At 44.2% G+C, this 118,901-nt stretch overlaps 1 protein-coding gene across 6 annotated transcripts; it reads left to right on the plus strand.

Annotated features, from left to right (window-relative positions):
• Nucleotides 1-34,331: 34,331 nt before the first annotated feature.
• On the plus strand, nt 34,332-84,672 carry GPATCH2L (G-patch domain containing 2 like). Of its 6 annotated transcripts, XR_011739403.1 has the most exons (11): nt 34,332-34,411; nt 35,293-35,962; nt 42,232-42,296; nt 45,760-45,936; nt 46,308-46,387; nt 51,783-51,850; nt 52,755-52,809; nt 54,785-54,870; nt 63,872-63,963; nt 69,393-80,414; nt 81,199-84,672. XR_011739403.1 is itself a non-coding variant. In XM_071809466.1 (10 exons), the coding sequence occupies exons 2-10, from the start codon at nt 35,304-35,306 to the stop codon at nt 69,563-69,565; spliced, it is 1,440 nt and encodes a 479-aa protein (XP_071665567.1). In that variant the 5' UTR covers nt 34,332-34,411; nt 35,293-35,303; the 3' UTR covers nt 69,566-84,672. The 6 variants fall into 6 exon arrangements, 5 of the variants coding, with proteins under 5 accessions (XP_071665567.1, XP_065695443.1, XP_065695444.1 ...); XM_071809466.1 differs by lacking the exon at nt 52,755-52,809 and adding an exon at nt 52,659-52,698 and having other exon boundaries at nt 69,393-84,672; XM_065839371.2 differs by having other exon boundaries at nt 69,393-84,672.
• Nucleotides 84,673-118,901: the final 34,229 nt, after the last annotated feature.

Here is a 118,901-nt window from a genome sequence, read left to right on the forward strand (position 1 = left end):
CTCCCCTGCCCCCCTTATTTCTTCCCTCTCTTTCTTTCTCTAACCCTGCTGCCAGTGGGGACATTTGTCTTGTGTTTTATAATCTGGCCCCTTCACCCCCTTCCCCTGCGTGTCTCTCTCTCTCTTTCTCAATCCTGTTTGGCTCGGTTCATTTTTCACTTGAGTGCCTTTCCTCCCAGACTCCCCTCTGCTCTGGCCTCCCTCTGCTCAACACCAATAAAACACGCACAACACAGGTAGAACAAGGTGCCAGGGCTCAGTGTGACAAACGGCTCACACACCACTCAATAACCACGGCTGTAAATTGCCCCCTCCGCACCCTCCGCCACTTCCCAGGGACAGTGGCTCAGCCGGGCTCACGTGGCATGTGCTAGCCCACTACAGGGTGGGATGGGCAAAACCAGCAGGAGTTTGAACACCAGCCACTGCCAGGGCAGAGACCTTTCCAGCATTGTCATTAGGGGTTGAGACATTCGATGGCCCCATTTTACTCCCCGGTGGGCCCATGCGGCCCAAGGGGCCCCAGGGGCTTGCTGTAAAATGAAGGTTGTGCAGCAAGGGGTGTAAACCACCTTCCTGACCTGAAAACCATATATTTAAGTCATATTTTGTGGCCAAGAGTCTCAAGATTCATTCCATCCATACAAGCTCTGGGGGAGTTTTAAGGGGAAGGATGACAGTGTCTTCTCAAGGATCCCTCAGTTCCCAGGTGACAAGAGCTGGGCTGGCAGCTCTGGCCAGGCGTGGTGTCACCTCTGAGAGCCAGGGCCTCCATGGCCGGTGTTCCCAGTGCCTGCGCCAGCCCCGCGGGGCTACGTCAGCCACCTGCCCCTTGCTGCTGCGCTGCAGCACGGCCCTCCCTGGGACACAGCATCCCTGCCTGCCCTGTGGGCTTGGGCTTGCCAGGGCTGCCCCGGCTGTGCACTCGCACTGCACGTGCCACTGCAGTGCTCGGTGCTGTGCTCTGACATTAGAGCAAGCAAACAGGAGAGAAAAATAAACCATCACCTGAGAAAAATAAACCAACAGGCAAGGAACAGGCAAGAGGAAAAAGAACAAACTGGTTAACAACATAAATGTGAGCAACATCTTTCACCAGCGGCAGCACCTGTGATCAGCTTCCTCCTAGGTCTCTGGAAACTCCATTGAGAGCAGTGGCATTAAAGAGCACACGCAAGATGGTTGGTATATAATGGATGGTGTGGGAAAGGGGAGCAAGGGGGTACAAAGCAGGTGTTATTGGTGGGGGCTGGACAGAAAGGAAAGAAGGAAAGAAAGGGTCTGGAAGATGAAAGTGAACTCAAGACTCATTCACAAGCAAGAGGGCCTTGTGGAGGAGGCTGAAAAAGAGGTGCAGTGATGTATTACTAAAGAAACAGCAGCAAAATCCAGCCTGGATGATCAGGGCAAAAGAGAGGAGGTGTCTGCCTCCCTCTCTGTGAGCCTGGGGACCCTGGGGCTGTTGGTGGGTCAGCATGCAGGCAGTGCCACAGCTAGAGGCAGAGCAGGGGCTCTTAGATGCAGCTGCAGGGAGTGATGTGCAGCGGCTGCATGGAAATGTGCTCTTTGAATTCCATTGTGTTTTACTTCAGCCGTCAAAACTGCAGTTGCTGTGAATTTTGCTTGAGAACCAGAGGATGCTGCACAGATGGAACTGCTGTTTTTGCAACAAGATGCAAAGCTGGGTACCTGCCTCATGGATTTCAGGTGTCAATCCCCCTTGTCTTAGGTAATTGCCAACTCTGGCAAATATGTGTGCCTCCTGTTACCAGTTTCATTTGGCTATGGCAGGGGTGTCAAACTCATTTTCACCAGGGGCCATATCAGCCTCACGGTTGCCTTCAGAGGGCTGAGTGGAAATTTAGGACTGTATAACTATTACCACAGTAACTACAGTTATATATACAGGACTGTATATACAGCTATGGGATTCCTCATCACCTCTCCTGTGTTAATTTGTGCCAGTAATATAAGTAGCATTTCCTACCCTCATACTTACAGGAGGCTGCATTTCAGCTGCAAGTGAAGAGTTTATTTTGTAAATTTGTAACTAGTGCTTTATATCACCAACATAAGAGGAAAACACCTTTGCATCACTCTCTGCCCCAGGTTATATTGGCATCTCAGCTCTGCAGTTCAGGCTGCTTGGCTTTACTAGCAGTAAAAGCAGAGAGTTTCCTTGCTAAGCTAAAGCACGATGGAGTTAACTCTGTCAGTCTGTCTGCATAATATTGGCTGTAACATCAATTAAAGTCCTTTTGAGTGATTTGTGGAGGTGAGTGCTGAGGGCTGGTTTCTCGGGGACTGTACCACGAAGGAGTGCATGCAGCGTACAGTGCACTTCTGCAGACAGACAACTCCCATGTCTTCTGCCTTTAATCACAGCAAATGAAAGTTTCTAAACAAACGCAAGATGCCAGGCTTTTGTATTCTGCCACCCGAGCTGTCTCTGCGCTGCCGACAGTGCCGGTAATTGCAGACAGAAGCTGCTTTGTTTTAAAATGGCATCGGTAATTGAAACGGAATTCAGAATCAGGACCCTGCAGGCACCGCTTGGTGAAAGAAGAAATAAAGATCGTTTGGGTCATATCTTTTGTAATTTGCGTTTAATAATCGTACCAGGAGGTACATACAAAGGGAGAGGAGACATGAGACGCAGCCCGCTCCCCCTCCTCATGCACTCGGCCTTGCAGCCTTCCTGCGGAGACAGGGAGCCCGGTGGGAACCCTGCACCCTGTTTGGCTGGGGTGGGGTCCGGGAGGGCTGCCGGCCGCCTTGCACAGCAGCTCAGGGCTGCTTGTGAGGCTGAGCCAGAACTGCACGCTGGCAGCCAGAAGAAGAGAACGACTCCCAGGGTCCGTGTTAAACTGGATGCTCAAGTTCTGGTTTTATGGTTAGGCTGAGAATTTATGGGCCCAGGTGCTGGCTCTTGCTCGGTGGGTCTGGCTAAGCACTCAGCATGGGGGACACTCCACTGATTTGCAGTTTCTGAGTTTCTCTTTGAAATGGGCTCCCTTTGGTAGCCTTCTATGGGCTTCTGCAGTTCTGCCTGTACAAGTACATTCAAGCAAATTCGAGCTGTAGGGCATAGTTCATGCTGGAGTGTCCCAAATCTCTTCCACCACAGCACAATGAGGCATCCTCTGTTCTGCTTGGGGGGAACAGTGTATTGCCTGTGGTTCACCCAGAAATCACAGCTGGGCACTGCCTGGTGGGGACCAGCACCCCTGCAGGAGCCTGCCCATGTTTGAAGAGTGCTTGAGTGCCCTGGTAAGTTCACTAGTGTAGATGCAGCCATGTGGTCTCCTTTTTGTTATGTTTGGTGGGTGACTTCTTATTTAAGGATATTGGAGTTATCAGGAAAAAACCATATAGCAACACAAATGTTGCTGAGAGATTCTCAGGAAAGGACTGCAGTACAAGCCACAATGATCCTATCAGAGACTGTGAGGAAAATGGGTGCAAACTGAGTGGAGGTAATTTCTGTTCTTTTTGGCTTCATGCTGTACTTAGCTGATGCTTGTTTGGCCTTGGAAGCAGTGGGATGCAGCCTGTCTTTCTTTCACATAGAAGCTCACAATGGGTCTCACCATGTTCCAGTGCTGCTCCCAGTCTGCCTGTAGGAGGCAGGGCAGTGGGTTGGATGACCCCTTCAACTAACCCAGTACAGTGTGTTTATCTTCTGCTCCTGACAGCCTGTCATGCTCTGCTTCTGCTGTGCTTGCCATGGAAGTTGGGTCAAAGGCCAACAGGTTGGTGATGAAGATCTCAGCCTCAAATTGTCCAGAAACCTTCAACTGGTCTTACAGTGCCCAAAGCGTACACTCACAAGTCTATGCTACGAAGACTGCATCAGCCAATAGAGGGCTGCCTTCTTGCCCTTTGCCCAAGCCCCTGATCCTGAAGGAGCTAAGCCCGTCAGGTACCTTCCCCATAATCTCCAGAATCACCAATTCCTATGACACAGCATCTAGCATATATGAAACAAAAAGATCTTTTTCTATGCTCGTGTAGTCTGCTGACCTGCCTGCCACCACTTTCATTTCTTCTATATGCCGAATTCAACCACATCAAACACACACCTAAGGAAAGGCGGTATGTATTTGCATATTCCAAGTTGGTCTTTCTAAAGCTCAGTGATGTCCTGAGGGCCACTCTAAATCCAGATGAGACAAACATGGATGTGAGCCAGACCAGTCCATTCTGTCTGAACAGTGGGTCTCTTTACCCAAGACTTCAAGTACGTTTTGGGTAACAAACAGCCCTGGTTACCATAATTCATGTCCTGTTAATCTCAGTGGAAAGAATCATGTGGTACTGCCTGGGTTTTTTTCACACAACGTACATTTTTCTCTACCATTAGGCTTGATTCAGGGACAGGCTTCATTGTCACCTGTGGTCAGGATACAAAGGAGACATTTCCAATGTCCAGCAGCTCCCCTGTACTCTGGATTGATGCTGTAACATCCCCATTTCCCTTCCACATATGCCCTGCATTTCTTCCTTAAGCTGCTCCTGGCAGCTCACCATTTCACCATTCTTGCCTATGGCCAGGAAGAGCATCATCTGTCAGCTACATCTGGAACTGACATCCTGCATTCTTCCAGTGAGCCCAAGGGGTCCTTATCAGAGAGCCAGAGCTGCACTTGTGACAGGAGAAATTTAGGTTGGGGAGAGGTACCTTGGCTTCTCCCAGTTTTAATTGCTATTACATGGAAGAATCTTTTAAAATTTTAAGAGTCAATATCCTGATTTTTCTATAGCCTAGAGAAAGCGGTGACACGTGACTTGGCATCCCCCTGCTCAAATGTTATCAGCAAATACCCACAAGTATAAAACCAGACGTCTGAAGTCAGATGAGGGAGACCATCTGAAAGAGGTAAAGCAAAGGAGTTTCTCTACTTTGTGGAGATAGTATAAGCACTGTATAATTATATGCAGAGACCAAACCTTTCTTTTCTGCCTGAGAAACTGAGGATGCGTTAGCCTTTGGGTGCAGCAGCAGAGCTGGTGAGGAGGTCCATAAAAGGCACTATGGATGCTTTGTCATTTTACCTCCAAGCCTTCCTCTCACCTTATTCACGGCAAAGACCTAGTAGGCCTCATCACATTAACCCTCTTCCTTGACAGCACTTCAGTAAATGACTGTGTCCTGCAAGGTACCCAAGTGAGCTAGACTGCTGCCTATGAGTGGCTTTCTGGCTGGGCACGTATGTCCTACAGTGGTTATCAGCCTGGTGGGGGTGCTGTGGCAATGCTCCTCTGCTCTCTTCCCTCCTTGGTTCAGTGCCAGATCCTCAGCTCCAGTTTCAACATGTCCACATTCTTCCTCCATGAACAACCAGAGATCTTAGGTGGATGGTCACACATTAGGTGATAGAAAGAAGAGAGAGCTCTTGAAGATGAATTTAAATGAGCCCTCTTGGCCTTGCCTTGCTTTAGTAACTCTCTTGAGGGGCTGTTTCCATGGGCCTGCTGTTCGGCCCTTTGACAGCCACGTCTCCTTCATGTTGTACTATTAGAGCTCCTTTTGCATGCTGCAGAAGATGTCACTAGGAGGAGAAGACCATAAAACTATCAGCAACATCCTCTTTTGATCTGTACATCTTTCTCACACTCCTCTTACACCACCACCCATCCTCACACAGTTATTTCATTCACACTTCCCACACACTTATGTGGGACCCCACACCTATACATGCTCACACAGATGCACCACGCTCTTATTTTCTCTGTTCCCCGGCCTTCCTTCCCTCCTCCCATCTGTTTGTTGAATAATTCCTGGCTAAGTAACTTTCTCTGTGCAGCCCCCGGGCCGGGGCGCAGGGACTTGCCCCCTCCTCCCCGCTGGCTGTCCAGGGGGCTTTTGAACATGTGTTTCTGGGAGGCAGACACCAGCTGGCTGGGCGACATTTGCATAGTCAGCTAAAAGCCCCTGAGCTGAGCTGGGGACGTCTGGAGGAGCCCATGGCAGGACGGAGGGAAGAAGGAAGCGCTGGTCAGCTGGAGGTCAGCTGGAACAGATTTCCAAATGAATGGACAGATGGCGAAAGGAGATGAGGGGTTGGGGGGGAGCAATCAAAGGCTTCTACATCAAATAAATAAATCACTAAATGCAGTAGGGGAATAAATGACCAATGTGCCTACGGGCATGGCAGTCACTGTGCTGCTTCCTTCAGAGCCCGTGGGTGGATGAGGCAAGCAGGGGCTCTCATTGCTCTTGGCACCAGGGAGTGAGCAGGAGGGACCACGGACCAAAGCAGGGCCAGGGAGAGGTGTGGGGCTCTGTGGGGTCCCAGTGCTGCAAAGCAGCATCAGGGAGTTGGGGGCTCCCTGCAGCCTCCCACAGCGAGCTGCACGGCCCTGCTGCTGGGCCTCCATCTATGCACCAGCAGGGCCGGCCGTGGCTGCAAGGACATATGCCCAGTTTGCCTGGCCACACTGGGATTCCATGACACCACCCAGCTCAACGGGTTTGGGACTGGGGTTTGTGCAGCCCCAAGCAGAGGGTACCCTCGTGGTACCAACCCTTCTTCACCACTGTTCCTTCTTACTGTTTTCCCCCCTTCTCCCTTCACTTCAGCTCATTTCATTGGACTGAAAATAATAAAGCAATCTCTACAGTTTTCCTCCTACAAGGACATGTCTTTGCCATTCCGGAATAACAGCAAAACATTATATTTATGAGCCTCTATGCTGCCTTCGCACTCTCTGCTGATCACTGTTCCCGGCTGCCTGCCTGGTTTCATGTTCTTTCCTGTCTGCACAGCTCACTCCTCAGGGCGGAAAATACACTTTATCGTTTGATCCTGCAGCACTTTCTGGACACTTGGGAAAAAAGCCCTCCCTTAGCATGCGAATTGCTCAGGCAAAGAAAACTGACATGCCTCCCCAGTGCTCAGGGTGGCCACAATTGAAGACTTTGGGAAAAAAAGGCCAAATGCCGTAAAGGACCATCAGAGGCTAAGCCACCCTGAGAGTACTGTTTTCTTCCTTTCAAGCTGTTTAGTGATCGCCATATGCCCTTGATCAAGATGGTTCACAAATTACATATTGTCTTTAAAGTTCTGCCTGCTGTAACTGTGAGTGTTCTCCTGAACTGCATGAATGTCTGAGCTGCTTCTGGGCTTACATCCTCCACACACCATCAGCAACTCCTACAGGCTAGCTATGCATCACTGTAAGAGGTATTCCCACTACATCCCCCCCCCCCCCCTTTTTTCTTTAATTCTTCAGGAGAAGGGGAAATGCATTTGAGTTATTTTTAATGCGGTTTGAGAGAATTGGTGTTTTTTTTAATTTTTGTTTGTTTGTTTTTGGTTTTTTGTATTTGTTTTTGTTTTCTTTTTTTAATTTTTATTTTCCTAATGCTGTTGCCTGGCTAGTGCTAAATCCTTTCCTGAGGGATGCAAACACATGTTCCATGTCATGAGTGCAAGCAAACAGATGTTACAGGAGCATATAAGGAAGGCTGTCACTAAGGGCAAGCTAACACCAAAGGGCAATTCCACATGAACTCCCTGTGCGGATGGTCCTACCACGTGTGAAAGGGGGCTGTACCTTAGGTAAAACTGTCAGGGTCTGGATGGTACCAATAGGCCTTAAATACCCTGAGTGGTCTCACCAGGGGTCCCCACCCACACCCTCTCCCCAGGGGCTCCATTTAAGCTCAGCCTGGGCCATACATTCCTTTTCTGAGCTGTGTTGTAGGTATGCCTCTCTCTAGTTCTGTTTCTCCCCTCACCTCATGGACAGACTTCAGACTTATCCTGCAGCCCCATCTCCTGCTGCTCCTGACTAGACTCTCTGGATGGACCTCGTTCATCACTTTACCTCATCCAGAGCTGTGGATGGACCCTGTTTCCAGTACCCAGCTCTGCTGGCCGTGCTCAGGTGCTGCAGGACTGTGCCCTGGTCAGTGAGGGCACGGCCTGGGCTGGGCTCACCCTTGGCTCCCAGCTCACCCTCCCTTAGGAGCAGCATGTCCTCGCTGCTCTGTGACACAAACTGTGAACTGCACTTGGCCTGAGGAGGACAAGCAACTGAATGTATGCTGTCTTGTGTCCACCAGCATTGTGTGTGCCTGCTGTTATCCAGCTCTGAAGCTCCCTGCCTCTTCAAAATTATGACTTTTTATCTTTGGAAGTCCAGGTAATGATGTCTTCTTTTCTCAGAATTTTGCACACAGGTTTCTGTAGACTAAGGATAGCTGCTTTTATTTTAGAAAAGCACTTACCATTTGTCCTCAACTGCCATTCCTTTTTGCTCTTCCAGTTTGTTATATCTAGCCTAAAGCTGCTGAGGCTGGAGAACTGATGGGCAAAAGCCACTTACAGTTTGGGCTGATGTGGACATTGTTTGGTGATCCTTTGCGCTCTGAGCAGTGACCTTGGAAGCCCCCTTAACTCCTGGCTGTTCGGATCCTGCCTTAGGTTTCTGTAGTTAACTGTAGGGCTTTTTAATGTAAGAACACCTATCGGGAAGAAGTAGATCTTGTCTTTCAACAACACTGGCTGAATTTCTATTCAGGTGTGGTTTTTTTGTGTGTGTGGGTTTTTTTGTTTGTGGGGGTTTTTTTTTGCTTGTTTGTTTGTTTGGTTGGTTTTGTTTTTTGCTAACCCATAATTTATTAAACAATTAACTTCTCCAAAGTACCAGGTAGCCTTAACTCATCCCAGCTCCCTTTGCATTTGGTCTCAATGTGTCTGTCTTGATGTACTAGAAATGAGCAAATGAGATGTCCTCTTCTGCAGTCAGGAAAACATTGTCGTGCATGCCTGTTGTGAGAAAGAAATAATACTTGTTAGTAGAGCTCACTATATATGAAGCAAAATGAAGTCTACCATCGTTGGGCTTTTTTTGAAACTGTTGAATTTGGTCTCCAGGGCTTTATTTATCACTTGGAAATATTCACGTGCCTGTTGGGATTTCATCAGGACACTTGCATATCCCCAAAGTTTTCTGAATTCTCACAGGGGAGGTTCTTCTATCTCAGGTACAAACTGTTTTGTTACTCTGTGCTCTGTAACATTTGCCCTCTAAGCAGGTAAGAGAAACACTCAGCGTAAGTGTCCCATGCAGTTGTTGAAAAGCTTTGTCTCTGCTGTGCTGGGAAGTGTGCTGGGACACAGCAGGGCAGAGGGGAGATCACCATGCAGGCTGTTCTCACCTTGCTCCGCTCTGGATCAGATGTGCTTCTCAGTCTAAGTACCTCTGAGTTCTGCCAGACTAAGTATCAGAAATAACATCAGTGGAGCATGCAGGGAAAGAGAAAGCAGGCTTGTGCCAGCTGTCTCTGCATACGTGTGTGCGTACACACTATCACAAATGCTGCCAGCTGCCTGAAATCTCAAGCTGCTGGCAGGATATGGAGTTTGTCTTCCTCCAGACTTGAACTTGTGCTTCCTGCTCCACGGGCAGCTGCTGCCAAATGCCCAGCTCATGTTTTGTTTTATGAATCCCTTGCTTCTGTGAGGCTTTTTTTATTATTATTATTTGAGCTAAAATGGATCCATAACCTTGTGGGACAAGGACATTGGCCTGGCTGGCAGTGCACATGCTTTCTCGTGCTTGTGCTCTCCCTCCCCTCCACAATTACTCTTCATGCAGTACAGAAAATAAAACATTCCAGGAAAATACGACTGTCCACTCTCCCAACAGGAGGTCACCAAGGCTTGGCCTAGCATAAGAAAAAGAAAGCCCAGGGAAAGAGCTGCTCCTGTTTGATTTATGCACTGGCTGGGCAACAGGAGGGACAGCTGAGTGGAAGGAAGGTACTACAGGAGCTGCTAATTGAGTAATCGCAGCTCAGAGCTGCAGAGGAAGTGGCAGGAGCAGGTGGGAGAGGCCTTCTCTTCTGGCTGGCAGGAGCCCCTATGTTCTTTTCTTACTCTGGGTTTGAGAGCAACAGGACAGGTATATTTGTCTGCTTTTTGACATTGCAGAGCACAATTGCTGTGCCTCTGCCATAGCTGAGTCTGCCCCAGCATGTGCCACTTATGTGTCCCCTCAAACCCTTTTCATAAAAGAAAAGTTTAATGTAGTAGTTCTGTGTCTGACTAGACTTAGAGGCTTTCTTTGGCTCTGTGTCCAGCCCTTGGTGTGGAGAGTTAAGAAGGTGAATGGTGGTGGTGTTGCCTTCTCTCTGTGCTGGGGATGGTGGGCATGAGCACACCCTTACGCACAATCCATCATCCATGCTGTCCGCACCTACACACTGGGGCTTTAAGGCTCAATTCAGCAAGAGCCAGAAATGCTCCTCTGTCCCACAGCTGAGTGCAAGATGCAGCAATTGTCAGGGTGTGCAAGGGGGATATGGCATCTCCTGGCATGGCTGCGCTCAGCCAGGGACCTGCTGTTCCTCACTTCTGCCTCCTGCCCCACTGAGCTGGCAGCTGCCAAGCTCCTTCTCTGCCTGAATGCAAACTTGAGGCACATGTTCCAAATTGCAGCTGAACTGCAAATCATCTCCCAGCACTGGCAATTACCCACTCTCCACATGCCTGTTGAATTGCATGCCCGATCCCAGGACCATGCTGGAGCTTGGGCAGCTGCAACTGGAGAGGCAGTGTGTAGCAAGATCTGAGCCCATTTAGCTTATCCTCATTAGTTTTTCTGAACCCCCTCGGCCTGTTATAGTCACTGCCCTTTTCAAAGTACACCCTTCCACCTTCTCTGCAGATGAGTGAGATATTCTTGTGAGCAGCCCTTGTTTTTCTCCCGCTCAGGAGGAAGGCCATTACTGCAGTAGTCAGAGCAATCGAGACATTTGCTTCTGACTGTGAGGGATGCTCGGAGGAGTAGGACAGGTAAAGTCCCTCCAGCATCACTAGAGGTCTCTCTTCATCTGTATGTGCTTGTCTGCAGGGCAATGGGAGAAAAATACACTTGCTCAGAATAATTTCTTCATCTGCTTCTTGACATGTCAAAGCCTCATAGAGCACGCAAGCTGAGCAAAGTCATAGGGCTGAGTTCTGCTGACTTAGTTTCTCTGGATGTCAACTGCTCAAAAGTGTCTGTGTGGGACCTGCTTTCTGTGGCGTGGCTCTCCCAAGCTCCCATCTCCTCCCAGCACCCTGTTCAGAACTGCAGGGCTCTGTGGCTGTGTGGCATTGATGGCCCTTTGCCCTCAGCTTGCACAGACACCTCCTCAGAAAGTGTTTTGCCAAAACCATGGTCTGAGCTTTTTGGGAGCTGGTCCTCTCCTGATTCCTTGTCCTCTGGCCAGGCTGTTGGCCGTGGGCCTCAGCTTGCCCCTCTGTGCCCATGCCTCTGCAACTCCTGCGTGTGCTTGATGGGTGGTGCAAAGTCCTCCAGCATCCCAGCAAAGAGCACCAGCAGCAAAACATTGATGCTGCTTTGGAGCTGACACCAGTGGAAGGAGAGGAATGGTGTTACTGGTGCTAAGATTTTTGGAGGATTGGTTGTCTGTTCTCCCATGTATCTCACTTCATTGGAGCAATGATTCTCAAGCAAAATCTTTCTCTGCAGGCTACCTGGGGCACAAGACCAGCTCAGGAGTTGGAGTATCCACATTTATGAGAAAGGCTTTTCCCAGGATTTTGTGGCATCTTTTCCTCTTGTGTTTTCCAGTGACAGGCAATGAACCATAGCCTGGTGACTCCAGACACACGCACTTCCCTTCCATGTGCAGGCCTGGACCCAGTGCTGTGGTAGATGAAACTTCACCTGCTTTTTCAACAGGACGAGGCAACTTTGTTTCTGTACTGTGCTTTCTTTTCCATATATGGTGGTAGGCAGCAGCCATCACCACTGTGCATGCCATGTATTGCTGTCAGGACCCATCCAGCAGACTCTGGCCTCAGGAGTGGTCCTGCAGGGTGGTTTTGTCCAGGGATGGAGTTACCCAGCTCCTGTAGCTGGTCTGGCCTTGCAGGCACTGGAGCGGCCAGGAACAGCCTTGGGAGTGGGCAAGTGGACTCTGCGTGGTTTCCACCTCATCCCGGCTGCCATGTTGAGCTTGCACATCCCCTGTGTAATATCACTAGTTGCTGTAGAGAAGAGTGTTCTTCAACTTTTCCTAGCTCTGCTGGGCTCCTGTGCTCAGCTTCTTATCCAGGGTTGGCCATTATTTTCTTCTATTCTGATGTATATTTATTTTTATAAGGTGAGAAGTGGGTGACATGTTTGTGCTTAAGTAAGGCACTGATAGGAAGAGAGAGACTGAAAAGCCAGGCTGCTCCTCAGAGCTTGGAAAATGCTCTCCCAGTCTCCTCTGAGCTATTTTCTGCTGCTTTAGCCCTCTCCACCAACACAGGCTTGCAGTTCTGAAATCCTAGCTGAGCAACCTCTCCAGCAGCTGCCAACCTGACCTGCAGCCCTTGGTGACAGTGATTCAGTAAGGTGAGCCATGTGGATCTGGAAATCTAGTCCTGGTGATGGGAAGTGGTTTTTGGAGCATCCCTGCCAGGGCCTGGGAAGGTGGAAGTACCATTGACAAGAGGTGGTGTAGTCAGTTTGTACATAGCTAGAGGTACTTGTTCTGGGACACTGCTGACCTTTTGGAAGTCCTTTAGAGTAGATCCTTCTCTGGTTTTGAATTCATCAACTGCTCTCCCCTGATATATCCTTGCTAATCTTCCACTGAGCAGAAAGACAGGCAGTTCAGGACATGGCATGTGAATGACTTGGGAAATGTGAATGACTTGGGAAATGTGAATGACTTGGGAAATGTGAATAAACAGCGTGTCTGCAGCTTTCTCGTGATGCATCTGACTTCTGACCCCAGGAAGTCACTGGCTAAAAAGACTGGTTCATTTGTCTGTTATTTCATTTTCTTCTCTCTGCTCTGCTGTACTCATCTCTCTTGCTGTACTAAACAACCAGCAAAAACAGTGAGGTTGTAATAGCCCACCCCAGGATTATTTTCTAAGAAGGGCTTATAGATGCCAGTCTCTCACAAATAATAATGGTAGTAGTACCTCATTCTGATCATTCATGGTGAGGTCCTGCCAACTGGCTACACAAGAATAATTTTTTTTATTCTACCCCACTGCTAAATTTGCTAAATTGCCTGCCGCTAGCTTTGCTGCCTGCTGTGGGCTCTTCTGTGAGGAGCACTGCAAGGTGAGATGGAGTTAGGTGTTCCTGAATGCTGGAGTCCTGTGAGGGCGTGAACTGTTTGGGGTCTGATGATGACAGTGGTTTTAAAACTTGAAGGTGCGGAGAAATAATGCAATGGCTGAGGACTGTTCCTCTGTACTCACTCCTGGAAGAGTGGGATGCAGTGGACCAGATTTGATCTTGCTGAGTCTCTACAGTCCAGAGAACTGCTCTGAGACAGCAGCAGAGTGGATGTTGGGATGTGCTACTGTCATTTGTCTTTCTGATAGATTTTTTTTTTCCTTGTATAATCTCTATTTGAGGGAACTCCAAAGGAAGAAAGTGCTTCCCAGTGCAGCTTTTCTTCCACATATGTGTAGCCTTGGGTCAACGCTGGGCACATTTGCAGAACCAGCCAGCTTATTAAATGCTGAGAAAATAAACTAAACTGGCAGAACAGGGGGACATTGGTTTTGCAGGCCAAGAAATGTGAATAGAGGCTACTGCATCATTGCCAGTTCAAACATACCTCCAAAAGAACCACTGGCAAGCATCATGTCAGATGTTTCCTTCCCTGTCGCAGAAATCCCACGCTTGGTGTTTGGCGACAGCATGCAGGGTGAAAGACAGTACTTGGGATACAGAGATCCTCTGAATTAGGTGCTTGGGAAACAGACAGCTTCTCCATGGCACAAAAACCAGTACATACATTAACTGAGATCCAAAACCCAGAAAGGGTGGACACAAGGGATGCCGCATCAGCTGTTTTCAATGTGTTGCACTGGTATGCAAAACCTGAAATACATTTATCCTGTGACTCTCATTGACCAGGGAACAGAGGAAAAAGGAACAGATACATTATGAGCTGGTGGAGGAGGGGATTCTCACCCACAGACCAAGCATTTGCCTTCTTCCACCTGCTTTCAGTGCAGTGTGGTTTATGCACATGTGTGTTAATATACCTGTTACACACAACAGAAGCAGAAAGAGTGACACCAGCTGTTGCTGCTTGTTTCCGTGGGGTTTAGGATTCCTAAAAGCCTGGCTGTGGATACATTTAACCCTACCTTGACATGTCTGCGCATCTCAAAGATTATTGTACAAGTTTGCAGGCACATGAGTAATTTATCTGCCTGCATTTCTGTCTGCTCATGTGTTGGTAGGTGCCTTGGTCTGTCCACGTACCTGTGTCTCTGCCTGGGGGTACAGTACAGTGCCATAACCAGGAATGTCCTGGAGCCGAAGCTGCTGTAGTAATTACAGCAGATAAACTGCTCTGCTTGAGGGTTGCTGTCCCCACCAGGATGCAAGGCAGGCAGCCTGGCTTCACCACCAAAGTCTATTCATTTTAATAAGAGGGACACCCTGTGTTATTAAGAAGAGTGTTTATTACTGTCGCTGCATGCTGACAGCAGCTTCCATCATCGTTAAAAAGCAGATGGGGGGAGGAGGTAGGGAGCTGTGTGCTCCTGTCTGGGAGGCAGGTGAGGAGGCAGGGGGCTGTGGGGCTTTCTCCTCAGCCCAGAGAGAAGCCACCTGTGGAGAGGAGGCCTTTGGGGAGGATGGAGAGGGACATGCGGTCCCTGCTTGTTCTCTTCTCCAAGGCTGAACAGCTTTACCTCTGGGTCCTGGTCTAGCTGAAGTCTCTTCTATGTGGAAGGCAGCCTTTTCTGCCTGGTGCTGTGCAGGGGCTGGGGGGTGCAGGCAGAAATGGGGAAAAAAGAGGAGGGCACTTGCTGGAGGAGAAAGTATCAGGTACATGTGGGATGCTGCTGTGGCTGCGCTGAGCCCTGTGCTTGGTCCAAGAGCTGGTCTCAGCATCTCTTTTCTCCCCCTTGTTTAGCTGTAACAGCAGCACTGAGCTGTATGGGTTGTACAGTCCTACCTGGGGCACCTCACCTGGGACATGACTCTTGGTGTACAAGAACAGGCCCTGGGCCCAGTGCGTGGCACAGGCAGACGTTCACCCACCACTGCCTGGACATGCCTCTCATTTTCAAAACTGGCATTTCTTAAAAATGAGGGGATATCTGCTGCAGTGTTGCAAGTTCTGCGAGTTTGTAGGTCTCAGGGAAGTGCAAGAGGAGGTGGTCAAAGGTGATCCTTACAGCCAATATCAGTAGCTGGCCTTGCTGGTATTTTTTCTATGCAGATGAGACCTGAAGTCTAGAGGACACACTGCCAACACAGGACAGGAACAAAGCACCAGTAGAACTGTGCACAGTGCCTTCCTGCTCTGCCCACAGTGCTTTCACAATTCTGAGCACCCAAGACATGGTGGTTCCTAGATAAAGATGTTTATGGAGCCAAATTCCTCCTGGCTACTGGGCTTCACTTTTCATGTGTTCAGTCAGAAACAACAGCACCCACAGCTGGAAATGGGCTTTACTACTTTGCTCCTTGAAGCACTAGGGAAAGTGATGTTTTCAGCTTTCAGCTGAATATCTGCAATTTCAGATATCACCTGCAGTTTTTTAATCAAATGAAATAAAATGTGCTTAAAATTTCAGTCTTCCTCCTTCTTTCCCCTCTCCCTAATTTCTCCTCCAGTATATTCAAAGCTGCCCCCAGTCCTTGCCTCTGGGCTTCCTTCTCCTTCCTACACCTTCTAGGTTAAAGCTTCTGGACTTGTCTGAGGGTGCAGTACTAGGGGAGTTACAGCACTACCAATGACATGAGCTCTACCTTGCCACTTTCCCTCCTGAGAAATACATAGCTGAGGGGGACAAGATGATCTCTGGGGACTCCAGGTGGTGGCTGTCACAGGATGGAGTTCATGACCCAGATGGGTCCTTCTGGTGCTCTTTGCCCACTGCAGCACCCACCATAGCAGGTATTAGTGGACCACACTCCTTCTTTTGCCCTGTACAGAAATAAAAGGTCTCTGCGGTTCCAAGAGGAGCAATTATGTTGTTGTAGAGGAGTGATGGGGGACTGCTTCTTGGTGGAAACCCCAGGTGTTCTGTATCTTTATAATGGCATCAACTGACTAATGCACCAGTGATTTCATCTTACCAAGCAACATGTGAGTGCAAGGGAGCAGGTAGGAAGGAGATATATGGCAGGGGAGTCTGTGAATGAGCAGAGACTAGTGGGGAGCTTGGAGGAATGTGCCACCAGGGGAGAAACCTGTGTCTTGAACCAGTGGTGGGTGCTCTGATGTGCAAATCCTGCTGCAGCCATGTTCACTCGAGAGGGAGAGGTACAACACTGGGGTCCCCTGTCCTTGTTTTGTGTGACTTAGTGCTTTGCTCTGGTGGCTGGGGACTGCTCTGGCTGCTCCCCTGGCCCTAGCCCACCTCGTTGAGGCTCTCCAGCCATGCATGACATTAAGGCTCCTCTAGGTCCCTGCAGGTTTCACAAGGTTGATTGGGACCAGCGCGTGTCACTCTCGGCCACTTCCTCATCACCATAACTCTGGGCTGAATAACAAGAGGCCAAGAATCTGCTAACGCAGGCCCCGGCAGAGTGCCCCATCACTCTCTTTTATTCGCCCTGGAGATTTATGCTGCCTATCTCCCTTCCCTTTGTCCACCAGCCTGGCCCTATAAGTCATGTCCCTGGGCTGACAGGTCACGTGGCCTGTGCCGCTGCCCTGTCAGGGTGACTGATGCCAGGGGGTGATTAAAAGAGAGGAGGGGTGAGAGGTCAGCAGCAGGCGGCATGATGCGAATGGGGGATGCAATTATCACTCCTGTGACATACTGCTGGGGGCTTTCATGGATCGTCACCCGGGCTGGAGGTGTGGAGGGAGGTGCTGGAGCAGGGAAGGGGAGTGGATGGACACAACGCAAGAGCGGGCAGTGGGGTTATGGGAGGCGAGGGCTTTCTGATTTTGAGAGAAACTGGTAAGTGTAAAGTCCAGTCTCGTGTCCAAACTAAACTTCTAGCCTTCAGAAAGCGAGAAGGGGCATTTGGAAAGATGCAGGGATCTGTGCTGGGATAAGGAAGCAGCCCTCTGGAGAGGCTTTTAGCCACTTTATAGTGTTACAAGTTCACTCTGCTGCTGCATCCCAACACTGACAACACAACACTGTCAAGAGTGCCTTCAGATATTAAAAAATGAGATATGTATGTGTGCTCTCCTGGTGGTGATTTGACAGAGAAGTTGGCAATTTGAGAAGCTGGCAGGCTCAGTCACCCTGTGCTCTGTGCTGGCACTGCCTATTTCCCTCTGCAGTTTCCCTCTCTGGAGTCTTTTGAGACAAGATGAGGCTGCCTGGGTAAATAGTCTCCCAGATATAGCTTGCATGGTGTATCTTTGAGTTTCCTCTTTCTGGCTGAAGGTAGAGGTGGGACCTTTAGTAGAGCAAAGAATGAGGAAAAAGTAAATGAAGACAGATTGAGAGGTAAATATCTATATCCTGGAGAAGAGGATTTTGGATAGAACAGGAGGACAGCTGTCATATAGCCATATAAATGAGAGAAATAATTTAGATTCTGACAATGGGAAGATGAAGAATCCTGGCTGGCAGATAGGGGCTGGAGAGGCTAAGATGGTGTTGAGAAATGTCTTAGCAGTGAGTGTAGTCATGAATCTGGTCAGGCTCCAGTGCTGCTGAGCCTTGGGGCAAGAGCTGAGGAGCTCCATGAAAACATGTGAGAGTTCACTGTTTCTGTATCTGCTCTAACTTACATAATTCCAGGGTATTCGAGTTTTCCCATGGATTCTGTTCATGCCTTCCTAAGGCTTCATTACTTAAACTTGAATTTTCAGCTTGCTCTTCTTGTAACTGGAAACCACTTCATGAAGGTGCTCCCTAGGCTAGGACTAAGAGCGCCCAACCTCCAGTTTCCATGAGTATACATGGGAGCATTTCCAGTCCCTGTGTTTTCAGCGACTCATACTCTCTTGGTGAGTCACACATAGCATGGACCTTTGACTATGTGTGGGAAGGTGGTGAAGAACATGCGGTACTGTGCTATTGTGCCCTCAGAATTGAGTGATGCAGGAACACCCCTCTAGAGAAGGCAAGTGGTTCATCTGGTTCAATATCCAGCCTCTAACAGTGGCTGTCATGTGTCACAGGGCAAGTTAATGAAAAAGACAGATGTGTCCCACCACTAAGGTCTTCCCCTGAACTTTTGTAGATGGAGGATGATGTGGACAGCTGTACCTAGTGCCACTTTGAGCTTTTGACTAGTGTTGTTTGACAGTGCAGGGAATGGCAGCACTTCAGATTCAAGGGGTAAATATGTAAGTCAGAGGAAGAGATGGAACTTCTTGGTGATGCTTAGGCCAGGGATATACCTTGCTCATGGTGCCTCCTGGTTTTATTGAGAATGAATGATTACTTATAGATGTCAGAGAACAAAAGCTACCTGAAATAAACAAAATGAAGCCAACCCAAAACAGACTTAAACTTAAAAGGAAGAGCAAAATTCAACAATATCTGCAACAGAAAATCTTCAGCCTCTAAATTATGCATCTTGGCCTTTAATGAAGAGAGAAAAGGACACACTCCTTTAAATTTTCAGCAGTGTCATGGTATGTGTATAATGGCTCTTCTCCTCTTTTTGTTTTATCATAGCCATGCTGGGAAGCATAGACAGAACCTAGCTAATGCCTCATGCTATCATTCACAAGCTAGTGTGGCTCCACTGCAGATTTTCAACTAGCTCTTCATTTCTGGAAGGGACTAGGTGTTACGGGTAGTTCCTGTCATGTTTGCAGAATGTCATCAATGTATTTGCAGATTCAGAGAAAATACAGTAGGAAGTAAAGCTGAAAATTCATGTAATCCAACCCAAAGATACCTATGTGATTCCTTTCAAATGCTTGCCTAACTCAGTCTTTAAGAAAAATCATGGTGCTGCCACAACCTCTCTAATCAGATTATTTCAAGACTTTACTACACATAGAGCTAAAAAGCTGTCCAAGCTTTCTAATTTTCTCTTGATCCAACTTAAGGTTACAATTTCTCCTCCTCTCCAAAGACCTTGGCAGCCTGTATTTGAACATTGTTATCATGTCCTCTTCAGTCGTCTTTGTTTTTTTCTCCTCTAGACCAAACTAACTCAGTTACAGCCTTTTCCCTGCAGGCCAGGTTTTCTAGATCTCCAGTCATTCTTACTTAACTTCCCTAGGTCTTTCTGGCTTATCCACTTTTTTTTCCTTGAACTTCAGAGTCCAGAGAGGAACAACAAAGGCCCAAGAAGTCCATCTGAGGCCTTATTAATACTAAGGAGAATGCAAGGATTAGTTCTTGTGCCTTACAGGCTGTTATCTTGTTTGTACAGCCCAGTTTGCCGTTTGCCTTTTCACAACAGCTTGGAATGGGGATTTGTCTTCAACTTGTAACTGACTGTTTCTCCCTACATCCATTTCTATAGTGCTGCTACACACCTGATTCCTCTTCAGACCTGTGATTGTGCAGTCGATTATTCAGGCTCAGTTATACTGGACCGTATGCTGAGGGAGCTTTAGCCCATCTCAGTTATCACTTCCAAATGCAACATGAATGTGATGTGTCCTGTGCCTCACTGGGAATCAGCCACAAAAGTTATTGAAAATTAGAAGGATGGGAACTGAAAAGGATGAACCTAACCAACACATTGTCCACTGAGTTACCTCCTATTTGGTGATGCTGGAACTGTTGCCTTTTTTTTAGTGTGGCTTAAAAATCTTGACACTAAAGTACTGGGGACTAAAACGGAATGTGATTGGGAAGACCAAGAGTGATGCAGAGTAGTAAGTTACTTGGATTAAAGAGAGCCGTGAGAATACATCCAAGATTTTTTGCAACTATTATATCTAATAAAAAGTGGGATTCTTTTCCCTTGTATTCCTTTTTCATAAGGGTTATAATTAGTGGGTATTGGCAGGATATGGTCAATGAACTGGAAATTTTAAATCAAGGATGAGTTCCAGATGTGAAATCTGAGCATTTGTGTCAGAAACCTTGATTGTAGAGCAGTTCTAGGATATTACAGCATATGGGCTGCAAAGAGCCCTTCGACACCAAACACTTCAGTTATAATCTTGCACACCAAGTGCGAAATTCCTCATTTCTTCTGTCTTCAAGTGTAGATTTATTCCTCAAAAATGTCTGGTGAATTCCAAACAGCAAATACACTTTAGAAAATTCAACTTGAGCGAACAACCCACCAATGGAGAAACAGGCTAAATTTGGCAAATAGAGTATTTACTAGATACTGCTCGTGTAGTTTTGCACGGGACTGGAAAGGACAAGCCAAAACAGCTGTTCCCAGTCTCTGCACGAGAGAAGCTTCCTTGAAGAAAGCATTAGGAGCCTGTTAATCTGGGACAGAAAATACAAGAGAAAGGGAAGAATTTACTGATGATAAACTCTGGCAATGGTGATGGGAAGCAGAAGGATTTGGTGGTAAACAGAGGGACTGGATGAGGATGGGCAGGGAGAACAAGAGCAACAGATGGGAGTGGGAGATACCAGAGGGATGGGGAGCATGGGGGAGGGGAGTGAGTCAGGAGAAGACAGCGTGACTGTGTCTGATCTACACTGACGAGTACCAATGTTAACTGTCACCTCTCATCTCCAAACTAAATCACACCTGGAATTGGAGGCAGCGAGGAGCTGATAGAGCCAGCCTTAGAGAGCCGACAAGTCAATCAGAGCGGAGACGCGCGGAGAGGCCCCAGCTTTATAGGGCTTGGTGCCTTCATTCATCGTGGGATTTACATCTGTCAGGCTCCCTGTGGGGGGAGCGCACTGGGACTCACTTCAGCACCACTTAAAATGGGACAACAGACACGTTACTGCAATCACCCCCTGCTCTCTTTCCCTCCAGAGGGTGCGCTTTCTATTACAGGGAGTTCAGCTGCCTTTGCTAGTAGCTTTTGAAGCTGAATGCACCTCCTGCCATGAGGGAAAGGACTGCTTGCTTTTCAGGACCAGGAGGGCTATTCACCACACAACTGCAGTGCTCCAGACCCAAGCAGGAGTGAGGGCTGTGCAGTGCAGGGAGAAACGACAGGGTAACTGCTCAATAACCAAAAGGTTTCAGGAGCTATGTAGGCTGTGCAAACCCATCTCGTTATCTGAATCTGTCATGATATTTAATAGAAGAGGTCAGTGGAAGCCAGACCAAGAGATCAGCCTCCCTGTCTTCTATCCAGTTCTTCTCAGATACCTGCAGTGCTCAGTACAGACCCTCCTCTCCTTTCAAAAGAGCCCCAGATCAGAACTCTTCCCTGCTGGCTAAATCCTGGGTACCAAAGCTTGTGATACAGGCTTTGAGCTGCCTGATCTCTTAATCCAGCTGTGTGTATTCATTTGAAACTGAAAGCAGCTCCTTTTTGTTGTGTGCTTCTCAGCATTAACTTCTCTTTGATGTAATTCTTGCTTCCGATGCTCTCTCCCTTCATGGGGAAGATTACTGTGAAATTGGCCTGCTTCTCCAGAGACTGCAGTGTTAAGCCTCCAACATTTGGTCCTTATTGGAAATCCTTAACCCGCATTGAGAGGAGGGGGAGGAAGGGAAAGTGTAAGAGTCCCAGACTCAACTCTGCCAGGGTTTTGTTGCCTCCATTCCCTTAATTGTTTTGGGAGTGGGGACCATGAATGTTGAAGGAGGTAGGGATGTGCTCAGAGTATTTTAAAGCAGGCACAAAGGTAGCATCCTAGCCACTAGGCATATATCCACTCGGGTTGAGAATAGAGGATGGCATTGTAGGGGTAATCAGAGGGGACTGTGAGCATTCAAATAGTATGCTCAGGCTGGTCAGAGTTAAGCCATAAAATTGGTCATTGCTAATCTTCTTTGAAGAAATAGACTTGGAGATGGATTGCCTATGCCCATGTGGCAGGGATGGAGTGCAGAAGACAGAAGTTCTTTCTTCTCCTGGGACAGATGTGGCTGCAGGGTTGCCCTGTGCTTTATCTGGAGTTTTTTCCCTCATGAGAAGAGTGATGGGCTCAGTGGGAATGAACTTCAGTGAGCTCCAGAACTGTAGTGCCTTAGACAAGTTGCTTGTGAGGGTCACCCTTCCCCACAGTGCCAGAACAACATCCCTTGCTCTCCTTTTCACCCTGCTGCTTGCGTGCACCTTCCCCAACATGCCTGCTCTCTGCTTGTCTTCTGTCATCCCACCATTACATGTTCTTCAACTTTATTCCACCAACCACTTCCACCAGCCCTTGGACCAGCTCTTGCTGTGTTCTCCTCTACCAGCCTCTCCTGCCCACACTGTTCTTCCTGGTGGTTCTTTCCTATGCCCCACACCCTTAGGTCCTGACATGTGCTGCATGCAAGCCCCACCATCCCCTCCTGTTTGGTCCTGCTCCATTGCCCTCCCCACAAACACTGTGCTGTTATCTCACGGAAGGGACTTGAGCATCCCCCTTGGTTTAGCCTTGTGCTTCCTCTCGCTTGGTCACCCCCCTCCCTTACTCAGGTCTGCAAATCACTCCTTCCCGTGTCAGCCAGCAAATTGGTTTATCCTCCCCCCATCCCAGCTTTCATTACCTTGCCGAAATGAAGCGATATCTCCTCGACGGAGGCTTCCCGTCGCTGCAGCCAGTACCCAAATCATGAGAGCTGGCATAATAAATGAAGACAAAGTGCTGGCGGCCTGGGCCATCTCTCCCACTGCGCCACTAGCCGCTGCCAGCTTCATTATTCGCTTAAGTTGCCGGAGAAAATTACTTAACCCTGACCCGTGTATTAGGGCCCTGTATTAATGCTGCGACAGGCGTCTCTTACAGCAAAGAACAATTTATTAGAGCCGAAACAGGCTGCTTTTCTCTGTCATTTTTCCAATCTGAGCTTTGAACACACATCATTAAACTTGTCTGACTCTCTCCCCTTCTCCATCATTCCTTTTTTATTTTTTTAAACAGAAAGCGCTGTAGAGAATGGAGATTGTTCTGAACTCACTGGGTGCCTCAGACTTTGCCCCCTCCTTTCTCCACCTATGCTCTTTCCCCCAAACACAGCCTGTGTTTCCAACTCTCTCTAATTCAGCCTTACTCTCCTTTTTTTTGTAGTCGTGTTTCTGTTTTTTAAATGCTTCCTCCTGAAATTATCTCATATTCTCTGCCTGCAGCTCTGTTTGTTTGCTTGTCCCTCTTTGTACAGGTGTCATGCTCTCTTTCACTCAGAGTTTGGCTAATTTCCTCACTTTCTCTGTGCTGAACTGGGGGAGAGATGCTGGAAGTGCATGCTCCCTATACCAGCACAGGGTCTGTCCCACCTTGCCCTTCACTGGGACTCCCTGGGACACCAGAGATCATCAGAGCATCTTGGAGTTGCCCTATGAACTGATTTTCAGCACTTTCACCCTCATGCCGTTCTCTTCAAGGGCTCCACCTAACCACTGTTTGGTGCTCTAGATCACCCAGCAGTGCCCAAGCACTATGAGCAGCAGGAAGGGCTTCAGTGGGACTGACTGTGTGTGTGAGGGGGTTTTCTTCTTACTTGCTGAAATGCTTCCACATGCTTTGGTGGGGTTCAGTTATGGTCTTTTTTTATAGCTGACTCGCTATAAGATCTAGAGTAATACATGATAATACAGAAAGAGGTGGTCAAAATAATCATGCTGCCCCTTTTGAATCCCATGCTGATGAACCGAAGATGTAGAGGCAAAGAGAACTTAGATACAGGGTAAGAAAGTAATAACAAATAGGAACATTAGTCACTTTAGTTCAATAACACTGAAGCCACATGTACTGTCTTGTTTGGTTTCCCACTTTCCCTTTGCTAATTTGCCTTTTTTCTCTCTCTCTTTGTATACCATCTATCAACTTCCATGTTGTTTTCTCACTGACCCATTTAGTGAAGTGATTGTGTAGATCTTATATCACTGTAATATTTAAGTTCTGTCTCTTTCCTTTTTTCAGCGCTTTCCCTTGTTTGAAAAAACTAATCCTTTCTTCTCTTTCCCATCCGTCTTCTTGTGTTATCTCAGTCACTGTCCTTGGTTCACTGTCACTGCTTGGTTCTTTTTTCCCCAAACACCTCCTCTTTCTGTTCCTTTTACATATTCCAGTTGTCCCCTTTCCCAGTCTCATTCCATTCTAGTCATAATTGACACCTCAGAGCCATCATTTGGGCTGGCTTTAGCGGGACACTGAGCACACAGCCTCTCCCCTTGTCTGCTTCCTGATGGGCTGTAGAGAGAGGGCAGGAGAAGCAGCCAGACAAGCTCTTCCTCAGACCTCATTGCTGCAGGCTTGCAAAGTTGGTGGCAGAGTACTGTCTGAGGAAGAAAATATGATAGCTACTAGCAGAGACTTTTACAAATGTCTGATCATTTTTGGTTTGAGAAGCAAGGCCTAGACATCCCCACCTGGAGGTAATCTGGGCTGAGTGCAGAGCAGCAGCTTAGACTGGGTATCCAAAGCTGGAGGCCATCACCTTACAGTAGCCTCTGTGGAATCCAAGCTGCTTAAGGCTTGGTGAGAGCGTGTTTGTGTCCAGCTGCCCAGGACTGAGTGCTTAGTTCCTGGGTCAGGCTGCCTATCATGCTACTGGTTTTTCTCTCCAGAGCCCCTCTGAGCAGAGGTCAGATTAGCTGAAGGGTTGGCATGAAACCTATGTTGGCCTTACTATCAATTAGATGATGATGATGATGATTATTATTATTCCAGAACTACCTATTAATACAGTATCTTTCTCTTTATTCCTTAGTTGACTAGTGACAATAGAAATTCAAGGCTAAGGCTTCAGCATCTTTAGAAGACAATGACATAAGTAACCCAGAATTTCAACACAAAACCAATTTATTATGAGCATAGTTCTCTGTTTCCATTTTACTGACAATTTGCACAAGAAATCAGCAAGAAATGTCCACTTTGTTGAAGAGAAAAGGCTAAATATAGAGTCTCACAAATCATTCTGGCTTCAAAGATTTTGAAGTTTGGCCCTGGAACTACTCTTAACTGTCTATTAACAATTTGTTCTTTGCCAGTAATTTTCACATGGGGATAAGTGAATGAAGAGAAATTGCTAAGGATTGAATGGATCTTGGTGACCATTCTGCACTCCAGCTAGCTTTCCAAGAGATGGTATATTCCTGGACATGTCCTCTGCTTATCAGCAATGAAACTTGGTGCTAAAATGGGAGGCCTTGCCTTGTGTGGAGGGTCTGCTTCTGTCAGGATCTGCCAGAGGAGCTGGAGATTACTAGAGTTCAACACACAGTCACAGATAGATGCAATTAGGGTAAGAAGAGGTGGGAGATCTTCTTGGGGTGGGAGTTAGGACATGTTGTTTGTGCTACTTTATGTACAACCCCACACACTGTGACAGTGAGCACTTCTGTCTACCTTCACATTCTCCTGCATGATCTAGATGAAAAGTAGCCCATTTACCTTCTAAAAGTATTTCTGTTTTCACATCAATTTCTTGCTAGCGTTGTGCTGGATTGAGTTTCCTGCAGTCTACAGAGTGAGACAACCTGCCCCTCATCCCAAGCCTAGAGGAGTGGCTTTTGTCAAAGGAAGTGGTGACTCCAGTCCCCATAATATTTTTCAAGCTGTGGCTGCTCAGCTGATGCTTTGACTTCTCTGTTGCAGCTTCTATTTCCAGTGTGGACCTTGCCAAAGACCCCTTTGTCATCTCAGAACAGGATTTTTGACAGTCTTAAGTACAGCATTGGCAATACACTACCAACACAAAAATCCTAATAACTAATCAATTAACATTAACTATTGGAGTAATGGGTTAGATAGATTAGTCTGATTTAGTAGAACCTTTATTATCTTCCTATCCACTGCAAATTTGTCTGGGATTTAAAAAAAAAAAAAGAAAGAAAATTAAAATTAAAGTGATGGGTTGTTGGTGTTGTTGTTGTGGAGTGTTGTTGTTTGTGGTTTGATTTGTTTGGTGGTTGGTTGTTTGGTTTGTTTTGTTTTTTGTGTGGTTTTTTTTTTTTTTTTCATTGCATCATTCACATGCAAGGTAGGAGAAGTTCAACTTTTTATCCTAGTCCCATCCTATGGTGTTTATGCGGGCTGGATGAATTTTCAAGGCTGCTTACCTTCCCGGAGGGGGAGAAAGTTATTTCTAGCAATGTCAGGAATCAAGGGGATTCTGTAGCTATTTGTCAGGGGAGTGACTATGAGCTGAAGGACAGCAAATTCGTGAAGACATACACATGGTGCATGAGATGGCTTGGGGGTTGGTGGGTTGCATCACAGCAGTGATACCTCTAAAATAGGGAAAATAGCTCAGGAGACACACGTGGAAAGAGTGGTGCAAAAGCTGGATCAGAGTACAGCGAGGTAGTTCCAGTCCACTTGTACATAATTTTTGTGAGTGAGACAGGGGTCCTAGTTTTTAGCCACTTGAAGAGTCAGCTAATGAGAGGCAGATCTGGGAGAGAGGTGAACACTTCCCTGGATCTTTTGCTGTCGGGGAAAGGCATTTGAGGTGAGTTGTCAGCTGGGCCCTTAGGAGGTCAGCAGCTCCAGTGGGCTTTTGGTTATGAGTGTGCAGGCTCTGCCACCACATAAAACATCTCTCCAGCTGCTAAACCTGCTGATCTTTGAACTTCTTAATGGCTTTTTCCTGAGATGTGGATAGGGGGTCACTACAGCTGACAGGGAGAAGAGGGATAGAGGAGATGGCAGTGTGGGTGAGAGAGGATGGTTGGTTAGTGCAGCTGCTCTTCTGTTGGGAGTCTCTCCCGAATTCCCTGCCACTCTCCTGCTTAGCCTGATAGCTCCTCCAAGTTCTCTAATCACCTTCTTGCTGTAATGAGCCTCTCATCTCACTGATGGAAATCAGGGTATTTGGTTATGAAAGGGACACTGTTAATAACACGATCTCTCTCTTCTCCACTCCATCCCCCACTCCCCCCGTCAGCCTCCCTCCCAGCTCTCCACACAATTCTCTCAATTAACGATAGGCAGAAATTAATTTTTCCCCTGGACTGAAACAATTGCTTGGCGGAGGATTGCCAGCTCTGTTCCAGATAGGGACCTTTCCCAGCAGGGCCCAGAGAAAGGAGGAGAGACCGAGGTGATAAGCAGGGCCCTATCAGCAGTCACAGGACGCAGTAATACAAATGTTATCCTTAGAAATGTATTTAAAGAGGATATGTTTATAATTCGAAGGGGATTGTCAGGCTGCTCCCCTCCCCCTCCCTGCAGATCCACACTGCTGCCTCCTTCCTTACCATGAAATGCTTTCAACCCTCCAAAAGGCTTGGCAATGTCAGCAACTCAGTTCCCCTGGCCATGGCTCAGGGTCGGAGGAGGGGGTGCCTGGGTGCAGTGCTGGGAATGGCCAGTTCTACTTAGGTCTTGAGCAACAAGAGGCAAGGACCAGGAAAATATGCTGTGTAGAAAGTGAGCAGTGAGGAGGAGTGAGCACATGAATGTAAGGGACGAGAGCACTAGCTGCAAGCTGGTCTGGAGAGCAGGGATCTGGCTGCTGTTGCATGTGGCTCTGTTCCAGCAGCACTTGTGACTCAGAAAATGCTGTCCTCTTGGTTGCTTTCTAAACCTACACATTCATAGATCCTACATGCATAGTAGCTCCACATGTAAACCTGCTGCTCCAACAAGTGTGCCCTGGCTGAAACATCCAGCAAGTAGAGCACCTTTGCCTTCCCTCAAATAAGGAATTACAATGCATCTAATGAGGCCTTCTGGCAAGCCCTACTTGCCTACTTTACACAGAGCTGTAATATGCCCTGCAGCCTCACGTAAGACCTGCTGCTCTGCTGCGTACCAGTTGATCTCGCTGCAACAGGCAGATAATCTCTAGATGCAGGAACAGCAGGAGAGAAGCAAGAGACTCCAAAGAGGAGTTTCAGGGAGAAAAGACTGTGATCATTATAACTGCAAAAGGCATCATTCCTGCCTCCTCGAGGCTTCACCAGTCCTTGAGGGTGATCCCCACATTTGGCTGTGCTGGCTTGCTCTGAGGCCTATAGCTTTTGAAATACCACTTGCTCTTGCTGAGAGCAAGCAAGCACTCAGCTCCTGCCACCTGACATTAACATCCACAATGTTCCAGTTGTCACTAGCATTTCTGGGGCCACAACCCAGACCCACGACCATGACTCTGCTGCTGTGGCAAAAGTATTTATTTGCTGAACATGAAAGCATCCTCAGGGGATTTAGCTGGGTGATCTTCTGGGTGGCTTGGCAGCCACTGTTGTTACACCAGCAATGGCAGGTGAAAAGGCACCGTAATAAGAATCTAGGCCATTCCGCTCCCACAGAAGTCCTTGATCTATTGCTAAATAAAGCAAATTATCAAATAAAACATGTTATGTAAGACATGAGTAACTTCATGACCAGCCTTTGACTTGCAAAACTAAGAAGATTCATGTGATTTCTTTAGTGGTTGTTCAGTTCCTGCCTTGCATGCACTCGGTTTCTCTTTTTATTTAGTTCGTTCTTCCTTGTTACAGCGTTATTAACATCCTGCTTGCTCTATTTAATTGTCCTTTCCATGAAAGAATGCAAGTAAAAGAGTTTTCTCTTCATGTGAAAAATTTCTTTCCTAAGGAGCTCTGCATCTGTAATGCCTTGTCTCTCACCTGTCACAGTAATAACGTTTATGTTGCCTCACACCTATATTTACAGTATCCTCAGGAGTTTGACTTGGCTGTATCAGCAGGAGTGGCACCTTGTCACAAGTCCTGACCATAGTAATTGGTCACTGACCCTGCCTATGGTCATTGCTTAGCCAGCTTCTAGGAGATACCAAGTTCCTGTGAATCCTGACTGAGGTAGAATCTGAGTCTCTATTCAGTGCTCAGCACTTAATACTGGAAGGAGAGTGGCCCTTGGATGCACCAGGTTACACAAATCTCCCAGTTCTCCTCACTTCATCTCATTCTGTTTCCACCATGCAGACTTTGTCCCTCCTCTGCCAGAGGTGTGAAGGCAGGCAGCAGTCCCAGAAGGTACAGAGCATCTCTATGACTAGTGTGGCAGTGAGGGTGAAGGAGAGGGATTGATAGACCCTGCTGGCCTGCCATTGCAGGGGAGCAGTGTTAGACCAGAGATGATCTGATTCACTGAGTTCTAAAGAGAAGATGCATGTTTTAAAATACAAAATTCATTTATTACTGTTAACTGAAAACCTCTTCCATTTGTTGTATGCTAGTGAAGTCTTTTGGCCTGATGCAGAGATGCTGTGGGCAAACAATAAGCTCACATTTAATGGGAGTAGCTGACCCACTGGGAAATGCAACATTTATAGACAGACTAGCCTCACTTTCTATATTACTTCAAGTTCAAAGCTAGAAAGTTCTTTTAGACATCCCCCCACAGTCATTGGAAATTAAGTACAGGTCTTTCACAGGACACTAAAACACAGGTCATCCCTGTTTATTTGGACTATCAGGAATCCTTCAAAGTCCATGTTAAATGAACACCAAAGGTGCTGGCAGCAGATTACTCACAGGAACATAAATGTAGGCTTGAGTTTCATTTCACCCTCAAAGACACTTGAGAATCAGAGCATATTAGGGAAACACCAGCTGATGCTTGTAGAATGGTACCCAGAAATAAACTGACCCTCTCTGCCCCACAGCCACTGGCAAGAGTCCAGTTGTTGGGCTGAGAAAGAGCATCAACTGTAGAGAAAAAAATATCTACTACTATGGTCTGTAAAAGAATGCAGACAGGATATCTGCCTTGCAAATAACATCAAAGAAGCAGCAAATGAAAACTTGAAATTTCATTTTTTCCTGTCTCCTCATTCCTGCCCTGATTGCCTCAGCAGCTTGGTTTCTTGCTGAGTTTCCAGCCCTGATGGACAAGGTGCCTCAGATCAATGCACAACAATAGTGATGTTGTTGTAAGACCTGTCACAGGTGACCATGTCAGGACTCATGCTTCCAGGGCCATGGGAGTCACTGATTTGAACTGTGGCGAGCTTCTTTGGCAACACCCATGGAATGACACCGGGGTGTGAAGCTAGGATGGGACCACCCTGTGAGGGAAGGCCACAGAGCTGTCTCTGTAGTTGACTGATAAGCTTGAAATCCTGCTTTGAAGTTCCTGTGTTCTCCTTATCCTGTTTGCTCCCTTCCCTCAGTATCTCCCACTGTTGCCAACCTGGCACTTCTCAGTGAGGTTGTGGATCCACCTGTCCTGGTGACAGTAACATTCATCCTTTTTTTTCCTCGTATCTGGTACCACTAAAATATTCTTACTCAGGCAGTGGCATGCCTGGCTACCCAGAAAGGGCTGAGGCTACCTTTAGAAGGCAAGATCAGTTGCGTGGCCTTTACTATCAAGGGGTTCCCATGAAGCCAGTGGTACAGAAAGCTAGGAAGAGAAGCTAAGGTCTGTAAGCGTATTGGCTATTGCAGCACTGTCCACCCTAACCATGTTCCTGAGGCTGGTATTCACTGGCTGTATCCCCATGCACATGGCCACAGCCTGGATGACAGCCTCCTTCCCTCCCTGCTATCTTCATCCAGCCTTTGTCGCTGGGCTGCCCATGCTGAGCCAGCCTGTCAGCAGGCACCTCACACAGATGTCCATGTTGGTAGACTGGCACTTCCAGACGGGAGCAATCCAAGGCACAGACTGTGCCAGCTGCCTGGTGGAGGAACCAGGAGGAGTCTTGTCATGTGCAGAGCCTCCCAGATGCCATTTGTTTCCACATTCAGCTGCTGTCTAAGCTTGGACAGTGTTGGCAGTTGGAAAACTGAGCTTTGAAGGTGTCTGAGGGAGCATTCTTATGAGATGAGTATACACAGCCTGTTAGTCACACCGAGACACTGGATATATTTTGGCAAAGACAAGCAAAGAAAGTCTTTCCCTCTGAGCCAGGGTACAGCCCACCAAACCCACACAGCTTGACAAAACTGTCAGCCTGAGACTTTCCAATTGGCAACCCACAGCTTGACAGACGAAGTCTTCGGAAACTCCTTCCGGGTGGTGGGATGGGAGGGAAATGTAGCGGTGCAGCCTTGTCCACCATGCACTTCTTCACTCCCTCCCTTTCAGCCCTGTCCTTTCTCAATACCCAGGAAAGATTAACTCCTCTCCGCGTGCCAGAGAAAGTTATTATCATTAATGAAGAATTAAAAGGGAGCGATTAATAAAGGGCCCTTATCTGGCAGCGAGGAGGAGGCTGGACAATGGGAGGAAGACTGAGAAAATGAAAAACAATAAATACGAACTGTAAAAGGAGGCGAGCGCTGCTCCCACTTGTTAGATCGCAGCTGCATCTCCTGAGGGGGGAAGGCTCCAAATTGCTAATTACTGCCTCTGAAAAGACCTCGCTCTGATATGTTTTCTGCTGAAAGGTTCCCATTAATGAAGCAGCGATGATGCCGTTTCCCTTTGACTTGCCTTCAATTCCCTCCCTGAGCTTCCTCCCAAGCCGGGAACAATGAGGCCCTGGGAGCTGGCGGCTCCCACAGGCCTCTCAGAGACTGGGCCGGGGGCAGCTGAGTGAGGGGAGCCGAGCTGGCTGTGAAATATGGAGGGGGGAGATAAGGCAAAGACAGAGGAAAGAGGCTCACTCCCAGGAGCCCAGGGAAAATTTGCAGTTATTATGAAGGAGATGAGACAGATTAAAAGCCCTTGTGTTCTGCGCTGCCCTTTTATTTAGTGGCTTCATCTCTGAGATGAAAGAAGTTGGAAATGACTTTCTCTGCGTTTTGCTGCAAGAAGCTTCACGGCACATTTTTTGACTTTATTCCTCCCTTTGTTTCTTGTCCCCTTTCTGTCTCTCTCTTTTTCCTTTTAACCCCTGGAAGGTTTTGCTGAGAAGCACCGTGGGACCAGGCAGAACATTTGCTGGGGCAGAGCAACGACTCCTCCACTCTGCCCATCCTCTCGGGCCGTGCCTCTCCCTCTGCCCGCGGGAGAGGGAGCTGGGCAAAGGCACCACAACAACACACTGCAAGCATCCAGCCAACCTTCCTCTCCTGCTCACCTCGGAAATGTCCCGCACCCTTAACATCTCCTCTCCCACCTCCAGGTCCAACAGCAGTTCAGCACTGGTGACCACAGACTCTGGGCAGCGAAAAGAAACCTGTATGTACAGGTTATATCCAGTGATGGATAACAATCCAGTTGGGATAAGAGCCACTGAATATTCTCTATCCCTAGAGCATTTTATGAGCAAAACTAGTGCTGAGGAGATGGGACAGTTACCATTGTCCACACAAGGTGCCTGCAAACTGCACAGAGAATAAATAATTTGCCAGGGACGCAGGATGAAGTTGAATGAAGGCGAGGATTCCAAATTCATGGTCACTGGCCCACTCCAAAGTGAACGTTGTAAGACACAACAGAAATACCATAAACCACTTGAAAACAGATTAACCAAACTGTCCCATTGTATTTCTCTGATGTCTATTCCAATTTTTCTGATTTTTCCCTGTACACATTAGTGCTCCATTGCTCCACCTTTAGTTCTTGAGACTCTTCTAATTGCAAAAGCAGCTTCTGCCCTATCTTTTGCTTTTGTCTTTTCCCAGAAGATCAACCAACCAACCCCCCCCCCCCCCCCAAATCTGCTGCCTTTACTCAGGCCAAATGCTGCCAACATCTGTTGAAGTTCAGTTTGAATTGCTGGAAATGGCTAAAAAAAAAATGGACAGGTGAAGTAAAATTTATACCAGTTGCAAAACAGTTTGTTGACCAACAGAAACAGCAGAGAACTATTTGGGAAAACGAAGGGAAAACAAGAGAAATTAGAATGGCCATCCACTGCCATCTCCCCAGGACTTCTGAACACAGATTTTCTTGTACACAATCGTTTGGTTTGTTATCCTGCCTGGAACAGCCGCCAGTACCGAGTACTTGAAATGAAGAGGTAAGAAGCTCTGAAGTGGATGTTTACAGAATAACCTTCCCATCAGGGGAGTTTCTCTCTAACCCAGACATTTTGTAGCTATTTTATATCCCGAACCATGAAAAAGGATTGCAGAGCTGAAACAGGATTAGATTTTAGGAGGGATTGGCTCTCAGATCTGAGAGTAAAAAGAAAACTCCTGTATTGGAAATAGGAAACTGGCAGGGAAAACAAAATATTGCAGGCAAATTGGGGGAGTTTCTGCCATGGAAGGGGTTAAAAAGACAAGAGGACACAATTATACAGACAAATTGTTACGGAGAAAATAACTTAAATGAAGTCAGCTATTGGGAATGGGATAAAAATGGTCTAGCTAATGGCAGTTTTTCTTCTTTTAATATTTCTTTTCCAAGGAAATTTCTGAGACAACTAAAAGCTAATGAAAATGTTAACATGACAGCTCAGATCGACATAAAGGACTGGTTAGAGAAATGGTATGTAGAAAGCTCAGTGAAGTGAGACGACGACTGTCCTATTGGGGTGTAGGAATCAATGGCAAACCCAAGGATTCTCTTGTTTTTTGAAGTATCTCGACAGACTAGGGAGGGTGCCAGAGGACCAAGGAAAATCCAGTGCCGTACCAGTGTTTTGTGGGAGGGAGCAGAGAGGAAGCAGTGATCTTGGTAATTATTACCCTTTCAGAGCACCTTCTGCTCCTAGTGACATGATGGAATAAACAGAGGCAGAAAAAAATGCAAAAATACAAAGGATGAGAAATCTGTGAGTAATAAGCTGCAGCATAGGTTTACAGAGAAAAAAATCACATCAGACAAACGTGATTATCTGACTGAATTTACAAAATTAGTCAAGACAATGCCATGAACACAATATAACTGGACTTTGGCAAAACCTTTGATATGCTGCCTTGTAAAATGTTACTTGAAAAATGAGCTAGTATTGGCTTGAATATGAATGCAGTTACTTAGGTTAAAAAGGAACAACAACAAAAAAACCCCACAAAAAAGCCTACAAAAACCTAACCCCAAACAAACAAAAAACAACATGAAAGGTGAGAAATAACAGGGAATGCTAAGCAAAACGGGATGGTGGCAGGGTCACATCTGGCTTTATTGTGATGGCTGCCGGTGATGTGTAAGATGACAGGAAAAAAGGCGCAAGGCTTAAGGAGAGGGGAATAACCCAGAGAGGTTTAATTCAGGAGATGACTAATTTCCATGCTGATATATGCGATTAGCGTGCCAGCAGCGAAATGGAGGAGTTCGTGTACCGAGTTTATTGGTTGCCTATTAAAAAATAATATAACCAAGCAACTAAAGAGTAAACGTATGGCAAGAGCTGCCCCGTTAGCAGGTAAATGATCTGTAATGGCTCCAACGGCGGCATCAACCACAGCCGAAACCGGCGTAGGAGCTATTAAAACCCTAGGAGCCCCGGGGCCAGGCCTAAAACGTGGGTGTGAAAGCGACGGGCCCACAGGGGTGCCCCGGCAGTGCGGCCGCTCCGCCGCGCAACCCCCGCCCCCGCCGCCAGACCCGCCCCGCAGGCGGGGCGGGCGGAGAGGAAGTGGCCCGGGGAGGCCGGAAGCGCCGGTGACGAGGGGGCTGGCGGAACGGGGCGTCGGACGGTGAGCGGGGTCGGGGTGAGGCCCGGCGGGCCCGTGACGGGGGGGGCGACCTGGACAAGGCTTCCCGGTAGGGCCCGGGGGTTGTCCGGCGGGGCAGGGTCTTCTCCTCAGAGGAAGGGGACGGTATGGCCGGGTGCGTGAGGGCGCTCGGACTAAGGGAGGCGGCCTGCGGCAGCAGGTGCTTCACCGGCATGGGGGTGCAGCTGTTTCTGAGCCCGGTAGGAGGTGGGGAGAGAAATCCCCAGTCGGCAGGGCACAAGTGGGAGGAGGGAGGTTGTGAGGTGGGGGATTTGGGATTAGCTGCCTGACAGCCCCGGAGGTGGGAGGTTTTGGCAGTGGGAGCTGGGGCTCGGTCTCATACACTCAGTTCCAAGGAGCACAGGGTCCTGCACGCTTTGTTTTGCTGTTGAAGTGATGCTGACTCACAAGCTGCCTCTTTTGCCATCTGTTTTACTCTTCGCTTTGCTGCTTGTCTACTTTTTGGGGGACTCAGTCTGTTTGCTGAGCGGACTAATGTGTCTCTGTGGCTTACCGACACCAGGTAGCGAACTAGTTGCAGGCTCTCATACCCTTAAGATGTGTAATAGGGCATGTTGCTTCAATGCAAAAGATTCAACCGTAAGGCCTTTTCAGACACAGAGCACTTAACTGCTGCAGTAGTGACATCTCTGCTGCCATGGTTAGAAGAGGGATTTAACCCTTGCAAAACGAAGGAGTAAAGATTAGCCCAAGAAGTGGAAGTTGTCCTGCATTGGGTTCTCCCAGGCAACTCCGAAGTAAACGTGTAACTTGGTTAATGTTACAAAGGCTATAGCCTATTGTAGTCTAGTGATGTATTGGTCGCGGCATTTATGTCTGGTGCTAATTGTAGTCATTTTTAGTAGCGTTGCCAATGGATGAACTGGTGCATGACTTGGCCTCAGCCTTAGAGCAGACTTCAGAACAAAACAAGCTGGATGAGCTATGGGAAGAGATGGCCCTAAGCCCACGGCAGCAGCGGCGTCAGCTTCGTAAGAGACGGGGTCGTAAAAGACGTTCAGACTTCACACATCAGGCAGAGCATGCCTGCTGCTACAGTGAGGCCTCTGAGTCAAGCTTGGACGAAGCTGTCAAGGATTGCCGTGAGGTGCTGACAGCCAATTTCAGTGACTCTGATGACATGGCAGTGGTCAAACGACACCCAGCTCTCAGTGCCACCTTGAGGAGCAAGCAACACTCGTGGCATGAGTCAGACTCCTTTACAGAGAACGCACCCTGTCGACCTCTCAGACGCCGACGGAAAGTCAAACGTGTGACATCAGAGGTGGCTGCCAGTCTCCAGCAAAAGCTCAGGGTGTCAGAGTGGAACTACGAGAGGGGCTGCAGGTTCAAGTCAGCCAAGAAACAGTGTCTTTCGCGCTGGAAGGAAAATGCCCCTTGGACATCATCCAGTCACGGCCTTTGTGAATCAGGGGAGAACAGGCCCTTCCTCAGCAAAGGGGGAAGGAAGGAGCGGATGGAGTGTGAAGCTGATGAACAGAAACAGGGCTCAGATGAAAACATGTCGGAATGGTGAGATCTCGGTTTCTTCCCTGTTTTAGTCAGATGACTGCTTTGCTTGCAGCTGCTTTTAAATCCTGTGCCTTGCTTTTAGAAGTTCCTATCAAATTATTTGGTGCGGTTCTCTTTTTGAAAAGAAATATCTCAGAAACTTCTAAGCTGTAGATTTTTTCCAAGTCTTTCCTGTTGATGCTGTACTGATGACCCAAAACACTTCCTTGAAAAGCTGCCAAGCTGATATGTTTCTGGCTTCTGTTACACAAGGAGCCCTCTGAAATGTCTGTGGCCCTTCAGCTGCAAAGTGCATGCTTGTGGCCTGAGGCTTGGAGAGCAAATCCACCACTGGCACTTGCTTTGCATTGCTGATATGAACTGATCTCAGTTTCTTGTTTTCAGAATTTACCATAAGTGGTAATAGAGAACAGATCAAATCTCCCGTCATGACTCCTAGCCCTCTGTGCAGGTACTGTGTGAACCTCAGTCAAAGCATCTCTTCTCTGGATCTGGAATAGGGTCCTGAAAGGCTAGCTAGGGGAAAACGTGCCTAGGCGATAAAGAAGTTGGTGGAAACTGAATTAATACTTACAGAATAAGCTTGTGCAAACAGTGGAGTCTGTCATGTCTTTGTGTCTGGTTTTGGAGAACTTTGATTTGTGGCAGAATCTCTTAAAAGAGATGAAAACAAGCAATGTAAATGTCATGGTCCAAGTTTGTGTGTCAGTCTTGGGAAGTTTTCCCCATGAATATGGCTTTTATTCTCTCTATAGAAGGTTTGGTGTTATGAAACTGCTTCTGTACGAAGAGTTTTTTCAGGTTAGAAAAGAAACAAGTGCTGAGAATCAAATGGAGGAGGTTTCTTAATGAATGGCCTACAGAAAGTGAATAGGGCTGTTTATTTGCTAATTATAATTATGTAAGAAGCAGGAGACATTAAGGAAACATTAAAAAAATACATGTTTTCATAAAACCTGAGGTTTGGAACTCTGGTGTGGGACATTCTGGAGGTCCAAAATTTAAATGTATCCAAAAAGGAGATGTAGAGCATAGATTTATCAGGGGCTGTTAAGCATTACAGTCCAGATAGAAGATCTGACTCAGGAAGCCTTTAAACTGGTGACTGCTAGAAGTTGGAGGAATATACAGAGGAAACAGTCAGTCTGTATTTGTCCTGTTCTCATTCTTTCTTCATGCATCCGCTGTAACAGGCACTATCAGGTAGAGGACAGTGGATTTGGACAGTATATTTGTTTGATCCAGTATAATTGTTCATACATTATGGTTTGTTTCAAGTGTGCTGGCTTTCTAGTTTGTTAGAGTGGATGGGTTGGCACTTGGTTATTGAGGGCTTTGTAGATAATAGCTGGAAGGGCACGCTTCTCAGTGGTATTTTCTGGGAGACTGTGAAAAGCATAGATTGTAGTACATCCTCACTGTCCTGATCCACGGGACCACTGTTGCATTTTTACTGAACCGGTGTGGTTTGCATGTAACCGTTAGAGGGTGGAAGTAGCAAAAAAATGGTCATTTTTTTCCTCAAAAATTGGCTATTGTTTGCTTTAAAAGTGAGTGCGAAGTTGGCCTTTTCAAGAGACTATTGGATGCCTTTTTGTTATTAGTTATTAAAAGCACTTTTATCTTTTCAGAGCTATTTGCTGGTAGTCCGTGAAAGGGAATGTACTGAGTAGCCCCTGCATGTTGCATATCAGTGGTGATGGACTGAGAGATACCCTTACTTGATGTGGCAGTGATGGACAGTGTTCCTTGAGGTTTTTTTTCCAGCAGTCAGAGTCTGTTCCATCATGTCAAACTTGAACTTAAACCAGCAGGCTTTCATCCAGTCTTTATTTGTGCCAGCCTTTGAAAGAGTAAATAAACAGCTTCATCTGGACTGTTACTTGAGGACCATGCTGGGAAATCACTTTGTTCTGTCTCAGTTGTCCCTTGCTCTCAAACTAATTATTGTGAAAGTGTCTGCATCAAATGACAATTACCATCTGCTGCCAAATCCTTGGGATTCTCTTTGGAAAGCCAGGGATTGGAATATTTGACCTCTCCAACACCACATGTGTGATCTGTGCTGTGGCTCACTAGGGAGGGTCAAAGTTGGAGAGAGAAATACATACAACCCTCTTGACTGCGGAGTATCCCTCACGGCAGTGAATGATCATGCTTTGGTCTCTGCTGCCTTAAATATAGCGTTTGACTACCAGCAGCAGAATGAAACTGGCTGTGCTTACCTCACACTTGCTCTGCTCTAGCTGTTTTTTCTGCTACTGTAAGAGAAGTACCTTGCACGGATGTCTAACAAGGGCACATCCTGAGGAAGGGAGAAGAAAACTGGATGCCTGAGAGAGCGAATGGTATGGTTGTCATCAGACAAGCTGGTGGGATGGAGAGTGACCGATACAGCATGTGGGACTTGGAAGCAGTCTGTGATGATCTAGTGGTTTATGAAACACTTGGATACTCAGTTGGTTTCACTACTGTTTACTTATCTAGCAGTGAGGAGTGTCACAAAACTAAGTGTTTTTAGACAAACTAAGTTGTATATTCAGAACAGATTTTTTTTTTTTTTACAACATTTTTCCTCCCCTCCACTGACACTTGCTGTTCTTTATTATGTAGGAATGAATCTCTGTAAATACTAAAGCATGCAGCATTTCCTCTGCTTTCTAGAAGTCTACTTATACGAAGTCAGATCGAAAACCTAGTGTATTCAGTAGATAAACTCCCATTCATTGAGGAAGCTTTGGATATAGATACTTAATGAGGAGGTAGTTTGTATAGTTTGCTTGTGGGACTGCACCCACTCTTTTCCTGGGGGCAGATGTGCTGCAGTATTGTGATTCAAAGTGTGTGTGAAATTAAACCTTTGGAATTGTTTCCCAAACATGGCAAGAGATGAACACAAATTGAGAGAAGGAAGGATGTGCAGGAACATGATGAGGGAACAAAGATGGTTCTAAGTTGGATAATGACATGATTCAAAGCCTGATATATAAGTGGTTGTGGAAAAAACAGAGGAAGAAGGTGGACTTAGTTTAAGTAGCCATTTGTATATTTGTACAAAACTAACAATTAACTTCGAAGACTGTTAGAAGTAACATGCCTTTCTGTCCCTTAATGCTTTGAGATTCCCTGTAGCCATAATAAAGCAAAGGCAAATTATATATTGAGTGCTAAAGTTCTTTCTCTTGCTGGTCTAAGCTGAGTACTCCCAGAATGGTCTGGGTTTGACTTGAGGGTTGAACAAACCATGGTCCAAGAACTGTCTGAAAAATCTCTTTGAATGATATGCTTACTAGTGAGAGATGTGCACTTTGGCTACTCTTAAGTGCCATAACTCTTAATGTGACTATTTCAAACTGGAGATTGTACTGACCCACCAATGCTGTGTGTCATCACTGGCTTGGTGCAGATGTATTTGTTGTGGTTTAACCTGGATAGGCAGCTGAGCCCCACAAAGTTGCTCACTTATTCCTTCCCAGTAGTACGAGGGAGAGAATTGGAAAAGTGAGAAAACTCGTGAGCTGAGATGAAGTCAGTTTAATAGGTAAAGCAAAAGCCATGTGTGTTAGCACAGCGGAATAAGGAATTCATTCACTGCTTCCCATGGGCAGGCAGATGTTTAGCCATTTCTTGAAAAGCAGCGCTCTATCATGCATAACGGTTATTTGAGAAGACAAATGCCGTAACCCCAAACGTCCCCGATTCCTCCTTCTTTCCCCCAGCTTATATTGCTGAGCCTGACCTTACATGGTGTGGGATATCCCCCTGGTCATCTGGGGTCATCTGTCCTGTCTGTGTCCCCTCCCAGCTTCTTGTGCACCCCCAGCCTTCTCATTGGCATGGCAGCATGAGAAACAGACATGGCCTTGGCACTGTTTAAGCACTGTTCAGCAATAACTAAAACATCAGTGTGTTATCAACAGTATTTTGGTCATAAATCCAAAACATAGCACCATAGAGCTACTATGAGGAAAATTTAACTCTGTCCCAGCCCAGCCCAGTACAGTATTCTGACCTGGGAGTGTGACCAGTGTTCATTCTGAGTGTGCAGTGCAGTACAGTCGCTTTACCCTTTGGAAGGGAGCTGTTTCAATGACAGCCCACAGTGGCAGTCAAGAGCATGGCTAAGCTGATGAATTGGAGACCAGTCTTTCTGTAAAGAAAAAATTCCTTTCTCTTGGAAGGCAAGTGACAAAGACAGAGTGTTCAGCTTCCCCTCCTTCTGCAACTCAGCCTGACCTTCTGCAGCCCCTCGGTGCCTCTTGTTTTCTTATTTTTATAGAAAATCAATATCCCTCCTGACACAAACAATAGCTCAGGCGAAAGAATAAATGGGGGAAACCTGAGATCTCTGTCCATCACCTCTCACTTTAACTCCCCCAAACTATTTAATTATAAGCATGCTTTGCTCCAGGTGTTTGCAACAGTGAAACTGCTAAATGAGGACCATTTTAGCCAAAGATTGGGTGATCAATAACACTTTATAGCAGTAGCTTGTTGGATCAATAGCATTCATTATTTCATGGTTAAGGTAAGTAGCCTCCTTTGCAAGTGGAGGTCATTAATCAGTGCTTACTGGACCTGCAGAAAGGCTTGTGTAGGAGTCTAGTTTGTGTTCAGCCCTGAAGTGTAAAAGGGGTGGTGGAGAGGATGAGATCTGTGGAAATTTGTTCCGGCAAAGCACTGGAAGTAACGTGTACTATAAGGAACTAGAGAGCTCTAAGTGCACCAGCATGGCTGAAGTACCGTTAATACGGTCTGGGATCTTGACTTAATGCCTTTTCCTTTCTCAGACACCTTTCCTCTGAGGATGCTAAGACTGTTATGAAGCAGTTACTCAATCCTTGCATCTGCTGCTTGTGAGGACTATTAATCTAGGCTTTCAAAAGGGAAGGCAGACATACTAAGAGATTTGCCCAGGGTCATACACTGAGTTGGTAGGAGAGCTAGGAATGAAACAAATAACTTGTGGTTCTCAGTCCTTGGCCTTAATTGCTATGGTGTATTTGTGGGAGGGTGAATGGATAGCCAAACTTTGTAATGGAGTGATTTGGAATTCGATATTAACTTGCATATTGGAATATGGGAATGATGTACAGACTGTTCATCCCTTAAGTTGAAACGGCCTTTATATAATGATGAAGATGCAGAGTTTGGAGATACCCAGCATGATGAGTTGATTTGGTTACACTTTATAGACTACATTTTCTAAGAGCAATAATATGCTCACAAAATGAAGTTTTATTATGTGCCTGCAATTCTTTGCGGTGACAAATCTTGTGATCCCTCATCCTTCAGCCCTTTGAATCAACGGGTATCCAGTTGATACTGGTTTCTAGTATGATCCAATTTCCCTGGAAAAAAGGGACCCAGAGGTGCTTTCTGACAGCAGCATGCCATAATTGCAGATTGGGCCTAGTGCTGAGTTACACCTGACGTTTGTATCTAAGGCCTTAGTGCTAAGGGGGCAGGCAGTAAGCAGTTTCTGCTTGTTCTGATATCTCTGAGCTAAATCAGAGGAAGTATTGCCTGAAGTGTCCAAGGATTGATTTAATATCAGCATTAAAGCTATGCTTGGGACTGACCAGAGCATGTAGTTTTGCTACAAATATTCATGCAGCTTTACAGTCAATTAACACCTTTCTGCACATTAATTTCTAGTTTAACTCTTTGGTTCAGGAATTAAGTCACCTGTAACTGTTTCAGCAAATGCAAAGTGTGCTGTAATGAGGTTGCAATCATCAGCAGCAAGTCATGCTGTGGGTATTCAGCTGAAGAGCTGTGAATGTAGCAGCTGCCCTTCCCTCCAAATGAAATAAAAGTTGCCTTAGATTGAAGGGGTTTTTGTACCTGTGTAAGATTTTTGAGAAAAAGGAATCTGAAGTAGAGAACAACTTCACAGGGTTTTCAGTAGCTGTTAAGTGACCCAAGGACAGAGTTTTTAACTGCACTTAATTTCCTAGTGAGTATTCGAGACAATGTCATAGTTAGATTATTAATTCTAGTACCCGAGGCAAATACCATTGTATTAATTACTTTTTGATAACTTAGAACTAGACTAGATGCAGGTTTCTACTCTTTTCAAGTGATGCAGCATTGCTAGGTCTTAACAGAAAGCAATTATGTGCTGTGCCAGAGCCAGCCATGTGTCTGAAATGCATGTAAGATATGCAAAGCATTTGGAGCTCAGAGAAGCTAGTAAAATGTAATAAAGTGGTTTATGTTTTGTATCTGCTACAATTGTAACAGTGTTTGTTTGTTTTTTGTTCTAGTGAAACCAGCAGTGTATGCAGCAGCAGTGATACTGGTCTGTTTACCAATGATGAGGGCCGTCAAGGTAACAACTGTCCTGTGATTTTCCTGATCTGTTGCTGGGGATTTATCTTAATTTCTTTACAAATACAAAGAAAGACCTGTGTTTGAAGAGGGACAGAGAGGGAAGTATGGACTAGAAGTTAAAAAATGAGCTGAGAGCTACAAAGGTGTGATTTTGATAACAGTATGCTCATCCTGCTGAAATACTTTGCATGTCAGATCCATAACATTTGAAATGTGAGACACTATTATTATGGAAAGGCACAGAAATACAAAAGGAGTTTTAGACCTCTCCATCATGAAGGAGCAGAGCTTGTCATTTATTTCTATAGGTGTTTTAATTCTTGCCTACATACTATTATTGCCTGAATCTGTTAGTCATTTTCTTTATGGGTGGGAAAAGATGATGGGGAAAAACATCACTTAGTGTTGACAAGTCATCTAATGGCCTGTGCAAAGAAGACAACGGTGATACGTGAGAAGTTTTATTTCTTTAAGTATGTGTTCCTCACTTGCTCTTGTGTGCGTTAATTAAACCTAGCATTTTTAATGGCTGTTGTAGAAGTGGTTTCTTAGGCCATTTAAATGTGGAGTGTAATCTGGTTTTATTTATCCATGTCCATCCCATAAGGAGATACGGCAGAAGTAAGTGTGAAAGAGATTGCAGTAGGCACATAGGCACTCAGGGCTATTATATTTGGAACAGGTTGAATGTGACTCTAGAGACCTTTAATTCCACGCAACTTCTGGTGGTGTGCACTCCGATTCTGTCACATTTCACAAGCTAAGATTTGGATGAGATCTCTTCTGGGAATATGAGAGTGCTGAAGGAAGTAGTATCAGTAACTTGGTAGGAAACACTGCTTCCGCTGGCTTGTTACTGACCTAGGCATCTGTGTGTGAGGCAACTCAGTCTTAGCAAATATGCTTAGTATTTTCTGATGATCTGTTAGGCTGTAGTGATCTGCTGTGATCTTAGGTGGCTATAATACTTCCCATAGGTGTAGGAATTTAAAATATTACCTTTGACTTTTGCTGAAAAATAAGTGTTTGCAGTCTTCGATCCTTAAAAAGCAACAGAAAAGTCAAATCTTCTGTCCTCTCTTTTTGCTGACACTTGTTCTGGGGGAGCTGAAATTAGTGAGCACTCGCATATCAGATGATGAAGCAGGGTGGTGACTGAAGTCTTGAATTTTTACTTTACTTTATCGCCCAAGCAAGATTGATGTAGACTGGATAAATATATACATACACATATGTATATATATGCACACACATATATGTGGATGTGTGTGTGTATATGTGTGTGTATATATATATACACACACACACATATCCACATATATGTGTGTGTATATATATACATATATATGTGTATATATATATATATATACACACACACTTGTCTATATGATTGCCCTATATACTTGCCCTGGTTTTATATCCTGTTTTAGACATAACTTTTTGGCTGCTACTACAAGTAGCATACACGGGTTAAACCACAACACTGGCCAAGATGTTTTAGTTTACAATTACGTTAAAAAGGCTTTAAAAATGTTGTGCTTTCAGATTAAATAAGAAGCATATCCTTTAACTTTTTTAGACAATTCCAAATCATAAAGCAAACAATAACAGCTCCCCAGTTCAGTCAGATGGAGAGAGCTCAAAACTTTTTTCTTTGTCACAGATCGTCACCTTAGAAATATTTTTCTAGTACAATTTCAAACTGAATAATGGGAAATTTAGGATAGCAGTGTGCTTAAATTGAATGTAGTTTGTTGGGTTTTTTTTTTTTGTTTTGTATGTCCCACCCTCCCCCTCACACTTCTTTTGAGATTATGTCATGTACTATTCTTGCTGTTTCTAATTAAATAGATTGTCTTTGTAATTCCAGGTACCAGTGCACTTTTGTGAGTAGAGGATGGTCCTAGTTTATAAATTGATTATAAGCTTTTTTTGTTAAATGCATTGAGACCTCTCACAGTGAAAGTTACTGTGGTATTAGCATATGATCCTGATAGTTGAAGTTTGTCTCATGAAAGTAGTGATTTGAGATATGACAGTGCACTGTGCTCATAGATCCAAAGCCCTAGAGATATTTTTGCACAAATTATAATCACTTAGAAGAATTATCCAACATTACTTGTTTTTAAATCACTAAAAGGTGGACAAGGATATTTATATTTATATTTTAAAATATATTTGTCACAAGCATGCTACATCAACTGACATATCACAGAAATAAGAAGCAGTGTCAGAGCTTTGAGATGAAGTGTTCTGACTGTCCTACCTGTTGCTGATTAGCATTGGTTTTGGGTGTTGCTTCTTCTGGTATGTGCAAGATTGCAGCATGGGATGGAGTTGTGCTTTTTGGTTGTTGTTGTGGTTGGTTTGTTTGTTTGTTTTTGGTGGGTTTTTTGTTTGGTTGGTTGTGTGTTGTTGTGTGTGTTGTTTTTGTTTTGTTTTGTTTTTCCTGGCAAGATGTGTGGGCAGGCATAATGGGCTTTAGTCAGTGATAATGTAACTTGGTGAGAAAAGGAGAATAAGTGGAGATGCTTGAGTTGAGACTTAATGGTAGGCAAATGAGAGTTTAGCCTAAGTCAGCTGTGGTAGGTTTTTAAAGCAAGGTTAAATGCCATGCAATTGCACAGGACTGTTAATTGAGCTACTGAAAAGCAAGGTGTGCCGTCTTCCTGCTTTTCTTTTAGGCTGCTCATGTGCTACTGCTCTCAGAGGATTCCTGGCCAAGCAGATTTACCATGAATGGTGTCTGATGCAGTTCAGTTTCAGACTGCAACTGCATTAATTACAGTGACCCTGCTTTATGGAGACTTTGGTCATGACTTCAGTAGCCACTGCTCTAATTTTACAAAGAGTTTGTTGTTCCAAGAGATTATAAGAAATTTGGATTGAGGCAGACTCCCAGCATGGTTAGTACCTTACACTCAGAGTGACCATTTCTAATAGTTGTGTGTTTTCCTCTTAGCTGCTATCTTAGGAGACTAGGGATCTTTCTCATCAGTGAGTATGCTTCTTTTGCTTACTCTGTGAGCCTGATCTTCTCCTGTTGTGAAGTCTCTCCTGTGACAGCTTATAACACGTGCAAAATGATTGACTTCTACCTCTGTCACAGTAATTACTTGAGAGAAAGAGTTCTGCATAAGACATCACACAACATTGAACTAAGGTTGATGAGATGCAGTCACAACAGAGTGCTAAAGCTGCCCTAGGCAGGTCTATAAAGAGGCCTTTGTTCCAGAGGGAAATTCTGTAGACTGATGAGTTGGATTGTTTAAAGCATTTAGTGAGGCCCCATAGTTACTGCAGATCATTGAAACAGAATGCAAATACAGGACTCTTCAGGAAGGAATTCAAAATGAGATTTCGGTTGTTTCACATCCAGGAATGCCTACCTGTACTGTTTTGTGGGACTGTCACGGGGCACATTTATGTTACTTGTGGCTAATTTCATCCTATTTCTTTAGGAGATGATGAGCAAAGTGATTGGTTTTATGAAGGAGAATGTGTTCCAGGATTCACTGTCCCCAAACTTCTTCCCAAGTGGGGAGCTGACCACCGATCTGAAGTGGAGCGGATTGACTCAGGCCTGGACAAGCTCTCAGATTCCACGTTCCTGTTGCCCTCACGGCCAGCTCAGAAAGGTGAGGTCCCTAAGGAATGCCCGGTGTTCGAGAACTTTTGATGTGATGGCAAGAGTAGATTCTGTTCATAGGTGCTGCAATTTCAACTGGTGTGAATGATCTGGTTTTTTTAATGATTCAATTAAAAATAACTGCGCTAGTGGAGAGGATACTAAAGTACTCATACCAGCTGCCCACATTCTTGAGTCTTTTTTTGTTTTTTAATAGGGATTTTATGTGATTTGTGCATTAATGGGCATATCTGCCTCTTACAGATTGAGGAAAACAGAGACAGAGGATCTGATCTGACCACTGAACTACTCTTCCTGGTGGTTTTGTCATGAAGAATCTTTTGTATTCGTTACTCAGTTTTTTCTGGGTTTGGTTTTCAGGATTTCATGCTCGCCTGAATCGCCTTCCAGGAGCTGCTGCCCGTTGTCTCCGAAAAGGTCGGAGGAGGCTTGTTGGCAAGGTATTCCCTTTTGCAAGATAATAATATAGTATTTCCAATGCTGATCAGTCCTGATGTACTATCCTAAGATATCGTGTGAATTCTTTTCTGCAGGAAGGGGCCCTTTTCATTTTTTGTTTCAGGTTTTGTTTGATTTGTGTAACTGCTTTGACTGTCAGAAGTTGATTGAGTGACTAAGTGGATTTTAAGGTAGGTTTGGAGTGGCAAAGACAGTTGATCAGTGATAAAAGCAGTATGAAAAGAGGTCTGAAGATAAATGATAGGGAGCATAAACATGAAGAAGATTTAGACAGAATGTAGGGGAAAATGACGGTGGCATGAGACTTGTGCATGCTCATAATCTGAGACTACAAGGGCAGAGAGGTGACTCAAACGTGAAGGAAGACCAAATTTTAGATAGGGAAGCAGACCGATATGAGTGTCAGCAAAGGAGGGTCGTTTTAACAGTTGCATTTTTAGTGGAGAGACAGAAGAATAAAAGGGTATATGCAATAATGTAGACAAAATTACCCAAAGCCATTGACTAGGTTTATTACATGTAGGACAAACAACAAACAAAATATTACTCCTGTTTCTGAGGGAATAAGCAATACGTTGTAGGTGCCTGTCTGAAAGAGGGAGGAATATACCTGGTCAGGTCCGGATCTTGGAGTGTTGAGTGCTGTTGTCTCTTGTAAAAGATGTTTGTGAGAAGGAAGGTATTGGCTGTGTTTGGCTTTACTTTTATTGCAATGTGCCCAGTGCTTGTGAAAATATTAGCATATATTATGAGCTGACTGGCTTTAGAGAGTTTGTTAGCAAGGTGTGTTAGAGGGGCCTGGGTTGTAGAGGAGTGCAACTTCTTCCTTCTCTTCAGTCACACTTGAAAGATCCTTGTTTGCCCCTTCTTTCTTCTACTCACCTTGCGTAGCTGTAACCAGCATTTAAAATATGAACCCTCAGCTGGCAGGACACTGGATTTGGGTAGAGTTCCTCAGGCCACCTGCAAGTGGCTTGGCCTGTCGGCAGCACCTCTAATGATCTGAGTGAGAAGGATAATATTTACTTGTTTAATTCATCTTCATCACCTTAAAGGGATCTTTGTCATTTGCAGCAGAGGTCACTGCTCCCCCTTCCCCATCTCTCTCTAAATTGTAATCATAAATAATGAGTTTCATTCAGAGCTCCCCGCCAGCGAGCTGCTAATTACCAAAAGTACGGCTTGTAATTTACACAGTAATAAACCGTAAATTTAAACATTACGGCACTTTAAGTTAATTTTCCTGCTGTAACAAATAGCCCATCTTTCACCCCTGCTGCAACCTTACAACTCCCCCCAAACTTTGAGTGTGTTTTACCTATATGCCTGGCAAAAGCTGTGAAGAATCTTACCTGTGAAAGACTTCTATCCTCATCTACAGACCCTTACAACAGAGTATATTTCTTTCTTGGTGGTAGTTGCTATGTGGATATGAACAAGTTATGCTTCAGACCGTGTGTGTATGCCAGCATCAAGCACATATACAGGGCAGTGTCTCGCAGGGAGAAACGTGCTCCCAGAGCAAGTCGTGTGCGATAACATCCATGGTCAAAGCTGATCCTTCGGTCATGAGCCCATCTATATGTTGCATCCCTTTCTTGATGAACTGAGTTGTCTTGGCCCCCTGATTTATAAATAATTCACCCTTATGTTCCCAGTCCAAATCTACCTGAGCCACTTTAATCCTAGCAGCCTGATCCACCTACATGTTGTTTTGATGTTCTTCAGTGGCTTGACTCTTGGGTACGTGAACATATACGTGACATACTTTTCCGACCAAGTTCTCTATCTGAGCGGCAATATCTTGCCATAATTCAGCAGCCCAGATGGCTTTGCCTCTGTGCTGCCAGTTGCTCTGCTCCCATTACTGTAGGCACCCCCACAGAGCATTTGCCACCATCCATGAGTTGGTAAAAAGATGAAAGTACTGGCCTTTTTTCTTGCTTAGCAATATATAAAGCCAGATGGATGGCTTTCGCCTCTGCAAATTGACTCGATTCATCTTCAGCAGCTTCTGTGACTTGTTGTGTAGGACTCCACACAGCAGCTTTCCACCTTCCATGTTTTCCTACAATATGACAGGACCTATCAGTGAACGGGGCATATTGCTTTTCATTTCTTGTAGTTTGAAGCCCCTTCAGCATGCATCACCTCCTCTTCTGGTGATACTCCAAAATGTTTACCTTCTGGCCAGTCCATGATCACTTCCAAGATTCCTGGGTGACTGGGGTTTCCCATTCAATTTATTGTGTGATCAGTGTGACCCACTTACTCCATGTAGCATCAGTTGCATGGTTTGTAGAGAGGGGACCCTCACTTTGAACATCCAGCACAGCACTGGCAGTCAAGGTGCCAGGAGGAGCTGTGTTTCAATACCAACCACTTCCGAAGCAGCTTGAGCCCCTTCATATCCTGCCAGTATCTCCTTTTCAGTCAGAGTATAGTGGGCCTTGGATCCTCTTTATCCCTGACTCCAAAACCTCAGGGGCTGACCTCGAGTCTCCAATGATGCCTTCTGCCAGAGACTCCAGGTAGGGTGATTCTCCCTAGCTGTGGTGTAGAGCACATTTTTTTTACATCTTTTCCTGCCTGGAGTGACCCAAGGGCTACTGCATGAACTATCTCCTGTTTAGTTTGTTCAAAGGCTTGTCATTGCTCAGGTACCTATTTGAAATAGTTCTTCAGCTGGGTCACTTGAGAGCATTTACAATCAGCCTGTAATTTGCATTCTCCAAAAATCCACAACACCCAAGAAAGCTTCTGTTTCCTTTTTGCTAGTCAGTAGGGACATAGCTGCAATTTGTTGATCACATCCATTGGGATCTGATGATGCCCACCTTGCCATTTTATTCCTAGAAACTGGATCTCTTGTGCAGGTCCCCTGACCTTTGTTTTACGTCAAAACCAGCTTTCAGGAGGATTTGAACTATTTTCTTCTCTTGATAGCTTCTTCTGCTGTGTTGCCCCATACAATGATATTGCCCATGCATTGCAGGTGGTCTGGAGCTGCACCCTGTTCCAGTGCAGTCTGGATCAGTCCACGGCAGATGGGAGGGCTGTGTTTCTACCCCTGGGGCAGCTGATTCCAGCAGTACTGGACACCCCTTCAAGTGAAAGTGAACTGTGGCCTGCACTCTGCTGCCAAAGGCACTGAGAAGAATGCATGAGCGATACTGGTTGTGGGATAACACTTGGCTGTCTTTAACTCCAGTTTGTATTGAAGCTCTAGCATGTCTGGCATGGCAGCACTCAGTGGCAGCGTGACTACATTCAGTAATAGTTTGCTGTCAGTCACCAACCTCTACTAGTTTTCATGCTAGCCATATGGGACTGTTAAAGGGTTAGGGAGTCTTACCGATCACTCCTTCACTCTCCAGTTGACATATCGCTGTGTGGATGGGAATCAGGGAGTCTTGGTTGGTACAATATTGCTGCTGGTCCAACATTGTGGTAGCACTTTGCACCTGTTGTTCTTCAACCCTCGGCAACCCTACAAAAGAAGGGCCCTCTGAGAGACCAGGCAAGGTAGGCAGCTGTTTAATTTCCTCTGTCTCCAAGGCTACTACATCGAAAGCTCACCAGCACCCTTTCAGGTCCATGAAATATAATTTCTTGAGGTAGTCTATGCCAAGGATGCCCAGGGCTTCTGGGCCAGTCACAATGGTGGGCTTTTGCAACTCTTTCCCAGTCAACTTCCAATACAGTTAGCTGTTGGGATTCCTCTGTTACTCCTGAAATACAGATGGGTTCTGCCCTGTTATAGCTTTATGGCATTAGGCTACATTGGGCATCAGTGTCCACTAGAGCCTTACACTCTTGGTTTGATGTGTCAGGCCATCGAATCCACATAGTCCAATAAACCTGCTTATCCTTTTCCTCCACCTGACTGGCAGCAGGGCCCTCTAGGCCTGGTTATAGTATTCATTACTGGCTTCTTGTAAAAATGAAATAGAAGTCCTTTCAAGAGGATTAGACATAAGATCAGCCCTTCTACTCTGTCTGGGGAGCTGCCTGCTGGAAACTGAAGCAGCATTTTTTCCCGGAAGAATCCCCTTTTGTCAGTGTTTTTCCTTGCAATTCACATACCCATGCCTCCAGTGTTCAGGTAGATTTTTTCCATTCCACTTCCTCATGTCCTCTCCATGGTCACACAGATAAAACCACAGAGTGCCTTAAGGTGTGTACCCTTTATATCCTCTCTCTTGAGCCAAGGAATGTTTACTTCTAATGTAATAGCTGAGATACTGGTTCATACAGGTGGGGAGCAGAACTTACCCTTGAATTTCTAGAACTCTCAGGACAGTTTCTCAGCTAGCATGTCTGGCAATTTCTCCATAGCAGAGACATAGGCCCATAGGGAGGAAGAGAGATTTCCTTTGTATTGCTGGAGTTGGCCAGCCAATCCATCGCGTTTGTACCCCGCCTTCTTTCCAGGACATTACTGCCAATGAGTTAGCACACAATGATGGTGCAACCCGTAGAAACTTCCACCACATGGGTTGTGTGCATTGGACTTCATCTGAATCTGTGGGTAACTGCTCATTATTCAGATCATTATAAGTCATGTCCAGCACAGCTAATTCCCTCAGGCACTGGATACCTCTCTCCATGGTGGTCCACTTGCCTGGGTGACATGTAACATCATCCTTCAAGGGGTAGCTTTCCTTCACATCTGACAGAAGTAGCTTTCAGTAGCTCGCTCCTCCCTGCCCCTGGTGGGTTGGGAAGGAGAAAACTCATAGGTTGGGATAAAAACAGGTTAGCAGAACAGTATAGGAAAAGATTAACAACATTAATAACAATAAAAGATTTACAAAGTGATGGATACAAAATGTAATCATTCACCATCCAGAAAACCAATACACAGCCTGCTCCTGAGCAGCAGTTGCCTCCCACAGCCAGCTCCCCCAGTTATACAATAAACATGATGTCTTATGGTATCAAATACCCCTTTGACTAGTTTGGGTCAGCTGTCCTGGCTGTGTCTCCTCCCAGCTTCCTGTGAAAATTAACTGTATCCCATGTGAGAATAGGACAGTGGGACAGTGTGATGTCCTGTCTGTCAGCCTGTTTCAGGCCCAACTGACTTTGTACTAGTCCAGTCCTTGTTGCACCCTTGTGCAAACAAATGTAATCACTAAAATAATAAAAACCAAACCCCACAAGTAAAACTGAATGATTTTCTGCCGTTGTAACTTGTTAAATCAGCTGGGTTGGGGGTTCTGAAAGGAAAAGGTGAATATGTTTATCTGAGAGTGGGCTGGAAGGGAAAGGATACAGCCCAGGGGGATAAGATTTGTTCTTATGGGTAGCAGCAAATTATCATGTCTGCTCACTATGTGAGTCTACAACCTTTTACCTGTCTTTGTGTTTCAGGAGACCTCCATGAGCACTCTGGGCACCGAGAGGCTAGGTCGTATTGTTAGTGATCCGCGCCAGAAAGAGTAAGGCCCTTAACAGCTGTTGTGTAGAACTTTGGGAGGGAAGGAAGAACTATTGGGTCCTCTTCCCTCCTGGGACTGAAGGGAATGAAGAGTCAGATTGTAACTTAAGCGTGCAGTGACCTGTGGAATGGGAGACAGTCCTCTACTGGTGGCTTCTATGTTTACTTATTTGCAACTGCTGACTTCCATTTTGTTATAAGGCTGCTGCAGTGTGTGGACGCTGTTCAGATCCCTTTGGGTTACAGTCAGCTTTGTCTTTCCACCTCCCTTATAATGTGCTATTGCAATAACTGCAGATGTTCTGCACAGTATGAGAAGATTGAGCCCTATATGTTAGTTAATTAAAAAGCTTCTGTGTGGAGTCACGCTATGGACACACACCCAGACTGCAGAAATCATGCTGACAAGGCAGCCGTGAAATTGCTTTCTCTTTCTTTCCTGTTCCTTCTCCTTCTCCAATTAGTGTATTTAAATTGTAGTCAGCACTAGAAGTTCTCATGGTGCCTATCCTTTGGCATCCCTCTAATGCTGTTCTAGTTGGGCAGTGGATAGGTAAGGATGGCACCTCTTGACTGTGGTGCAGTGGCTGCCTTAACCAGCTGTTAATATCCAGTTTTCTTACTTGGATCTGAAATGTGTTGCTTTTCATATTGGTCTTGCTGATGTTTAATCTTTTTCCTTCTCCCTCCATCTTTGTTCTTTTCCTCCCCTTCTCTCCTTACCCCCAACCCTCCTTTTTGTTTTCCCCTGTGTTTGTTCCTTCCTTGGCATTGCTTCCACCTGTCCTTCTGACTCTGCCTCCTTCCAGTTTTTGGTTACCGTCCATGGGGAAGAGAGATCGCAATCAGGTAAGCTGACTCTGCTCTACCTTTTTTTTTTTTTTTTTTTTTGTTTCCTTCTCTAGAAAGAACAAAGTGCCAGCTTCTGATTTTCCTTATGGTGTGGCCTGTGCACACGAGGTAAGATGGCCCTGTCCCTTCTCACCTTGGTAACTGATGTCTTCTGGGCTTTGAACACAACCCGTGTCTCCGGCATTATGTTGTTTATTTAAACTGATTAGCTCCCTATTTCACATTAGTGTAGGCCTTCCTCTCTGACAGTGAATAGGAGGGAAAATGACTCTTGGCAGGAGCTTTGGCCTTGCAAATTTCCATATAAATTGGAACAATTTCCTCTTTTTAAATGCTTTGTTTTGCCGTGTTTGGCTCAGGCTTCTACCTGATAGCCTCATCAGTAGAGAAGGGAAAAATGGTAAGTAGTAAGTAACAATTGTAGTTAAGTAGCAGCAGTCACAGGAAACTATAAGGGGTGATAAGCAAGGGAAACAGGCATTCTTATAACTGAAACTCTTATGTATGCACTTTTATTTTCTTTGATAAGCCTTTCATAGCTTCAGTGCTAGGAGGCATTTTTACTTTAGATATAAGAGCTTGAGTTCTTGATAGCAGAAAGCAAAAAGGATCTTCCATTTGAGCACTCACATTGTAAGATTGTTCCTAGCCATGCACACTCCTTTCTGTTTACTTGCAAGTTGGTTTTTGGTTGGTGAGCAGTAGGACTGAAGTCTGTTATACCCTTTAGGTGACTAAAACGACATATATGGCAAGAAATAATTTTCAGGCCTTTGTGCAATTGTGTATTTTCTGTTAATGAGAGCATTTCACATACTGCTTTTCTATTGCTAGAGATAAGAATGATTACTACGTAAGCTTTAAAATGGAGAAAATAAATTTTGTTTTTCTTAAATGAACTTGAATCAGCTACAGAGGGTTACTGGTGCTTCTCCCCTACTGTGCAGCTGCAGTGTTACTTCATTGACAGTAAACTAACAGGCCAATGGAAGGAGGAGCTCCCTGATAGCAGCAGCTTTGTGGTGCATAGTGCCTCTTCTTTCTCAGAAAGGTTGAAGGCACAGGCCTAGTACAGAGTTCTAGAGTTGCAAATAGCTTTTATGACGAGTCCTGCTACAGCTGTGGATTATTCATTTGTCTTTATTGAAAAATGCATCAATAATTCTAGTAACACAAGAAAGTGTTCTGGAGATGGCTGTAGCACTTTGCAAAGCAGATGGAAATGAATTTCCTCTTTGTGGTGTGATTTATAAATAAAGAGGAGATGCTGAACCGACGTGTAACTCATGTACCACAGAGAAACTACCAGTCTAAACCTCAGATTTGCATTTTGAATAAAAGTTTGGTCCATGCATTGATTGACTAGATTGTTCCATTTCTATCTGACCTTTAAAAAAATCTGAAGAGTTGTGTCTTCTGCACAGGTTTGGTGCCTTCTGTTTTGTGTATGTCTAACAAGGGATCTGAGATATGCCTGACCACGGTGTTTCAGAAACTTGGTTTAAAGCAGTTTTCAAAAAAAGCTTGTGAGGTGGATTGGCAGTGGGAGGAGCAACTCACTTGTTGTGGCATGAATTGGGAGCTCATTATGAACTGAACCTGGTGGGGCCTGAGTCTTCTAGAGGTCTGTTTCAGTGATACATATGACCATAAGGAATATTTGAACTGCTCTGTGGGAAGTTCTGTGCTTGCACCATTCATAACAGTGACTTTTCTCCGTACAATGTGAAAGTAGACAAGAGACTTCCCAAAAAGGTTGCAGGCTTTTTGCTCATGGTATGCAGCAATAGAGCTCTTTGAGTATGCTCTTACTTAACCAGCATTTTTAATAATGTGAGTTGAAAGAGGAGTGTGCTTTTGTTAGGCTGTCTGTTGTAAGAAGATGGTTATGAGACTTGTTGTTGCGCCCTGTGCTAGTCTTTTGTCTGAAGGGACAGTCAGTTCTCACCTAGTCTTACCCCTTGATGTGTCAGAAAGTTCTCCTTATGCTGTATGAACAGCTGTAGGGAATGTATCTGAGCAGCTGTATCTGGAGACTGTTTCTTTTAATGCTTCGCTTAAATAAAATCTCTTGACTTTCCAGTTCAATCCATTATCTGCTCTGTACTCTCTGGATGTGCTTGCTGACGCTTCCCACCGAAGATGCTCACCAGCACACTGCACTGCCAGGTAATGCCCTTGCTCTGTTCTGTTGGAGTTATCTTGCTTCCTTCCCATGGTTATCTTCAGTAGTACTATGTGGTCTGAAGAATACTCACGGACCTGAAAGTTAATGCGCTTTTCCCTAGGAGGCCTGCATTCAAATTTAGCATAAGACATACTGATGCAGATTATTTGAGCGTCTCAATACACTAAAAGCTTAAAGTATATGAAACAGTGTATGACAGGCAAAACATACTATCCTTTTAGAAATAAATGTGATCTGTTCTGAATTGTGCAGTGAGTTGCTGTGTTATGGATACAAATGGGCATAGTATTGTTGCCCACTATTAAAATTGGAACAAGATGAGAGGGAAAGTGCTGATGGGCTTGTGTGGGTAACATGCTGAGACATTTTGGTATCTTGAGTGCCTAAAATAGACCCTCTGAGCAGATTCAGAATTCGCCTGAAGTGACCTCTGATGGTGTGATACCTCTCTCTATTGCTATAGCTGAAATTTAGATCTGATCTGGCCAAATGGTGAGGTACATTTGAGTCTGCATAGCTGGGGTTAATATGCTGTTCAGGCACCTTCTGCTGACTAAGATTAAATTAAATTCAAGTGTTGGCCTTGGAGGTGACTCCTCTTCTTATGCTGCAGGTGACTATCTAAAGGTAAGGTGCCCTTGAGCTCTTCACCCATGCAAGGAGACAAAGCCTTGCCTGGGACACAATTCTGCTTATGTGCTTGTACAAGAGACCAAATCTGAAAGAAACGTCTGGACTTTAGCTTCATGGCTTTCTTTCCCTTGTTAATTAGCAAATAGAGCATGAAAAATGTACTGAGGTTGTATGTGTCTGAATGAAAGCTTGGCACCCACCCAGCAAAGCCTCTCCTCCCACTGGCTTCTGCAGGGAATTTTGTGATGTTGCACCATGACCTCATGCTGCTGTAGCCAGCATATTAAAGCTGGAAAGGGGGAGGGAAGAAGAAATCTGCTCTTAAACATTCAACTGGATGAGAATAAAAAGAATTCAGAAGATTGTGCATCAGCAGATTGGTTCATTTCTATGCTGTTGCACCACTCCGTGGATGTTTTGTGCCCATGAAGCAAGGTTGATTGGTCTCTTTGTTTACAGCTAGGATGGCCTTTCTTCTGCCTCGAGTACTTTACTTAGTACTCCACAGAAGTTTGTCTTCTATAAAGTAGAGCTAGACAAATCCTGCTCACAAATTCAAACAGGGCAAAGTCTCTACCTTTATGATGATCAGTGTAGACCCTTTCCAAAACTACTGGTTATTGCAAGGGATTTCTAAACCTGGAGGGACCGTGTTTGCTTGCTTTTGCCGAATATTTAGTCTAGTTAACTGATGAATATGTGCTTAGTTCCTTCCTCTAATGCACTGCTGATTGGTGTTCTGACAAACATATCCCCAGTGAATTGTTACTCAATATTGGCAGAGAAGTTGTCCTATCCTAGAGGCAGCTGTGTTTTTAAGTGCCTGTAGTTTGAGAAAGTAGTTCCTATTTTAGTGTGAAATGTGCTCATAAGTCTTTATAGGATAAAGAAATATGGAAAGAATGAATCTGGTATGTGGTAAAGACTGAACTCTTCAGTGCAAGGTGCCTGCTTTATGTAAAGATGCTGCCAAGGGCACAGAAGGAATTGTTCCTTCACAGAAGCACTTTCTTGACAATGGTTGTTCTTTAGGTGCTTAAAGTGCTAAGCCTATTAGTAGTCCATTTTCTTCCAGGAGGTTCAGGTGATCTCTGTAAGTGCTGTTCAGACATAGCCCCAGTTAACATCTTCCTTGTTTGGCACAGGTGGAGGCAATTCCAGTAATTTGTGCTTTAATAAGCTCCTAACAGCTTGCACCTTATCCTCGAGAAACTCTACTCAGAAATTTGTCAGAATGGTGTGCGTTGGGGGGAAGTTAATCCCCTGAGAATGAGATGAAATGCATTAGGGAAGAAACTGTCTTGATGTTGCAGACATCCAGTTTCTTCAACCTGATGTCCACCGTGGCATGCAAAATTATCTCTCTCTGCTTAGTTTCTGCTGTCACAAAGTTGTCCAATGGAGTGTAGTTACCAGGTGGAGTCTTTTCTCTCCCATGGTAATGCTTTGTCTCGGGTGGATTTTGGTGCAGTTCATCTGGAGGACTGGTAACCCAGTGCTTCATTTAAGCAGACCTGAAGGCTAGAATACTGAGCACAATTTGGGATGTTCAGAAAAGGCTTTGCAGTGTCAAGGAGGAGGTTCTATGTGGAGGGTTCCTTGGGAAGTCTTATTTGAAAGGCTGTATGAATTGTACACTACCAAGATTACCTTTCTTGCTTTGTGTCTATGATGAGAAGAGATTTCATTCAAAGTGTATGCACAGCACTGGGAATTTCACACCCATCATGAGAAGTAGTTATGTGTGTGTTGTGACTGTTATCATTAGCGGTATAATTTTATTTTGTGAAGTGAGGAGAGTTTCCTGCTTTCTTGCAGTTCTCCCGAGGGATGGCTGGTGTATTAATTTGCTGTATTGCCTCCTGGCTGTTCCCAGGCTGTTTTTCCTCTTCATCATGGAATTTTTAATGGCCCTGCTGCCTCTCGGGAGGCATACAAGGAAGAGTACCTCAGGGATCTCTTCCTTTTTCACATGCCTATAATTACTCTCCTTTAAGAGCACAAAGTGTTTGCTAATCATGTCTTGTCTGTTAAGGTTTCGGCTTGACGATGCAGGCTGTTAAAAGAAAGCAAGTAGAGACTTGCATGGACAGCCGAAGTGAACCTTTCCCTCTCTCCCCTTTGCACTTTGCCTTTCTGGGAGAAAGGAGTTGTCTGAACAGAATTTTACTCTGGAACTCCTTTTGCTTAAGAGGATTTTGTAGAGGCTCAAGTGGAATATCTTGTTAGATTTTGGTTATTTGGTGGCTCTGTCAGCCGGAAGATGTTATAGGTTGTTGACTGGTGGGATGTTAATCCCTTGAGGCAGTGTAAGAGTTTCAGAAGAGCGTAGAGCTAAGGGAACCTTCAATTTGAGTTTGAATAGCATAATGTCCATAATGCCATTTATTGTTTGCCTAGCCTTGAAAATAGGATTATGGGAGAAAAGCTCAATTAAATGATCCCACTGGAGGTCATAGAAAAAGTGGACCTCAGATGGAAAGTAGATGTTGAAGGTGGAGATTCAAGGAATGATGTTAGAGAGATTTCTGACCAGTACAGATGAATTGAACTTTTGGTTAATATAAACTGTAAACCTAGAGTTTAATTTAGTTTAGAAGCAAGTCTTTCACCTTGCCTGGAACATGGAATAAAGATCTAAAGGGATGAGTGATCATCTTCTAGGAAACTGCCAGTTGCTCCATACCCTGGTTGTGGTGGTGCTGTTAGAGTGAAAAAGCTTGGATGTCTCTAATTCTAGTTCCAGCTCTGGAAATATGTTCATCAAAGTATATCTTGTTCTTTTTCTTCTGTGAGAATCTTTGCAGAGAACCTGACATCTCTGAGTCTTACCCAAGCATATGGAGGTGTAGGGATCGCCTGCAATGTCAAGCCTTTCCTGAGGTAGCTGGAGGAGTGAATGGGTGTTCACAATTTCACGCTGTCTTGCTTGACCAGGACAGTATCCTGCTCACTCCACACAACCTATCCATGCATCTTCATTGGAATTGCCTTTATGTAAAAATGTGTGCTGTCAACTGCTTTAGACATCTTTCTTCCTAGTTTTTTTAAAACTGTATTTCCATTTAGCTGGAGCACTTTCATGTCTTCCTTTGCTAAAGCCTGGCTAATATTGCAGTTGGGGACATAGCTGAATTCTTCTGACAGGCATGTAATGAACAGCAGCTATCAACCTAGTGTCACATGCAGTTGTCTGAGGCCTAATGCTCCCATTTTGGTGAATTCTAATTCTCAGGAGTGAAAAGTAAAATCCTGTTGGCTTTAGAATCTTGTTTACTTGCTATTGCTTTCTTTGCCTATAAAGCATGTTGCCATTATCAAATTTCTGTATTCAGCAGATCTGGCAAATATTAGGACTCTTTCTGGCACAGACATTGTGTGATTCAGTATGAAAATAGAGAACACAATATATGGGATCACGTTGTCTCTGCCAGAATGCTTACATGGAAAACGAAAAGCAAATGTGTTCATTTGCATTTGCCACACACAGACTTTTAGGAATGGAATTGCTGTGCCATTAGACTGCTTACTTGGGGAGCAGGCTGTTACTACATGAAGACCCATGAAATTCAGATAATTTAGGAAGCGAGCTGATGTGTTAGTGATTTTGGAATCTGCAGATGTTCTCTAGTAGCTCTCCCATGAGGCTCTGCAGGGCAGAGGGGACTGCTATGCACAGGAAGTATCTGCAGTGCAATGAGATAGCAAGAACCATATGCATGCATGGAAGCTTTGCATGCAGGTTGCATGAGCAATTTGTATTGATTTACACCTATAATGTGCAGATCAGACTTTTGTGCCCAGTTGGCTTTATAATCAAAGAGAAGAAGGAACTCTGCTTTTACTATTACATTTTGTCAAGCCACCATCAACAGCCTCAGGTGACACCTCAGGGCTTAAAGAGAGAGCCTTTTATTTGGCCTGTGTTTTCTAGGAATATAGCATCACAGCAGCAACAGCTGAGTTGTGTGGAGTGTCGGTACCAGTATCCTCGTTAGAAGGCTGTCTCTGTTGAACATTTACTTTAACATGAGGATAATAGCATCCCTTGTTTATATGACAGTAGATTAATGGCTGCCTCTCGCTACATAATCCCAGTGCTTTGCTTCCTCCAAGGATAGGGTTAGAAAAAGATTGTCAGCAGAGAAGCTGGATGATGTGAGATTACAGCGAGAGGCACATACCTCCAAGTGTGTGATGTGGCTCCTGCCTCTGAAAAGGACACAGGCTGTCACAGGTAGCTCTGTGGGGTCTTCTCAGAGACCTCCATTGTGAGACTGAGGTGGTTTTGTACCCCAAATTTTGAGAGAGTGGACACCACTTTACAATCTGGACTTTTCTTCACAGGTAGTGAAGGCTTCAGGGGCCTGGTGCTGTGCAGGAAGGTTCTTTGTGAGCTGGTGTCTGCTTGTGTTCTCTATTGCCTCCCACAGATTGTACTGCCAGTCCAAATTTTATGTTGAAACCCTGTGATATATGTAAAATAGTGGCAAGCTCCTGTGACCCTATAGTCCAGCACATGGTCACCTTGAAATGGAGGAGTGAGATAGGAGTCCAGTGTATGCAATTATAGTTCATTTAAAAACATATAAATAAAGTCATAGAATAAATATGTGGAAAAGAAAAGAAAGGAAGTGTTACTTCTGGCAAATTAGAGACAGCAATGCAGTTCAGCTTTCTGCATAGCAAAGCCCGCTTTTTCTCCACTGTGACTTGCATGCAGAATCATGTACCTTAAGTACTATTAAGAAGACGACACAAAACCGTATTTCCTGGATAATTCCTTTAGCTTGTGATTTAAAAAAGGAAAAAAAAAAATTATCTCTGTCAGAAAGGCACTATAGACTTTTTTTCGTATAAAACCATCTTTTTTCTAAAAGTATGTTATTTTTCATTCACTTAACTCCTGGCAGTCAGAGGCTGCAGTGTGAGTTGGATATATTGCAGCCATCAGTGTATCTGCACTTTGGATCATGTGTTTTCTCTCCAGATGTGTTCTGCTTTTTCTTTCTCCAGGTTAGAATTTCAGTCCTCTCTAGACTGTAAACTAAATTTTCACATCAGTCTATGGTCACTTGGCAGATCCAGCTGTGACTGAGCACTGTGACTTTTTTTTAATGATTAGCCAGCCATAGTCCAAATGTAACCAGGTAATTATTTTCTTATTACTGTTTGTGCAGCATTGAAGCAAGTATAGAAACCTAGCAGAAGAGGTTGAAAGCCAGTAAGGACAGAGTAAGTATGGTTCTAGTTTCTCAGTTTAGGCCCAGATCTTTCATCCCACAAAGTTCTGTGCCTCAGACTTCTTCACAGAGGGGCTTGTGACAATGCACGAGTGTGCATTTTCTGTCAGCCTTTCATCTCAACCCTGTTCTTTTCTACTTCAGAGTTATTTTTATACTGTTCAGAAGGGTTGCTAAAGTTCACCTTTGGCAGAAAAAACTAATTCATGGTTGCAACCTGTCAAGGAGTTTTTCACAATTTCTAGTTCAACTTGTCCACTGCAACGTTTTATGCTGAGCATACCCATGACCTGACTTTTCCTGGTCGTGGTGTTTCTAGGAGTCTGCTGTTAAGCTAGGATCCAGCAATTCTATTCTTTTACCAATATAGTAACTGTATGTGAGCTAACTTTTAGAAATTTAGATTGAAAAGTGTAATATCTACCAAAATATGCATACTCCATAAATTATACCTCAGACGCCCTTTTGGTCCATTTCTCAATGAGGATTATTACCCTGTGTGCATTCTTCTGCTCCTCTCTCAAAGTACCTACTGCCTGGAGGTTCCCTGTATGCAGATTTATGGTGCCTATAAAGTGCACCAGCCACTTGAAACTGACACTTTTACCACCAGGTCAGTCAGAGCCAGTGAGTAATCAATAGGTTCCTGATTTACTAACTGAAGCGTGGGTGATCAATAAGGGATAAACCTGAATGAAATACATGTTAGAGAGACAATTTATGACCTCTGAGCCTTTGTGTGTTAGAGGCAGGGCTGCTAAATGCAGCATCCTTGTTATTAGTCTCCAGCTGGAGTATGATTTGCCTTTATTTTCACTACAAGAAGAGATTTTGAGATTCTCATCTCATATTCTGTTTTCTGTTTTTTTTTTAGTGCCCTGGGTAATCGTGAGGTTAGGTTAGATGCAGTTTGAGCATGGAGCTGAGAGCCAGGAGCTCTTCTTTGAAATCTAACGTTTGTGAACTGGGAAAAACAGCATAAAATCTCTTGGAAATGCTCGTGTATACTTCTTCCCTAGTGATTCACCACCAAGGATCTGCTGACTGATGTTGGTGTAAGATCATAAAATTAAAAAGGGAACGTTATTATTATGTGATAAAATGAGTTGGATTATTATATGTAATTAAGTAGTCATTTAGTTAGTAATCTAATACTATGTCACTGATGCAAAATTAAAAAATGGAAGTTCCACTTGATTGAGACTGTCTTTTCCTTGGGCTACGTGTGCCTAGATGTTTCAGAATATGTGGTAAATCTGTGCTAAAATACTATATAACCACTACCATAGTCATGTGCAAAAGCAGTTTTTAGCATTTGCCAAGTCGCTTAGAGGTTAGTCACTTATGTGTAGGAACACAAGATCTGCATATGCAGTCTCTAGGTGTGCTGGTGTTTTTGAAAGCCTTCACTTTGTGTTTTCAGGAGACTTCTGTGTCTGGTTATATTAATATGCATTCCCAGATTTGAAAAATTTCCTGTCAATGAAACTTAGCATAACTTAATTTCTGGAACTATTCCTTAATGTCAGATTTAAATGGCAGATCTTGTAAATTGATTGTAGAACTTTTGAATTTTAGTTGAGAAGATGGAATAGTAGATATTTCTTGTTTCATGGTTCTGCATTTTTTGCAGGTAAGTAGGTAGACCCAGCAGCATTCAAACAATTTATAGTTTTGGCTGGCATAGGAATTTTTTTGTGCTCCATACACTGTTCTGTATAACTACAACAGCACATTTTGGTTTTGCATAAATTCAGTGTCTGAAATGGTATCTATTATAAATATGCTGCTTTTTTTAAAGTAGATTTTGGCCTGGAAATATGAAGCCATGAACTTTTCCTTTTGTTACCTGTGAAATATTTCAGTACTTGATAAATGTGTTGGTTAATTTTCAGGATTTTTTAAAAATCAAAATAATAAGCTTTAAAGACACAGAAGCTTTTAATCACTTATTCATCAAAATTTATATGGTTCCAATCTTTACACCATATAAGCACCTCACAATCTTTAGTGGATTTTATTTGCACTGTCATTCTGAATTTTGCACTTTGGATCTGATGCAGGGAGTGACCAAGGAACTTGCCAAAGAAGCTCTGTTACCTCAGACAAAGCAGGGATTTGAATGCAACATCATTGCTAAATTATGTATTTGTATTCATTATGGACTGCATTTGAGAAAGTTTTCTGGTCTGCTGCCAAGACTGGCTTTGCTGAATGAAACTTCTTCCGATGTCTAGAACTTGGAGGACTGCTCAGTTCAAACCAGTCCCAGTAATGCAAGTTGCTTCTTAATTGGCAAGTGGTTAAACTGGAGTGGTCATCAGTAGGCATCTGACTTGATCATTGATATGACTGGGGCAGATTTTGCCTTTCAGCCAGTTTACAGGCGCAACAAGGCTGTATAACCATAAACCAGATTCAGCTGTTTTCACAGCACTTTGATAAGGGAATTATGATTTTGAAAATGCATGAGACAGTTTGGCATTCCTAACTTTGTGAACTTACTACTGTAGTGGAAACAATATATGTGGACGTTTGAAATGTAGGTACATTCTAAGATGACTCTACAGTACTAAATAGGTTGCAATATAATTTCTGAATAAGGGAGCAGATATCACCCAATATCTTTAAAGAGGGATCTTGCAGACATTTGTTATGCTTGTACAGAAGTAATGGTATGACTTGTTGTATCACTGCTTGATCACATTTTATACAAAGAGTTACTTTAAACTCAATACAAAACTAGCTCTTTTAAAGCAGGGGTGTCAAACTCGTTTTCACTGGGGGCTGCATCAGCCTCGCCATTACCTTCAAAGGGCCAAATGTAATCTTAGGGCTGTGTAAATGTATAAAATTACACTGCTTTAAAGGCTAAGAAATAATTATTCTTCTGAGCAGTTTATGTGCATGAGCTCTTAAAAAAACTGGGAATATAACAGTATGTTAACAAAGAATGTGAACCAGACTTCCCTGAGAAGGTTTTTTATTTGTGTTGCCTACTAGTTAAGAAGTGGATGGGAAGGTGGGAGTTGGAGGGTGATTTGCCATAGTCTTACGGGAAGGTAATACTTGAAACAGAGTTTAATTTGATTTAATTTCTCTATAGGCAAGCAAATGTACACCTGGGACCACCATGTTCAAGGGACATCAAGAGGAAACGAAAGCCAGCTGCAGCCTCCATGTCCAGCCCAACATCAGGTAACCTGAATTTATCTGTGTGCTTGTATTTCTAGTTGTGTCCCTCTTGATTAATGTGCCAGAGTCACAGTAGCCAGAACCAGCATTATCTACATTAATGAAACATGTATGAGAGAAATAATATCATGTGGTTTTGCATAGCATCAAAAGCTGCCTACTAAACAAATCTTTGATGATACAGCTGTGGTAAGTTAATATAATTTACAGTGTTTCACTGTACCGGGGGTAATAATCTGCTTCTTCTTAAGGTGTTGTTTCCATAGTTCCTAAATTAGTACATAGTAATAAAGAGATTATCAGTATACACACTGTGTTCCTTCAGTGTTGGCTGACATTAGCTGGTGGCTCTGGTGCCCTTTTTCAGGATGTTTCTAGACACTTTCACCAGAGTGGAAATCTGGCAATTTTTGTGTCATCCCTGGCTGAGACCTGTGAGTTGTCTTACGCTTGTGGATGAAAACAGTCATTTTTTTCTCACACTGGGGATCACAGAAGCACAGAATGTTAGGGATTGGACGGGACCTCGAAAGATCATCTAGTCCAATCCCCCTGCTGGAGCAGGAACACCTAGATGAAGTTACACAGGAATGTGTCCAGGTGGGTTTTGAATGTCTCCAGAGTGGGAGACTCCACAACCTCCCTGGGCAGCCTGTTCCAGTGTTCTGTCACCCTCACTGAGAAGAAGTTTCTTCTCAAATTTAAGTGGAACCTTTTGTGTTCCAGTTTGAACCCATTACCCCTTGTCCTATCATGGGTTGTCACTGAGAAGAGCCTGGATCCATCTTTGTGACAATGGGATGTACTGATTAAAGTGCTGGTTTATTTTCATATGGCATATTTCTAGAAAGTGATTGATTACCCATCAGAATCTGAAAAAAAATTTCATCTGCAGAACACAGAGGGGTTTAGAAGACTTTTTTCTGGCCTCTCACCATACCTCCTCTTGAAATATTTTGCCTACTAGCAAGCAACCCATGTTCTTCCAAGTAGCTTATTAAAAAAACATTGTTGTAATGCAGTAACAAGGTGGTGGGTAATCTGATGTGAAAAATGGTAATGTGAAAACAGTGGTGATGAAAACTGATGATGAATAGGAGGAATGAAGTTCGGATTTTTTCCTTGGGCTGGTGTATAGACAGTAGAATAGTGGAGTAGGGAAGAAAGTTGTACTAGCTCTCCAGGCCACAGGTCTGAAAGGTCCGGTATTAAAAAAAGTAAGAGAAAATAATATTAAATTAATAATATAATGATTCAGGCTTCTGTAATGAAATAGTGAAATTATCTCTCTATAGCCACAGAATTTTAGTTCTGGGATACTAGGTTTTTTTGGTATGAATGCTGGTGCCTCACTGTCCCCTGTTACCTACCTGTCCATTTATTTATTGTTCAGAGGGTATTCTGTACAGCATTGCTGGTCACTTTCTATAGGGAGAGTTTCTGTTTCTATGCCTATAGCTTTCAAAATACTATGTAATTTGTACTTACTTGACTGGGCAAATTGTATAGTGAACACTTCTTGAAGAGTTAAATCTTCATCTGAAATGTAACTCAGTATTGGAAAATAGCACAGAGGTTTGAAAGGTGTGATTTTGTTGTTTTGTTTTGATTTTTGGTTGTTTTTTGGTTGTTTTTTTGTTCGTTTGTTTTGGTTTTTGTTTTTGTGTTGTGTGGGGTTTTGTGTGTGTGTGTGGTTTGTTGTAGTTTTGTGTTTTTTTTTTTTCCCTAGGGATGAGGGCAAGGAAATTAGAGTATGTATTACAAAAAAAGGAAGGAGATTATAGTTACTAGAATCCAGACAGGATACTTGTACTGGTCATCAAGAGAAGTGCTGCAAGGTCTTTAATGGTCAGAAATGGTAAAGATCTTTTCCTTAGCCACTATTTAGAAATATCCCCAACAAAGTTAACAGCTGTGGGTGGGGTTTGCTAAAAAACTGAGCTGCGGAAAGAACATTTTGTGATTGGGTAACTAAAGCTGACTTTCTACAGCAGTCTCCCAGTTGCAGCTGGAGCACAACATGGGCATGTAACTTAGAAACTCCTGAAACCTCTCTCCAAGGTGATGTGCTGTGAAATTACTAATGCCTATAGAAATACATAGGATTACTCTGCAATAATGTAGAATTAACTGAAGACTCTTGTGCTTGTTAGACATTGAGATAGATATAGATTTTTCTCCCTTGACATGCATCTACTCACTCCTACATAAATGTCTTATACTGGGGTTCCCCTGTACCTGAGGAATCATGGCAGCCTCATTCTCTCACTACAGAGGCATTTTATGTTTGTGGTATTTTACTGCAAAAGATCCAACACAGGTGAGCCAGAACAGCCTGTCACTTGCAGGCACTCAGAGTGCTGGATTTCTTCACCTTTAAATAGCTCCTTAGTTGAGTCCAACTGCTCTCGTCTCACTTGTTGACCAGGTCCTGCTTCAGTGATCTCCTTTTTTGCAACCCGAGTGCCCCATGGAGGTGAAGGACACAGCCTGAGCTGGCTCCATCAGTCAGCAGAACAAATGGGCTTGCTCTGCTGAACATCGGGCCATCTCGGATTCCACCTCTTTTATAGAGATGAGTGATGAAGAGGGGCTCGTTCTGCTTTGCCGCTGTATTAATACACATCAGGGGCCAGCTCCCGGCACTAAATCACGCTACTGCATACATCTGTTATCGGACTCCTCACCAGTGTGATGAACAAGACTGCAGACAGAGGCTTCCTCATGTCATTCTTTATAGGATTTTCCTAAAAGAATAAATAGCTCAAATCTCTGCCAACACTCTCCCCTGTCATTGTGATGAATTTAGCTTCTTTCTTAAACATGCAGCTACAAATCTTCCTCTGTCGCCTCAGCCCCCTCACCATCCACAGAAAATTTTGGCTTGAATTTGCCTGAAATCAGGAAATGCTAATAAACGGCTTATGAGATGTGGATGCTGCCTTCCTTTTAGCTGCAGGAATGAGAGAAGGGAGCTAGAGATACTGCTTATTTGGGAGCCAAGCAAACTAAGTTTATTCCATGTTTTCTCATGTACTCTCATGAATGTTTATGGATTCTGGTAAAACATCTTTTGTCAGAGACCCTTGTATGAACATCCAAAACCAGGCATTACTGCAGTGGAAGTGCATAGGTCTCTATTGTATTGTCATGGCATTAAACTTCTGGTATTAGTCCTGCCATTTGAAGCTAACTGGCCTAAATGCCGTAACTGAACTAACCGTTTAAAGAATAGCATTTTGGAAAAAGGCTTGGCTGTTGAGAGCAACAGAAAGTGGTTGGAAAATTCAGAATTCACTTGCACTTCAGGAAGTGACTGTTGTCAAAATTAAGTTGGGCAAACTAATCCAAGTGTTGAGAGACTTGAAAATGAAAGTTAGTGCTTTCCACACTACACAATTGAGCAGTGTGTGAGCCCTAAAGCAGGAGGCTTTTACCAGATAAGAACAGAAGTCTGGCTGGTGTAGTTTGGCAGTAAAATCTGGGAGAAGTAAGACTGGTTGGATTAGACCAGAAGTTCATCCAACTCAGTGACCAACAGCCAGTGCCCAGGGAGGAAGAAAGTCTGTAGTGATAAAGGTCCTTTGAACTTTCAGTGATCTAAGACTTAGGGGCTTCAAAAGGCACAGGGGTGTGCTTGTGTTTGGTTACTTTCCATTGCAGTGCAATAGATGCGGAATAATGTCCTTGGTGGCGCAGTAGAACCTGTCTGAGAAATATGGTATATAAAATGTTATTCTTCTGGTAGTTATTCTCTGGTTTGAAAGGGATCGATTGAAGACTGTAGTGGTCCCTGTCTTCTGTTTGGCCACAAATATAGATGGTTGTGAAATGAATGGTGAACAATTGTCCAGCTTTACATTTATGTTTTTAATGTTTATGTGGTCCAGTCCCCTATATATGTAGCAGTGCACATGGTAACTGGCATCCTATTCAGATATTACGGTGAGTCTGGGGTAAAAATCTGCATAAATAGACTTCTGACTGCCTTGGCATGTATTCATATTTGGCTTGTGAAAATAATAATTCCTAAAAGGTGCCAGTTAGCAGTCTCTGAAACTGCTAGTCAGAGAGCAGTCTGAGTATTAGCAATTTGGTGAGTTTTGCCTCTCCTATTTCTTGCTTTGTCATGGCGTGATGGTACCCCGGAACAAGCAGACAGTCCTTGCATTTTTTTTTTTCTTTTTATGAGCAAAGATGGAGAGCCTGAGTGGGGAGGCTGCTAGCAAAGGGCCCATAGTGTAGGATTGGTGGTGATTCCTAGTTTAAGGACTTTGATGTAGATTTTTTGCTTCTTTCATATGACCTTCAGATGGAAGAAGTGGATGGGCTAGATGTAAAATATACAATGTAATGTTATCAGCTGTGTTGTTGTGGTGGTGTGGGAATGACCCACTGTTTTGGATGTACAGAAGCAGGATTTTTGGGGTTCCCAGATCTACTGAGTGCAGAACTTCAAGCACTGAACCAGCTTTTTATTTAAACTTCAAAGCAATCAGTCCTCTAGTTGAGGCTTGTTATGGCTTCTTTATCCTCATCCACTACAGAGCAGCAGAAGCAACTTGTAATAAAAACACACAAACAACTATTGCCTGTTGTGAGAATACAATGAAAGAGAGATATTTTTTTTGTACTGAAGCAGTTACTTGTTCAAAAAATTCTGGTTGCCCCAAAGACTTGTGTGGCAATTACTCTTTTTTATCCAGCCCTCTTCTGCTTGTGAGGATCAAGCGATTAGCGATACTGAGAAAGGAAGTAAACTCCCTTATCTCCAGGTTTCTGACAATCCTTCTGGAATTTTGGGTGATTTCTGGGTTGAGCTATGGATCTGCATGTCTCTCTTGCTAATTATAGCCTGTCCCATTTTGAAGCCATAGTTGTATTGAGAAAATGAGAATGTATTCCAACCTAGCTTAGCAAGTAGCTTCTTATAATATGCTGATTTACTATATTGGGTATATGTGGAGGTTCTTACTCAGTAAGGACAAATGGGATGTTTTCCTCTTTACCTGGCATTTGCAACCTGAAATTTGCTGAGCCTTTGGGGATTTCAAAATTCTTAGATACAGGGTTAGTTGAGTCTCTGTGGAGAGATCATGTTATCTTCAGTTCAGTGATTATGAACTGGTTCAGTTTAAGTATGGGACAGCTAAAGCTCTTGATTTTCAACAGAAACTTTGAGTAAGGGATCTAGTTAGTGGGCTGGAAACTTGGGAATTCCAAATGTGAGACTTATTAGGCAAAGTTGTTAGTGCTGTCAAAAACCTGTACTTCAAAGGAATTTCATGGGGGATCTTTTAGGAACTTAGTAAATAACACCTTCATATAAGAAATTATATATTGAGGCATTTGCCATGAAGTCCCTTGTTCTAACCCTTTTATTGTCCTTCTCTATTCCTCTGTTCCCCCTTCCCTGCAATTTTATATTCCAGCAACTTCATCTGTCCACATGGATGCAGCAGAGTCAGAGCTACCAGCAGCACCATCCCTGAGATCCCAGAACTCTGAGTGGACAGGGAAGCCACCAGCAGCTGAGAAAGCCACTGTTGCTGCCTCCAGTAGCTTTTTTAAAATGCCACCAGAGAAGAGCCCTGGATACGGCTGAAAGGACACATTGCAACTGTAAAAGCTTGCTGGATTTTGGAAGTGTTTGACTCTGGTGTGTGTCTTCTCCAAACATCTTGTTTGGCAGTAGCAATATCTTCAGTATTGGTGCATGATGCGTGCCATCATCCAGACTGATCTGCGTGCCCCGCATACTTAAATCATGTTTGTGAATCGGTGTTTTAAAAAAGGTAATCAGTGTTGGGACCGCAGTGTTTTGTTTTTTTTTAAATGTTCTTGTTATTGCTGTATTTATTATGCATTCATCTCCTTCCCTCATGCCAGCTTATATGTGCTGGGTCATGTACAGATTCTTTTGGGCTTTCAGATCTTTATTCACGTCCTGGACATGTTGCTTGTTTGTGGATTTGGCGTTTTTGGGGTGAAAGTCCTCTTACCGCTCAGGGAGGCAAAACTCTCCCCCTGCTTTCTTCCAGACCAGAAGGATTTCTTGGCTGGGGGGAATGCAAACAAGTTGAAACACAGAACCTGAAATCTGTATTAGTAGAATGCTTTCAGGCCATGTGCTAATGGACTCGAATCATGTTGCTTCCAGCGAAGCAAATACAGTGCTTGTCCATTCAGCAGTTGCCATTGGCTCACTGGTAGCATGGCCCACTAGACTTTTTCCTTCTCCCTTATTCTGAATGTATTTGATCTTGCTTGTGTATTGCATGTTCTTTCCTAAATGTCTTACTGGATAAGGATTTGGGGAGAACTACTTGGACATAAATGTGCAAGCTGGTATCCTGGAAGGAACCTGGATCTGTGAATATCCTTGAAGTATGGCAGATGATATACAAAACTTCAGTTTCTTGGTGTATAAATTAAAAAATAACAACGTTTCTAAAGGATGCTTGCCATTGAAGTTAAAGTGCCATTGAACAAAAAAACCATTTAAAATATCACCTGAGTTCAGGGCATTCTGGGTATCGATCAGACCACTTCTGTCTCATGGTTTCCCTCCCTTGAAGAAGTATTGTCTGCTATATCTGCTGGAGGCGTCTCCACCTACAGATGATTGTACTTTACTCTGCAACATACACAAGAGATTCACTGCTCTTCATAGCACTTCCACTTGGTCCCCTGTTATGTCTGTGTTGCAGAATATATGCATAGTGGTTTTTTTTCCCTATTTTCTTGAATTCTTGATCACACTCCAGTTACTTTTCTTGAATTACTCTGTCTAGAGCTTATTTTGGGGTATGTTTTTAGAATATATACCTGTATAAAGTATGTCAAGGAACAGGTGACCTCATGGCTGCTTAAGTCCTTTAAAAATAGGATATACTTGTATGCATAAAACTCCTTTCGCTTTCCTCACCGGATGGAACTTTCCAGACAGGACAGTTTAAGCTTGTGAAATTCATTTTGAATGTTGCAGTTAGTGCAGTTAGCACTTTTAAAAAGATAGCAAAATCTACATGTTTTTAGTGGTTTTGCAGTGTTCTGTACTCTGTTATAAATCAAATAGCTGATGGACAGATTTGATTGTGAGGATATAAAACAGTGATTTATATTTAACTGTGTATTAAAATGTTAAATGGTCATAACATACAGAAAACACAAATTGAATGACTCACTAAATCACGATTGACAAATACAGTTATGTTACAGACACATTGCCCATGTCTGATCCCTTAATACCTACTTATTCTTGGGGAGAGATCCAAATTTGATTTATATTTCGCAGCCTGAGCAGACTGTCTTATCTGTCCATGTAAATCCCTCTCAAAACTTTTTTTTTTTTTTTTTTTGGTGGTACATTTTAGGACTATTTAGAACAGGGAAAGCCTTTTTACCTTGCTGATGGACTCCAGAGGTCAGTTTGGTTTATGGGATAAGCTGCAAGGATTTTGTGGAGGGCGTTCCTGTTTTTAAAGTAGTCATTGGATTGTCTTATTTTGAATTTATTACAAGCAGTGGTGCTTAAGAGCACAGGAAGCTCAGCACTGGAGAGCCTGTAATGTAGAACACACAGAGAGCAGGTAAACCTGAAGAGCAGTAGCTTGACTGGCTAGTGCTCATCAACACAGTGAAGGGAAAAGGTGGTCACATTCTCCTGACAATCTGCAGATAAATTTTAGGATTGGAAGCCTTGTAACCTAATTGCAGGCTGGTTTAGTGACGGGGAGTGGTTCCTTGAAAGAGCATTTGTGCAGTTGAATATTTTCAGTCCCATGAAGGTCCTCCACAACCTCTGTTGGTTTGAGTCTGTTCAACAGACTTGCTCAGATTACTGAATGTTCAGCTAAAATTTTAAATTTTGGCTTTTGTGGTCCCCTTTTAAAAAACAATTCTGATACATCTTGCTACATTCTGAGTATTGTTCAGGGTCGTTCTGTTTCTTCTGTGATGTCAGGACAGTTTTAAAACTTATATAAGAAAGGTATTTGAGGTGTTAGCGAATCAACAGCCTTCATCTCGCTCATTGCGGCAGAGGGGGTGTTGCCAGACTTCACATGATTTTTCTCTGGGGGAAGGGAAAGATAATTTATCAGATTTTCCTATTGAGGTCAGTAGCACTGTTCATTTGGTTAAGCCCTTACTTAGGTTGTAAGCTCCTAGGAGGTTTTCCTTGCCCTTAAAGGTTGAATGTACCTGTGGCAGTACTGAAGATTAACTGTGGCAGACCTTGTCTTGGTGAGCCACACTTCTTGCCGTAGCAACTATCTGGAAGTGCCAAGAGACTAAAGAGCTTGCAGCTGCCCTGTCTTTTCTGTTTTTATGTTAGAAGGTCACGCTCTCAACCAAATCTGATTCTCCCGAGTGACAGACAAGCCAAATGAATCATATATCTTGTTATTCCAGGGTATTTAGCAAAATTCATTTTCAGACTTCAGTAGCTTGATGCAGATTTGAATATCTGCAGCATTCTTAGATGAGTGAACTAGATAGGTTGTTTTGTCTCTTTTCCTCTAAAGCAGATTCCTTAGAACTCATGCTGTACTTGCACAATACCCTCACTGAAGGACACAGTGCTTCAGATGTTGATTGTTTGAGTAGAAAGGAATAATACCCTGTTTCACCGAAAATAAGCCCTAGCATGATTTTTTGGGATTTTTGAGGATGCTTGAAATGTAGGCCCTACTCCAAAAATAAGCCCTAGTTACAATTCATTTAAAAAGCCAATTTAAATAGTGTCCAGACAGCTGTACATGTAAAAACGTAAGCATCTTTTGGAGCAAAAAATTAAATTAAAACCCTGTCTTATTTTCAGGGAAGCAGGGTAGTAATAATGTGCCTTGACTTGGTAGCAGTGCTTCTACTAAAGCAGTCCATTATGTGATTATTGCTTCAAAGATACACAGCTCCCTCATAGTCCACTTCTTGTCCACCAGGTCTCCCCAGTCTTTTTCTAGTTTTGTCTTCTCTCCTTGTCCTTATGGGAGACTTCAGCTTCCCAGATATCAACTGGGAGTACCATATTGCTGTCACAAGCAAGTCTGGGAAATTCCTGAAGTATGTTAAAGATAATTGCTTGTCACAAGTACTCAGTGAGCCAAGTAGGTAAGATGCCCTCCTAGAGTTGTTTTTTGTGAATAGAGGAGGACTTGGTAGGTGGCTGTCTTGATCACAGTAATCACAAAATTGTTCTGTTAAAAATTTTTGATGTAATAAGAAAAATTTGCAGCAGAATTGCTACCCTGGATTTCAAGAAAGCTATCCTAAAGCCAGTCAGTGAGCTAGTTAGTGGTGTCCTCTGGGAATCTGCTTTTGAGGCCTTAGGGGTCCATATGTGCTGGTCACCTTTTGAGAACCACCTTTTAAAAGCACAAGAGCAGGCAATCCATTTGTGTTGAAAATCAAACAGTCAGTGCAGAAGACCTTTTTGTCTGAACAGGGAAGTCCTCTTGGAATGCAGAAGGAAATAGAAATTGTATGATCTCTGGAAGCAAGGTCAGGCTTTGCAGGAAGATTACAGAGCTGTGGTTCACATGTGCAGGGAGAAGGCACAGAAGGCTAAAGCTTAGGAGTTGAAACTCACCAGTATTGTGTCAGACAACAAGAAAGGCTTTTTGAAGTACACTAATAGCAAGAGGAGGTCCGAGGAAAACATTGGAAAGACTTGTTGAAGATAGTCACCAGACAAATCAGGTTGAAGAAGAAGTGGAGGCATTAAATTTTTAATTTTTTACCCAGATCTCTAATAATACTGATAGACCCCTGCGTGGTCCTCTGAGTTGAACGACCATGACACTGGAAACAGTGACTTTCCATTTGTGGACAATGAAATTGTAAGCTGAATGTTCACAAGTCCATGGGGCCTGATGGGATTCATCCCAGAGTACTGAAGGAGATGGTGGATATTACAGCAGGATCCCTCTCAGTTGTCTGCCAAAGGTCTTGAGAGTCTAGGGAAGTCCCTGCTGACTGGAAGCTAGCCAATATTATTCCAGTTAACAAGAAGGGTGTGAGGGAAGACCCAAGAAACTACAGACCTGTTAGTCTAACCTCAGTACCTGGAAAAAGTATGGAGGAGATCATACAGGGTGCTCTTAAAGGCATTTGAAGGACAATGCACTCATCAGGCACAGTCAACATGGGTTCATAAAGCGAAAGTCCTGTTTAAGTAATTTAACATCCTTCTGTGATAAGGTCATCCCCCTAGGGGTTAAAGAGAAAGTGGTAGATGTATTTTTTTATGGATTTTAGTAAGGTTTTTGATACTGTCCCTCACAGCATCCTTCTGGACAAGTTGTCCAACTGTGAGATGAACTGGTATGCAGTGCACTGGGTGAAGAACTGGGTAAACAGTGGGGCTCAAAGGGTTGTGGTGAATGGGGCTACATCTGGCTGGAAACCAGTCACCAGCGGTGTTCTCAGGGCTCAATGCTAGGGACAGTTTTGTTCAGTATTTTTATCAATGATTTGGATGCAGGAGTTGACTGCACCATTAGCAAGTTTGCTGATGATGCTAAACTGGGAGGTGCCATTCACCCTCAAGGGACAAGAGTCTTTGCAGAGGTATCTAGATAGAGTGGAGCATTAGGCAATCATCAGTGGCATGAAATTTAACAAGAACAAATGCCTGATTCTGCACCTGGGATGGAGTAATGCTGGACACAAGTATAAATTGAGAGAAGAGTGGCTGGAGAGCAGCCTTACAGAAAAGGACCTTGGGGTGCTGGTCGGCAGCAGCTCCATAGGAGTCAGCAGTGTGTGCACTGGCAGCCAGGAGGGCAAACTGCACCCTGGGGTGCACCAACCACAGCAGAACCAGCTTGTCAGAAGAGATTATTATCCTGCTGCATTTAGTGTTGGTGTGGCCTCACCTTGAGTACTGCGTGCAGTTCTGGGTCTCACAGTTTGAGAAGGATGTGAAGGTCTTTGAATGCATTCAGAGGAGGGCAACAAAGCTGGTGGTGTGGCTGGGAGTCATGTCCTATGTGGGCTTTGGTTTGGAGAAAAGGAGACTGAGGGGTGACGTCATTGTTCTCTACATCTTCATAAGGAGGGGACGTGGAGGTGCTGAGCTCTCCTCCCTAGTAATCCAGTGACAGGACGTGTGGGAATCATTCAAAGCTGTGTCAGGGGAAGTTCAGACTTGACATTAGGAAACACTTCTGTATAGAGAGGGTGGCCAAACACTGGAACAAGCTTCTTAAAGAGGCGGTTGTTGCCCCAAGCCGGTCAGTGTTTGAGGCATTTGGACAATGCCCTTAATAAAATACTTAAGCTTTTGGACAGCCCTTGCAGTTGGACTAGATGATTGTTGTAGGTCCCTTCCAACTGAACTATTGTATTCTATCCTGTTCTATTCATGAACTTCATGAGGTTTCTGTCTTTTCATTCCTCCAATCTGTCAGGGTCTGTCTAGTTGGTACTCCTACCCTCCAGCATATCGGTGGCTCCCCTCCTCAACATGCCATTATTGCTGACCTTGCTGAGGATATGTTCTGTCTCCTTCTACTACGTCACTAATGATCACTTAACAGTGTTGATCGCAGTGTTGTCTTTGGAGGCATGCTTTTTGTAACTGGCCATCATGCAGGTTTCAAACCATTGATCATTATTCTTTTAACCTGACAGTTCAGCCAGTTTCTCACTGACATTTCTTAATGGACAGCATCCAGTCCAAAGCTCCCTCGTTTGACTAGAAGGATTCTGTGAGAACATCATGAGGCTTGCTGAAGTCAAATGTAAACAGCATCCACTGCCTTCCACACATCCACAGAGCCTGTCATTTCATCACACAAGGCAGTCAGGTTCATAGGCATGATCCTCCTTCATTTAATCTGGCTGCCTGTTCCAAGTCAACTTCTTGTTCTTTGGGTGTCTGGAAATGGCTTCCAGAACTTGCTCCGTAAGGCTACAAGGGATTAAGCTAGGGCTGACTAGCCAGTCATTCACCAGATCCCCCTTCCTGCTTTTTTAGAAAGATAACATGATACATACACCTTCCTCTCACTGAGGACCTCATGCACTTGCCACAATTCATCATAGGTGACAGAGATCAGTCTTACGATGACATGCTTTTGAAAACAAGGCTTTATTTATGTACAGGGAGAAGATGGACATTCAGTGAAAGAGAGATCGAGAGCTCAAAGGAGCACATTTAGTAGTTGTTCTTTACACATTTTCAGTAGTTCCAGTGAGGCTTAATGCCTAGTTTGGTAGGTACTGGAGAAGTGTAAATTACAGTAATGTAGTTTCTGGCTTCATGGATTTGTGGTTATAAGATAAAGAGTGAATAAGGCAACAAAACAGTAGCTGGAGAGAAATTCGTAAGAGGCTGTGGCTAGTGCTATTGGATGATAGATTAGCTTCATGATTGTGTCATGCAGAGGTGTGTCCTGCCAGCTGTCCTGAATAATGACATTGAGAGGGTTAGTGCTGTCCTTGGAATTGTAGAAGCCCATGCTGTGACTTTGTGGCTGTTGCAGAGACCTGCTCAGTGGGCAGAGTGTGAGAAGGGAAATTGGAGGAAGGGCAACAAGAAGGGTGATTGAGTGCTTCTCTTATTGTAACCCTTTCTCCACTGAAGGGAGAAGATGCTACAGAAAACAATGTATATGCCTGGATATTGAAAAGGAATTATGTAAAGTGAATAAGAACTTTGCTTTGTTGTCTTGAGGAAGTTTTGCAACCAGAGAACATTTCAGTGAAGCAAAAGTGTAGGACATGACCAGTCATGTATTGAGAAAACTTTTTTTATTACTACTCTGTTGGGAGACTACCAAGGAGGATAAACTTATGTTCTCATTGTGATCCTGTTTGTGTTTTGTGCTTGAGACAACATGCTTTTACCCAGTACAAGGATTGAACTCAGCATAGAGAACATAAGGTCTTAATTATACCAAAGCATCTTATTCTTAAGAAAGTAAACTGTGCTATAGACAAGTGCAGGGACACTGAATGGTGACCAGGGCATGGCTGGCCCTTAATCAGGTGACATACAGATTTATGTTGTGGAGACAGAGGGAAACTTCAACACCCTTCTCCACTTTAATGTGGGTAAAATGCCTCTCAACTGCAAACCTGGCTGTTGGTGTGGCTCCAGAGAGTTGATAAAGAGTTCTTGTACCAACTCAAAGAACTGGTAAAAGTCGAAATGCACTGGCACAGCCTGTTACATCAGAGAAAGACACAAAATATACCTGCAGACTGTAATCTGAAAAAATATTGCTGATCCCTGTGTGTATGACCCAGAGTATTCGTTGTCTTAAAGCAGAGCTACTAGTATTATGAAGGGTAATCAGGGTTTTGCAAAACTGCCTTTCTGTGTAACCTCTGAAGGAAACTGGATGAACAGCATAAAAATGGCTGCACTGGGTCAGACCAAAGGTCTGTCTGACTCGGGATTCTGTCTCTCACAGTGGCTGGGTTTGGATGTCTAGGGGGTACTGTAAGGATGACATAGTTAATAGAGTGATACTTTCCTTTTACATGGTCTTAGCCCAGTGTCCTGTCTCAAAAAGGTTAACAAATTTGTTCTTCAAGGCTGGATAAATCTTTTGTGAACCTTGTGGCTATAGTATTTATCCTGGAACTGCATTTAATTATACTTTAGAAGGACATGTAATCTGACTTGAAAAACATCAAGTAAGGGTTAGCTCATCTTTCTTGGTAATCATTTTCCTTATTGATTACCCTCTTTATAAGGAAATTGCATTTTCTCTTGGAATAGTTTTTTCCTACTATCAACATCCTGATTTTGTTTCTTGCTATGATTTTTTTTTTTTTCAGGAAGGTTGAAAAATCCTATTATTCCATTAGAATTAGGCTTCTGTCATGTGTAACTACCTATACCCAGTCAACAAGTCCTATGTAATCCACTAACTCATATAAGTCATTTTTCATAAGCTTCACACTGTAAAAACTTGCCACTTAAACTTTGATTGTGCTCCTGCATGAAAATCCACAGTATTCCACATCCATCTGCATTCAGTTCTACCGTCTACCCTTAGAGTATTCTTCACAGAGGCAGGAATACTTGTTCCCCTGTTGCTATTCAAGCTTCATGTACTCATATATCCAAACATCATGCTAGCCCTTGCTGCCCAAACACTGCTGTAACATGACCATAAAAGTGGTATTCAGGCAGTTGACTCTGAATCTCAAGTTCTTATCACTGCTTTTCAATGCACAAGATCATAGAAAGTAAGAGTATTTTTTTTCTTTTTCTTTTTTCTAAAATGCATTGCATTTCCATGCCTGTATTACAGTGCGATTTTGGACTGACAGTTTTTCTAATTTGGAATACTTGAGTGCTCAGTCCATTTAATTTTATCAGAAGAGGATGAGGATTAGAGATATCTTGTCTGGGTACTAGAAGGTCCTTTATGGAAGTGGAAATACTAGGTAATAAAGTGTCTCGACTTGAGCAGATGAGCATAAAAATGAACTTGAAGCTAAAGCCAAATGAATTCAAGTTAGAAGTAGGGATTGAGCTTTTAACAGTGAGGACGAGTTAACTACTGGAACAAAGTACTGTGGGAAGCAGTAGCTTCTGTGTATCTCCAGACTTCCATTTGAAGACGGCAGCTTTATGGAAGGAATGTTGTGGCCAAATATAAGCCATTGAAATCAATATAGAGGCATCTAAAAGACAATGAATGGTCAATTTTATAGTGAAGTCTACATGAAATGATAGTTGCTTCTGGTTTAGAACCTCAGAGAAGACAGAAGATGTTCTTTTCTACAGTGTAGAGGTCTGTTGAAAAACGGGAAGTGTTTTGGGAAACATAGGGAAAAATCATGATGATGGCAGTTTTATAGTGTTACCAAAAGACTGTAGTGAAATTTGCATGGGAAGATGAGGTGAGTAAAAAATTCTGTGCCAAATGAAACAAAACATTGTTTCTGCATGCCAGTTTATTTGTGAATAGTGTAATGACATACAAGTGTGCAATCTTCAGACCCTACACAAAGAGCATCCTCGGTGGAGAATTCCTCCTTTCTTCCTGTACTGGCAGCTGAGTTCTGTTGCCTCAGGTAGTGTTCTCTGTGTACATACTCAGCTTCAGCTGCTCTGTCTCGGTTCTTTTTCTCAGCTATGTGGACTGCCTGCACCCTGCATTGAAATCAGAAGCAGAGGAGGGAGAGTATTGGTGGGCTTATTATAATTTGATAGGATACTTGTCAAAAAAGTATGCAATACCTTTCTTAATCACTATAGCAGTGGCTTCTGCTTTTTCCTCTCATGGCATAGAAGGAAGATGCCTCATTATAGGAGTGCCATTTTGGTGACTGTAACCTTCACCGTCACACTGAAGGAGCAGATGGTAGGTTTCTCCAAGTGGAAGAGCTCTTTTCCACTCATCTGGGAGGAGACTGTGCAGCTGGAGGAAGCAGTTTTCTGGTAGTGTGTTTTTGAACATTAGGGAGTAGTCACTTGTTCGGGTTTCTCAGCTTTAAAATACATTACGCTGTATCTTTGTTTCAAAATAAATGAAAAATCCCAATGCTGGAATAGTGGCACATTTGAACTGTTGCTTCAGATCTCAAGTCCTGGACATGGTGTTCATGTCCCACGGTAGCATTTGTTTCCGTTGCCCAGACTGGTGTGTGTGAATGAGACCTCATTGCTGGAAGCTCTTGTAAGATGCTGTGAACTGAGACTGGTCTGGCCTGACCAGAGCCCCTGGGCACTGCTGAAGCTGCTGAATTTTCTCTCAAGTCTGGCAAGAGCAGAGAGCCAAAGCTACTGTCAGCTGTGTTGTAGCTTCCTCTTTCTGTGCCAGGGGGCTTTCCTAGTGATAGTTCACAAATGGGTCTACTCAAAACCTTTAAAGAGCCGCATAGTGCGTGTCCCAAATGTTTTATGGAGTTGTAAGTTTTAACTGTTTGATAGGGATTGGACTCTCAGTTCCTAGGACTCTATTTTGGGGGTAACATATAAATAAGGAAGATTCTTCCTTGTATTCCTCTCTCCTAAACACGATGTGTATTCTCTGAACAAGGCTCTTGCAGAATCTTTGTTCTGATTATAGAAGCTGGAAATAAATTGATATATGAAATAAATGTTTTATCTGATACAAAGCGAACTGGGTTGTGAGTGGGAGAAGAGAGACTTTGCTGACATCTGACTGGATTTACAGTATTGGAATGTCCATAATCTACATGCTTCCTTGACTATTTCCTGAAGTATAAACTGTAGCCTGAAGGTCTATAGAGAGTTACTATTATTCCTTTGAACTGCAAACTTTAGTGAGAGATTTGAGGTAATTTATCATGTCCGTTCCTTGTTTTTGTTTCCCAGTTTATCATGACTTTGTCTCTAAACAAGTAAGATGTTCCCTGTTTGGAATTTGAAACAATTCCAGAATTCCTCAACTAGCCTTTCACTTCCAAGTCGCTGCTTCGGATCTGCCCAGTGCCAAAAGGGGTTTCATTCAAATGAACAGGTCAGTCTCAGTTGAGAGTTTAATGGATATCTATTCATTTTGCCAATGCTAACATCCTTTTAATATAGATTGGCATAATTCTTCTTTAGTGTGATAACAGTGGCTTCAAATGATCAGTGGGCTTTGAATCTTCTGCATATATTTGTGTTCTGGTATTCATAGCTACACACACTTGTGGAAGCAACAAACCAGGACTCCCTGTATATTAACTATTCCAAAGAATAAATTGTAAAAAATCAGATCCCAAGCTGATTGAATGCTTTTAAACAAAAGGATCAAGATCCTTTGGAAACTTCTTTAAGTTCTCAACACTATATTGGGGAGGATAGGAGTGCCCAATTTTTAAAAGTGATGATTTTCCTCTCTCCTCTGCAAGCTACACTTACAACAACGGGGAAGTGCTCCTGGTGAAATGTGCTGATTTTTGTTGAGAGCAAGGAGAAAAGAACTCTTAACAATAGATTCTCTTATGAGAAATGCCCCAGTTTGGCAAACATGATCAGCTGTGGGTAACAGTCAAAAATGTCAGATCTCTAAAAGTCATTATGATCTGGTTCAGTCTTCCACCTTTTTTTTTTTTTTTTTCCTCTCTGAGGAATGAAGCATTTCATTTGATAATTGGAGGCCTTTCTATTAAAAAAAGGCAACTGAATGGTTCTTGTTCACACATCCTTAATTTTGCACCCAAGGGCTGAGAAATTCCTCAGTTCAGTTTGAGTAGTTGGTGGTAAATTCAGTAAAAGGGCCAACTGTGATGGCTTTTATCTGTTTTGATGTTTTTCAGACCATGCTTGCTTCACACTTTTCCAGCTCAGACAATCAAATGAAACTGAAACTGCAAATGAATACAAGTAGAATTGCTACATAATAATGGAGGATTTATCACATCTAAATAAAGGGTATTGCAAATCTGGGGGTACATTTGTTTTCCATTTAAGTAAAAGCAGGTACTTGTTATAGTTTCTAAATTGAACATAGTATAGAGTTTTGAAATGCTAAATTACATTGTTTTCCTTCATTTCTAGTGGGAGAGCAACAGGAGGTATCTAAAGATGAGAACAAGAGCAGATCTTAAGAGTTGCTGCCATTAGACAGATGAAACACATGGATTTTGCAAAACACACTTTTAAAATGGCACCTAGTTGGAGAAATCTTAACTTTGAGAAGTGTGATAGCTTTTTCCTCACAGTCTGCCTGCAGGGGCAGTGATGGCAAACCGTTGGTTCTGCTGAACTAATCCCAGCACTGATACTGAAGTTTTTTTCTAGTAATTTTGACACCAGCTTTCCAAGAGGTTCACCAGCATTGCCTTAGGACTTTTCTTCATCCTGTCTCATCACATAATTTGCAAATGCTTGAACTCATTGAGCCCCCATCATGGGGAAACGGGCATTTGCATTTTGAGAAAGCCAGAGGTGAAGAGGCTCTTAATGCCGAGTGTTGTACAGTGAGTGAAAGAAGTGCTTTTCATTGCCAGCTGTCCAGTGCCACCATGAAAGGAGCCTAAAGCAGCAAGGGGAGCTTACCTGAGCCTTCTAACCCTTGCTGGTCCTTGCAGGTGCTGCGGAGACAGCAAGGAGTAGGAATGAGGAGTGCAGGGTCTGATTCCCAGGAGAGGAGAGAAGGGACTGTGAGATGCAGCCACTGGCCTGCACTCCAGCAGTGCCAGGGCTGCCTCAGGGCTACCCCGGGGCAGGTGGCATTTCCCCCGCTCCTGACCACGTTAGGCCGCACGGCTGTAAGCCACAGGCTTCCTCTGCTTACGTATTTATTTAGACATTCAAACAAGTACCTTCTTTAGCCCCGCTCCCCCAATAAAAGAGAAAACAAACTTGAACATTTGTGCTCCCTTGACAAACAAGGCTACAAGTCAAGCAGCCAGGGTGCTGTAATCAGTGCCCTTCTGCACACACGGCACAATGTGGTCAAGCAGTTGCATGATTTGTTGGTGAGTTTGAGGGTCGTGTGTCCTGTGCCGTTCCATCCTCCCCACTTCCCTTTCACATTAGGTTCCCACCTCAGTAAGTGTAGAAGGGTTGAGGTTCTCTGAATGTACAGCTGCCTGGGTTTGGTTTTTTGGTGTTGTTTTGTGGTTTTGTTTGTTTGTTTTGTTGTTTGTTTTGTTTTTTCCTCATTTAGACTGACTTAAAGTTTTATTTACTGCACAGCATCCAGCCTTCACTCTGAAGAGAGAAGTAATTTGTTTTTTGATGTCTTTAGGGTACCTCCTGCTATGGCAGCTTAGAATGTTAATGAATTTATTTCTGTGCTGAGAATTTGGATGTTATTGTCACACTTATTTTGTAGATGGGGAATTTAAGTCAGAATGACTGAAGCAAAAACTAAGAATGATCTGTGAGATGCCTGGGCACTGACAATTTAGAGTGGCTTACTTTGTAGCCTTTTGTAGATCCAGAACACATTTTCTACAAACTTCCATAGCAGCTATGAGTGCTCAGAGCTTTTGTAAATCCAACCACAATTACTGATGAGGTGAGGAGCACTGTCCTCATTGTTTAAGTCTCTCTCTGACTTGTCAAATACCAGAGAGATGGCAACAGGCAGGCAGCTCTCCAAGGCTGGTGGTCAATTGCTTTCATCTCCAGAACTTTGGCCCTCACCTCTCTAGAGATGTGTGTTCTGTGCTCTGTATGAAGCCAGAGCCTCATAGAAAATAGACTCTCTGATCATTTGATTTGGTGTTGTTGTAATGTGTATGCACAGGGTGACAAATCAGGATGGCAATTGATTTCTTCACTTTTGAGTATTTTTATCTGTGACCAGATGTGTGTGTATATATATATTATTCATTTTTGAGATATGAATTCTTGGTATGCATTCACTTTGTATTGGGGATTCCCTGTAGGGTATTTAGCTTCCCAAATTATACTTTGTCTCTGGAAAGATCTGTGGTTCCTGGGTTTCAAAAGAGTTGAAAGTGGAAGAGTAACCTGAATGCACAGTATCACAGAGGATCTGCTGTGAACTAGCTTGTCTACTACAAATTGGGAAAGAACAATAGGTAGGTGAAAACATCCTCTTGCGCAGCTACACTTTGTATACTTTTATCTGAACACCACAGGACAATATGCCCATTGACTCATGTCTTGCACTGGCATTTCAAGTGTTGTCCTCTGATTCTTTTTCCTAAACTCCAAAGTAATGACCACAAAGTGCAGAAAACCTGGTTGTTATTTAACAAGTCATAGGCTGCCTGTTAATGCCCAATTCAGCAGAGTTTTAAAATATCAGAAATCTTAGTGTGTACTTTGGGAGGAATGCCCTAGGGCCAGGGACCCTCTTTGGAACCAGAATCAATCATCTGCCTGAGCTGTATCAGAAAGAAGGGGAAAGGTGTGAAGAACAAAATGGTACTAAGTTTCATCTTTATTATCCTGTGTTTTGTTCTGCTTTTCCTATTGACTCTTAGATCTAAATCTTCTAAAAAACAAAACAAAAAACAACCAACCAAACAGCGCCCCTCTCCAAATTTTGGTAGGATTGTTTTGTCAGATGTGGGCTGGCAGGCTGTGTTTGCAGCGGAATACTCAATCTCTAATGTAAACAGATGCCATTAACCTGAAAGATTAAAACCAGAATGTTTGAATTTCTACAAATACCATCTTGAGGCTGGGCAGGTAGCTGCAGTTACGCCATCCTTATCCTTGTGATAAAGTATTGTGGACCACATCACTCCTTGCTCACACATTCCACCTTTCCACCTGTGCTAAATGAGCATCTTCTAAGTAAAGTGCATTGTTTGCTCAACAGAAGCATAAAAGACGACACACAGTATGTTGCTGTACACCTTATCTTCTCTCTGCTAGTCACTGTGGGTAACGTGATGATTGTGCACTACCACATAACTCAGAAACAGCTTTGCTGAAAGCCATGTATTTATTTTGGGTAAGCTACATTCAGCCTGTATGTATACTTAAATGTAGCTGTCTATGTGTTCCTGGGAAGGACCCAAATGCTTGTCACAAATAGCTGGCAACTGGAAACACCAGACGTGGTATGTGACTGCTTTCTGTCATTCTGCAAGTATCTTGAGTGTTCAGGATATTGGATGAGTACAACTTCTACTGCGTGTCACTGAACTACTGCTGGTAATTGAGAATTGGAATACAGTGTTCCCTGGAGAGTTTGTCTGTCATGGAGCTCAAGAGGTTAATATGTAGTTATGTGATGATACTATAATTTTATATGCATCTGCAGATACTGGTAATAGACATTAAAGTGGGCATTTACATCGTTATTATGGGTCAGCACTTGATGTCATAATAAAAAAGTCACATCAGAAAAGTACAGGATAAAAATCTGATTATGCACCTTTTGGAGTGTAAATGGCTTTAAAATTCAAATTGTCACCTGATGGGAGGATCAGGAAAGAGTCAGAACAAGGGCAAAGGGGCACAGCTGTGAGACATAGGGGGCAGGAGACAGGAGGAAAAAGAGACAGGCTGGACCAGCCCTTTGCTTGGACAGTTTATATCCGTATGAATACTGTACCCCATTACTTCGGGCCCTTCATGCCATCTTGTTAAACATAAGCTTTAGTGACAGGTGGACTTTGCAATGTGGTGTGAAGGTCAATAATCTCCAAATCTTCTGTCCTTCCACAGAGTTCAAACCTGCCCAGTGTTGGGAGGGTAAAACTTCATGTGGGTTAATGCAGGGTGTTCATTTGGAAAACAACAAACAACATCAAAGCTAGTAAAGTTTCCAAGGCAAGGCAACAGCTGAAACTGTCTGATGAGGCTGTCTTAAGCAAGTATATAACTATGCAGTTACTGGCCCCAGAGCCTGAGGGGTGGATACTCAGGGGACTGAGACTCGAATCCTGAAGGGCTGTGTAGGTTAAAATCAACCAAGGAATACCGTGAGGACTAGAGCTGTGTGTAGGATGGCCTACATCTGCAGCTGGATAGATTGGGACAGTAAGTTCAGCTGCAGTGCACTCAAGGGTTTCCAAGGTCACCTTGAGTGTCTGTGGGAGTTGAAACCCTATAGCATGTAGAAATCTGGAAGGGTATTGACCTTCCATTTCTCTACTACTTTTCTATGTAAATACATCTCAAAGCACCCTATAAGTCTTTACCATTGACTAAAATTTTAGGCATGTTATTTTCTTTGGAAATATGGGGTGCAAGGCCATGAGGTGAGGTAAACAGTTCATCTGTGCTGAAAGGGGGAAACATTCTCCTTCCATCTCCACCCCATTGTCTCCCCATGTCTGGCTGTAAGGTCCTGCTGCTTACCTTTCACTCCTTGTACCACTTTGGGTCATGTCAACCCACATAACTGCAAAAAAAATGACTTGGTTTCTGCAGGTTTAATCAGTTGATTTGGCTCAATTGATGTGTGTGAGGAGCATCAGAGGCAGACCAAGGCATGAGGGTAGGACTGGGGCTGGGGAGGTGAGTGGGCTCAGACAAAGTCCTGGGGAGTAATGGTGTGAATGAGGGAGACTTGCCCAACTGGCAGCACCAAGCTTTTAACTTTGGCTCAATCACTTGTAGACGTGTGACCACCACCCCGTGCTCTCCAGGGATTCAGCAGCTCATAGGAGCTCCACACAGTTCAAGGCTGCAAGAGGTGCTTTGTGGGGTTATATGTGGAGCTGCCTCGCCAAGAACTGTGTGCTCCTCTTCTAGGTGCTCCTTAAGGGTTTAAACACAATTTTTAGCTGAGGTGTGAAGGGACATTTCCTGTGACACAACTGTATGTGGTTCCTAAAGCGGGATTATGGCTGGAGGGACTTGCCTGCTTTAGAGAACCTGAAGTGTCTTTCATGTGGATCATCTCCTGTTCAGGGGGCTGATTTGTAGATCTATATGGCATAATGAATCATGGAGCCAAATGATGGAAAATACTTGGTATCTCTGCATCATGTTGCATGTGATGAGAACCAGCCTTTCCGGTGAATGAGAATGTTATTAAAAAAGCCATCTGTCCTTTGCAACAGCTTTCAGTAGAAGTAGTGAAATGTTGGGACACACGAACAGTGTGCTCTGAAGCCTTCTGGGATGGGATGTAAGGCAGCTTTCTCAGAAAAAAAAAAAGAGGCACAGAGAGAAGTTAAAACTTTGCAAGGGTTATGGGGCAAATCTGTGGTAAGCTTGAAAGGTTTTTGAAATTGCCCATCTAAAAGCCTTATATTTCTGTGTCCCTGCACTAGTGAGGCACAAATAAAACTCCAAGAGGCTTCTGTCCATTCAGTGGATCAGTCAGATACTGAGCAGGGGCCATTCAGTGATTAATGGATCCTTGTTTGTGAATGGTCATGTCTGCTGGCTCGCATGGCTTTTGGCTGCTGAGAGAACAGGGATGGAGAACTCCATCCCCCTGTTTGCAATTAGTGTTTGTTATTAAATGCTGACAGTGTGTTCTCTCCTCTCATGTATCTGGTCTTTGTTTATGCACTGGATGTTGGCGCAGGCTTCTGTGTTGTAATGTCTTGTATTAGCTGCTGTTGAAAGGAGTCCAAGGAGCAGTGTGCTTTTTGGAGGACAGGAGGGTGGCTTGGCAGCAAAAGAGCAGGAGCAATTCTGAGGGAAGGATGAAAATGGGTTTAGTTAAGTGGGAGGCTGGCAAGGAACAAGGAGCAGTGAGTCCATGCACATCTCTGATCTCAAGTGTGATGCCAAACATTTTTATGGGAATGAGGAGCTAGCTAGAGGGTGTAGATGGCAGGAAGGTGAGACAGCCTTGGAAATGGTTTGGTAGAGGGTGATTTTAGCAAACATGCTCTCTTCAGGTGGGTAGGTGGTACTTGAGGTGGGAAGAGGAGGAGACTACAGTCTCTGGAGATCACTGTAGGGGTAGAGGTACATAGGGACGTGATAATACAACTCAAGCTGTCTATGAAGGAGGACGGAGAGATTAAAAGCAGAGAGAAAAATAGGAAAAAAAGAATTATCTGGACCCTCTGCTGATTTAAAGGCCATCAGTAGGTGTGAAGGACAACAGAGTGGCATCAGTCCTCCCATGTGGGAGAGGAGATTTATTCCAACGTGCAAGGTTTACATAGTACCTAGAAAGTCTAAGATGCAACATCTGGCCCAAATACTAAGGCAGGTGCAATGGCTGTAGCTCCCTGCCCCTCTCTGCCATGCTGCAGCAGTGTGTGGCACACCAAGCAGTCTGAGTTGGCTGTTTTGGAGCTCGGATCTTTCACCTGTTTGTGTGATGGGAAGTTGAATTTTGCCTCAGAAGAAAAATGTGCCAGGATCTACAAGTGACAGGTATGGTTTGGCTATGAGAGGGCAGCACTTTAAGAACTTTTGGTCTCCTGCAGCTCATCTGCTCAGAATGGCTGCAAGGGATTATTTTAAGTTGAGAAGTAAATCCAAAGTGAGTCAGTTTTTCTTTCTCTAAGACCTGGATACCAACTCTGCCACTCCCTCTCCTGCTCCTGTCCTTTCTTCAACAGGGGGATGAAACATTAAGTAGCAATAAAGCAAGCAGCGTCTTGGAGTGCTACCTGAGTAAAAGGCTTGTAATGTTTCTTCATGCAGTGGGAATGGGCAGGGAAGAATGTCATGAGGCCAGGTTTGCCTCTGGATGCACTCACTGTGTCAACCTGTGGCCTGACTGGTTCCAGACTGTCTTTGCCCATCTGAGCCACATTCCTAAAATACAGGTGGCTTTGGTGGTTGCACACACTAGAGCCTTGATGTTCACTGGTCACCAGGAGTGGAGTGGGATGAGCAGCATCATCAAGTACTATTTATTCATCACTGAGGACTGCCATGTGTAACTGCCCTTCTGTATGTTGCCGTTTCATCCTGTGAATATTTTGCTGGAGTTTCTGCAAACTCATCTCCAGAGTATCTTTGACAGCACAACTGACTACTGCTAGTTATTTCAGATATTTTGGATATATAGCTCTGTTAATCCAGGGCTAATTTGTTGGAGCAAATTGAGGTCCTCATCACCAGAAAGATACCTTGCTCCAGTCACTGCTCATCTAGCCCAGCTGCAGTGAGCATCTTTATCTTTTTCCATCTCTTACTTAGTCTTTCCTGGTCTTCCCATCGCTCTGATAGTGCTCTGCCACTGTTCTTCCCCCATTGCCCACATTCAGATGTGCTGTTTAAAAGCAATCTCTGTCAACATTTGTCATTAATCTGTTTCCATTTTTATTTATAAAAGAAAGAGAGTGAGAACGGAACAGCAGCAGTAGCAGGGCAATTGCAGATGAATAATGAAAGGATTCATCACAGCCATACCAGGATATATATATTTTTTGCAGCCAAGCGAGACGGATTCCCATCACAGCTCGGGGACTCGTTCCACACAACCACTCATCTTTCATGCTGGGGGGAAGGGAAAGGTGGAGACAGTATCGTTATGGATGTAACGGGGCTCTGAAGTGACTAGTCAAGGTTGCTGCTTCAGTTGCAAGGAATCTGCTTACAGGAATTTTCTCTCCACCAGATGTTATTGCCTGGTAAAGCAGCTGCCTTCTACAGCAGTCTGCCACTTGTGAAAGGGAGGCTTAGGCTTTGCTAACAGGGACACTGGCTAAGCAGTTGAATCACTAAAGAAGGATGAGATGGCCAAGAGAAGATTCCGCAGGAATGACACACTTGTCTCAGAAGGAATGAGGGGGACACTGGGCAATGTAGGAGCCACTCGTTCTCACCTTCTTGTCTCTTGAACCCACCTTTAAGTTTACTGTCACTCACTGAACAACTCTAAGCTTGCCCTGCCCCATCTAGCTTTACAAATCCATCTGCCCTGTTAACCACAGATGCTTTGTTTTTCTTGCCCCCTTTTAGCAGCTAAGGTGAATGAAGATTTGTCAGATGGGGAATACTGAAGGATTCTGGATTCCTGAAGGTCTCTGTGAAGCCAGAAGAGAAAGAACTGCCATTTAAAAAGGAGGAGGGGGGAATAAAGTGGCCCAAAATAGCTCTGACTGCACTCGAATCCAAAAAGTCTTCCGTCTTCTCCTATCTGCCAGGTCCAGGGGAGCCAGGCCATGCGCATCCTGTGAGGGCAGTGCTGATGCTTCAGTGCTGTTTGAGCTCTGTGTGCTTTGGTGCACGCAGATGTGGTCATTATGTTCCTCCACAGCTGAAGAGAGAGTCTGACTCTCCACCTCTCTTGTGCTTGTGGAGAGGCAATCCAGGCAATGCTGTTGCCATCCAAGGTAGAGGTGGCCTGTGCTGAGTAACTCTCAGATGCATAATTACAGTTACACTCTCTGCTCCTGGGGTCTGGAGGCTCTGGGTTTGAGGAAAGAAGATGACAGTTGACTATATTTTGCCATCTAGGAAAGTACTAAAGCAGTTTGATTTAAAGGGCAGGATGGTCTCATTTTCAGCTGCTGCAATGACCTGTACTGCTGGTTATCAGTTTTACCTCCAGTTGTGAGAGTGCATCAGCCCATAAAAAGCACAAAAGATCTGTGTATTTGTCAGGCCTTATGGCAACTTGGAGTGCTTCATGCACCTCTGGCAAGTCATTAGCATCAGGGCATTTCTGTATTAAATCCTTCCTCCACTCAATTGAAACATAAGTACCACTGGAGGCGATCCCAGTTGGATGGGAGGGTGCAGTACGATGCCATAGATGAAGCAATTCTTGAAAGAGTAAGACAAGTAGATATGTTGCTTTGTTGGGTCCTTAGGGCTGTCACCTTGTCAGGGAAAAAAGAGCTGTGACCTTTTCTTTTCCAGACACTCTAGTGCTCTCTTTTCATGTATGAAAATTCAGCCTTTCCAGCAGTAGAGGGACCAGGTGAAAGGACCTGCTTCTTAGGCTGCCTGTCTGTTTCGCTCTTGTACCCAAGGGATGCAATGCAATGCTCTGTAGTCTCAATCTGTGTTTTTGACCATTCCTCCTCCAACGTATGTTTCCCTTTGGGAAACAGTTTGGTCCATTTCCACATAGCTCTGCACAGAATTATGACAGGTCATTATGAACTGGATTTTTTCAGTTTGGCTATGTGATCCAGCTTTATTTATACATCCTACTAGGTCTCCGTTCCCATTCCTAGATAAGAACCCTTGGTTGCTCAGTATACAGACAAATTTTCTGTTGAGTATGGAAGCCATCAAGTGTTTGGGAAGTACCATCGGAAGAAACTTCTATATAAGATGTTTCCTTATTCCAAAAAGAAGAATTGCTTCAGCCAGATAGGTCTGATCGTTGAATGACTGCACAAGTTGGTTTGTATACAGCCTGTGGTTAATGGCTTCTTACCTTTCCCCTGGAGGATCTGTCTTTTACAGAGACCACAGAAGCAGGTCCCTGAAGGTAGTTTTGCTTCCATGGAGACAAGACACTGTTAATGCTAACAGTCACCTTCTGACTTCCCTTGCATGTAGCCAAGCGCTTGGACGTGGAGCGGGATGGTGCGAAATCAGCTTACATGCACCTGTAGTGTACACTTACAAAACTGGGTTGAATGGGCAGGTGAGAATCTTGAGCAGTTCTGGAAATGCTGTGTGCCTCCTTTATATCTTGGTGGCATAATGGATTATTAATGGAAAGCTTGCTTTGCCACAGCTGGGGAGATTACCTTGCTTCTAAATGGTGCTTTCCAGGTAGATATGGCCTTGATGTGTAATAAATGTGTAGTAATAAAGTTCTCCTCTGACTATAGCCAACAATGTTTACAAGATCTCATCCCTCCAGTCACCTTTGTCTCAGTGATACTTTCACTGAATTATTTTGTTTCAAGTGACGTTGAAAATGTCAAGTGATATTGAAAACGTCACTGCTCCATGCAGTGACTAACTTAGAGGCTTCGTTACTTGGCCTCCATGACTATTCTGTCTAGACTTCTTCTCTTCCTCCAAAAGCTCCCAGCCAAACCAGGAGTTACTCAGACAGTATTTTTCTATTATTTTACAGATGTGGTGGTTGCCACTCTATTTCATTGTAGGTTGCAGTTTCTAGGCCTTGCTGTGTACCCGCTCACACAGGCAGTGGGACAACAGCACAGGATTAAATATTAAAAATGACAACCAATTCTCTATCACAGGGTATCACTGAGATATTTTGCATTTAAATAACAAAGCTAGATTTTCTTTAGCCTCAATCAGTCTGTAAAATATTGCAAGCACTGCTCTTGCTGAAGGCTTGTGAGGCAGCAGCATACAGTCTTTTACTGGAGCAGTCTCCTCCCAGCTATGTAGGCTCTTCTCAGTTGGAAATATTTAACACCCTATTAGTTTCTGATGTGTTCTTTAATATATTGGTGATCTCAATGTTCCCTGAGAGGCCTCAAATTATGAGGATATAACCAGGTGCAGGTTTGCATAACCTGCTTTGAAATGCTTCACTCCATCCAATGCATACTTGGGTTATTTTAGAGTTGCCGTGGTGTGAGCGTGCTGAAAAATCCACACGGTGTCCAGTGATTGGTGGCTGAAGACCTTTAAACTCACCCAAAGGTCATGTGAAGAAAAGTCACTGTGTGGCCTCCTAGAAAAGCAGTACTTCTATCTGGGACATGTAAGAAGTGTTCTTTCAGTAAAGCAATCCATGGACCAAGTCAATGCCCTGGGCAGCTGCTGTAGCCTGTGGGGTCATCGTAAACTCAGTCTTTCCTCACTTTCTGCACTATAGTCCCTCGAATGTTCTACTGAAGTCCAGTTGATCCTCAGGCTTTACAGACTTTGAATATGAGCATTTACTGTCCATGGAATGTACTATCCAAACAGAGAAAGATGTGAGTGCAGGCCACAAGTAGTGAAGGAGAGGAAGAGCAGGTTGATATGTGATCTGTGATGACATCAGTATGAAATAAAATTACTAAGAAGAGAGACTGCTGAACTGTTGATTGCTGAATTAATTGTTCTTAATCTTCAGGACCTGAGCCAGGGCATCTCAGGATACCAGATAAAGCACACTGAAGGTCATCAGGGAAGATGCATGTATGAAGGCATGTGTAGGCAGGAAGAAGAGGAACCAAGACAAGAGGTAGATGTGTTTGGAATAGAGATCTAGCTGGGGAGCACAGCCCACATGTTGGAGATGTTATAAGAGAAATATTATTTTGATTGAAGGCTGAGCAAATTTTTGTTCTTTATATCTTACCCTATTGTCTGTCTGTCCCCAAACTTCATCCCTTGCTTCTTTGTTTGTTTGTTTCTGGTGGAGAAGGCACAAGAGGAGAGCCAGGCTCAGTATAAGTGCACTTTTGATTGCCTGAGCTGGGGAGATGTTTTACTGGTGGCAGTGGCATGGTGGTGTCATCCTGCTTTCTATAGTCCCCATGCCTTGTGCTCAAAAGTTATTCTTTCAGTGGCAGGATCCATTTGTCCAGGAGCAATCCAAGAGGCCAAATTATTATCTACAGGAACAGTACTTCCTGCCCAGCATTAGCAAGTGGCAGCATTCAGCAGTGTCTTGCCTCAACAGGTCAGTCCCCCCAGCTGCTCCTCCCCCAGGGTTGCTCTCTGGTGACTCCTTTCTGTGTCTGACGGGATGAACAGAAAGCCTATCTTCCCTTGCTGATTCCTGCAGCAGTGAGAAAAATTGAGGAGTTGTAACGTTTTCAGTCGGTTTCCACTATACAGTTCTGGTTAAGGACCTAAAGGTGGCATTGGGGGCACAGGCTGTTGAATCTTTTCATGGGTCTAAGACGTCGCAAAACAACCAAAGAGTTGATTCAGCTGTTATCGTCTGTAACAATCATGGCAGCCTGTGGGCTCAGTTTAGCTAGTGCAGAGACTCTGGGTTCTATCTGAGGGAGCATTTGAACTCAAGAAGACTTTTAAGGCCAGGCCCTCCATAAAGTGACTGTCATGTATTTTGTGCAAGACCGGATGTCCAAGGTACAGAACCAGCTCTTTCAGACAAGTTTTCTAATATTTTCAACCTGAATATACAAAATCAAAACAGTATTAGCACCTCAATTCACAAAATGGAAGGAGAGATCAATAGCCATTTGCCCCCATGTGTTATTAATGGAAGTTACCCTCCTTCATTACCTGTTTCCTCTCATAAATCACTGGAGCATAGAGAATGATTCAGTGGCAGGGTTCTGGATGTCTCATCAGAAGTCAAGGCATGATTGTGACAGTGAGAATAGATCATCCCAGAACAAGGTGAAGATCTGCTTAAAGATCCCTGTGCTCTATTGCTTTTGAGGATAAGGTAGAGTTTCACCCTTTGTATTTGGAATTGTTCAGGGATGCTGAATTTGCATTGAAATTGCAGGGAACAGAGGCGTCTTCTACAGGCTCAATTGAGTCTTACCAAATACTCAGGCTCTCCTAAATAAGGCTGCTGTCTTGCTGATCTGTGCCCAGAACCAGAGGCTTCAATAAGTATGTGTAAACAAGATGTCCCAATGTGTTATTTGTCAGTCCCTGTATTTCCATGTTCGCCTCGGGAGAGTGTTGGCGGGAGGGCTAGAGCCCGGCTGCTTAGTTTGACCTTGCTTTTTAGGTTTTTTCCTCTGTAGTTTGTTTTGGTTTTTTATTCTCTTTGCACGTGCCTCTAATTGATCTTGAAAAGAAGGGACAGTTAAAGAAGACGTTAAGGTGAAATGAAGCCATAACTGTGACTGGAGACTTTTATTAAGTGTGGCAAAGTTCCCCTGGCTGCGTAGAAATTGTTTATTGATTTTGGTATGGCTGGGTGCTCCGGAGTAATCGCCCACAGAACCGCTAGAGAGAGAGTGGGGAGGAGAGTGCTCGCCAGGTCTCTGCTGCCTCCTGCTCCTGGCTGCCCTTCCACCTGCCCATGCCAGTGGTCTCCTCTTCAACCCGTAAATGAGCAGCCACAGTTGGCTAACTCTTGTTGCAGCCAGTGCTGGGCTCTGCCCTGCTGCTCCAGAGATGGTCAGTGAGGGAATATGGTAAGGGAGGTGATGACATTGAAACATATATCATACAAGCAAGCATGATATTGCTGAGACTTTAGCCCCTCCTGGTTTTTCCTTTGCTTTTTGTTACAGCATTAGGTTGGTTTTACTGCTAGAATTCGGTAAACCTCCCTATACAGAGGCTTTTCACATCCCACCTGGGGAGTTTATAGCATTGTCCTGTCAGAGGTGGGGCTTCTGCTTTGTTCTCTTCCTGTGGAGGTGCTGCACTCCATCCTTGCCACTCAACTTCTGCACAGGGGCAGTTAGTTCTTCTGTTGTTTCTTGTCCAGAGTGCTATGACTAAAATATGCTACCAAAATACTGGCCCTTCAGTTCCACAAAGGAAATGGAAATGGAAGCAATTTTATTGACATTTGATTGGATGAATGAATTTTCTGAGATATGTTGCACAGTTCACAATACCCCCTCTTCTACAGGCAAGGTGCTTGTGATCAATGGAAGATCTTTTTCTCCCTCTCTGTCACTCAGAGTGCTTATTTCTACCTCCTGGTAGCACAGATTGGTTCAATCTCTTTCCTTCTACAGAAGATTTCAGAGGCCTGCAGTAGTGTGGTCATTAGGTAAATGAAACTCAGATACTCTGTGTGGTGAGGAAAAGAGGACTTGTCCACCTGTTAGGGCGCCCTTAAAATCTTCTGAGCTTTAGTACAAGTGTCAGAAACTCTGTTAGAAAAGCATGAAATGACAAACTAGATTTCTTTCTTAATCGTCTAATACGTATATGGGAGTGAGAATTAGAAGCCAGCGTAAAGGCAAGACCCTCTTTCACATCATTGGGCAAGTTTTTAGGAGATAATGTAGATGCTACAAAGAAGTGTTTTCTGCTTTGCATGTACATTATGTTTCTTTAATGAAAAAGATAGTGAAATATGTATTAGTTTAAAATTTAATTTCCTGAAGTACATAATGTTAATAGAAGGCAAAATATATCTAAAGTACTGACAATTTAAGTCCTTTAGAAAAGATTTTTAAATGGGATAAAATAATATAAATAAAAATTCACATCTACCTAGAGAGTTCTCTGACAAAAATGACATGTCAACATTAGTGCTAGGAACAGCAATAACAGCTTCAACTCTGATCTTTTTGATTTTTTTAAAGTTTCATTTCTGTAATGAAGTTCAAACTTTTAACATTGTGGAATAAGGACAAAGAATTACGCTGATGTTGGTCTGTCTACTTTGGCTAGGAGGCCTGAATGCTGTAACAGAATCTGCACCGATCTGCACTGGTACCTCAAAACATTTACTGTGTATGTACACCACGTAAACTTTAGTAAAGCTTAGTTGCTTGAATGAACTAAGATGACTGATTTATTCCCCCCCTCTCTCTGTCTCTCAAACCCATGGCTCGAGTTCCCTGACTCCAAGGTCTTGCTCCTAACTGCTGTAGCTTAGGGCTCCTGTTGCTTGTGTTGGAGATTTTTTTTGAACCCTCTCCCTTGAGAAGAACAGGCTGGCTTTAAATTCCTCAGTTCTACACCTCAGACTGAAGGAGTTATTTTTAACCTGCCTTGACCTCTGCCTGAGCAAGAATAAAATAGGGGATGGGCAGAATATGACACAAATCAATAGGTTATCCCAACAGATGTGATCTTTGGCACCATTTTGCCTTGGACACTTGCTGCAGTAACAAAGATAAATGGTGATTTGTTAACATTGTGATCTAGGGACTGGGTGGCTCAGTGGATCGTGTGGTGGCCTCTGACCTCTGGGTCTCCAGGCTTTGAACATCAAGATGAAATCTCATTCTGAGAGTAGGAAGAGAAAAAAGGTCTACAGGGGTTGGGTGACTTTGGTTTGGTGCTAATCACAATGCTCCACAAAACAATCCAGCAAGGACTGAATAGATGATACCTCCTGGCAAAACGGAGTACGAGAAATAGAGTGGGGACTGTAGCAATAGGGAGCTAGTGATCAGTTACTGCAGGCTAAGACTTGCAGTGCTTTTATGGAGTGACACTGGAACAGTCAGACCTGCTTTGTCTCTTACCCTACCTATCAAAGAGCACTTGCACTGGGGACAATTTGTGGTGGCTCTTAGTAAAAGAGAAATTGGTTCTATGAAAGAAGCTTCCCTTTCATTTTCTGGGACAGTTTCTACATGTCTTTTAACCCTTGACTGATTATTGATGGATAGCGATATGGGTTCTTTTGGGAGCTGAGCTATTGGAAACAGCAGATAGAACTGGGATAGCTCTGAGCCAGCTGTGTCTCCACTGATCTTGTGTGATCTGTTGCGTATCTCCACAGAGTCCTGTTGCAGGTCCTCTGTAGATAGCTGACTTTTAATGTGTTCTCAGATGTGCACTTTTTGTCTTTCTTCAGCAGTCCATGATGCTGTGTTCTCCTCATGGTGAAAACAAATTCCTGAAACAGAATTTCTTCCAGGACATCTGCAAGAATTGGTCAGCAGTGTTTAAAGACAATTCCATGTTGTAACTAATCTTGTGTAAACAGGCATAAGCCACGGTGAGTTCTTGTCTCCCTTGGCCAGTGTATAATTCCCTTTGCCATGAGGAGGCAGTATGGCTGTGTCTCATTCTGAAGCTGAACCCATCAACTTCAGCTTCTTGGCTCTGCATCAGATCCTTACAGTTCTGCCTGCAAGACTGGCACCTGGTAAGTACATCCTCTTAGTCTTGAATAAACAAGGGAACAAAAATCTTGCACCTGCTGGGGGCAAGTGATCTAGTAACTGCTGTGTTGATATATGCAAGATGCTTACATATTGCTCTTAATCTTTCCTGTGTTGTAGATCCAAGGGTTACATGAGAGCTTGTGTTGTCTCTGGGACCCCCAAATCTGCCTTCATGACAATCCGCTGCAGCATCAGTCCCACCTTGTGCTTTGCATTGGGTTGTGCGTTGCTGGTCTGTAGACAATGATGTGAGTCATATCATTGATGGTAGCCTCTTTCCTCATTTTTCCTTGTCTCACCCATCTTCATGTTGTACCTATACCAACCATGAGTTGGGATTGCGATGGGACAGTGAAAGCTTCTGTTAGGGTCCTTTTTAGTGCTAGCTTACCATTAACAATTGCTCCTGAGTCTCAGATGGGGAGCCGGTTTTTAATCCATAGATTGGATGCCCTATGGGTTGCTCATAGCACACATTTGTTACTTGAGATGTCAAAGAAGGAAGTTTGAACAAAAGAATGTTGTCTTTCTTGTTCCTCTCCTCATGAGCAGGTGATGGTGGGTAAGACTGGTTCCTCAAAATTTTGCCCAGTGTCTTCCTTGCCACAAAGACATCTCTGTACCCTACCCAGGTGCCTGTTCTGGTTCACACTGCCCCGAGCTCTTCATGGCACTTATTTCTCCAGAGACAGAGGCTGCAGTTTGCCTGTGACCAGGAACAGAGCTTGTGGCCCTCAGCTCTATTCGTCCTCCTCCATGGGGACACAGGTTGTCCTGCCATTCTTACCTCTCAGTTGTCAGGCAGAGCTTTGTGTTCCTCTCCCCTGCAGCCTGGCCCAGAGCTTTCCCCGTCTCCAGGATGTGCAGAGCAGACGGAGTGAAAGCAGCATGTTCCTGTGGCCAGCATGCCACTGTCACCAGACTGCCTCCTTTGTGCCTCCTTTGTGCCCCCTTCTTCTTTGCTATGTAGGGAGCGCATGTGGGGCTGAGCTTGTTGCGTGTACTAAGTGGGGCAGCAGAGTGCTTGCAGGCCAGGGATGTGTTAGGACCTGCATGCTAAGTGTGAAATGACACCCAAACTGCCTATAGCTGTAGCCTTGCTATGGATGTCCAGGTACGCTGCACTACCACTGCCATCTCTACCTACCAGGTCTGTTATCCTGTTTAAAATAAAATTAAAAAAAAAAAAAAAAAGAGTTGCAGAGAGAAGGTAGCAGCGTAACAAGACCTACTTTCCACTATATTTTTAGTCTCTGATTTTATTTTTCCCAGTATAATTCTGGATTAACTCTTTCATTGTTTTGTCCAGACTGAGATCAAGTTTTACTGAACTAGAGCTCCCTGTCAGCAACCCTTTTGTCCTTTTCAAAATACAGGAATCTCATTATCATTGCTTCAATTGTTGCCTGAGGGGTTTTTGTTGTTGTTGTTTGTGGTGGGCTTTTTTGTTTTTAATGTTAAGTGACATCACTGGTGAGTTCTTTGGAGGCCATTTGAGTTGTTCCAATGGGTTCAACAGATATTTCTGATGTTTCCCATGACTGTAAAGAACAAAGTGTCTCCTCCATATAAGATATAAGGGATGAGCCTTCCTGTTTTAGGGAGAATTATGAGCTACAGATTTCTGCTATCCCTCCAGGCCTATTTAGGCCTAGACAAGGACATTCTTCCTACCCTAATATTTAATTTCATGAGGAAACAGCTCTATGTCTGTGTTACTGGAAAATGACATTTTTTTAAAAGCTGTGAAGACTGAGGGGCGATAATCTACCCCAACTTCTTTGTGACACGGCTCTACTGAGAGCCCACTTAGTTTGCTCCCATGGAAATAGCTTTGCATATTTGTTGGTACAAATTGTCTTTTAGGAGTTTTCTTCTGAAGGATTTGTATTCTTATGGAGAGACATACTGGAGAAGTTGGTACTTCTATAGGACACTTGACTCAGAGTGCTCTGCTGCTGCTCGTAGACTAGCCGGTGGTATCTCTGAGAAGCCACAAGCCATTCCTGCACTGATACTAGAAGAAAGGACTATATTTTGGTGGGTCTGGCAGTGGCCAGGGTCAGGCCTTCACCTTAGAGTGCATGCAAGCAGCTTGTTTTCCTCCATCAGATGGCCTGACCCACCTATTACATGGGTGCTATGAGGACAGCTGTTATGCAAAGGTAGTAATTGCAGAGCTGGTAGGAAGTGGTAGCCAGGTCCTGTCATTTATGTACCTGTTCCTTCTACTCCAGAAATACCTCTGCATGAAAGGAGTGTCTTCTGCAGCCTGTTTGTAGAATCACTGACTTACAGAACAATTCAGATTGGAAAGGTTGTCAGGAAGTCTCTGGTACAGTCCCTTGCTTAAAGTAGGGTCAACACTGAGTTCAGACTTGGTTGCTCAGGGCTTTCTCAAGTTATGTCTTGAAACCCTCCAAAAATGAAGGTTGCACAGCCTGCCTGTGTAACTTGTTCCAATGCTTAGCTGTCCTCATGCTGGAAAAGGTTTTTATTCTATCCAGTCTGAGCCTCTCTTGTTTCCATTTCTTTTTGTTGTGTATTTTCAATTCATGCTTCACTGTTAAAAAGCCTGTCTCTGTCTTCTTGGTAAGGTCCTTGTTGGAAATATGTTGTTAGGTCCCTTTATAAAACCGTCTCTTCTCCAGGCTAAACAAGCCCATTTCCCTCAGTCTCACCTCACAGGGCAAATGCTCCAGCCTGCTGACCACCTCGCTTGACTCTCCCTTTAACTTGCACCAGTTTCTCAATCTTTTTCCTGTACTGGTGCCCCAAATCTGGACAACGTATTCTAGACAGAGTTTCACAAATGCCATGTGAAGTGAAATAACTACATCTCTTGACCTGCTGGCTACGGTTCCATGAGTACAGCTCAGGCAACATTGGCTGTTTTTGTTGCCACGACGTACTGCTGGCTTATGTTCAGCTTAGTACCTAGCAGACCCCCAGTTCCTCTTCAGCAGAGATGCTACTCAGGGAGGCAGTCCTCAGTATGTACTGTCACAGTAGATTATTTCTTCCCAGGTGTAGGACTTCTCATTTGTCCTTGTTGAATTTGATAAGGTTCATGTTCACCCAATTCCTGCAGCCTGTCTAGGCCATTCTGGATGGCAGCCCTGCCTTGAGCGTATCAACTGGTCCCATCAGTTTGATGCCAAGTGCAAACTTGATAAGAGCGCGCTTTGTTGAAGCCTCTAGGTCATTGATACAGATGTTAAACAGGACAGGTCTGAGGATACACCCTGCATAGATCTTGTTACTGGCCTCCAGGTAGTGAATAAACATCTCCCTCTGAGCCTAACCACCCAATCTGTTTTTAACCCCTCTGATAGTCCACTCATAATAGTTTTATATCAAACTTGAGACTTTCTCAGAAACAGTGTTGAATGCTTTGCTGAAGTCAAGGTAAATGGCTTCCAGGTATCTTCCCTTCTCCACAAGTCTCATCATTTTATCATAGAAGAGAATCAGGTAGGTCAGGTGTGATTTATCCTTGGAATATCCACACTGACTCTTCCCCATTGTCACCTTCTACTTTGTATGCCAAAAATATCCTTTAAAGGGTCTCACTACATCACAAGTGAGGCTGATTGTCCCTAATTTATTGGATTTTGGACCTCTTTTGAAAACGGATCAGAAGAAAGTTATAGGTCAGGGAGAAACCTATAGTCTGTAAAGTCAGCTAATTTCAGCTGCCTTTTCTTTAGTCAGCTCACGTTCAGCGCAGAGTAGCTGGTAGTGTGCGTGGATGAGAGAGCTTTCTGGCTACCCCAGATTTGCGACCAGGGGATGTGAGAAGACAGAAAGGAAGGGCTAAGATGCAGGATGGAGTGGAGGCAAGATCTCAGAGATGGGGTTTAATTGACATGGGGGTGCTAGTAGAGAGGTGGAATGGAACAAGAGGTAGAGTAACTTGGCTGCAATGCTGAAGTGGAGAGAGCCCATCACAGGCCGGCAGGTCCTAGAAGAGCATGGTGGGCAGAGCACGTGATGGGTGTTCTCTTGAGTTGGCCTTTAAGCAATGACTGATGAAGCTGAGAGTTTGCTACTTTGCAGAAATGCAGATCTCTGAGGGATTTGATTCAGGGACCTTAAAGCCCCTTTGCTGCAACTCCATACAGTGTCACTCTGCTTCTCGCTGAGGGAGATTTGCTTTCATGCTTGGGCATCCACCCTCACACTGCCTGCTCTGTATCTCTTCACTTTCTTGAGGAGAAAAATGGTCCTCTACTCCAATCCCAGCAAATGTCATGCACATTGGAAAGACCCATTTGCCCTGCCCTCTTCTTTGAGTATAGTTCAGATAAAAATAAATGCATCTTTTTTTTTGGTAAGCTTCAGAGTGAGCAAGCAGGAGTGTTGGTCTCATTCCTCTCAAAGTGTACCTGTTGGCATTGTGATTAGTGATCCACAGGCAGATTGAACACAGCAGTTGTAATCAAAGCTCTCAAATTCTGTATGCTGAGAGCTTTCTGTGTCTACTTCCTTCTTGCAAGAAGTCTAGAGAGATAATTCCCTTGTTGGCAGGCCAGGAAGAAGGGAGATAAGGCTGAGAGAGGGGAAGAGGTGGCCATTGGGAGCACCTCTTTTGATCTGCTGTTGGCCTCAGGGCAAGAGGGTTGGTTTCAGCCCAGTATCAGATGTTGCTTTGTTTTTGCCATCTCACCTGCAGTGGCCCCAGGTGAGAGAAGCAGCTCTGCTCAGAAGCTGTCCTATTCCTAGAGCTTTCCCAGGGAGAAAGGGAGATTTCCATGCGCCCTGCTTCAAAATGGGAGTATTTGTAGTGAGAGACTTTCCGAGGCAGAATGTGACCCTTACATGCACTGGCATTTGTGTATGTGGAAACGTAAGTACTTTCAGCTACTGCAGATATTTCTATACAAATTCTTGAGCTCTTCAACATATATCTTTGTTTTCCCTAACCCTAGCTTTTCTGTAATAGAAAATCCACAGGAGAAATGTGCTCAAGGGATGCTAGAAGGAAGGGATAGGGATGACGGAAGCATTGGGGTTTTTACAGTTGAGGTATCTCCTTGGAAACTGAGATGGAAAAGAGAAAGGAATGATGTGGAGCTCTTGATGACAGGTAATTACATCTGTAAAGACAGTATGGAGAACATACCAGGTTGGACAATTGCTCTTGGCTTTCAGCTGCTATTGCATATTAACTCATGTTTTCTTTGTCTGATATTGTACGTGCATCTGAGTGCTGGTGAAGCATATGATTCTGACATATAAAATCCCATTAGCAGTGTGTGTTTGTTCTCCAGATAGGAGGGGGACTGGGAACTTAAAACTGGTATAAGTATGATGATGATTGTAAAAGAATCATATAAGCTTGAGACAGAAAGATCTGGTCTTTGCCATTGAAAACCTGGTGTTTAATAGCATGAAGTGGCCAGTGAGGTGGGACAGGGATCAGTATTCAAGCTGGTGTGATTAATTCTTTTAATCAGATATATGGAAGAGGAGGTAAACAGACCATTAATTAAATCTGCAAAGGATACTAAATTGGAAGAACTGTAACCATTAACTGCAATGTGGAGGTGCAAAGGAATTTGGAATTAGAAACAAAGGTAAGAAATAAAGGTCCCTGCTGCCAGGACACATGCAAGTAAAAGAAAACTGCATTGAATATGGTATGTGGAGAGAAGACACCTAAAAGACTGTAGTACCAGGAGGAGATGCAGCCATGTGAGGGTATTCATTTGCTGTCTGGAGGCTGTTAAGTTGCTGTCCATTGGAGGAATCCTAAGTTTGTGCTTCTTGGAGAGAGAAATGAGGCTGAGTTGTTGTTTTTGAAAGTCAACGGAAAGCCTTCCAGAAGCTTCAGTGAGGTTTGGTTATGGCTTGTAGACTGTGTCTGAAAGCTGATGCATGAGCCAGTGGGAGAGTGGGGAGTCAGGGGACCCATGTTCTCCATGAGGACCACCACCTTTAGGGTGTCCACAGGGCATTGTAGCTAATCACAGTGTCAGAAAGGATCTCAATAGGTGGCGGGGTGGGAGCAGAAGGATTTTGATGCAGTGCAGGAGCAGGAAGATGACAAGAAGAAAATTACTGGAATCAATAACCAAATGCACTATAACTGACTTGCTCTGGCCTTCTCCAGTGCTCCCCTCCCAGCATCTCTAAAGAGCCACTCAGGCACGGCATCCTGGTCAACAACATGCCCAGGGAAACTTCTGGTGGAGAAAGAGAGGAACAGTGAAGTCATGAGGTTGATGCCAGGGAAGTGTTAATGTGAGTGAGGCTTTTGTTGGGACATTGGAGTCTCATTTTCTGTGTTTTGTCCATTTAGCATTTGAGAGTCAAAAGGTAGCAGTAGGGCTGTTGGAAGTTAACATTCACCCCTTGTGCTGTTGTGAAATCTGCCTCATTGTCAGCCCAGACTATGGTAGTTCTTCCTTATGCCCCTGTCATTCCTGTTCTGCTGAAACATGTGGTAACCATGACCCTACATCCCCCACCAGCTGTAGGTGGCAGGTCTGGGCAGTGAGGTGATATGAGCTGACTCTGAAAACCTGTCCCTTGAAGATCAGTTCTGCATGTCTTTCTCACACCTGGATGCCTTGAGTGCTGTGCTGCTTCATGTGGGGACTTTTCAGTGACCAGGGTGATGGATGCCCCCAGAGGTGCTCACAGCAGTGATGAAGTCTCTACACAGCCTTTGTAGTCTCTAGGTGAGGTTGGCAGAGGCTGAAGGGAAGTGAATGGACTTTCCTTGGGGTAAGTTGTACCGTGCTTATCACCTGTCTGGAGAGGTTCTGCAGTGGAGAAGAGAGGTTAAAGGGAATATATATAAAAACTATTTTGTAGGGTGGCATTAATTCTGACAGGCCCAAGAACCACTTTTACAACAAGCTCTGAATGAGGTATTGCTACTCAGTTCAGTCTGTGTTTAGACCAGCCATCAAATGTTGGAGCTGGCTGGTCCTGGGATGTTACCTCATGTGGGAAATGCTGTGCACAAGAGGGAGGATTTCTGCAGTAGTGGGTTGCCCGTCTGTAAATGTCATGGACAGGTGAGGCAGATCTGGGAGATATAACAAGGGAAGGAAGCTTATCATTTTTCTCTTTGATGGCTTTTTGTACCCTGCAGTGCTTTCCAGCCTGACCTCTTCAAGCTGGGTTCACGTGGCTGGCACAGTTGTTCTGCCTCTGGGTAACAAGGCAAACTTATCTTGCTGCAGCTTCTGTTGTCCACACCTATCTCCTCATCTAGAGAGGCAGAGGAGGGAAGTCTGGATAGAAGGTGGTGGAGGGGAGTTACACTGAAAGGAGCCATCCAGCACTTGAAATAGAGCTAGGTGGGGTGGCATATAGAAGCGTAAAAGTTATCACACTCGTTTGCACCATTTATCTCCATACTCCTGAGTCCTGTTTCCCAGGGTGGTTGATGCTCCAGAAGAGTCAAGTTTGCGGGTAGGGGTCTTTTTTCTCTTTCTGCTGGTTTGATGTTGGCTTCAGCCTCAAATTATGCATATTCTCTGCCTTTTTTCCAAGAAGGTGGATCCAGCTGGTGGTGCACTGGTGAGCTCAGGGGATATCTCTCTACAGTTCTCATCTCTTTCTGTAGGAACTTTAGATATAGAAACAGATATTGTGTCAGTACCCAGAGCCTAAAGACAATTCAGACACTTAGGCCAAGGAGCTGTCACCCAATTTATCCGTAAAGCCTGTGGGAAGCTCCCTCAGCTGGTATCCAGTCACCAATGTGACCATTTTTTTTTGATGTTCAGAGTTTTACCAGCTTACGAGTTTTAATTGAATCTCCAACTGTCAGGATGATAACTTTACAGGAGGAGGTAGATTGTCCCAAACAACTATGAGCTTCTTGCAGCAAGTTTTGGCTGCTGTCAGTGAGGGAACAGAGGACTGGAGAGCCTGTTGTAGACCACATCATAATTTATGTGCCTATCTGATCCTATTTTTGATTGTGCTTAATCTGTATCTTCAGTGCTACCTGGTGGGGATAAGCTCCGTGACTTAATGTGGCTTCATATATTCTATTAATGTATTCTCCAGGAACATTTCTCACAGCTTTGTAGTCCTGTTTCTTCTCTCTTCCAGAAGAAAGTCAGTGCTAACCGACAACGGTAGCTCTCTCTGAGGGCATGGTTCCCTTGCACCCTTTTGGTAGTATCTAAGGAAGGAATAAGAAGGAGGGCAGAGACATTTCCCCTAAGAGATTCCTCCAGCATGCAGAGACAGTGCTACTTTAGTGTCCAGAACATGGGCAAAAATTCTTATCCATTATCCCTTAGTATTTCCTTCCCGACGTATCTGAATGAGTTGAATGAGTGCCTTTTTTTTTTTTTTTTCCTCTCTCCTTGCCACCACTGTAGAGTGAAAGGTGGTTTCCATTGAACTGTCTGTGTTTCCTATATTCATTTGGAAATTCCAGCCCCATGGAAGTGCTGTCCGGCTGTCTGAGGACAGTCTGCATGGCCTGGCTTTGGCTGTCTGAGGTTCTTCTCAGTTCACTTTTACCTTGATTAGTTTAAATGAAGCTGTCATCTGCAGCTTTCTACCACCTCTTTTTCTCAGTTTCCAGGTCATTCATAATATACTTCAGCAGTCCTAGCTTAGACCCTGGGGCGACCAAGCGTTTGACCTGCTCTCATGCTGAAGACTAGCTGTTCATTCTTTACTAACATTTTCAGTTTCATCCAGTTTCTCATTTAGGACAGAGCTTTCACTCCACAGATGCTGGTTTTCCAAGAATGTCCCTGAAAAAAAGTGTTTCGGGAAGGTGCAGATTGACAGCTGGTTACTTCATCAAGCTGCTTCAGAGGTACCTTGATAGAAGTCAACTAAGCAAAGAACCAGCTCTTGTTCCAGAGTGAGAGCACTGGCTTAATCGGTGGCTGTAAATGCAATATTTTTGTATAGTTGTGTATAATTTATGTAGCTGTAATTAATGAAGCTCATAATTGTAACTCCAGCTTGCACAGCTAAAGGGATCTGGTTCTTGAGTGAGGAAATCGAAAGGATACCCTTCAGCATGGATTTTATTCTTCCTTCACATCCACCATGGGTGAGTTCAGTCTTTTGTAGTAGGGATCCATGCGGGTGCTCACTGGGAAAGCTGTGGCATACTGGGAGGCGGCATACTCTTCTTGAGCATCAAATCATGTTTATGTCCCCTGACTCCAGCTATGACGAAGTCAAAGGCTACTACAGTCCCCACCCATGGGAAATGGGAAATCATGTTGGGTGGTTATTGAAGATAATTACCTTTGCACTTTTCCTCTTGAGAAGTCTCCTTAGGCTAATTTCTTAGAAAGGGAACTGAGAAGTTAGTAGGAGGCTGGTTTTTTTGTGACACTTTACCTCTGAGAAGCCACTGTGGAGCTGAGGTTTCTCCAAGACTTGGGGACATTTGGTGTACCTCATTGTCCAATACTTGACTCTCCCCTTGTTCTGGCGTTCCCAGTTCCCTGCAGTACCCAGCCTTACAATACTGCTGCTATTCTCTGCTCACTGGCATGTACTTCCCAGGTGCTCATACCCTCCTGCTTCTGAGGCTGACCCTGTGATGACAGCTGCCTGGCTGCCTATCAAAGGCTCCATTTAGAGCCAGCCCAAGAGCAGACAGAAAGCTGCAGTGTTAGACCCCGAAATCTGACACAGTGTGGCTTGCCCACTTTTCAGTGGGTCCTTGACAGCCTTTCAGCTCATGTCTGTCAGCCCCCCTGCCAGGCACACAAGTTCACTTCCATCTTGGAAGAAGGGGAGAGAGAAGTGACATTTCACCGAGTGGCGGGCACACCGGGGGTTGTAGGGAGATAAGGCAGGATCAGAGAAGCAGCTGAAATCCCCAGTGAATATTGCATTGCTGGCTGGATTGACAGGTTAAAAGTATTGCTGGGACAAGTCTCCCTGCTCCCTCTGTCCCAGAGGACTGTGCAGTGAGAACAGCACTCAATCCTAATGAATCTTGGCCTGCACTGGGACCAGTTCTGCCATAGCTTGGCATGAGGACATCCACAGGGAATTTATTTGCAACTTTCAACAGGAGCTACGCATAGAATGGCTTTTTAAATAAATAAGTTCACTTAACAAACAGCAGCAGTAAATGAACAGAAACACTGATGTAGCCAAAGATGAAATATTAGCATTTTTCAAATCCGTTTAGTGAAGACAGCCCCTGGGCACCAGTTCAGGTCCTTGTGTTAGCGGGCTGTTTGCAAAGCACTAAGCTTACTTACAGCCAAAACCTGTCAGCTTCTTCCTGGAGCTCAGGAGGGCAAAACTTCTCATAGTTGACAAACTAAGTCTGGTCTGAAAACGTAATACCTTTGCATTTCTTTCATCCCAAAGTACTCATGACATGTCAGAGCACAAACTTCAGGCAGTGTTTTGGCCACTCCAGACTGCAAACAGGGAAAGGAAAAGTTTTCTTCAAGCCCCACAAAAATGCTACATAGGCAACAGCAAACTGAAGTGACTTGTTCAAAGAGCACCAGTTCAGTGACTACAGGTGATCATGATGCACTGAAGGGTCTCCCTGTCACATCACAGCAGCGAGCAGCAGGCTCAAACCGTCCTAGCTTGGAGAAGCTCCCTGTGCAGTTATGAACTGCGTCCTGCCCATGGCTGAGTTTACTGGGGAAGAGATTTGTCCAAATGCTTATCTAGCCTTGATTGGTTCACCAGCTCTTGTGGGCTGCAGCATGGTTGGAGGCTACTGTCTAGTAGAAGTATTCTACTCTTGGAAGGATGTGACTATGTCCTTGAGTGAGGAGAAAGTTGTGTGAGGAGCCTTTTCTTCAAGGTTGCTTGATCCATCCTCATTTCCATCAGAAAAGCTGTGCCAGCTGTGTGACGGTGAGTGGTAGTTTCAGCCCAGCATCCACTTGAGAAAATTCCGTGTGCAGAAGTTAAGACTGGAGCTCCTAGCCTGAGTAAGAGGTGTCAGCCCACAGGAGATGGATATCAGAGTGGGATGAGGGTCTTCCTGAGGAACTTCTCTGTACAGTCAGTGCAGAAACACTGGTGACCGGCCAGCGTGTGACCCAAGCTGTTTGCTACCTGTAGATCATAGACCAGGGTGCTCTCCCAAGCAATCGAGGGGTCCCAGGAGAGAGGGAGAGTGCTGGGGAAAGCGGGATGCAGGGGAGGATTGGTCCTGCTGGGTCATCAAAACTGAACTAAGCCAATACACTAGTCAGTGAGCAGCCAGGGGACCAAAGGACTGTGAGGAAGGTGCCTGAGGCCATGCAGATTGCAAGGGCAGGGAGATGGGGATGCACAGTGCCTGGGGGTGGAAGGCAGGGAATATAGCAGTGGGGCAGAGACATGCTGTTGTCCTGCAGCCAGTAGGGAAATTGCACCAAGGACTAATGTGTGCCCTGCCTGCTGACGTCCCCTCATCATTGTCTGTTCCCTGCCCACTCCTCTACCTGGCAGACGGAGGCACAGCCTTTGTTTTATGCTGTGATCTGTGTCCTTCCTCCCAGATACTGTGATTCTTCAGTACCTCCTGCCTGTTGTTAATGCCCAGACTATTCAGCCCCAATATCTAGGGCATGTTGTCCACTTCCTTCCCCGTGTTGTGCAAACACAGTCCCATTCTGCAGCCCTATTGCTCTGTTCTGCATTCAGCAGTGCCCCTTGCAGTCCCTACTGAGAGGTTAATAAAGACCTAGTGCCTGAGCTACCTTTAGCTTTTACAAACCAAAAAATACAAACAGAATGTAAGGGGCATTCATTACCTTGCACACCTTCAGCTGCTTATTGGATACACCTCCCCCTCCTTCCAGTATATCTCTTTTTATAATATGTTTTTTTTTAAATTTGTTTTGATGAATGAGTGACAACCCTGACACCCGATTCGCTGAGATTAATAGAAACGACACAATATTTACGTCGCGCCGACGAGCAATTATCCTGCCATCTATCTTTGAGATTATCTTTCTGATTGAAAACTACTCATCCGTGTAATCGGAATTATTTGGAATAAGAAGGGAATTTATGGCCCCTCTCACTCTCCCTCCTATTTGCCTCTGTCTCTATTCTTCTTCCCCCTCCTTTAAGAGGGATCCTTTCTCCATCGTTCCTTCCATCCTTCCTTCTTTCAGCCTTGTGGATGGAAATGCGTGCTTTGCTCTACAAGGGTGATTGTTTGTGGAGATGGGGGACATAGGGCAGGACTGTGGCCAGGCAGGCATCAGGGACAGTGGAGATGCAGTGAGGCTTGGCCAGCAGCTGCGGGATAAAAGGCTCTTCAGAAGGCTGGTGTGGGAAATGGACACACGGAGTTATGTGACGCAGTGGAGGCTGTGCAGGCAGTACTGCAGCGACAGAATAAGTGGAGGCACCTCACTTATCTCCCATCTTTATTCTGTTCTACAAATCCTTCCTTATTACTCTGTTTTGAAGATGCCTTTCACTGTCCCACTGCTTAGTAAATGTGCTCCTTGTGTATTTATTTTGTCTAAATGCATATCTGAAAGTATTTTTCCAGCTCACTGTGTAAGAGAAGAACTCATGCTTGTGGGCTGGATCTGGCTTACTGTGAAGCTTTCTTTAGCTACTGCTGGTGCTTCTGCTACTTCAACAGTCCCTGCAGGCAGCTTGCTGACCTCCAGCGTGTGGGATGGGGTCTGGCAGTCTTGCTTCAATCGTGGTGTCCCCTAACACAATGCTGCCTGTATAGGGCTTCTAGGAAATGCCCCTGCTTATTTGTCACAGCTTTAAGGCACTGATTGGTGGTATAGAACCTCTGCTGTTTTCTTCTTCTTTGGAAGAGCTCTGTCTTTTGAATTTTTTCAGAAGCGCCATCATTTCCCACACTCTTCTTTATTTGCTTTTCATTCATTTGCTGGCATGTGATGCAGAAGCAGCAACTACTCATGTTGCCTCAGGTCACCTCTAGAGGCAGAAGACACAACTCTCCTTTTTTGGTGATTCCACTACGGGATAGCAAAATTCACATATGCTCCCTCTCTTCTCTGGAAGGACATGTCTGAACACAGTCCTTGGTGAAGCATTTCCTACCTTTCACTTCTTCTGTATAAAGACAGGAGTGGGATTATCCTACTCCATATAGAAAAAAATCTGTGCTGTAGATCAGTCAGCACTGAGAACTACTGCTCCTCTGTAGATAAGCTTCAAAAACAGTGCTTTATTTTTTTTTTACAAGTGGTTATGGCAGAAAGAGACAGTGAAGTGGATGTCAGGGGATGTCAAGAGGCAAAGAAATTTTAAATGGATCTAGTAACATTTGTGTCCTTTGAGAACCAAAATGTGTAAAGGTCCTTGCCTCACGTGAATCCTGCTGGAGAATAAAGAAGGGAAGTAACGTAGGTTTATAAGCAAGTGCCACGTGTTGAAAGAGAGACACAAGCTGAGGGCTGAAGGAAATCAGTCTGAACCCACTTGCAAAAATACCAGCTAACATACAAGCCAGGCTGACAAAGATGTTTGATACAGAGAGCATCGTAAACAGTTAATCACACAAGGATTTGGAAAAGGTAATGTGCTTTGAGGTACAATTGCTCTGTCAGCTCGAGAGATCTAGACCCAAATGGGAATCCCAGATCCTTCCGCCTAGAAATACCCAATGTTGTTATTAATTAGTATGGAAATATTTTCCTTTCATTAGAGAGGGCTGTTGAATTGCCAGTGGGATACTGGGGGGATGGGTGTGTGTGTGTGTGGGGTAGGCTATCAAGGAACTATTAATTAGGTTACTTCCCACTGCTGTTGATATGCTGGGGAAAGAGCTTGTTTGTGGGCCAAAATAAAAATGAAAGGGTAACAGAAAGACTGGGAATGAGAATGGAAAGCATGAGGAAAAAAAAAAGCAATTGGGTAGCACAAAGTACACAGTCTGAAATAAGAGGTATGTGTAAAAAGACATTCCTAAGATTCCCAAAGCAGAAGATGGGAAGAATGAGGATATGGTTAGAACCAAAGGAGACACTCCTTGAAACAGCAGCAGCATGGGTTGGGCACAGCCACACAAGGACTGACTGATCCTCTCCTGCCTTGTCACTGGTTTTGTTGTTCATACTTCCACAAACTTGGCACTAAAGCCTCCTCATGTCAGAGTACTGACACTTTATGACAACTGTCTCTATGAAACAGGGGAGAATTTGAATTAGAAACTTCTTCAGTTGTATGTTACCTTCCTTTGCTGGCTGAGTCTCTTACCCCCTTCCTTTGGAATGGGATCTTTATCAGCTTTGATGAATAATCATAAAAATACTAATTGGAATTTTTGCTTCGCTTCCTACATAATGCTTCAAATACTTAACACTTATATCAAGGTCTCCTTGTGGTCTCTAGCTCTGTACTTCTGGTCCTAGCACACACAGCCCTTTGCGAGTCCAGACACAAAAACTGGCATAAAGTCATAGTGTAGCCCTGTTTCTAAGCAGTAGGTCCTGCATATACAGATCTGGGGAGTGCCAGAACAAGAAAGAGACAAGTGTGTGGCAGTATGAGTTAGAATAAGTGAAGAATCTATTCACAAAGGGGAAAAAAAACTGAGCAAGTGGGTTACCTAAAAATATCAGTGCAGGCTCCAGGCTCCCTCGCAGTGAGAAGAAATCAGTGCAGTTGTGATTATTCAAAGAAAGCATTTTGGGTTTGTGAAGGGGGAGGAGTAGAGTGATAAGACAAAGACCTATCATTGTTATCTCCTACAGGACCCACACAATCCAGACCTATTTATCCTGAGATCTGACTCTAGAGAACATAGCTGTCTGCTGAATTTTCTTCCATGAAACCTGTCTAGTAGGAAGTTGGATTCTGAGCATGCAGAGGACCTACCCAGCCTCCTTGGAGTAATACAGCACAGAAGGAAAAAAGCTGTCCAGGTTGCAGCCTACCATATTCACTTCAAATCCTCGAGTTTCCTAAGAGATCCGGAGTGAACAGAAGTGGTTTGAAACAGAGAAACTGGTAAAAAGAGGGACTAAATCTAGAAGGATAACTTGGCTTCCAGTTTCAGGGTTTTGTGCACAACAGTGTCAATTTGTCAGCATGTGAAAGATTGCTGTTAGCCGATGCACATCTGCTGGGGGCCAAGGAAACTGTTGTCCCTAAATTTGCCACCAATCAAAGAATCCAGGAGCACTGGCGAAGCCCTTGCCTGTCCTCTTCCTATGCTACACCTAAGGCAGAGCAAGGTCCCTGTGGGATATGCTCATCAGCAAGGAGAGGTGTGACAGCACAAGAAGAATGAAGCAGGATGAAGCTGAGCACTGCACAGGTGAGGGCTCCTGATTCCACATCCAGCTCTTTATGGTTTAAGAGTGGTGTGGGTTTTTGCTGTTGTTCTGTTGTTGGGGTTTTTTTTGGTTGGGTTTTGTTTTTAAAGAAAATGTAATACAGATTATATTGCAAAATTATGTTCCTTAGAAAAATGCCTTGTTAGTTTAACTCAAATTTATTGTTAGGCCTTCTTTTCTGAGGGAATACTGTGTATGTGATCATACTGGGTGAGTTTGTGTAACTTTTGAACCTGTTAACTAATTTCAAAAACATTTTCCACCCAGTCAGAAGTCTGAAAGGTATTAAGTTCATGAAAGTTTCATGAAATAGGTGACAGGTAGAGGAGGAAGACCTTATTATTATCCCTTTGGGAAAGACTGTAGAAAGAGCTCACTCTAATAAGAGTCCAGGAAATCCACATGGGACAGGGACTGTCCAAATGCCCCAATTACAGAAGAGTTCAGTTGAGGCTCACAGCTTACTGTGTGTGCATTAGAGGATCCATTGGTTGGTCAGTGTCTCTTGTATATTCTCTAGTGACTAGTAAGACAGAACCTTATTTCTGGATGTTCATAATGTTGCTAATGTGTGCGGATACCCTGGAATTTAGTAAGAGGTGAGTAATACTGCAGGCTCAGTATAACACAGTCAAAAAGCCAGTCAGACACAACAGAGAAACCTATTGGAGATAGGGACCTTTGTTCCAGGTACCTGAGAAGGCAATGCACATCCAAAGCTTTTGGTAGAAGATTCTTCCCAGAAATAGGTTGAGGTGCAGATGTGAAATTGCTGATGTCTGTACTGACCACATCTTCTGCCCTCTAGCTTGTGTTCCCCAGTTTTCATTGCATTAGTCTCAGACAATTTGAATATTAATTTTATTGTGATTTTGGATCCCAGTATAGTTAAGCTGGTACAGTTCTGGTGTGAATAATACTCTGGTACGACATACTTAATTCAATATAGCTACTTTGGAGATGTAAGTTCAACTAACATACATGTGGTAATAGTTATATAACTTTGTTCAGTGCAATATTCTTATAAAATCATTCCTGTGAAGTCGGATAGTTACATCTATACAAAACTGACACAGAGCAGGCCTCAAGTTATGAAGCATTTGCTGTAGAAACCATATTTGCATATATACATATATGTAGTGTTTAGTGTCACTACGGCTAGGCTAGGTTCTGAATGCTGCTTGTAATAATAATACTTATAATAATAATAATAACAACATAAAAGGGTTACAAGTCTGGCTGGGGAGTCACCACAGTGTGTTTGTAATTAGTTGTAGGAAAAATTATCATTTATGAGGCATCTGGAAACAAATTAACTCTCAGAGATGAACAGTAACTATGTAGTCATCTCTGTCATGGCACAGCCTTAATGACATTTTTGTCAGGGAACTTCCGTAGTTTTTGTTTGTTCTGGACCACGAAATAAAGGTAATGGTTGAATGGGTTTTGTTTACAATCTTGCCATTACGTGGACCACTGAGGCTCTCCATCTTCATGACTCACTTAACAATGTTCGGGACGGGAATAGGTAATATTTTGCAAGCATAATGTAGCAACCCAGCAGCAGTTTCTCTGCACAGACTCACACATTCTGAAGAAAGAGGTGAAACAAGAATTTGCATTAATGGAGAACCTGGCTGAAGAAATCACTTTGAGGGAAGGAAATGAGAAGTTCAGGGCAGGGGACTGTTTCTTGATATTGTGCTTTTGGTGTCAAGTCTTGTTTGCATCTTTGCTCTTTAATTAAAATTTTCAGGAGTAACTAACTATTTCCCTAAATTACCACCAACATTCAGAACAATAGTAGTTAACATAGAAGACTTCCAAATACTTCCCCCCCGACTCAGCTTTTTGATAAATTTCATAGAAGAACAACTGAACTTTACAAAAGTGTTTTCTCAAGAAATTTGCTGATACAGCTGAGAAATATGAAATGCCCTATGGTTATGACCAGCAGTCCCCTTGCCTCCAAATTAGAGCTTTGCTTTCTGCCTGGCTGAGAGCTAGTGACCACTGGGAAAGTGAAGAATAAAATAACTTGAAAGACAAAACAACAACCAACCAACCAAAAAAACACACACAAAAAAACCCCCAAAACATAAACTGTTTTATTTTGAACCTTAAGAAGTAGACATGAAAAAAAATTCCATAGGCTATACATTTTCTAACATCCCCTTTCTACAAATTTAAAAATGTGAATTATATCATCTGATAATGGGGCAAAAAGGTACTTCTTTGGAAGAATGACACAGAGGTAGCACAACAGCTCTGGAGAACAGGCTTCCAAAGAGCAGATGCCAGTCTATCCTGCAAGTTTCCATGGGGTTTCATCAGGTGAATGATTCCCAGGATCTCATAGTAAGGCACATGGCATATTCAAGGAGAGAGGGTCTGTTCTTGTCTGTGCTACTTAAGGTGTATTTACAGGGCATGGGAGAACACCATGCAGTGATAACTCAGCTTATATACAATCTCATGGTGCTCTACATTTGAATTAATTTAGCCTGGTTCACATCTGGATATAAAGTCCAAATGAATGAGGCAATCTTTCTGCCAAAATCCAAACCAGGTCATTCAGAGCATCCTGAGGTAGCCCTCTATAGCTCTGTTTTTATAACATACTCTTATTTACTGTGTGACATAAAAATGGGGCTGCTTCCCCTGGAGTTTCTGTTACCTGGCTGCAAAGTGCTCTGATGCTGCTGCCCTGCCTCACAAAGATGCAGAGGGCTGAATCCACTACTTCTTGCACAGAGCTTAACATTGCACAGTGGTGCTAAAGAAAGGTTGTGATTTCATGGTGTTGTGAGGTTTTTCTGTTTGTTTTGTTCGTTTGATTTTTTTTTTTTTCTTCTTTTTCCCCAAGCTTGTGAACACAGGAAAGCTGCATGGTACATGGAATGTCAGGGAAGAAGCTACTGTGATGGCTTTAGAACCTCCTCTCCGTGCTCAGCAGGAAGTTGCAGCCAGGCCATATGTGAGCAAGTGTGTGTGAGCCCATGCCCGTGACACATTCCTCGAGGGAGGGGACTGGCGAGGAGCTCCCAGCAGCATCAGGGCCCTAGGCAGAAGTGATGGAAGGGACTGGTTATTCCAGGTGAGGACAGGTCCAGGTGTGGCAAGAACACTGACTAAAGTGGCAGCAAGGAACTGAGCAACCAAATGGCTGCACCTGAAACACAGACTCAACAGAAACCTTCCTCAAGCAGCTGTTTCCAAGGAGCTTTGGGTAAATCCACTTGGGGTTAAGAATTTGACAGAATTTTTTTTTTCCCTTCTGACTGTTAAACCTCAGTGAATGTGACACCTTTTTGCAGGGGATAGGTGGGAGGTGGGGAGGAGGATGGAGCTTGCTATAGACTGTGCTATATCTGAGCTCCAGCTCAGGTTCCGTCAGCTTTGAATATTTGTGGTGAACTGCAGGGCATCTTTGAACCCAGAAGCAGCGCATAGCTCTTCCAGGTGTGCGGCGAAGGGACCGGGGGGTCTCAGGAGCCACATGCTCTCCACCAGGACCTCATTGCGAGGGGAGATGCTGTCGGTGGCACTTGGCAAGACTATCTGTAGGGAAACTATTGGTCTTTTGGCTCCTTCTCGGCCTGTTGGGTTGTTGGCTGGCAGCACGTTAGCTCTGTCTGGCTGAGGGGAGCTTGCCTGAGCACCAGCCACATTATCCTGGCACTCCTTGGCACTGCCACCTCTTTGCTGGGACCATGTGTGCGGCCCTTCATGTCCTCTGTGCAAAGCATCCTCAGACCAAATCCTCAGTGGCTGAAAAATGCAGTAAAGCTCAGCAGCAGCACAGGTGGCCCCTGCAGCTTGTCCCCTCTCTGTGTGTGCTGTAGCCTTGCTCCTTTGTCTGGGATGAGCTCTGTGCGAGGAAGATGAGGAAGGGAATGCTAAATCCTTTTGCAAAACTCCTCTTTTTTTGAAAATATGGGCAACTACCTTTAAAGAAAAGGCTCCTACCCTTTTCTCCTTCCCTATATCCACTCTACTGGAGAGGAAATGCTCCAAGTGTTGAGGCACTCCAGACTACATGGGTGAGGAAGATGAGGAGACTGCAGCAGAATCACAGTGAAGAGGGAGAAACCACCTCACTTATTGCTAAGATGAAACTGAGCCAAATTTCCACAGAACTTGCTAAGGTTAGCCTGAAGAGAGACAAGGGAGGGAGGGATTTTACCTGGGTCTGTGCCCGTTCCACACATTACAAGGTCTTACAGCTCTCTGCCAAGGGCCTGGCAGCCACAGAGTGGGCTCAGAAGCAATTTTAGATGGTGCAGAGCTGAGAGGCATTAGCTGGAAATGTGGATCTCAGTTTCCCTCGGGGTGCAAGTGAACCTTGCCGTAGCTTTATGTGCTGGAAAGACTTTCTGTGAGGGTAATGTTTAGCCTGCCATTTCATGTTTGATTTACCCACAGTGAGGGAGCAATATTGTGGTGGCAGAACTTCACTGCCAGTGAGGGAATTGAGGCAGGTACCTGCACACACATTGCTGTGTCTGTGAAAGTCATGTGTGCCCTCAAGTGACTCCCGAATATGATGATTTTATTCCCTCATCAGTCAGGAGTTGTAGGTAGGGTTTTGGTGTGATCTGTGTGGGACAATTGTCTTTCCCACAGTAACAAGACAGTTTCCAGTACCGTTCAGGGTTACTTTTGGTGGCCTGTCCCCTATCTGTCCCTGTGGTATACCCTGCTTGGCATGGGAGCCCTGGCAGTGTCAGCAGAGATCACCTGCCTGGGACCACTTGCTTGCCTGGGTCTTGGGTGCAGAGGGAGAGCTACCAAATGAAGCAGATTGTTTTAATCTGTTGTGAGATACTGTGGTGGGCTGTCCTTGGACAGCTGCAAGCTGCTATTCCTTCAGGAAATATCCACCTGCTCCACTGCTGTCTCTGCAGGGAACTGTCTGCTTCTGTCACCATGTCCTTCTGCTCTGATCTGGGCGTCTGCGAGGTCATTTCTCACTCTTTGCTGTCTGTGTTGCATTTTCTGTCCATTCTTAAACACGTTTTCCCCCAGGTGCCACCACCTCGGCTGAGGGGCTCAGCCGGGCCCTGCGGTGGGTGGGCTGGAGCCGACGGTACCCGCTGTGTCCAGCATGGGGCAGCCCCGGCCTCTCCTCACAGAGAACTCTTCAGCCAACCCACAGCCCCCTGCTGCCGGTATGCTGATTGTGATGGGAGTGAGAGCTGCACCTCCTCCTTCAGACCAGTGACAGTCCCACCCCTCAGGGCAGGGGCAGGGGCTCTTCGGAGAGAATTAATTTTAATGGGGGATGAGGCAGGATGGGACATCAGTGGTGTTGCTTTGGAGGGGGCTCAAGAGGGACCCATTGCAGAATTTTTCTTTGCTTATTTCCTCACTTCAGAGGCTGAGGAACTTGTGCAGCACCTTGCTTTGCTGGTTTGTGCCACCCTGCAGGCATGTCCTCAGAAGGGATGAAGGCAGGAGGACAGTCATGAAACCCCTTGGCTTGTATGTGAAGGGTTTCTCCTGGAAAGCCTTATTGCTCCTCTGGGTGTCTGCAGCCAGGAGCATCACCGTCCTTTAAGAAACTCCATCAGTTATTTGCCTTCATTTTTATTTTTTTTTAAATATCTTTTAAATGAGCAAGACACACAATCAGAGAATGTGGAGCCTCTCCTTGGAGAGGAGAAGAGGGAAGGGTAATAACCCCCCTGACACACGCATTTGGAAAATGGTGATGGTTTTTCTGGGGAGCTGAGCTAACTATCTGGCTGTAAGGAGTTTAGATCTGGAGCCAGACATCATGGTTAGGCCTGTTTGTGGTTATAACGGTTGTTTGGGTTTTGTAGAAGTTGTCTGAAGAAATCTGAAGTAGAAACAAAATAAAAACAAAAACCCAAGGGGATCCCATTTCTGGCAGTACTGGTCCCTATTTGATCTGGCACCAAAACTGGTGTAAATATCACTTTGTCCTCCTTCTCCTGCTATCAAAATTGCTGTGAGCTTTATTACGACAGTTACCATGCTTCCTCTCCCTCCCCACCATGGCCAAGGTCACTGAGAACATGAAACAGTATCTCTTGCCTGAAGCCGACCTTCGTAGGCTGTAGGGCTGCTTGGAGATTTGTCTGAGTGCACAGCTAATGCCCTGCCAGCACAGGTGTGGACTTGCTGGTGCTAAACAAGGTCCTAAACAAGTGGTACAACAACAGCAATGAGTTTCTGCAAAGCATCTGCAACAAGTTGAAAGCGCAAAAGGCAGCTGCCCCAAATGATGGAACTGACAGCCCAACATTGGTTGAACGCATTGCAGCGTGTGATTGGAAGATGATGATGGTAGTTTCCAGAGAGAGAAGATCATGGTTACACAATTTAGGTAGGACTACATCCAAGAAGTCTTATACTGTTTCGTTGCTTTTTGCTGAGAGTAAACACAGAAGCCCTTTTAGGTGAAGGATCCGAAGTGGAAGTTTAGGAGGGATCTAAATGAGGTAAGGGTAGAAGGGACTCTGTTATCATACAGTATATGATAGACTGGCAAAGTTTGTGTGTTTAAATGTAATGCAACATATGATTGTCCTAGTGCTTTCAGGTTTTAGATAAATCCTTACAGATTTTATTTCTGTGTGTAGGTGTAGAACTGAATACTCACTCTGGGTAGTCTCTGTATGCACTCTGGTATGTGTTTTGTTGCTCAGTCCAAGCCATTTTTCATTAGTAAATTTTTATTACTGGTGGACTCAGAAAAAGAAGGGAGAGTAGCGTTCT

This window comes from Patagioenas fasciata, chromosome 5 (genome assembly GCF_037038585.1).
Source record: "Patagioenas fasciata isolate bPatFas1 chromosome 5, bPatFas1.hap1, whole genome shotgun sequence".
Taxonomy (NCBI): Eukaryota; Metazoa; Chordata; class Aves; order Columbiformes; family Columbidae; genus Patagioenas; species Patagioenas fasciata.

Excerpts from the sequence above, each read along its gene's own strand:
- GPATCH2L (XM_065839371.2), top strand. The coding sequence starts at position 35,304 with ATGGATGAACTGGTGCATGACTTGGCCTCAGCCTTAGAGCAGACTTCA. Across the intron at positions 42,297-45,759 it reads CAATGATGAGGGCCGTCAAG|GAGATGATGAGCAAAGTGAT; the intron begins GTAACAACTGTC and ends CTATTTCTTTAG. Across the intron at positions 45,937-46,307 it reads CTCACGGCCAGCTCAGAAAG|GATTTCATGCTCGCCTGAAT; the intron begins GTGAGGTCCCTA and ends TTTGGTTTTCAG.